Raw genomic sequence first — 144,179 nt, forward strand, 5'->3', positions numbered from 1 at the left:
TGGTTAAGACAGAGACTTGTTCAGGGAATTCGACTTTGTGTTTCTGTTAATGGTTTTGAGACAGGTGAGACTGCAAGGTTCTGGAAGAGTAAACCCACCTTGTTTCTGTCTGAACTAGTGAGTCATAATGAGACAGGTTGTGACCTTATTATGATCTAGTTAATGAGGACAGCTTCTTTCCATTGTTTTCTTTGGCAGACTAAGCAACTTGAAACTCTCAGGGCTTGAAAACCAGCTCTTGGAAAGGAGAAATGACTTGTCCAAGGCCATGTTGAACTCAGTTCAGCTTTAATGAGCATTTCTTATATGTTAGCATTGACTCGACTACCTTTTAGAATAGAGCCTTTATTTTCACACTTTTACATGAGGAAACCAATGTAAGGAGAAACCTATGGTTTGCCCAGTTCCACAAAGATCATGATCATCATGATGCTCTCTGAACTCTATCATAAGGATGCAAGAACATGCATCAGGAAATTGTCGCCACTCTAGTACTAAAGGTGCTAATACATAAATGTGAATACTAACTTATGCTCTTTCCCCCTCCTTCTGTACTTAGAGATAGTCATTCAATTTATGAACTCATTTGTTCAAACGTGCAGTGCTGCCTTCCCTGAGAGACTTTGGATAACTTCCCTGAGAGACTTGGGATAACTTTGAGGAACAGGCAGCTAGGCTTAGGTCACTGTAATTCTATTTTATTCACCTTTCAGAAACCACAGGGTTATTCTCACTCATGCACAGCACTTTGCCCAAGATCTTCTGTTTTTCTATCTGTCGGTCTGTCTATAATATAGATATAGATTCTATGTCTGTCTCTACATCCACCCACCTACCCTCACACACATTTTTATAGTGGTAGGCTGACTTCTATATGGCTTTTTGAAAAGTTTTTAAAGTTACTTATTTCTTCTCATGTTCCCTCCTTTGCTCTGCCCTCCCATTTCTCCACCCCAACATAACACTGGCTGTTCTGTTCCCCTTTAAGTTTGTATAGTACAGTTGTCTATCTCCCCTCCTTTGGCACCTTTCCCTACAATCCAATGGCCCCTACTAATTTTATGACCTTTATGGGTATTCCAAATGAAACACATATCTGAAGATTCAAAGCTAATAGTCACAAACAAGAGAAAACATACAGTGATTTGAATGATGTGTCATCCATAGTCTCAGGCATTTGTATACTTGGTCCCCAGGTAGTGGCACTGTTTGGAGAGGCTTAGGAGGTATGTTCTTGCTGAGGAAGTCTATGACTGAGGGTGAGATTTGAGAGTTTAAAGACTCATGCCGTTTCTAATTCACTCTCTGCTTTGTGCTTGAGGTTTAAGGTGTGAGTTCTCAGATTGTTGCTCTAGCCACTGTGTCTGATTCCTGCCACCCTTCCCCACTAGGATGGTGATGAGCTCTCATGTTTTTTGGAACGATAAGCCCAAATAAACTTTTCCCTTTATAAACTGCCTTGGTCATGGTGTTTTTTTTTTCAGATCAATAAAAACATAACTAATAACAACATGCAAACTTTCTCTTTCTGGGTGTGGGTTACCCCATTCTGAATAATTGTGAAATATCCTGTGAATTTCATAATTTTATTTTTTAATACAAGAAAATTATATAAATACACAAAAGTTCATTATCCATTTATTTGTTGATTGACATCTAAGCTGTTTTCATTTCCTGGTTATTGTGAACAGAGCAGCAATGAAGATGGATGAGCAGGTATCCCTAGAGTAGGATGTGGAGTCCTCTGGTTTTGTACCAAGAGTGGGATAGCTGGATCACATAATAGATCTACTTTGGCCTTTGGAGGAGCCTCCACAGTGATTTGCACAGTGACTGCACCCGTTTGCCCTCCCACCTGCTGTACATAAATGTTCTCCCTTCCCAAATCCATACCAGCATTTATTATCTTTAAAAAAAATCTTGGCCATTCTGACTGTAGTAAGATGAAATCACAAAGTAATTTTAATTTCCCTGATGGCAAAGGATGTTGAATATTAAAAATACATTTCTCAGAAATTTATGTCTCATCTTTTGAGAACTTCCTGTTTAGTATCAGGCTCCATATATTTAAACTGGCTATTTGTTTTCTTGAAAGGCCTATCTAAAGATTCTCCTAACTTTCTTGGTATGTTGTCAGTTTCATATTATAATGAAGTGTTTGAGGCAATTAAATTGTGAGTAGAAAAGATTTATTTTGGTTTAAAGTTTTAGAGGGTCTAATCCAGGGCAGGTGGATCAATTTCTCTGTGCCTCTGGCCAGTGTTGTACACCGCAGTGAAACATGTGGTGGAACACACTGTTCCCATGCAAAGCCAGGCAGTAAAACAGAAAGAGGGCTACAGAGATCAGGGTCCAAGAACTTCTTTTGGGGGTCCCGCACCAGTGACTGAGGACCTTCCACTAGGCTCCATTTTCTATCATCTCCCAGTAGTGCCGCACTGGGGACCAAGCCCTTAGCGATGAACCTTTTGGGGGACATTCATTTAAATTGCAGCAGCAGACCACACTGAAGACCACATTGACATTGGACATAGATGCTTAGAGACTTGTGACAAAGGGTTTCTGTCGTGTGACTCACTTGGAAAATATAGAGCAAACTTGTTTGTAATAGGCAGTGTCTGGAGCCAGGAAGGCTAGGAAGGGGGTATGAAGTCCTGTCCTCTGCCATCATAGTGAATAGAAGTTTCTGCAATCATGTTTCCTTAGGTATCAGTGGTGGTTGTGCAAAAACAAAACAAAACAAAACAAAAAAACAGAAAACATGGCATGCTATAGTATGTGTAATTCTAAGGCAAACAGGTCCTTTTAGAGCCCTTATTTGGCAATATTTTTTGTTGAGTTACTATGAAATAAAGTAATGAGCATGACCCTGGAATAATTTTTAATAGCTATATTGTGGGGCTGCTGTCCTACTGGAGCCATTTTTGGAAATCATGATGCAAATGGTTTAGCATGTAGGGTTGGGGTTAAACCTAGGCTCCCCTACTTGCTGGCTGTGTGATCTGGGGAAGGTTATCTGAAAGCTTATGCTCGACTATCTCATTTCCTACATTAACAAAATTAGTATAGTAATGATATAGATTTCCTAACACTTTGTGTGTGTGATATTGGATTGCTTTCTATACACACAATGGTTAAAACGTGATATGTTAGGTTCTGAGTGGTTGACTTAATTTCTTCATCTTCATATAACTTGATTGATTTTATTTATGTTGTCATCTATTGACCTAAGAAAGAAAAGTGAAATCTCTAAATAAAACAAACTGGACTTAGGTTGTTGGCTGTCAATTCTACCAGACTATCAGAGAAATCTGTTGATGAAGCACTGTTGTCCCTTAGAACACTGTCCAGTTTTGCTCAGAAATGAAAATGCTGGATTGGGAAAATAACCTATAGCATATTAGAGTTCAAAATGAGCAATTTTAGGGCAATTTTTTTCTGAGGGGGAAGTAGTGAACAGTAAGAAGAGAAAGGCATAGATCTTGAATTAAGTCTGGGTGAGACACTGTCAAGTGTTCATAGGTGAGCTGGTGGGCTTGAAATCTTAACTTTAAGGGAAGGATATTTCTAGATAAAGTAGCTGAGCTACTTTGTAGGGCACCTGCAGTATGTAGTACAGAGACAGAAAGAATATTAATAGTCCTGTGCACCACTATAATGCACTTAGGGACTTCTAAGATGTTTGTGGGACATTCAAGCAAACAGACCATCAGGCTGTGAAGAAACTGACGGTAGACATGGCTTCCTGAGAGGAACATATTCTGAAGCATACATTTACTTTCCCACTTTTACGTCTCTTCAGAAAATCCTAGAGCTGTTCAGTAACTACATCAATTTGTAGAGAACTTCAGGCTTTAGTTGCAGTGTTAAGGTGCTTATATAAAACATGTTTTCTGACCAAAGCAGAAACTCAATTGTCTTACAATGCTCCCCTGAGGGTGTCTTCCATTAAGCGTCCGCCAGACCCTAATATTTATGTTAGTCTTAGTGTATGTTAGAATGTTAGTGGAGTGGCTCCCTTCTAAGGCCAAGAAGAAAGGAGAAAATGAGCATTGCCCTTTTATTTCAATCTTATCATCTTTAGGACCTCTAGACCTAGGAAATTATACTGACCAACACCAAAGATGGAGGAAGACCAAAGTATGTAAATAATTGCTGGATTTTATTGGTGCTTTTAGAACTTAAACAATCTTCCTAAACTTGACAATGTCAGCCAGGCAAACAAAATCAAGGGTAGAGATTCTGTATTTGAAACAGGGAGAGAAAAGAAGTTGTTATTAGAAACATCTTCATCAAGGCCATTATCCCTAGACTTCAGACAACAGCTTTGCTCTCAGGACAATAAAATGTGTGAAGATATTGTGTTGTTACTGATGGGAAAATCCCAGAGTGTAGTCATCTCCTGAACAGAAGGAACTCTAGCATCTATCTGCCTATGTGCTGTAGTTATTCCCTGACAGGAAGCCATTGTCAACTTTTTAGAAGATATAGAAGAGAGAACAACCAAGAGGCAGAATGGCTTTGAGTCCTTTCTCTCCATTTTCCCACTATCCTAACTGTTTTAAAAAGATGGTTTAATTTATTGAGTATATTTAATTAGTATACTGAAATATATTTAATAACTGCTCTATGTAAGCACTTACATGTATGCAATACATAATATTTAGATGAATATATATTTCAGAGGTCTAGCAGGTCTAAGAAAAATGACATGGCAGAATGGTGAATACATACATAGGGAAGTATCATTTTAGATAATTTTATTTTAAATATTTACTTATTCTATTTTGTGTGTATGATTGTTTTGCCTGCATGCAAGTATGTATGTGCACCATGTGTATTCTTGATGCCCACAGAATAGTCCAGAAGAGGGTGTCAGAACCCCTGAAACTGGGGTTATGGATGGTTATAAACCTCCATATGGGTGCTGGGAATCAAACACATGTCCTCTGGATGAACAGCCAGTGGTTTTAAGCATTGAGTTGTCTCTCCAGATCAGGAAGTATCATTTTATTTAGAATAAATGAGAGCAAGGTGAGGTAGATAGGATCTCTAGCTCCAGCTACTTGGGAGACCTGAAGTAGGAGTATCACTTGGGCACTTGAATTACATTTTTATGTGGGAAACATAGTGAGACCCATATCAATAACAAACAAACAAATAAATAGCAGGAGGAGGCAATGTGACAATGTCCTATTTTGGGTGGAGAGTCAGACAAAAGGAGCAGCAAGCAATGGCCCTGAAGCCATCCTCAGTATTTTGTTTGCTTATTTTTGAGATTAAAATGTAATTATGTCATTTCTCTCTTCCCCTTCTTCTGTTCAAACTCTCCCAATTAATTTGCTCTCAAATTAACAATCCCATTTTCACTAATTGTTGTGGCAAGCACACACACACACACACACACACACACACACATATATATATGCATACATACAAGCACACATATACATATATGCATACATATATGTATATATATATAACCAGCTGACTTCAGGGCTGACCATGTGGTATTAGATAACCAACCTGTGTGTTCTTCCCTAGATGAGACCATTTCTCCTGCTTTCAGAATTCCTTAGTTGACTTTAATTCTTTGCATAGGGTTGAGGCCTCATGGGATTTCTCTATCTACTCTGGCTTGTCTATGGTTGTTGTCCGTGTTCATCTCTTGTTTATGCAGTCATGTTGGTGACTTCATGGGTATAGATCATACATTGCTAGAAGACATAGTCTCATGGGAAACTCCCTGGTCCTTTGGTTCTTAGAATCTTTCTGTCTCCTCTTCCTTAAGTGCAGGAGTGTTCTGTAGATGTACCCACTGGGACTGGGCTCCACTATTCTGCATTCTGGTTGATTGTGGTCTGCAATGGTCTCCACTGAAAAGAGAAATTCCCTTGCTGAGGAGTGAGGGCCACACTTACTTGTGGATATAAGGACACATATCCTTATATCCTTAGAATGTAGTTAGGGACTATGCTGTGTCCTCCCTGAGAGTTAGCTCCCATGGTACCAGAATGTGTCATGCAAGGTTCTAAAGGAGGGAAGGAGCCACCAGTCCTACCCAGCTATGATGCCTATGGACCACACAATAACCAGCAAGGGTTCTGGAGTGGCACAATACTTTGGTGGTAACCAGTGACTCTCTGGTTAGACTTCAGACCCACTGCACAAGAGGAAAATTGTGACTACTGCTGGAAAACCTAGCCAGGCACCCAGGGTTGGTGAAGAACCTACAAGAACCATCCTCTGTGTTTTACTAAATGGTAATGGAGAGGGATGAATTCTCATTTCCCCTTAAGTGGTAGATATCTTTGGGCTGTAGTGTAGGGACATGCAGGGACTGTTGTCCCTGGGGGAGTCAGGGAAGATTTAGGCATACATCTAGGTGAGATGAAAAGAAAAACAGAGGGAAAAATCGGAATTTACATAGTTCACTCACTGGAACATTTGAGAATATTTTGAACACTGTCACATTCGTGTCTTCTCATCTAATTGCAGAAGATCTTTATGGTGTACTCAATTTCGGACATTCAGGCTAAATCCTACTCCCCATGCCATTTAGTTAATAGAAACTTGGCACAAGGAATTTCTCTCTCTACATTAACACTGCCATGGGGACTCGATGACAGCAAAGGTCTTGGCACCAAAGCCATGAATTGGGAGGCAACAATGCTCCTCTCTGCCCCACTGCAAGGTTTACTAAAGACAGAGGGACAATAGTGCCTAGTGGAAATGAGTCTGCAAGGTCTGTGGTATTGAGAAAGGTTAAGCTAGAGCTTTCTAAAATTGGTTGAGTTGAAATGAGCTGGAAGCACCTTACTTATCTTGTGGCAGATTTACTAATTATTGTGCTGCAATCACTCTCCATCAATAGCATTTTAAATAAATTCCCTGAGGAAGTGGGTATGTTCAGGGGACACTTTGAAAATAATTTTTATTTTTTTAAGATTAAAAAAATGTGTGTGTGTGCATATGTGTTACATGCATGTGAATATTTGTGTCTATGAACATGTATATGGTGGGTTAGATGCCTTCCTCTATCATTTCCACCTCATTGATTTGAGATAGATTATTCTCACAAAATATGAAGCTTGCAATTTGGCTACACTGATCGGCCAGTGAGCGCTCAGGATCAGCCATGACAGCTGCATTTTGGGATTCAAAATTCAGATCTTCATGCTTGCTCAGCAAGTGTTTACCCACTGATCTATCTCTCCACCCACAAATTATGATTTATAATGCTGTGTTATTATCTTGATAATTCATTGTAGATAGACTCTCAATCATTTGCTGCCCAAGAAAGACTCTAAACCAACTCTTCCTCTTCCTTTCGCTCTCATCCTTGCCTCCCTCCCTTCTGTCCTTCCTTCCATTTCAGAGTTTAATGGGGTCCAAGAGAACTCTATTCTTATTTTTACATTCTGTAATATGAAGCCCAGAGAAACTATATAGGGATAGAAATCAGGTTTTCTGAATTTTCTCCCCTTACAGCATTCTGCCCTTTATGGTTTCCCCCTATTGCTCCCTATCTCCATGTTGTTTATGAAGCAACAGTGAGGTAAGTTTGTACCAGTAAACAAGAGCCTCTCTCTCTTGAGAGAACAGGTTTGCTACCACTAGACTTTTGAGTGAGAATTTAGGCCAAAGCTGAGTCTGGATGAGGGTGATGCTCGGTGTTTAAAACAAGTCATTGTTTTTGGTCAGGGAATACAGTGCTTTCTTTGAGACTGTATTCACTTTATAGTTTATGTTTTAACAGTGTAATTGATTAACAGCAGCTAGTTTAGATTAAGAAGACCCTTACTGGAGTTCTCCAACAGTAGTTCAGAGTCCAGTGACTCAAGAGGTGTTTTAACCATGACTTACCATGTTACTTTTGAACTATCTCAGCTAGAATTCATCCTCTTCACATTTGAATTGTGGTTATCAGATAACAAAGCTACTTTTCATGTGAGCAATTGGTTATCTGCAGAACAAAGGACACATCTTAGGTCAATAGAAACCTCTTTGCTCAAAAACAAAAGAAAAATAATTTGACTCATCAGTTTGAATGGAGTCTTGACTCATGAGAAGCAAATTTGTACTTCTGAACCAGTTTGAGAAATCCCCTAATTCTGAAGTAGGTCAGGGTCACTTACACATTTATAATGTTTATTCATTACATTGTATGAAAACTTCAGCAGATGGTTGCTGAAATATTCCTCTCCTTCTAAAAAGATATCTTTCAAAAGTAAAAGATATATTGATGCCTCAGACGGAAGTAAACCAACAGGAGGAAGTTGGACAGAGTGACTGCGGCTACTGAATGTGAAATGCTTTGGTCTCATCACACTTTATTTTACCACGTTAGTTTTTAGTGTAACTATCCACTTAGTGGCAATACAGTTATTGGTATGCATTGCTTTCAATAGAAAATAATGATATAAATCATAACGAGGGAGAATAAAAAAGCATCTCCATTAAACTCTGCCTCTGCATGATTTTCAGAGCTCTCATACAACAGTAATATTCTTCCCCTCACTTGCCATTTTGTGTTGATCTAGAACCATCCTGTATTTGAGCATGTGCATTTAAAAAAAATACTCCCCCCTCAGATTTTAACTCTCTTGATGAAAGACAAGTGGGAAAGTGGACAAAACAAACACCCTACTACATGTTTCACTGTTCTAGGTGCCAGAACATCAACTGTCTTCATTTAGAGTTTACATGAACAGGAAGAGTAGATGATAAGTCAGTGAACACAGTAGCCAGATGAGGTGGATCCTACATTTAGTCTTAGAACTGAGGAGGCTGAAGCAGGAGTATGATGAGTTTGAGACCATGTTGAACTACATAGAAAGTCTGAAGCAAGCTTGGGGTATATAGAGAAACCCTTTTTTAAATTAAATTTTAAAAAGACCTAAGACAGGAATTACTTTATAAAGGGGAGGGTTTACTTTGGTTGTGGTGATATTGAACTATGGCTTCCAGCTGTGTGTTATTCTAGAAACAGAGCACTCAGGTAGAGATAAAATCCAAAGAATGGAACAGAGATCGGGAAGTATATAGAAGCAGCAGGAACAGAAGCAGAGCCATCTGAGATGCAGAGGCCAGAGTCTGAGAAGTCGGAGGGTCTGTGACAAGGGAGGTGGTTTTGTTCTTTATTCTAAGGAAGGTGTTGGAGGTTTGTTAGCAAACCACTAATGTGATTTGAATTTTGTTTCTTTTTTAAAGATTATCCTGGTTGCCATACAGAATAGAAGCAAAGACATTATTAGGAGGTTGCTGTGGCAATCCAGGTAAGGAATGAGGCTCTTTGAACTTAGGCAGTGATATGGATGGAAGTTTCTGTTCCACCTGGTCCCATGGCTATTTAGTCCCAAATAAACTCACAGAGGTTTATATTAATTATAAACTGTTTGGCCAATGTCTCAGGCTTCTTAATAGCTAGTTCTCTCTTAGTTATTAACCAATTTCTATTAATCTATGTATCTCCATGTGGTCTTGGCTTACTGGAGACTGCCCAGACATCCTACCTTCTCAGTAGCTACATGCCATCTCCTCGACTCTGCCTACTACCTTTTTCTATCCCTGTTTGGATTTCCTACCTGGCTAAATACTGTCTGTCCATTGGCTAAAACAGCTTTATTCATAAACCAATAAGAGAAACATATATCCACAGCATACAGAAGAACATCCCCCATCACAGTGAAGATTCAGAAAAGTAGACAAGTGTGAAATGCATTTTGAATGGAGAAGTAAGAGGACTTGGCAGGTTAAACTGCATTGTGGCAGGGAAAGAAAAGAACTGGGCATGGGTTCTTGGCTTTTGACTGAGAAGACGACGGAAGTCTTGGGTGTGCGTACTTTGCAGAGGGAACATCAAGAGCTGTTGTTGAGTCTAATGATACTGTGATGATACTCTCCACTTATTTGTGTGACTGGTAAGTCAATTGCATGTGCAGAGAAGGAGACATAAGTGAATTGAGGAGGGGACACAGAAGCATGGCCAAAAGCATTCTGAGTTTTATGATTAATGTTGATTGTTGAACCAGCCTAGCTCTTACATATGTCCTGAGAAGTTCACTCCTTCTCTCATGTATTCTCTGGAAGATGTTTCTGAGGACTGAAATGACACACTTTCTAGGTGAAGGAAGACAGTGATTGGAAAGAGTAAGGCAAGCACTGACTTACTGTTTTGAATTCATCACTTGACTTAAAATTGTCATATTTGAATTATTTATTACCTTAACTGTCACCCTAAGTCTTCCTGGTTTGTGAACTTACACATTCTGTAAAATCTAGGAACTAAGAAAAGAAAATATTTCCTCTAATAACCCACTTCTTACTTTTTTAATGTTTATCTTTCAATAAATATAACTCAAAAGTTCATTTGAAGCAATGGTTCTCAACTTTCCTCATGCTGGGACCTTTTAGTATAGTTCTTCATGTTGCAGTGACCCCCAACCATAAAATTATTGTTTTTGCTACTTCATAACTACAATTTTGCAACTTTTATGAATTATAACATAAATATGCACAGGGGTCCCGACCCACAGATTGAGAATCTCTGATTTAAAAGCATAGTACTGCAGTCAGATCTTATCACTGATCCATTGTTTTCATATGCTCAGTCATCCCAGTTACTCCTTGCAGCATTTGCCAAGTGATTAAGCAAAACTTAGCAATGAATAGAGAATAACAACAAAGCTCTGCAAAATGCTAAGAATTCTAGTTTCATGTCAGTTCTTCGATGTACATGTGTCTTGATTTCTTTTCCTTTCAATAACTTATCAGTTCAACCTCTTGAGCAGAAGTTGCCCGATATTCTCAAGCTCAATATTCTTAAGTAGGGAATGTCCATCAAAGCAACCCCTGGGCAGCCAACTATCTTGCCTCCAAGACAACCCTTATGTTCTAAATCCTTCACCATTGTTCTGAGCAACACTTTACTCTAGCTTCAAGGCTGGCTACAACTGACTCTGTGACTTCTGTTTTAGAAGGCCTTGCTCCATTTATGTATTCTTCAGATAACATGGACCTGCCTTGGAAGACATCTCTCTTAGACAAGGTCACTACAGATGACCCTCCTCACTTTGCAGTTCTCACTTAGGTCAGAGTGGAACTGGAGATGGTAGGCTTCCCTCAGTGGCTCAACAGAAAACTTGTGCTTTATGCAATGTGAGGTGTGTAACCAGTCCTTATGCAAGACCTGGGGCTGATGGATTTGGAAACTGATGTGATTGGTACAAATTACAATACCACATTTGTATACCATACTCATGCCGTGTGCCTTTTCAGGCTAATAGTAATGTCAGCCTGGAGATGGCTGCATGTGCTGCTTCCCCTGGGTATTGTAACATTAGTTCCAATAAAAAAGTTCTGGGTGGTTTCCTCCTCTTGTCTGCTTGTGACATTTATCCCAGGGAGAATGGGAAGAACTGGTTAACTGGAAGAAGAGCCTCCAGCACTGGCAGTAGTAGCAGTAGTGGTAGCAGTAGTGACAGAAGCTAAAAAGGATGAGGAGGTGGCTGAAGAGTTCCAGACAATGACCAGAGGCAGACACGGTGAGAGTGAAGAGACACAAAGAAAATGGGAGATAGGGGAAGCATGCGCAAAGCAAAGGCCACGAAGAGCTGAAGATGAGGGACAGCACTAGATAGTTCTTTATCGGCTAAAGATGTTTGCACCAAAGGCCCACCACTAGCTGCCACAAGGAACATGAGGCCAGATACCCAAGGCGTGGGAAGTACGACACTAACTGTATGACTGTTGCTATTTTTAGTTAATGGTAAGGGATAAGGATTATGTTGTCTTCAGAGATGCAGGCTACTACCAATAAAATCCTAGAGCAATAAGATTTTAACCTGAGCACCTCCTTCATCTTTGCTGTCTTGAAACTGGAGTCAGGCACAAACCCAAGTAATTAAAGGCAGAACATCGTGACTCATGCTATAATACTGGCACAGATCTTGCTGACACTGTCTGTGGGAAACACTCATATGTCTGAATACAGACAACACAATCTACTTGATGGTAAGTAAATACAATTACAGGTTCACAGGAGGTTACGTGCAAAGATACCTCTGAGGTCATCTTGTTCAAATTCTTGTTTGAAGTGTTTCAAAATGGCTATCATGAGCATCTATGTTCCAGGCTCTCAACCAATATAACTTGCTTTTTTAAATTAACAGAATATATATCCATTCACAGTCTGCCTTTATTTCAAACTTCTTCTCAGTGGATAGGCCATATTTACATATTAAAATCTGAAGTGCTGTTACCTTGCAGCTCTCCCTATGCAATGCTTGGTGGTATGAAATCTGTGGCATTTAGTTATTCTATGGGAAGTCCATCCCTCAAGTGTTCTATGTACATTGGATACAGTAATACAAGACACCTGGGGGGGTGACTTAATTGAATAACCAACAAAAACTAAATGAAGTCATACAACTCTGCCCTCTGAAAAGTTGTACTGTGAACTGTCACAGTTTATTTTCACAATGATCAAGACTTGTGGTAGACTTCTTGATATAAAGAATGGGAGTCATTTAAGGGAATCTACTTTGGACCAAAATTTCACTGATGTGCTTTCAGAGAATCCCACTGTGATTCTCATTAACATTATTCTTCAGAAGAAAAAATTCATCATCAAAAAGGAAAATTTAACAGGCTTTTCTAATAATGCTTTGAGAATTCGAATGCTATTATAGTAATCTACTGTAGATAAAGATGTGTAAATGAAAGTCATTTGAAATCCCTGTACCACACTGCTCCTGCCACCAGCATTGTAATCTTGGTGAGTTTCTTTCTGCCCCTTATATTTGATGGAGGAGTTGGATTGTATCTGTTCTCCACAAACACACGATCTATGCTCCTCTTTAATATTAGTTATTTTGTATTATTCCTTAATATCCTAGAATGAAATACAGAAGCAATATAATCCGTGTGTATGTTTAATTAGTCAATATAATACTTTAACTGTTCTATAGGGAGTGTGCATACCATGTTTTGTGCAACTGCAAAGAGGAATAAACCAACTAAGTAGTTTACACCTTTTTTTCTTATGAACTTCAGTATAGATATACAGCAAATATAAAGAAACAGATAGATGCATTTAGCTGCTTGTAAAAACAGCTTAGCTTATGAGAAAGTAAGCATGTCCACTGCCACTTCACAGAAGTTCAAAATGACAGACATGAGGTCTGAGTGTGGATACTGCAAGTCAACAGCTGGGGTGAATAATAACAGGTCAGTCTGGTTTATGGATGACAAAGGAGGGAAGAAACACAACGAGGAAGTATGATATTTCTTTGACATCTTTATTTACTGTGTCTTTTTAAAATGTTTATCTTAGTCTTGATGGCTCTATGACTTCATCTGGGAAGAGCTATGGCAGAGTGAGCACAATGACATGCAGAGATATGAGGAACAGAGAGTATATGTGTGAGAGGGATCTTTTAAAAACAGTGTGGCCAGAGGACATCTCCTCCATCCACATCCAGGGAGCCACGGTGCACTGGAGCTTGGTGGAAAGTTTAATTCAAGAAAAGGGGCAAGGGAATGATTGAGTTGATAGTTCTTCGAGACCAAGCTAGGCTGGAGCAAAGTGAAGGCAGGAAGAAATAAATGAAAATGAAAAGATGAAGGAGAAGAGACTTGCAGGATATTTAGATCTCATCATGCAGAAAACTCAAGTGGAGTTTATGAAGATGAAGGCTTCATGCTAATGACAACTACCCAATCATCCAATAACTTTTCTTTCTACATTCTGGCTTCTTACTGTAACAGTCCCAGGGGATTATTTTATTCTCTTCCTTGTGGGTAGCTCAGGACTGCATGCAGTCATTTACTGTAAACGACTGCAGAAACTAATCCAGAAAAATTTCTTCTAATGTTTAAAATATTAGAAACTGTAAAATTGCCAGTTTCTGTGAACTTAGTTGCACTTTTGCATTCTGTCTGTTGTTTTGTCTTTTGGTTGATAGTTTTGCTTTCTCAGAATCCTAAGGTCAACTTTTTTGCTTTTGTTATTATATTTGCAAAAACATATGACAGACATGATTGTATAAGTTCTCAGGATCTTTGTTGCATATCAGATGAAGTGTGTATACAAAGTAGTTTAAGATTCTTGAAATTAAGTCTATAGTATTATTATAAAGTTGGAAATTTATGGCATTACTTTTCCTTCATCCAGCCTTCCTTTAAGACTTCTTTTTAATGTTTATTTATTTATTTTGTTTTTTTGAGACAGGGTTTCTCTGTAGCTTTGGAGGCTGTCCCTGACCCCTTGGCTCCTACAATCCCTCCTCCCTCTCCTCTACCTGAGCTCACCCTAATGTTTGGCCAAGGGTCTCTGGATATGCCTCCATCAGTCAATGGTTGAAGACTCTCTGATGACAACTGGGGTAGTCACCAATATGATCACAGGATATGGTTAATACAGATTATGCTTCTACTACTGTTCGCAATTTAATGAATTTGGCAGTGAAATGGTGGCAAACTTGGTGTTTTTTTTTCTTTAAACTCAATTGTCTCACCAGAAGTGGAAAAATTAAGTGGCTGAGTAGAGCACTTTACAAAAGTGTCTGAGATTTGGGTATAACACTCTATTATGTATGAAATTACTACTCATATTCATGCTGTAATTCTTTTTTTTTTTTCAAGACAGGGCTTCTCTGTGGCTTTGGAGGCTGTCCTGGAACTAGCTCTTGTAGACCAGGCTGGCCTCAATCTCACAGAGACCCACCTGCCTCTGCCTCCTGAGTTCTGGGATTAAAGGCATGTGCCACCAATGCCCAGTAACTTCTTTTTTATTTCATTTAAAATCTTTTCTAATTTATTTATTTATTTATTTACTTTTGTATACTTGTGTATGTGCACATATGCAGGCATTCCGGCACACATGTGGAGATCAGAGGACAACTTGCAGCAGCTGCCCTTTGTCTTCTACCATGTAGGCCCCAGGGGTCAAACTCAGGTCCTCAGTCTTGGCATTCAGCAGCATCTTTTCTGCTAGCCATTTACCAGCACTATTATTATTATTATTATTATTATTATTATTATTATTATTTTCAAATTAATTAATTCTGTTCAGGAAAGGGCAGGCCTCCCACAGATAGCAACAGAACATGACATATCAAGTTGCACTAAGACTAAGCACCTCCCCTTGTATAAAGGCTTCACTAAGTAACCCAGCATGAGGAGTAGGGTCCCAAACGACAGCAAAAGAGTCAGAGACAGTCCCTGCTCCTGTTGCGAGTTCCACAAGAAGACCACGCTACACAACTGTCACATATATGCAGAGGGCCTAAGTTAGTCTCATGTAGGCTCCCTGGTTGTCAGTTCAGTCTCTGTGAGCTCCTAGGGGTACTTGATTCTGTTTCCTTGTGGTGCCCTTGACACCACTGCCTTACCAAGACATGAAGAATGACAATGCCAACTGAAGTGGCAGTGTGGATGGGGAAACTCTCACAAGGGTCCATTCCTAGATAAAGAGCCATAAACAATCAATAATGACTGATGTGGGAGGGAGACTCAGTCTTCCACAAGGATGAGCTCTCCCTAATTGGTTATCCAATACCATCCAGTTAGCCTTGAAAACATATACATAGCAGCAAAACTAAATGGACTTAGTGAAGTATGCAATGATACAAATTAAAGAAAAAGAGGCCATGAATTTGAGAGTGAGGTGATGGACACAGAGGGGATGGAATGAGGGAGGAATGATGAAGGTATAGTAATAATTGAATTTTAAAAAAATCTCGGTTCTTGGCAGTCTTTAACAAAGCAAACCATCTGTATTTCTCTTTCAAACATATATTTTGACTAAAGGTCTCAATGTACCCTCTGGCCTTGTGCAGTTAATATGACTCTTGTGCTAAAATCCAGTGGTGGTGCACGCCTTTAATCCCAGCACTCGGGAGGCAGAGGCAGGTGGGTTTCTATGAGTTTGAGGCCAGCCTGGTCTACAGAACGAGTGCCAGGACAGCCTCCAAAGCTACAGAGAAACCCTGTCTCGAAAAACTACCAGATATTTAATTCTAAGGACTGAGGAAAGTTATGCAAAGAAAATATTTGGAGAATGTCCCTCTGATTTTTACATCACTAACATAGGTCCATTCTGTCCATTGATGAGAAGAGTTGCATGCTGGGAGCACAGAAAGTCCCACCCTTGAACATAGATCTCTGAACTTCATGAATGGGGTTGGCTTGAAAATTGTAGCTCCTGGGACCCTAAGAGAGACATACATGGTCCCCTGGAGAAGGGGAAAGGGTCAAGATCCCCTGAGCAAATTGAGAGCACGGAAGAGGGGGGAGGGAGCTATGAGAATGAGAAGGGAAGAAGAGGAAGGATGCAGAGGTCATGAGGGAGCAGAAAGGTTGAGTCAGGGGAAGAATAGAAGAAAGGATATGTGATAGGTAGGGTTTTAGTTGGGGGGTGGTGGTAGGGAAGGACGGGACGGGAGGGAGAAGGGAACTGGGATTGACATGTAAAACAATCTTGTTTCTAATTCAAATAAAAAAAATCTGAAAAAAAAAAGAAAATTGTAGCTCCTGGGTACAACTTTCCTCCATATGAAAGACAAACATCTTCCTAGAGTCCTGCCATTTCTCTGGAGATGTGACAAACGGGTTTAGGATCCCACTTCCTGAGTAAAGACAGACCTTTACAACTGTCCCAGTCTTGGATAGTTCATCTTCTTTCCCACCCTCAGATCTTTTTGACTTTAAGGACATGCTCTCTTTTCTTTCCCCTCCACTGTACAATTACTGTGACAATGTCCTCTTCAAGGACTTAAGGCCCTACAGAAATGAAAAGGAGAGATAAGAAAAAGAAAGAAAACACCAGTCCTTTGATACTTTCTGCCTTAGAACCAACAAATTAGGAGCTTTTCTGTGGGAAGCACCAGATATGAAATGCTGGTTTTATAAAACATTGACCCTTGACCTTGCCCTGACATTGGAAGGGCCATCACACGAGGACTTGAGCCTTTGCCCCTACTGTTCTGTGGTTCACTAGACCTGTCCTGAGGCAGATCAGAAAGTGCATGAATCCTGAGTTTCCCATGTTCAGCCCTTTAGGTTGTTCACCTCAGTGTGTAGTAACTCATCTAGGCAGAGCTTGACCACCCAAACTTGCTTTGACACTAGTCACAAGCAGCCACACTCATGTACCCTCATGCTTGCCCTTGGCAGAATGAAACCCTACAGACCTATTCTTGCAGGACTGCAGGCAGGTTGACCTACTTCCCCCATGCCCCACTGACCTAAAATCCCACAGGTACTGAGTGCTGTCATTTGATCACCTTAAAGAAAAGTCTTTCAGGAGGCAGATTAAGTTCCACAGCAGGAAAGCATTTCTGCTTCACTGAGCTGAGCCCTGATCTCAATGCAAAGGTACTTTCAGGACAAACAAAGGTAGTTCTGGGAAAGAAAAGCCTGCTAATCATAGCATCCTCTGGCCATAAGCCTTGAAACAGGAGCAAACATTCTCTATGACCTTGTAAATAACAGTGGTTAGCTGCTGGAGACCAAGTGTCAACCCTTTGTCTCTCTGCAGTCTTCCCACTAGAATCCAATTGTGGTCTTAATTTTTTTAAGTCTTCTTTCTTCTTTTTGAACTTCTTTCAGTTCAAAAGAACTTACTGATAATTAGGAAGAAATTTATGCGTATCATTTTTACTTGATAAATTTCTTTCTGCCGAGCCTACTCTTTTGACTGTTATTTGACATGATGGAGTCATATTAAATGATACAAGGACTGTCTTCAGGGCATAAGGCAGGGAAGAGGCCAAGGGTGGCCTCACCCTCCAAACAGCATACATAGACTAGGGATGTGGCAGCAGGTGGAGGCCATCCTTTACAAGTTCCCTAGTGAATTAAATCTAAATTGACCCTGTCATTTGGTCTTATTTGATGATTAAAGCCTTCCCATACAGTCATCCATCAAAAACTCATTCTGGGGCCACCACAGACCAGTAGCTACACATGCCCATTGTTGCGACAGCCTGGGTTTGAATTTCTTGTTGGCTAACATAAAAAATTTAAAAGCAAAACGAATCCAGTTGTGTTTATTTTAACAGAGGCAGACCTCAGTATTTCTGGATATATAGTATCTGGAAAGGGATCAAGCAATATTTTTAAAACTCTTAAAAACTTGTTTTTTGGACTTAGAGTAAAAAAAAGCGTTTTTTTTTTTTGGTATTCATTATACATATTTGTTATTATAGAAGATACTCACTCTAGAAAGTTGACTACATTGCTGTTGGTTACTCTTTTCTCTTGGAAGAAAACTACCCCAAAGGTTTGAGGCTGTGTTGTACAGTGTTGTGTTCATATATCCTTTCCTTCTCATCTTTATCCCCTCTCTCTCTCCCCTTTTATTTCTCATCTTTGTTTTCCTCTCCCTTTCCCCTTCCTTTCTACCAGGCCCTTCCTTCCCCTTCCTCTTCTTTTCTCTTCCTCTTTCTCCTCCCTTCCCTTCCTCTTCCTTTTCTTACCCCTCCTCTTCCTTTTTCTTCCTCCTTTCTCCTCCCTCCTTTCTTTCCTTTGTTCTCTTATCCCCCCTTCTTTTCTTTCTCCTTTTTCAGTTTATCCATTTCCTATATCCTACCAGAAAAACAGATTTCATATGAGGTAGAGATGGTGAGAACTAGAATTCTTTACTCAGAGAAGTATGCAGTCTTGAGCCACGGGTCTTAAATTAAGGAAATAATTTCTAGCTCTAATATTTTAAGCTGAATTTTCCAGCACTAGATTTAGTTATCAGTGAATGTTTTTGACTCTGCCTTCTAATAAGCCATCATGCAACTCAGATTCAGAATTTTGATACTTACTCTCCTGAATTCATATTGTATCCATAGGATGAAACCATGTGCTAGACATCTACCATGAGAATACAAAAGGGAGTACATGATCCTTAGTGGAGCAATTAATTTTTAGAATAGTAAATAAAATAGAAACATAGTAGGTACTTTTAAGTTGAACTCTGAAAAAAAAAGTAACACAGAAATTAAAGCATGTAGATAGTACATAGCTAGCTAAAGTTGGACTTGACACAGGATGTGAACATATAGTATATTATGAAGTTCTGTGGAATTATAGCGAAATAAGGCTAGTGAGAGTTCCTGAAGGCAATCAGTTTGATTTAGTTTTGAAGGATGCATGGTTGACAATGTATACCCAAGGTGAAGGGAGGTGAAGTCATTTCATATACAAGTGAGAGAATGAAAAAGTTTGAAGAACTTCAAAGACACTGCTGACAGTTAGTGTAGACATCTCCCTTTATCTCTCTTCCATTGGTTATCTATATGTAAGTTAATATAAATCCGTTTTAGTAAATAATTGACCCACAAAGTAGAATTTTTAAAAGAGATTAATAAAGGAATTCTGTACAAACAGTTAACACAACAAAGCTAGCATTGCATACAAGTAGAGAAAAGTGCTGGATCAATGATGTACAATTCATTGTATAGAAAAACAAATTAAAATGCACTAAAATTTGTGGTGGCTTGTCCAAGCTCCCATTCTGAACAGTAATAGTAATTCATCCTGGTGAAGCATTGATGTTGGCAGCTCACAGCTGAACCCTTCTTCAGGAATTGCCCTTGGCCTACAGAAGACGATTTGCTGAAGGCTACACCCTCTTCCTGAGAACAGTTTGTACCCATAAAATGGGTGATGTCAAAGTATAAGTTCCAGGAATTTCAGGCAACTTGGGATGGCCATTCCAGAGCCAGAGCTTCTCATGGCATAAGCTGTGGCTTCTCTCTATGTATTTCACCATTCTAGCTTTTCCTCTGTTCAACCCTGTTTGGCTCAATGCTTTTCAGGTGTTGTTCCATACTCATCATCCCATTAGCATCATGTAACAGATTGCAAGCCCAGAGATTGTTTCCCCAGGAGACCCACTTAAAGTTATCTTAACTCATACCATGACTGAAAATTACTTCCAGATAAAGAATACTAAAGCACAGAGAGATGGAGTAATTTGTATAAAGTCACACATCTGAATAAGGACAGAGCTAGGATTTAAGTCTAGGCAATCTAGCTTTACAGTGCCCACTCTTAGCCACTAATGGAAAAGAAAACAAATCAACTACAGTTTCATGAATGTTGCCGGTGAATCACACGGACATACTGCAGAGTGGACAAACCAAGGTGCAGCAATACAAACATTACCATTCCACTTATATGAAGCATCAAATCAGATGAAATGAGTTCTATTATTCGCAGGTACACACATAGAATGTAAAGATGTAAAGAACCACAGGCAATGATTACTAAAACTATGTCTACTGGATGAGAGGGATTGGAAAGAGTTCTAGTAACACTAGTAATATGTGGTGTTTGCATATCAGTTCATTTTTATAAACATGTTTTCACTTTTTATGTGAATAGAAGCTCACAATAGACCCACATTCCAAAATAAGTCCACTGCAGGAGAGCTTTAGGAGGATTCTACCAAGGTCAGGCCAACATTAGCCCTTATTTCTTTCCTCTGTAGTCATTATCAATGACATTATTTTTTTTGGTTCTTCCTATGTTGCCTGGATTTGACTAAGTGGCTTTGCTGTACCCATCTGGTAGGAGTTGACTCTGCTCTTTCTCACTGTGGTGATGTAGGCAGGGCTCTGAATTACCCCTCTTCAGAGAGGCTTCCTTCCTCATCTCAGATTGCCTGGGCAGCTTCCTTTCCTACCTATAGTTAGGCAGCTCATCATGAACATTCTGAACCAAAACTCATCAAATATCAACTTTCAAAGATCTTTCTTTTTCTTCTTAGTATTAACTTCATAAAACTTGAGGGGGGCATTGTGGGAAAGCAAGAATGATTTGACACAATAGTACTGCTAGTCTAGGTAGACAATCTGGTGTCATTGCAAGCAGCCAGTTCCCATCAGCTTGGCTCTCCTTTTCCTTTATGCACAAGTGATTTGGCCAGAGGAGAACTGATGATGAAGAGTAGGTAATTTATGTGCCCATAGAAATCAGGAAGAGCTATTTGTGGGAATGAAAGGGACCCAAAAGGTGGGAGAATGAGAGCAATATAGGGAACAGGTAAGAAAAAAAGTATAGATACTTATATGAAAATGTCATAGTGAAGCCCATGTCTTTGCATGGTAATTAAAATAAAATTAGAGATGGAGAAATTGTTACAAGCACATTCTGCAGAAGGCCCAACTTTGGTTCCCAGCACTCACTTCGGATGTCTGAGGGTCAGTTGGATCAGTTTCTTCTATTAGGGAGCTCACTGAATGGTGCAGAAGGCCACCATGAAATGGTAATAATATGGAAAGTGAGGCATGGCCAGGAAAAATGAACAATCATTATCATGTTTATCTTGGTTCTTTGATGCATAAAAAGCTTACTCATGAGGTAGAGTCATGGCCTAATGGTTCAGAAACCACTCTGGGTATTAAGACATTTCAGTTGGTTAGTTTTAGGAAATATTTTTTGCCTTACTAAAGAATAAACTTGTATTTCTTCACTGAAAAATTCCCAAGGTATTGGTATTTCAACAGCAGGAAATTCTTTTTTCAACTTGCACTTACCACGTAAGAGGCATCAAATTGCTCATGAATTAGTAGGCTAAGAGCTATTGTCACTTCCTGGTGGGCCACTTTCACAGAGCAAAGGAAGGCAGGGACTATTGTTCATTTTGTTTCTTGGGATTCAGTTCTGAAGGTCTGAACTATGCACTGAATCAATGGAGACCAATGTTGAGTCTAGTAGATAGTAAGCTGTTGTAGAACAAGGCTGTGGCCTCAAGTGGATGGTGGACGTGCAGAGTGCACCAGGCTGAACATAGCCTTAGCCACACTTCCCTCTCACATGCTCTGACTCAGGAAATGCTGCTTCATGGGTTGTAGCTACTTGTCAGGCTCGTGACTCAATAAACTGAAATGTTTGCCAAGTGAGTGTTGATTTCACAACTCAGACTACTCACTCATGGCACATACGATGCTGGACATAATCACCAGCAGGTCAACTCTGCTGTTGTTTGGCAGTGAAGAGGAGCAGAGATGGAGCAAGAGGAGAAACAGTCTGACCCTGGTGATAGAGGGCAACAGGATGCCAAAAGACACAGGTCATGCTGTTTTCCTTCTCTGGAAAGTCAGGTCCATGACCAGTTAATGCAAATGCAACATGGAAAATTATTCTTGAAGTCTACTTCTCAGTGCCAGGCATTTCCTGGTTTTTGTTGTGACAAACATATGGTGGTGTTAACTTGTTTTGTAGCCTAGCTCCTAAACTTCATGTAAACTTCATGTGCCAATAAGGATTCAATCCACGCAAAAGCTAGGGTCTGAGATGTGAGGCTGGAAGTGAGGCCCTAGGGCAGGATGAGAATACCAGACAGTGTCTATCACTGATGCTCTATTGTCTCTTGCATTCTCCATCTCCAGTGTTCAGCTTTCACTGAAGGATCATTTAATTCTAGGAACAAAGTGCCTGTTACTTGAGGGCTGGTGCTATTCTCTTTTCTTTAGTTAAACTCCCATTAGGAAAAAAAAATAACTTGCTTTTCAACCAATGAAAACACCGATTTCCTAAAGTGAGAAGGCACTGGCCATTAGTACTTCAGAATATCACTAAAACAAAACATCTAGAAAGAAGTATTTTTCAAGAGGACAAGTAGTGTCCTATGACCCTACAGGAGCCCTTAGCTGGCCAACAGATGTTTTATATCCTGTTGCTGTGCTGTATGGACACATGCTGCTCCCACTCTGTGCACTGTTCTTTGCTGGGCAGTCCCGTTTTCCCAGTTAGTGTTCAGCTGTACCATTGTTTTCTCCACCCAGGATATTTCTTGGCAGATAGTTATTGTCCAAAGATTGTTTTCACTGGACTTGTTGATGAAAGTAGTTCTTTTGATATAAGTCATGGTGTGAGAAATGCAGGCAAAAGATCTAGAATTTACTCCCTCATGAACTAGCCATTTCTTTCTGAATGACTGGGATGGGTGTAGCATTCACTATCCAAATGGAATTTTTCAGTGACTGGTGACTGCCTCCTGCTTTCACGGCATCCATCTCATTCTTATTGATTGCAGAGTCCTACTCCATGGCCAAAGTCTGCATGCTGTGACACACACACACACACACACACACACACACACACACACACACACAGAGAGAGAGAGACAGAGAGAGAGACAGAGAGAGAAAGAGAGAGAGAGAGAGAGAAACAGTTGTTTCCAAGCAGACAGCACATTCAACTCTCTCAATTTGCTAGTGAACAAATGGGAAACTTCAAGTTTATTCATTCATAATACATTGTTGGGGCTGGTTAAGGCCTCGATTTCCACTTTGGACCACTGTTAACTATTCCAGATTGTTATTTTTAGTATGTTAACGTTGTTAACATGTATTCAATTCTAAAAATAGTTACTGATTCTCCTGTATCTCACTAGATATGTTAGACACAAACCTAGGTACTTGGGGTCCCCACAAAACCCTTGCTCTCCTGGAAATCAGTCTTAGTTGCAGAATAGACTGCAAGAAAGGCATGGCCTGTAATATGAAGATGACTTTAAGTTTTCTCACGAAACAATGAGATAATTTTCACTTCGGATAACTTGCCACTTGCTGTTCAAATATGTGGTGAGCACAATTTTCTTTGTTATATGTGGCATTCCTAACTTAAAACCCTCAAACACAGTGTGCACTTGGCACCAGATACTCCATTTTGTTTTTTTCTGGTGTGGTCACAGCTATCTTGGCAGGTACTGGGCTGGGATGCATGTAAGACATAATACAAAAGCGATCACTGGAGAAATAGTACTATAAAACCAAAGTAGAACTTTACTTAAATTAGTTCCAAAAAGTTCAAAATTTTTTGCCTTATAATTTTCTTAAGAGTTGTATGAAATTAGAGTTTTATATAAAGATTTTTATAGAAATCATTTTATATAAAACAAAGAAGGAGTTGGGGAATCAGGAGAGATTCCAATGTTTCAGTTTCTTGAAGGTAATCTCTTTGTAGAGACCTCTCCCCACCTCTGATAAAACAGTCAGCAAACTCTTTACTTCGATTGCTTTTGTGCCCAGTCTTTTGGTTTAAGCCATCATTATGGTATCTAGATTTTAGGTAACCATTCTGGCAGTGTTTGGTGTTTTTAAAGGGGAAAATATGACTTATAACACCATGTGTACCAAGTGTAAATTCCTTTTGACATCAGTTTTTACCTCTGACAGTGACTTAATACTTAGAGAAAAATGACTTCTCAAAGAGAAGTTATTCAAATTTTCCATATATGCCATGGTAGATACTTTCCAGGACCTACCTCTGTAGGAGATAGTTTATAGTACACGTAAGAGCCAATAGGAGAGAGACAATGTAAGATCCACTATTATTAGCAATTTAGACCAAGAGACAGACCCTGGCTGTCTGGAATTTTTGTGATGTCATAGCCACTATCCTATTCATGTTAAATAGACTGTCTCCACTAAAACAGTCTCTTTTGAACACCTCTGATTTGACAGCTCTTCCTCTTAACCACTGGGTCTGACCTGCAAATAAAACACACAGCGCCCTGCCTTTAAAAACAAAAAGCTGCATTTTAACAGTGGCATGGGTAAGGGTTGACAGTTTTCAAAGGGTTCATCTCATGTGATACTTTACAGCACTCAAGACAAGCAAGGTGCCCACAGCAAAGGTCTTGCTGCCAGAGCTAGGAGGAGACTCATTCTAAAAACAGAGAGGACTATGGCAGGACAGCACAAGAGACTTTCTTCTGCAAATTAACCATTTAAACATTTCTCTTGAAATTTTCATTTCATTTTCTGTTTGATCATAAAAATTAAATTTAGAAAGCTGGTCCTAGATGGACTGTGTATAAAGCATGTTTGGTGCTTCATCTGGGGTTTTCCACTTGGGAATTTACAAGGGAATCAGCCAGGTTCATTGGTAGGATAAACACACTTCACTGTATGGTTTTTATCCAGTCCACTGGGTGATCATTCCTTTAAGGATATTCTCTTGTGTGTCTAGCTCCTATGGACTATCAGAGATTGTTTCACAGTGGGCTGCAGGTTTAGGAATACTCCATACATCCTTTCCATTTTTCAGCATTCAAAAACAATGATGCAAACCTCAAGTAGTTACTTTCGATTTCAGTAAAACTTCTCCAGGGAGTGGGTAAGATGATGCAAATGCATTAGACTGATTAAGTGTTAACAGATTTGCATGGCATTTTGATTGCTGAATTTTGAGATTACAGTACTGCATAGACTACAAAAGGGGGGAATATTCAAATATATATAGAAGATTTGCTTTGGGATAGACAACATGCTGTCTTTTTATGAATCTTTGTTTATGTAACTTTCACACCAATTTTGAAAGGAGAGATTCTTAGGCATGTTTTACAGAAGTAGGTGGGACTCCAGAGGTATTGCAGAGTGTCACAGACAACAACCAGAGGGACAGGGAATCCAGCTCAGAGCTTCTTGACTTGTTACTTGCTGTCTGTCAGCTGAACAAGGTGTCTGCCCTTACATCATAAGCTATCAGAGATTGGGCCACTGGGAGATATCTTAGAACTGCAAAAAATACACAGAAAATAAGTATCATATTTCTTCCTCCCTCCTCCTCTTGTAGAAAAGGGTTCTTTTGGTTTCTATCTTTTTGAAAATAGAAAACTAAAATGTACTTTCATTTGAGCAGTTCGAAAGAGAAAACTATAATAGGAAGCTATAGTGGAGACGTAGGAATTTGGTTTGAAACATTATATTTACTTAGACTACTGTTTAGCAAAAAAGTAGATTATTATTTACTTATTGATTAATTGGTTGTAATACTGGAGGTTGAACTCAGAACTTTCACACACTACCTCTGAGTTACCTTCCCAGTCCTGACCCAGCCTAATCTTGAATTTGGGGCAATCCTCCTGCTTCAGCCTCTTGAGTGTTGAGATTACAAGTGTGTGCTACCATGCCTAGCAGGACTGTTTATTCAAGGAGACTAACCTCTTCCACTCATAACGTTAACAACTGATATTAATATCGCTCTAGGGCTTTCCAATGATCTCAACCTCTCCAGCTCCTGGTTGAGTCTGGAGGGCTGTCAGTTCCCCATTTTGAGAAGAAGAAAAGGAAACTGAAAAGATTGCAGAGGTGGAGTTCCAGCCCTGGGAAGGATGACTCTGCAGCTTCATGGCCCTCTGGGATCTCTGCTACGAGTCCAGATAGTCACAGTGGCATGTGCTTACCAAATATCTGATGAAAACAGTAGAGAGATGAGGCAAGATTTCCTGGGACCAGGTCCTGTCATTAGATCTGACTCAGTTATTCCCACATCTGCATCTTCATGTTAGGTGAGTAGTTCTGACTCCAGGAGCAAAGGGGAGAACATCTTGTCCTCTTGCCAGAACATGGAATGGTATTGGCGTCACTATGAAAAGGGAAATGAGTTCTCTCACTAGGTTTGAGGAACAAGCCTGCCAGACTACCAAGAATTATTGAACTCTACTCATGATCAGTGTCCTGACTCACTGTTGTCATCCTGGCCAGGATGATGAAGCAGACTTCTACTGAGTGGTGTGGAATGTCTAAAGCCTTTGAAAACTTTGAATAGGATTTTCTTGTTTTGTTTTGATCTAAGGGTAGCATGTAAGGACAAACACACATACACACAGTTCCTACTCCCCCCACTCCCCTTACATCCACAAATACATACATACATACATACATACATACATACATACATACATACATACAGAGACCAGTGTGCAGATATCTGGGAGAAGACTGTCTATAGAGGTAGGAGCTCATCTAGTGAAAATAAGAACAAATGATCTATGTTCTGTCATTCTTTCTTTATCCAGAATCAAGGTCAGCAAAGACTATAAGATGTTGAAAATGCCAGATGGAGCTACTCTCATTTATTTATTTATTTATTTATTTATTTATTATATTTACTTACTTATTTTTGCATATGTGGGGTCATGCACGCCATGGTGTGCCTGTAGAGGTCAGAGGACAAAATGGGGAAATGATTTATCTCCTGGGGATTGTACTTAGGTCTTCAGGCTTGGAAGCAAGAGCCCTTACTTTCTTAATAATCTCATCAGCCCTAACATCTCAGTTTAAATGGATGGGAAAAACAGAAGCTGTTTTTATTCTGAGTAACTTTAATCTGGGACTAATGGAAGATAACAGTCATGCAAAATAATGGGTACGAGCCTGCTTCCAATAGACACATGTCACTCATACCCCTATCCACTGTCTTTCTCCTGTATCATCTATCAAAGGGACCCTTGGTCATGATTTTCCACCCATTTCATCATGTCTGGGCAACAGAATTGCTCGACTCTTTAAAGGAATTGCTCCTTATGATTGATACTGAGCATCTCCTTCTGACGTTTCTTCTGTTCCCTCTTCATTCTTTACTATTCCTAGTCAGGAAGTTCATGTAACTGAGAGTGGATTGGTTCCAATATGAAAATGCCTGTGTTCCTGGCCACATAAGAGACAAAAAACATTGTTAAAGAATGAAGGAAGAAAGGAACAAAGGAAAGGGGGAAAGATCCAAGATGTTACAGGTTATTGCAAACCTGTGATGTTAAATCTGAAATGGCAAAAGAAAGTAGAATTATTGTTTATACTAACATTGTGATGCAGTATGCTGGCCACAGATCAGGTGATGACTGACAATGTCATTTCAACAGCAGCTATTGGATATGGGACCTATAAGGACAGACCCATTTAGTATTAGATGTTCCTTGGTAGTACCCTAAACCTGACCATGCCAAGAAAGGCAATCTATTAAGTTGGACTTAGGTTTGGAGTGAAAATTTAAGACAAAGAGAAATCAATGTGCATACAATTGTAGAGTACATGGGCAGATGGCTTATGGGTGTGTTTCCCCATTTCCAGAAAATGGATAATGGAACATCAGCTGATATTACAAAGGGATGATGAAGGGAACTACTCATTTTACAGTGACTTATGTACAAAATAAAGCCATTCTTGTAATGTACAAGATGGATACATCTAAATGCACAGTTACCCCTCTAGAATCCTTTGTGAAGCCTGTGGTGTGGGAGAGTGCTAGTCCAGGAATCAGGATGTTTAATTCAATATCTGGATTCTTCCTTAACTACATATGTATTATGAAATGACTTGAATTTTCTAACTTTGTTTGTTCTGCAAAATGGGGCTTGAGGAGACCTTAACAGTACCCACTCCCAGTCCATTCCAAAGCTTGTCCAACAGCTGTTAAAATCGCTGGCAAATGGCTCAAGTTGCCTTTTTCCAGGAAGAAAAGCCTTTGGGTGGCTTCACATCCTCCCCATTTCCTTCATAGTTCAAAACTAATGAGTAGCTGACAAGAATAAAAGGGAGTAATGATGCTTATCATACAGAGTTTTGGGGAGGGGTAAAGTAAAATAAGATACATGGGGCTAATGAAAACCTTGAAATTAAAAAACAAAGCAGAAACCTGGAGCTGTAGCTCTGTTAGCAGCATGCTTGACAAAAGTGCACAAAAATCTGGGTTTGAAAAACCTGGCTTTGTTCTTCAATCTTTACATCTGCATTAAAAACAAACCAATAAATGAACAAACAAATGTAAAAAAATCCAGGAATGATGGTGTAGTAACCAGCCTTAGGAATTCAAGTTTAGCCTGGGATACATAGAGTTTGTCTTAATTCCAGCTTTTAAAAAATATAATACCCTTCCAAACAATAACAAAGCACACACACAAACTTGAGAAAGGGAGGGACTTTTAAAAAAGGAACTAAACATTCTAGGCACTTGTGAACCTTTACGGTTATAGGCATGATGTCAAAAGGAGAAGTCATTACTTTTTGCACTTTCTAGCAGAATCCTGGCAGGATGGTTGACACATAGCATTCAAAATGCTCATGGCTTCATAAGCAGAACAAATTTCTAAATCATCGCAAGGAATGCTGACTCATGATGGTGCCCATAGCGTGTGAGAGGAGAGGATGGTGTTCTCCATGCCTGGCTGTCCTCTGCAGCAACTTCCTGGAGAATTACCAATATTCATACTTCTACAACTAACTAAAATGAGTGACAGGGTCATTGAAACTCTGAACCTATTCAAAGCTGACTTAAGAGTAACTCTCTAAAGAAATGATACAGGCAATAATTAAAACTTGTTGGATGTCAACTGTATACTGCTAACACCACACATGCTTATTGTATCTGTTCATCCCTCACCATCACATATTTCCACATAAGACCAGAGGCTCTATAATTAAAAAAAATTCTAGAAGTCGCTCTGCTGATGAGTTGTTACACTGTGTCTGATCATCCACTGTGTACTATTGTCACAAAACTTGCTGAGCTGCACAAGGACAGGCAAAAAGACAGCTGTGCCTACAATTTTATCTGCAAGTGTGTGTAATTTTTCCCACATACAACCCTTTTTTTTTCAAATTTTAGAAGCACTCTTATTTATATATCAGTACCACCATTCCCTTGCCCTCCCATCCTCCCATGCTCCCCACCAACATCCTAATCCACCCCCACCCACTCCCCAGAGATAGTGAGGCCAGCCATGGGGGTGCCGTCCAAGTCCATCACATCATTTGGGGAGGACCCAGGCCCTCCTTCCCATATCTGGCCTACAATAGTACCTCTCCATAGGGAATGGGCTCCCAAAGTCCATTTGTGCTCTAGGGATAAACACTGACTCCACTGTTAGAGGTCACATAGACTGCCCTGAACTCCTAACTGGCACCCACATTCCAAGGGCTTGGTTCAGTCCAATGCTGGTTCCCCAGCTTTACCACTGGAGTCTCAGACTAGGTCAGGTCAACTGTTTCTGTGGGTTTCTCCAGCACAGTCTTGGCTCCTTTGCTCATTCCTCCTCCCTTTCCACAACTGGATTCCAGGAGTATGGCTCAGTGTTTAGCTGTGGGTGCCTTTGTTTGCTTCCATCAGCTACTGGATGAAGCCTCTAGGAATGGCAACCAAGGTAGTCATCAATCTCACACATACAACTTCTTGTGCTTTTCTTTCTCCCTTCTTCCTCTTCAAGTATGTTTTCCCTCTCTTTTGTTTGAATGCAGAATGAGGTTGCCAATACTCACAAAACAGACATTGAAGGGCAGGTCTTTAGGCTGTGTGAAGACTTTCCATATATGAACTTTGATAGTGAGTGGCATGTTACTGTAGGGAACTCAGATGTTTCTGACTCTGTTTATTATACCTATCACTATGGTAGGTGGTTTATTGGTTTTATGCTTATTTTTTACTGATATTTTCACATTCAGTGTTCACCACAGCCCTGTGAAGTGGTAATTAATTGCCTCACTATGTATATGAGAATCTTTGGGGGAAGACAGATTAAGACATTTGGTCAATGTCTTATAGGATGGCAGGTCCAGGGGTTTTATTTTTAATGTATTCAACTGTAAAGCCTATGCTACTTTTACTATATATTATTGTACATTGCCTATTATCTGAATTGAGTTCTGCTTTTCCTTTCAGTGCATGAGACAATTTCTTACCGTGTTTGGTTCAGGCTCTCCTCCTGGCTCAAATGATCCTCTCTGGTAGCTGGATACCAGAAGAACTCCTGGTATCCAGATCTATTGTTATCTCTCAGGGATCCTCATTTCCATGACAACATATTGTTACGGTCTAGAGGTATCAAAAAGAGGAAGGAAAACTATGCCTCAGAAGATGCTATGATGAAATGTCAAAGTAGGAGACTGTGTAGGTGTGCTTGCTTGTGTTCTAAAGAGAAAGGTTGATGCTTCAGTGTCATAATTCAAATGTTGAGAAAAAACATTTACAAAAAGTGTGTAAAGACAGATTTGGAAAATCTAGTGTCTGTCAAACACAAGGAATCAGCATTAGAACCAGGTCAATGTTAGAACCAGAATTTGGAAAGCTAAAGGTAGGTGTTGTTAATAAGTTTTTATGATATGCTCCTGGCATAGTTTCTCTTTCCAATGAATGCTTCCCCAGTTTGGTTGTTATCCAAGGAACGTTGGTGTTTTTCTCCCTCAGCCACACAGTGTCTGCTGATATGAATTTTCTCTGAAAACACAGTTCAGAAACACCAATGGATGACTCACTAATGTTCTCCCTGGAATCACATTTACTTGTATTTTTAAGACCTTCTCAAAATTGAAGGCACTGACAATGGCCATTTTTTTTTTTTTGCACATGGTGTGATCTCTCCCTGCCCTTGAAAATCTTTTAAATTTATTCATCTGTTTTAGGACTGGTAAAATTATTTGGGGGCTAAGAAACAAAATGTGAGACTAACATGGGAGCAGATAGATGCCCAGTGTTGAGGTAACAAGCAAATCCACATTGTAGACAGTTAGAGATCAATGCAGCCCTTACTGGGGACGCGCCACTCTCCTCAAGAACAGTGTGTTCAGCTTAGCCTTGTAACATATCACCAAATGATGTGATTTTGAAGCAACATACCCCTAAAGTTTGACTGTAAGTTCTAAAATATAAAATGTAACTTCTTTTCTGGATAAGGGAAGACATAAAGCAAGGAAGTCACGGCTAACACTGAGAACCCTCGACTTTCCAAATAGGATTAGACTGAGGAGCTTTAGGAAGACATCATTGGCTTAGACTGTTTCTCGGAATGAGACTAACAGTTTTGAGATTCCTCGTGTAGTCCATCCCTGTAAGAAGCAGTAGAGAATGCCTACCTTAGTAGATGAGGATTGGGTGGCTTTCTCAAAGTCTCAGACCAGCTGAGCAAGCCCTTAGAACACAATACTCTGGTCTCGCTAATTTAGAATACAAGAAAACACATTAAGGGAGAGAAGTTGAATGAAACATTTAAATTTATTTCATCATCAACCTTTGCTACTGAATAGACTTCTCGAGACTTATCGGGTCTGCTGGTCATGCACAAGATATTTTAATAGTTAAGAAGTTTATCAATGCCTCATTGTGAAAAAAAGACCTAAACCCCTAAGTCAAAGAGAAATGTGTCTGATTATGAATTTAAAGTTCATAGATGAGATGCTGAATCCATAACAGGTTATAGGTTAACAATTCCTACAGATGTCCTGACATACAGGCATAATTTTGAGCACAGTGAAAGTATGTTGCTAAACATATTTTGTTATAATTGTTTGAGATTTTCATTTAATAGCCTAGAAAAGTTAAACCTCTCAGGATTCAGTAAGTTTTTTTAAATAGTCTGAAGAACAGAACTTTCTTTGCTATGGATTTAAAACCATGTAATAAATGTCAATGAGTTACTCAGTGTGTGTAATATTGTCTGATACTGACAGTTTTATATTAACTTTGGAAAGAACATCATTTTTTCATAAAAATGTGATTTCAGTCTGACTTATGACCTAGGATCATTTTAGGGCTAGTTTTAGAAGTTAGATGCATATATAATGTCTTTGTGGTATGCCTTTGGGGGAACTTGGAATGCCCCATGACTAAAACAGTCTCCACCCTCAGAAATGATGTCTGCAATTCTTATTCCCTGTTGAAACACACATTTTTTTGTATTAGAGAGAAAAGTTCTATTTTTAAATTAAATTTTATTTTTTAACCATTTAAAAGCTATGTATATTATAAAAGACACCATGGAGAATAGAAATTGTGGGTCTTAGGCAGGTGCTAGAGGAAGAGCATGGGACCACAGTGTGCAGGAATCCACTTTAGACCTTCCCACCAATGCTCTACTTGAACAGTCCCCAAGTAACATTTGTGATGGAATATAGGAGTCTCAACTCTTTTTGAAGTGTACCCAACCACACACTGGAGTCAATGAAAGAAACAGGATGCTTAAATAACAGAGATCTGTCTTCACAGAGAGACAGAAAATTAACATGTAACTGAAACAAATCATCCTGAGAGTATGCAACCTTACACATATAACTGTTCCCGTTTGATGTCTTTATTCACCGCTGTCATTGCTATATCCATCAAAGCCTATGATTCATGGTCAGGTAGGAAGCAGGGGTGGTTTATGCATCCTCCTTCGTATACTAATTACAGCCTGTTCACAGCTAATACCACTGCGATCAATAGCTGAGAGAAAAAGGAATGAGTTTGGGAAAGATGAAGTCCAAGTAGGAGCTCCATGGTGACCAAAACCTTAGAGGGGACACAGCTATTTCACAGGTACTGGACGGGCCTGTCTTCCAGATTCAAGACTCAATATTTATGTTTGTTTTTCTGATATTTGCAACATAAACATAAATACTGAACATTTTTTCAATCACTCTGAGATTGGTAAACTGGTAAGCTGAGGCAAGCATGTCTTCTCCCTCTGCATTCTTCCCTCAGGCTTTTAGAGTTTTGTATCACAATGATATTATGACTATTTTTGCTTTTGCCACAAGGAAAGCATAATTTTCATGAGTTTCAGGGTAAACTAATATTTATACACTAGGAATACAAACTTTGTTTAAAGTAATAGTGATATCCACATTAATGGATATTTAACAAATATTAACTCAGTGGATTACTGAAAAATGCCAGGTAATGATAGGATGTCCTCTAAGAACATGAAGAACAAAACCATGTTATTATTATATTCTAGGAAAATATATGTCTTTCTTTTATGCCTTTGTATTTTGGGAAACTAATATTGTGTGATTAAATCACCAAAACTTCAAAGATACAGTTTTGTCACTTTCCATACATGATTCCTTTTTGATATTATATAATTTTGGTCAACTGACAATATAAAATGTTTGCGCATCTATATATAGCTTTTTAGGTCTCTAGGATCCAACCAGGATGGAATAGTACCAGTGCTAATGAGGGTGGTTTTTGGTTGATACCCAGGATAGTCCACTCTCTGCCACAGAGACCAGCTACTGCTCCTGACATGTGTTTTGTTGTTGTACAAGATCTCCATATGTTTAGTAAAAGGCTAGAATTCAAAACAGAGCCACAAGAGGCATTTTAGGTAAATCATCTTCTGCTATCTAATCTGGGAAAGGAAAATGTTACCATTTTATCTCTGTTCTTAGTGTGGTTTATAGATAAAACTAAGTTTAAGTGTGTCTGTGGTCTTGGCTGTGCTTGTCTTTTGTTGCATAAGTACCTATAAGTCATCTTTGAGTTGCTAGTCATTTGAGAGTCAAGTCCCACTCAGCATCACATTAGAGTTCAACCTCTGAAGTTATCTTCAAGTTTTAACTCATTTGTGCTTTGGTGATTATAGTGTTAGTCAAGGAAGAAAACAATTACAATTGGGTAGTTGCACTAAGGGTAGGTAATACTCATTAAAAGTTATGGGTCAGTGTGTACTGTGGTAGCTGGATGGTTCTTTTAAAAAAACTGGTAAGAAAATTTAACTCCTAAGGTTATCTGGTCCAACGTCACCTAAGTCAACAGAAATTTCTTTTATAGATATTTTCAAAATCATGAGGTCAGCATGAATTTTTTAATTCATAATGAATATATAATTAATATATTAATATAATTTATATATTATATATTTATATATTAATTATATATTAATAAAATATATAATTAATATATATATATATATATTCTTTGGAAATTTCACATCATGCTCCCCAATCCTGCTCATTTCCCAGTCCTTCCACATCTACCCTTCACCTTGTAGCCTCCTCCCAAAGAAGAGAAAAGACCCAACTTTACTCCTCTATCTTGCCTGCTTCTCTATCACATATTCATTTGTCAGTAGCCTTGGGAGCTACAGTGTGTCACACAGTATACCCTTTTGCTCAAACAGCTTTACTGCAAATGTTCATTGCAATGAGTTGTTGGTATGGTTCCAATGAGTTGGTGGTCTGGTTCTAGGCCTCTGATTTCTGCTACACCATCAATACTGGGTCCTCATCTGGACTCCTCTCAGGCATCCTGCTGTTGCTCAGAGTCATGGAGGTCCTGTGGCTAGGATTCCACAGGACCAGTCTGCTTACTCACTCCAGAAGCTCACAGATGGGGGTGATATTGGGGTGGGCCAACTCTAAAGTCTGGATGTGGGCCTGGGTGGTAGCTGAGTTGGTCAGCCCAGGCCTCCTTTGGGAACTCCACCTCAGGTGAGGGGTAGAGCCAGCTCTTTTGGGCCTATGCTTTGGGGTGAGCTCTTCAGCTCCTAGGCTACCAGGCCAGAGAGGGACAGGACCAGCTCTTCCAAGGCCAGCAAGGGGTAGGCCCATCTCAGCATGGCCCTCAGTTGGACTTCAACATGGCTTTAGGTGGCAATCCATACCACTGGCATCCAAAAGGCCTTTGGTGGTGACAAGGGCCAGGGACATCAACAAAGACCCTGACTGTGGTAGAGCCAGTGACCAAGAAATGGCCCCCAGCTGCAGCTCAGGCCTGAACATCACCATGGTCTCAGGTGGCAGCTCAGACCACACATCTCTCCATGGACTTTAGTGGTAACATGGGCCACAGACATCAATACAGACCCTGGCTGCAGTAGGTCCACAGACCCAGATATGGCCCTCAGCGGCAGCATAGGCTCGGACATCACCTGGCCTCAGGTGGCAGTGCAGGCTACTCACATCAGCTTGTTCCTTGTTGCTGTCACATCCCAGCAACAAGGAACCTCTCTCCATAGCTCATGAATGGCTCTGCTTCTCTTTCCCATTTCCCCATATCTGCTCATCGTAGTGACTCCCAGATGAAACCAGCATGGATTCTTTTATTTGTGAATACTGTAAAAATTACTAACACTCATTACTAAAACCACTAATACATAGTTTAAAAAGATTTATTTTATTTTTAATTATGAGTATGTGTGTGTCTGGTTGCATATACTTGTTAGTACAGTACCCAGGGCGATAGATCTCTTGGAGCTAGAGGGTCAGGTGCTTGTGACTTACCTGACATAGGTGCTGGGAACTGACCTTGAGACCTCTGAATCAGCAGTGCATGTGCTTAACCATGGACCTGGCGGTGTCCAAGCTGCAATATACAAATTACTAACACATTTACAAGTCTGTCTTAATACCTGTTAGCTCAACATGTAAAGCTGAAATCAGAATACTTTAAGGATAAAGGACTTTTGTTTTTGGCTTTGTGCTTAAGCTGAACGAACAGCTGTTCTTCTAAATTTGGTAGTTTAGAGTAGAATAGGATAGACTAGACTTTTTCCCATAAGAAGCTTCTATTAGATCAATTCAAAGGGGCTTTACTGTCTAAGGCATTGTACTTTATTTTCAACATTCTATTCTGCCTTTCTTGTGTCCTAAAACCCTACACAAACAACTTTTGTTGAAAGATATTTTACCAAAATGTTAAGATAAAGCTCAAAGGACTGTCTCCTTTCTTCTCTCTTCTTCCCCACTCTTGGTGGCTTCTTGTAGCTAAGGAGAAACCTGTAGAGTGTTGGCAATTACCTTCCAGCAAACAAGGCCTTATTATTGCTCTCCTTGAGATATATGCAGGGAAAACTCATTGAAGAAAGGGGGCTTAAAGGGAGATTTCTCAAATCCTTGGGAAATTCCACTTGTGGTCAAGGAGTTCATCCCCGTGACTCCTGGGGTATGACAGCAAATGATATTTCACACGAGTTAGAACTGATTCATTCCTTAGGAATCTGCAACTGGAGTGGAGCCTTTGGAAGAAAGCTAACCATCAATGGGTCCTGGGCTAGAGAACTCAGGAGGGAACTTTTTTCTTCCGGATATTTAAGTTTATTATTTATTTAGTTATTGCAGCACTAGGCATAGAACCTAAGGCCTCAGATGTGCTATGCAAGTACTCTCTGGCTAAACTAAACCCCCTGCTCTTGGAAGATACTTTTATGCACTTGTGTGAGACCCTTGGGAATGAACTCAGACACTGTTACACAGAAGCTGCTGTCCAGAAGGCAGGAAGAGACATTGGAAATCACTTATGAAATAGCACATTGGGTTGGAGCAGAGGCTCTTAAATTCTGTCTCAGGACATTGAGCATGGGTGTCTGTTAAAGTCTTTCTAGAAGGGTTGATTCTAGAAGGCCTTTGACCAGTAACAGATTGGAGGAGCCGAATCCAGTGACAGATCTGTGTCTCATGAACCTGTTAGTTGCTTCTGACTGACTCCGTAGCCAGAGTTGTTCCAGGTTTGAAGGATGGTTTGTAGACCTTACCCTACATGAGCCAGATGGAGAGCAGTGCTGAGAAGAGCATGTGTCCTAGACACATTTAAAGAATCAGTCATTGAGAGAGAGATGGGAAGGGGTGGCCTCAGGAAGAGTGCCAATTTTCTTTCAAAATTGCTGTGTAGATTTGCATTCTCTCCAGTTCCTGGTACTAAGTGCTCTCCTTAGCAGATGGCAAGTCTAGTGTGCCTGACACATTGAAAGGGTGCAACAAGGAAGGCAGGGCAAAGGAGGACTCTGCAGTGGTCACAAAAGGCTATATGGAGAAGGAAGTCTGACCGGACAAAGAACACAAACTGTTCTAAAGACCATGGCAATAATTAGACTAAAGGCTGAAACTGGGAGAAGACAAATTGGGTCTGAAGTTCAGGAAGAGTGGTAGATAGGAGGGTGGCTGAAGATGGAGTCTGGATCAGTTAGTCTTGAGAATGCAGGGAAACAATAGCATGGTGAGGCTATGAAAATGAAGACCCCACAAATACGAAGACATTAAGAAAAATGACTGATAATCACAGAAATTGAAAAATTATAAGGTAGAAATATTGAAGAATAGCAAATACTGGTGAGAGTAGGAATAGAATAAGTCAAAGACCAAAGTAAACAATGCTATTCCAGTATTGCATTATGTGAAATAAATATACAGTTCTGGAAAGAATAAATCAGAATATTTCTCTGGGTGGTGAAGCTTGCATTTTTTGTTATTTCCTTGATGTCTTATACTGGAAATGCTTCATGTTTTAATTAGAAATTCAAGGTTAGGCAGGCAAAGGGCAAGAAAGAAAAGGAAAAAGGAGGGGGGAGTGGAGGGGTCATAGATGATAGCATTGGGATAATGACAGAAAATCAGGCAGTTCTAGGGGCTGGAGCTAGGGAGGAGGTCAGCTGCACTCCCCCTGCCTGACCACTGGTTTGGCCACTACATTGACAAGAACAAGATGTGTGGGGTTCGAGAGATGGCTCAACAATTAAGAGCTCATACTGTTTTTGCAGAGGGCCTGAGTTCAGATCCCAGAGCCCATGTTGGACAGCTTACAATTGCCTATAACTAGCTCCAGAGGGTTGGATGTCCTCTTCTGCTCTCCATAGGTATCCTTATACACATAGATGGACTTTCTTCTGTCAAAACCATGCTCATGGTGTCTGACTCCCAGGCTCTATCACATGTGAGGCTCTTCTGCCCTAACTCAGATTTTGATATGGTTATAAAGATGAGTCATCAATTTGAATGTATTGGATTGTAGTGGTGATAAATTCCATTTCCTTATTGCTTCAGCAACTCTCTCTCTCTCTCTCTCTCTCTCTCTCTCTCTCTCTCTCTCTCTCTCTCACACACACACACACACACACACACACACACACACACACACACACACACACACACATCCCAAACCTTTCTCTGCCATGGAATTCAGTACATGCTTTCTAGGTCTAATGAACAACAATGCTGTGAGAGAGTGGTGGGGTAGAAAGGCACACTGGCCAGGCATCTAAGAGTGAGTGAGTAGGCTCTGTATTGTGGGGAGAGTAATGATGGAGGATCCTGGTGTTCACGGGAGGGAACGGTGGCCAGAATTCTGGGAAATTATAATGATAACAATAATGACTACTGGGGTTTGTCACTGTGCTAAGCATTTTGCAAGTATTATGTAGTCCTTGTGGCAATCATATCCAATTGTTAAATGTCTGAACTTTAAAATTGGAGAAACAGAGGCTCCAGACATTGAGATAGTCTCCTGTGTCAGAGGAGAAAATTAGTTTTTATCCTAAAGCTGATATTAAGAGTTCTGGAAATATAGTGGTGGTTGGTGGTTGCACAGAAACAATGCCAGTATACTTACTGAGGTACATATTTTAAAATGGTGAATATGAGAGATATATGTGGATTATCTTGTATGTGTATATGTGTGTGTGAGGGGGCAAGTATATTTGTGTGTGTTTGTGTGTGCATGCACATACATGTGAGTACATGCAGAGGCGAGTGGTCAACTTTAGACATCATTCCTCATGAGGCAACCTTCTTATTTTTTGATGCAGAATTTCTCTTTTCCTCATCAGTTAGGCTAGGTTGGCTCACAGCCCACCTTGCGTGGCACAGGGGGAGTGTCTGAAGGTCAGTCTCAGCATCCTGCAACTTCTCATTCTAGCCTTCCATGTTCTTAAGCCTGCACTCTTCTCTCAGCATCCAGAACTTTCTCAATGACATTCAAGGATAAGTACAAAATCTCTGACGGCTTCGGTATATCTGAGTGTTGGGGAAAATCCTTCTCCCGGCTCACAGGCATATATGAAGTTTCCTGTACACTGAGCTTCACAGAAAAACAGAACACTAAAGAAGGGGGAGAGAAATGCCTTTACAGAATGTGTGAAAAGCCTGAGACCTCACTGTGAGGTGGGGTTGGTCCTGCTGATATGCAATGCCCCGTCCCTACACTGCACACAGCCCCTGCTCCGCTTTCTAAATCTTCATGGGCAGGTTGGTGGAGGCAAGAGACCCATGCTTGAGATAGAAGAGAGAAACTTTCTGATGCTTAGCTCTTCTTCATGTTTGGTAAATAAACTTCTTTCTTCAAGTTTTTTTTTAAATTTATTTATTAGTTCTAGTTAGGGAACAAGCTTGTTTCACATGTAAGTCCCTTCTTCCTCTCCCTCCCCTCACTCCCATCCCTCCTCCCTCACCTCCAGCCTACCCCCACTCCATCCATCCACCACTCCCCAGGCAGGGTAGGGCCCTCAACGGGGGCTCTGCAAAGTCCACCAAATCTTCCTGTGCTGGTCCTGGGCCCTTCCCCATGTGTCCAGGGCCAGAGTGTAACCCTTCACGTGGGATGGGCTCTCAAAGTCCCTTCTTGCACCAGGGAAAAATACTAATCCACTACCAGAGGCTCCCTGGAGTGCAGAGGCCTCCTTATTGACATCCATGTTCAGGGGTCTGGATCAGTCTTGTACTGGCCTCCCTGACAGCATCTGGGGTCGATGTGCTCTCCCTTGTTCAGGCCAACTGTTTCTGTGGGTTTCTCCAACCTGGTACAGACCCCTTCGCTCTTCATTCCTCCCTCTCTTCAACTAAATTCCCGATTTCAGCTCAGTGTATATCTGTGGATGTCTGTCTCTGCTTCCATCAGCCACTGGGTGAGGGCTCTAGGATGGCATAAAGAGAAGTCATCAATCTCATTTTAGGGGAAGGGCTTTTAGGTTATTCTCTCCACCATTGCCTAGATTGTCAGATAGTGTCATCCCTGTAGGTCTCTGGAGATCTCCCTGTTCCAGATCTCTTCTTGGACCTATAGTGGGCTCCCTCTGATATGGTATCTCTCATCCTGCTCTCTCTCCTCTATTCTTCCCCCAACTCAATATTTCTGCCCCTCCATTTCCTCTCCTCTACTCCTCTTCTCTTGCTCTTATTGTAGCAGCTCCTTCCCCCCTACCCTCATGCTCCCAATTAGTTCAGGAGTTCATGCCACTTCCATTCCTGGGGACCATTTATCCCTGAGAGTCCTTCATGTCTTCTAGTTTCTTTGGTGAAGAGGATTATAGGCTGGTAATCCTTTGTTCTATGTCTAAAATTCATATATGAGTGAGTACATACCATGTTTGTCTTTTTGTGACTGGGTTACCTCACTCAGGATGGTTTCTTCTAGTTCCATCCATTTGCCTGTGAATTTCAAGATTCCATTGCTTTTTTCTGCTGAGTAGTACTCCATTGTATAAATGTACCACATTTTCTCAATCCATTCTTCAGTTGAGGGGCATCGAGGTTGCTTCCAGGTTCTGGCTATTACAAACAATGCTGCTATGAACATGGTTGAACATATGTCCTTGTTGAATGAATATGCACTATTTGGGTATATACCCAAGAGAGGAATGGCTGGATCTTGAGGTAGACTGATTCCCATTTTTCTGAGCAACCACCATACTGATTTCCAGAGTGGTCTTACAAGTTCACACTCCCACCAGCAATGGAGGAGTGTTCCTTTTTCTCCACATCCTCTCCAGCATATATTGTCATTGGTCTTTTTGATTTTAGCCATTCTGACAGGTGTGAGGTGGTATCTCAGAGTTGTTTTGAGTTGCATTTCTCTGATGACCAAGGATTTTGAGCACTTTCTTAAGTGTCGTTCAGATTCCTCTGTTGAGAATTCTCTATTTAGTTCTGCACCCCACTTTTTAATTTCATTGTTTGGTGTTTTGGTGACTAGCTTCTTGAGCTCCTTATATATTTTGGAAATCAGTCCTCTGTCAGATGTGGGATTGGTGAAGATCTTTTCCCATTCTGTGGGTGGTCATTTTGTCCTACTAACTGTTTCCTTTGCCTTGCAGAAGCTTCTCTTTCTTCAAGTTTTTTTTTAATGCCTCTGAGTTTGTCTTCTCATTTGGAAAAAATAGAATAATGAACATGAAAGTGTAGGGCTGTTTTGTGTAGTACCAGAAATAAAATATCATGCTTAGTAACAAGATCCTGTCTGCTCAATTACTTTCAACTCTATACCTATTGCTAAAGTCTAAATGGGTCAACCCCAGCAAAGAAATGTGACATTTCAATTCATTTCTGACTCTAACACCTGCTTCATTTCTCTTTGAGTTCTTGGACAGTGTTTCCTTTCTCTTGTTTTCCTGGGTGATTGTATATTACTTCTTGTCTATTCTCTCTGTCTCCACCCATTTCTATTTTGCTGTTATCTCCAACTTTGCAGGGGATGGTGTCATTATTTTCCAAACCCTCTCCTCACCCTCAGGGAAAGGAAGTGCATGGAAAGTTCATCTATCAGCCTTGGACCAAACAGCTCTTTCTCTTTTTAAAACTTCACTAGAGCTTGTGGGCAGTGGCTTCCTCCTTCCTGGTTTAGGAACCACAAAGAAGGATTTAATTTAGTAAGTATTGTGGGAGAGTCGAGAAGGATATATTGTAGATGATTGTCGTGACAAATAACAAATCATCCCAGATGGGAGAAGCAAGCCCGTAAACAGCAAAGGTATTCAACCTGGAAATCGGATTTGGGGCCACATGGTAGGGGAGAAAGGTTAAGAAGTTTTTCATCATTATCTTTGCCATGAATTTGGGGTAACAACTGACACTTGTGCCTAAAGCTGTGCACAGTGTGTGTCGTTTTCCAGTTTTGTTTCCCCTTGCTGTGAAATGATGGTGTAGGTTTTCCTGGAATCATGTGTCTGTTGAAGACTGGAGCAATTAATTATGAAGGATAAAGAGCAACCCTCTCCCCTGCCAGTGTTTCCCATTGCTCTGGTTTTTAGCAAAATCACCATTAGTTGGCAGTGTAACTCACTTTTAATCTTTAAAAACTAGATTTCAGTGAACTAGATACTGTGAACAAGGAGAAAGAAAACATTATTGATTTTATGTAATATGCATATTCTCTTACTTTCATATTCACTTCTATTTCATTTCTTGAGATCTTTAGAAAATGTTTTTTTTTTCCTGGAGTTTACACCCACAACATAGACAGAGAAAGGAAGATCCAGGCATGGATTTCCTTCATCTCTCAGTTAAGCTCAAGGGAAAACCCTGCTACTTTATTCAGCTAAATTGACTCAGTCTGTCTGTCTGTCTGTCTGTCTGTCTGTCTGTCTGTCTGTCTGTCTGTCTGCCTGCCTGCCTGCCTGCCTGCCTGCCTGCCTGTCTGTCTGTCTATAACCTGGTTAGAACTCACAGAGATGCACCTGCCTCTGCCTCTCATATGCTGGAATTAAAGGTGTGTGCCACAACATCCAGCTTAAAGTGACACATATTGAACCAATTCCCAATGACTTACTGTGATACACATAGATCAGTGTATCTCTGAACCCTCATCTGACAAAGCACTATTTACCATAGATGGTGATTGACACAGGGACCTGGTCAGGTGCAGAGGATAAGGGACTGCAAGAATGTTCAACTCTGATGGAACATATGCACTGCATACTCTCCTCCCAAGGCTAAGAGTCACTGTGGAAGGGGGTCAGGAAAACATTTAAGAGCCAGAGGTGTTCGGAACCTGGCCTAAATAGACAATTCTCAATAGAGGAATCTAAAATGGCTGAAAGACACGTAAGAAAGTGTTCAACATCCTTAGCCATCAGGGAAATGCAAATCAAAAACAACTCTGAGATACCATCTTACTCCTGTCAGAATGGCTAAAATCAAAAATACCAATGACAGTTTATGCTGGAGAGGATGTGGAGAAAGAGGAACACTCCTCCACTGCTGGTGGGAGTGCCAATTCGTACAGCCACTTTGGAAATCAGTATGGTGACTCCTCAAGAAAATGGGAATGAGTCTACCACAAGATGCAGCAATTCCACTCCTAGGCATATACCCAAAAGAAGCACATTCATATTACAAGGACGTTTTTTCAACGATGTTCATAGCAGCATTATTTGTAATAGCTAGAAACTGGAAGCAGCCTAGATGCCCCTCAACTGAAGAATGGATACAGAATATGTGGTACATTTACACAATGGAGTACTACTCAGCAGAAAAAAAACAATGGAATCTTGAAATTTGCAGGAAAATGGATGGAACTCGAAGAAACCATTCTGAGCGAGGTAACCCAATCACAAAAAGGCAAACATGATATGTACTCACTCATATGTGGACCTGCTTTATGATACATAGTAGTGACTGCTTTATCAGAGCTCTTTTTAATGATGTTGCTCAGAATGGTTTCCTTCCAGGTGATAATTGAGAAGCTAATTAAAAAAAAATGGTGCCAGGTACCACAAGAGTAACAGAACTGTGCTGTTTTTCTGGGATTTTGTTTTTTACTTTTTTCTTTTTTTTTAAAATGGAGTGTGCTGGATGACTCTACAATTTTGTTCAAATGACTGCAGACCTGGAAAAGCTGTTGCTGCTATTGATGCATAACATACTGCCATTATTGATATATATATATATATATATATATATATATATATATATATATATATAATTTGAATTTTTGGAAACTTTAGCTGTGCTGTCAAATTTGGAAAAAAGTATCCTAGTTTACCATGTTAAGTTGGCATTGTACAAAAATTAAGAGCAATTAACAGCCATATTGGTCTAGAAATGTTGAACTTAATTTTTTTCCATTTGTACAGAGGTAATGCACTGTATTAAATATGTAAGGTCTTAAAAAATAAAAGAAGGGATTTTGAGAGTCCATCCCTTGTGAAGGGATGCTCTCTTGACCTGGATACATGGGGTAGGGCCTAGGCCTGGCCCAGCATGATGTGGTAGACTTTGGGGGAGCCCCTTTTGAGGGCCTTACCCTGCCTGGGGAGTGAAGGGGGGATGGCTAGGGGCAGGTGGGATGTTGGGTGGGGGAGGGGGAGAAGGGATTGACATCTGAAGCAAGCTTGTTCCTAATTTGAACTAATAAAATAAAATTAAAAAAAAAGACCCAGAGGTGGTGGATGATGGCAAGCAAATATTGTCTTCTGGACACAGCAGGACGGGTGCACATATGAACCCATAGCTGTTACAACAGCTGTCATAACAGGACCTCTGCAAGCCCAAACCAGACTAAACCCCAGTGTAAAGAGGAGGGCTACTCACAGTGAGGTCTCTAGCTGTGGACTATTGGTAATTGATAGCTGCTAGGAGAGGGGCAGTCCATTTCTGAGATTTTTAATTTTTCCTTTTTTCCTCTTAAATTTTGTTTTACCCCGGGGTGTGTGTGTGCAGGGGCAGGGGGTAAATGTGAAGGCATGGGGAAATGAACAGGATCAAGATACATGCTGTAAAAGACTCACAGAATAAATAAAAAGCAAGTTAGAAAAGTAGAATGTAATCCTTGGTAGGTTGATCACATTCCAGTGTAAGACCTCCAATAGTTGGGTAGCATAAATTGATCTTGACTCTTTTTTTTTTTTTTATGATACAAGGCTGGGTTTGAAGGGTAGGAGGAGTAGATAATGGGAGAGTTGGGGAAAGGGCAGTCACTATGATCAAGATGCCTATGTTATTCCCAAAAACAAATCAGCAAAAATTTGAAAAATGGCAAACTCATGATTATTTTATGTTACACCTCCAATTTACTCTTAAGTGATTTCAGCCTTTAAAGGTTTATAATTAAATCTGGGAAAGTCCCTGAAATTCATGTCTAAATTTTTATCTTTGGGCTTACATAGATTTGGGTGGTAAGTTGAGGATATATAGTTTTTGTTATATTTTATAAGAATTAAATTTTTTGTTTAAATTGAGAACAGTATTCCGTAGTGTATATGTACCACATTTTCATTATCCGTTCATTAGCTGAAGGACATTCACGTTGTTTCCATTTCCTGTTATTGTGAATAGAGCATCAGTAAACACGGCTAAGTTAGTATGTGTGGAGTAGGCACACTTATGTATTTAGGAATATACATATATGTATATGCATACAACAATGATTAATGAAAAAGAGTCCATGAATTAAAAAAAAGAGAGAAAAGAGGAGGATATATGGGATGGTTTGGAGGGAAGAGATGAAAGGAAGAGAGAAATGACATAATTATAAACTCAAAGAAAATCAAAGAAGTAATTTAAAAAAAACTTAAGAACTACCGAGAACATACCAAACAAAAGGGAAGCTAATATGATTGATTTAGGCAGAGTCAAGATCTTTTTGATTGGCTATAGGACAACCATTCACGTTCACTCAGTGGACTCTATGATCTGTGAAATGCAAGTTTGTGGAAGGTAATCACAACAGAACATACTATTTTTTTTCTTGGAAAATTAATACAGTATTAAGCTTCCAAGTGTTAGAAAGAAGTCTCCTGAACTTTCAACTATAAGTAGGGTAATGAGATCGGTTATTACTCCCAACAGGACTTTTCTGAGGATAAAGGGAGCTTTACTAATGACACAGGACACAGACAAAACCCAGACATCCCTGAGCAAACTAAAATGCATAGTCTTCCAAGACATGAGTGCACCAAAGCCTATGGCATTGTTCTGTTATGATTTTCATGAACAGAAGGATGTTATAGGCTACTTATAATCAAGACTTATTTACTTATTTACAGAATAAAAAGTTTAAAAGCCCAACTTACCTCTTTACAAATAAGTGTACAATACTCTGCATCCACTTCTCCTTCTGGAGATAGATTTACCAGTCTCAAGCTTTGCACTGGAATGGCAGAAATCATTAAAACCAGTATTTAACTGTCCAGTTTTAATTAGGAATTTTTAAGTATAGTCATCAAATTGAAGTAAAAAATAATCTTCACCTCTGGGTATGGAAAATACCATGTTTATGTGATTTGACTAAAAGCCCACTCTACAACACAGTACTCATATCCAACACTGCTTTTGTGACCAGGAACCAGAGACTAGATAGTCAAGAGAACTAGAGTAAACTCAAATACTACCACTCTTTAAAAAAGTAGTGATAAATGACTCATATAATATTCTGCTTTACTTATAGATTAGTGTCTTGCTCAGCCATCACCAGAGAGGCTTCCTCCTGCAGCAGATGGGAACAATTGCGGAGACCCACAGCCAGAAACTCTGGAGAGAGAGAGAGAGAGAGAGAGAGAGAGAGAGAGAGAGAGAGAGAGAGAGAGAGAGATCTTGGAATACACAGCTCTAAGAGGGAGTTATCTATTAAATCCTTCCCCTCCAAACTCAGGGAACCACTACGGAAGAGAAGGTGGAAAGAGTTTAACAACAGAAAGGATAGAGGCCACCAAGAGAACAAGGCTGCCTAAATTAACTGAACGAATGTCATAGAGACTGAAGCAGCAAGCCTAGGGCTTCATGAGTCAGTATCAGATCCTCTTAACATATGTTATAGCTTTTAGTTTAGTATTTCCATGGGACTCCCAAATGTGTGAATGAGTGGGTCTCTGATTCTTTTGTTTACTGTTGGGCTATTTTCCTCCTGTTGGGTTGCCTTGTCCAAATTTGATGTGACGGTTTTTGTTTTATCTCATCATATCTATTTTGTTGCTACCTCTTAGAAGACTTTCCTTTTCTAATAAGAGACAGAAAGTGGATCTGGATGGGAAGGCAGGTGGGACAGAACTGTGAAGAGTAGAGGGAGGGAAACTATAATCAGGATATATTGTATGAGCCGGGCAGTGGTGGTGCACACTTTAATCCCAGCACTCGGGAGGCAGAGGCAGGTGGATCTCTGTGAGTTCGAGACCAACCTGGTCTACAAGAGCTAGTTCCAGGATAGCCTCCAAAGCCACAGAGAAACCCTGTCTCAAAAAACCAAAAAATCCAAAAAAAAAAGAAAAGAAAATAATCTATTTTCAGTGGTGGGGGAAAGAAAAGTGATAAAGAAGTGGACACAATAAATCAATAGATTTTACAGGTGATTTTTAAATTTTAATTAAACTGATTGGGTAGAGAAACTAATTGAAAGAATTTCTCATTAATTTCATGCTATTAAAGTGTAAAACTTAATGTACTTGAAAAAAACTATAATGCTATTTATAACTCTACAATGCTATTTATGATCCTAATTATTACAATTCTAGCTCAGGATATTAAAAATTCTACACAGTTCTGCAAAGACATATTAAAGACATAAAGACATATTAATGAGTGTTTTTAAAATATTCTAAGTAAAATCTACAATGTTAAAGACATTAATGAGTGTTTTAAAATATTCTAAATAAAAACAAAACAGCATGGCAATTTTGGCATTAATTCACAATAACACATCTAAAATAATTTTAAAAATGTGTTATTGTCAAAATGCAGACAACATTAAAAGATATAATATAGCATGTTTGAGAACTGAAAAACCATTTGAATAGCTGGAAATGAATTGCTGTAATAAGAGTGATGAGGCAAGAAGTTAATGGTCAGCTCAGATTCATAAACAACTGAGACATGACCTAATATATAACCATGTCAAAAAGAGAGGAAAAAAGGGAAAAGGAAAGAAAAGCCAGGTTCAGGCTGAAGACTCAGCTTTGAGGTGGAGTGCTCACCTGCTTACCTTCAACATTGGAGGCCCTGGGCTCAACTTTTAGACCTGAAATTGTTTATTTCAGAAATGAGAAGGAAGTATTTTAAAAGTATAAATGTTATTGATAAAAATACAACATCACTTGTAAATTAATAATTAAAGATAAAAGTCTTTAAACCTCAAGGTTTTAAATTGGAACAAAACAAGGAATCTGTTACTACGGTTTCTCTTTTTTTTTGCTGGAATACCTTGGGCAGGAAATGAGACAGGAACAAAGATAATTTTAATTTTTCTTGTGTTTACTTATTTGGACACACACACACACACACACACACACACACACACACACACAGAGAGAGAGAGAGAGAGAGAGAGAGAGAGAGAGAGAGAGAGAGATTTCTCTCCTTCCATCATGTGAGTTCTGGGAATTGAACTCAGGTCATCAGCTTGGCAGTAAACTTCCTTACTCACTGAGCCGTGGCCTGAAGAACAAAGATATTGCAAAAAATAATAATGAATGGGAAGAAACAAAGATCCTTCATAGATCATTGGTTTTCAAGGTAGAACTCAACAGAGGATAAAGATTTTAGATGAGCATGAAAACAATTTATGAAGTTGCTTCCTTAAATGCTAGGAGCAAGCACTTGGAAAAGGCAATCTAAAGCAAGTATGTAATTAGCACTAATGTTTAAAGCTACGGAGATGAAGTCTAACAAAGCCATATAAGAATTCTACGATGGCAGATGGATTATTGTACTGATTAGAATCCAATCTACATAAACAATTCTGTGGTTAATAAGGCTTTTCAAGATCATAAGGAATAGGCTTAAGTATGTTAATTAATCTGCTTTAAGCAACACAGATGATCCAAAGTCCCCTGAAGTCACTTGCTCCCTTCGTATTTAGAGAGCATGCTTAGGGACATCTAAAGTGAGGAAGAGAGCATCCTCTAGAAGTTCAGAGCTGGTATTCATTGTTGAAAAACACCTGAATTATTTCCCTCCAGAGATTTCTCCCCATCTATATTTCTTCTCAGGGCATGCAGAACATTTCTTAATTATACTCTGAACTATGCCTAAAATTCTTTTCCATTCTTTCTCTCTCCCCTCTCTTATTTTTGAGGCAAAGTCTTATTTAGCCTAGGCTGTTCTTGAACTTGCTATGTAGATAAGGATGACATTGTACTCCTGATCTTTCTGCCTTCATGCCCCAACCCCATTCTTGGAATTGCAGGCATGGTGCTCCATGCTCAGTTTTACAAGATGTTGGGGATTGAATCCAGAGCTTGGTGCATGCTAGGCAAGCACTCTAGCAATTTATAGACACCTCCAGCCCCTCATCTTCTGTTTCAGTTGAAGGTCCTTGCACCCTTTGCAGTATTTCGTCCTGTACCTTTCACAGACAAGTGAATACAGGGAATATACAGGGAAAGGAATGAGCAGTCCTATTAAGAGAGGAGTAGAGTTCATTGAAAGCAGTAGGCATTATCTAATGTGACTAACTTGGAAGTCCACAAGAAAACTTAACTTGATTTTAAAATAAGAGTGGGATTTAGTCACATTAAGGGATGAAGGACGCGGCTTCCACCCTTGACCAGCAAGAAAGATGCCACACCGAGGAATCTTCTTCAAACACAGTTTAATCGGGAACCTCTTTGCTTTGTACAATGTATAATGGCGGCGGCGGCCCCGGGCCGAGGGAGACGGGGCCTGATATAGTCTACATCTACCAATCACCTAACCCTACGTGGTGCGCCAGGATAGGTTGTCTCCAAGCAGAATTAAGAGGATACATGACCTTTGCCTAATTTGGAGTTGTTTACCACAGAGAGCGCTCGCCGTCGGGCTGGCGGAGGGCGGAAACCGGCGCCATCTTTTGGGTGTGGTTTTCTGCAGCTCCCTACAGAAGGAGGTGTAGGAATGGGAGATCTAGACATCAGAGGAAGTGATCTGCAGGCAAGACCCAGACATGATTTGAGAAGTCTGTGTGACTAGAGTTTGGTTTCAAACCAAACAGGCACATGTACTTGTTAGTGTGTTCATAGAGTGGAACCCACATTTCTTGAATTAGATTAGAGTTATAACTGAAACTTTTAAATGCATTTTGATTTGGCTACTTTTAAATTGTGAAATTTTATGCTATTTTCGAAGTGGGGAGCCATGAAGCAACTCAAAATATCTAATATTAGGACCTTTTCAGAGTCCTCTGGGGGAACTAACAAAGGACTTACCTGTCTACCTCAGAAAATCCTCTCTAACATGGAGAGTACATACATGTGGTCTGATCAGAGATCAACACCAAATGCAAAGTGAAAACAAGTACAGACCTGGGGACTCTTCACAATGAAGACACCTCAGCATCATCTTTATCATCTTTAAAATGATCTAAGTGAGAGCTTTACCTTCCCATCTATATTGCAACTAACTATAAGACAGCAAAAATATTTTATTGAAATGAAATCACACAGACCAAGTTTGAATTTCAGAATCATGTAATCATGTACACACACACACCACATGGACACACATGCAGACACACATACTCGTAAACACACACACACACACACACACACACACACACACACACACACACACACCATACACAGTGAACAGAGAAGAAAGAGTCAATGTATGTAAGACTAAGGATGAAAGAAGAGGGAAAGTTGAGGAACTTGATAAATTAAATCAATGCTGTATTTTGCATTAATGAAATTAGCAAAATTAGATATAAACATGGATTTTTTTTTACAGAAAAATACTTTTCATTGATACTAAGTTGATATATAGACAGAGCTCTTTATTGGCACACATGATTAGACAAAATGTTGACTATTTGTGTGATCTTTAAATTACAAATTTAGCTTTACAAATAGAAGCAAAATTAAAAGGCATGAAGAGATAATAAACAAGTGTTTCTTTTAAATTTTTAATGACTGTAAAACACCACAATACATGCATTGAATACACCATGCAAAGAATCGATTAATTTTCACCACTGGTACTTTTGACAGGAAAGCTATTATTCATCATCATCTTTATTTGCTATTTTAACATTTAGGCTAATTTTAATCAAAATAAAAAAATCATGAAAATAGTTCAGGGTGACTAAAGACTTTGGCTTCAATTGCAGATTGATAATCCAGTAATCCAAAGGAAAAGTAACAGAGTGAATCCAAAAAATATATAAGTAGTAAGAAAACAATGTAACAATAGTTATCTGAGTGAAAACCTATTCTTGTCATTGAAACAAAGTGTCTGATCAAGTACTAATGCTACAACTGATAATATGACATAAATGTTAACATTTTCTACCAAATGCATATGAACAGAGAAATTAGACATGAGAAACTGTCAAACACTTTTCCATTTATTCTTCTCTGTTTTGAGTCTGACATGTTCACAGTTTCATGTTTAGTCTTCAGGTGGTGGCACCATTTGGGAGATTATGGAAACTTGGGGAAGAGACTTGGCTGGAGGAAGTAGGTTACTGGGGGAGGGGTGTGGCTCCTTAATGATGTATTCTTACCAGATCCTTTCTTCCTCATTCTTCCTGCTTCCTGGTATGATTTATGGGAACAATGTGTATTGGATGCTCCTGCTGCTATGGCCTGAAACTGTGAGCTAAAAGAAATCTCCCTTCCTTGAATTGCTTCCTTCAGGTATTTTGGTCACAGTGACACAAAGGTAACGAGTACCTATTCCAGTTGGAAGAGTAACTCTTTGAAATGACACAACCATTAGCTAACGTGGTTGAGTCCATGTGAACAAGTGAGGCCATTGCCATTAACTTGTGATGATAGGCAAGAATAGGTATAGATTCTGACTGATGATAGTGACTGAAATAGCATGCTAGACGACGTAAGGATTCTTTTGTGATTGGAGAGGGCTGATGCAAAGAATGTTACTAAAGAAGCAATGCCTTGATGTCTTCTGTCATTGGCATGATAAATGAACTGAATGTGTTACAAAATGAACTTTGGTAAAGATGTCCTACTGAGGGCATGGGAACAAAACAACACTCTAGCACTTAAAGCCTGCCTAATCCCAACATGGTTACTTGGAGTTGCCGTCGATCTCTGGCAACTGGACAGTAAAGAAGTTTCTGCAGTGAAAAGTGCTATGTAAGATTGTGCCACTTGGGGTAAATGTGCTCCCCCCAATTTCAATATATTAATATTTAACTATTGCTATGTGTAATAGTCTCCAGTTTAGCTAATCTACTCATCATAAAAGAGTCAAATGATGTCATTATCTTAGGAAAGGGAAAATAAATATAATCAAGTAATTACATTAGAATGATCTAAAGCATAAATATAAAACATATGTGATTTAGTAAAGTTCAAATAACTAAATGACATTAAATAAATTTAAATATCCTTTTATTTTCATCTCATGGTTTTAATCATTTGCCAAATATTATCACATTGTATTAGTGGACTTAGCTATGTATTCCAGTCTGTGAATTAGTTATCTATTTTGAGTGTATCTGGCCAATATTACATTAACACCTGTACTGTTCAGAATATTTACAGAGTAAATCTTTAGTTTCTTTGGCACTAAAAAACAACTGGCAACTTTTTAGCTATAAATTCACTCTGAAACATAGTTAGCAGTTAAGTTTTTCCAAACAAAAATATTTTATTCTCAAGATTTTGGTTAATAAGACTTTTACATCAAAATACATGTTTTCTATCTGGGACATTTTGGGGAATTTTGAAAGAAACGATGGAAAGCCAGTTTACTTATGGTAGGAATATGGTAACTGAAATTTCTTAAGATGTATCAACTCTACAACAAGGACCAGAAAGCTTCCTAAGGCAGAAATTTCTCCACTTGCTGCTTATAAAGGAAACCTGATAGTGAGTCAAGGATGGAGGCTCAGTTCGTCATTGTAACATCTCTATACAACAATTAGGGACTTTTCAAAGTCTCAGCATAGGTACTGGGTCAACTCCATCCTTCAAGAAGCAGCAATCAAGGGTTCTCCAACTCACGAATAAAGAAACACTGGCTTCTGTGTTTTCAAACAATCAGCTTGAATAATTATCTTTAATAGCAAATAAAGATGGTAAAACAAACATAAAAGTTTCCACTTTAAGGATCATATCTAGTGGTGTACTTAACAATGTCCTTAATTAACTCATAATACCAAACAAATAAAGCCCCACCTCTGATGTACAAAGAAGAGAAGACAATGACAGATGTTTACACCCAAAGTTCAGCCATGTCTAGAGGAATGTTCAAGTAGCTTTTAAAAAAATATCAGTGTGAGGTGGTTTGAAAGGATCCAAAAGATTGTTTCGTGTATTTAGCTTTTTTTTCTTGTGTTGTGTGATTTGACTTCATTAAGCAAGGAGTTTCTGCTGCTTAGGCATTCGAAGATTTATGGCAACCTCATTCTGGTGGATGCCATCTTCCTCACCACCCTCCACACTGGAGAAGTTCTTTATAGCTGCCACTCAAGTTTTGTGACTAGGTCATTTCTAAGCCTTCTCAAGCACAGGAAGATTTTCCTTGGATTAAACTGACAGGTATACTCCTGTTGAGAAAATTCAGATCCTAAGGTCCTCTTGGGATTTTTGAACCTTCTAGTTAAAAAGGACATTTGTGAAGCATAGACACATGAATTTATTTGCTTACTCTTCAGATGGGCTGGTTCTTTGATTTGGTATTTTTGGAGGATTGCAGATCAGCCCTTCTGTAAATTTTGTGTGTTAGAATTGAGTGAGCATCTGAATAAAGAAGAAAACCTTCATGCTTTCTGCTTTTCTCTGTTTGAATTTATGTCATATTCCTTTTACACTGTGAGTGATTTTCATAGGCCTCTGCAGACAGTACCAAGGCTCTTTTTCTACTTGTTTTTCTTCTAATAACAATTTGTTTCTGAAATAATATTTTTGATCTGCAGGTGTAGAAAAGCAAAGCAAAAAGACAGGGTTGTGGTACATGTGAAGACAGAAAAAGATAGATTGGATACACAGAGAATAAAATGACAAACCTAAATCTACTTAGTGGAACTTTATGAGTACTGTCTTACAACTCCATAACACCTGTCTGAGATTCAGCCAAAGCAAAGACCCACTTTAACTTGGCTAGTAACTGTCTTCTAGAATCATAATTTTCTGGATTGTGTTCTGTTTTCAACCCTGGCTTTGGATCATTTCCTTTTCCCTTTAAGCATGCCCTTCCCTAATTCTTTAGAGGTAATAGTGGGGATGGAGTTTCCAGTTCTGACACATCACTTCCCTCTTGACTGCTGCCTGCCCTTGCCCTTTGCATTCTGTCTGCTTCTGCTTGGTTAGCATGGCCTCCAGTCTGATCCTAACACAAGGCTGAGATCTTTCCTTGAGCCCCCAAATCAAGGACTTGGCAGTCAGAAACATATTCTAGAAGGGTGGTATTTTGAGAAGATGTAGGTGAGGAATATTTATGTATTTTTTTATTTCCAACTAATTGTGTTGAATTCCTGGTTCAAGCATAGGCTGGCCCTGCTTATGTTTTCCTTCTCTTTTTTATTTAGGTAAATGTTTAAGGCGTTATAAACCCCCTTTCTATCTTCCTTTCCACCCAACCTCCCTCTCCAATTGCTCCCACTTCACCACCTGCCACCCTAATGTCACAAGTCATCATAAGATTGTTACATTTTTACTGGGTTCAAAAAATGTTCAAGCCATCAAGGAAATGCAAATTCACACTGCTTTGAGATTCTATTTCACCCCTGTCAGAATGACTATGATAAAGGAGAAAAACGATGATAAATGTTGGCAAGAGTGTGACAAAAGGGGAATCCTTGTATACTGTTGGTGAGGTCACTGTGGGAACAAAAAATGTAAAAATAGAATAATCATAGGACCCAGCTAGACCACTCCTGGACATATACCCAACTAAGCCAGTCCTACAACACAGACACTTTCATAGCCTCATTCACTGCTGTTCTAGTCATAATAGCTAGGGAACAGAATGAGCCTAGACGTTCATCAAATCATGAATGGATAATGAAAATGTGGTGCTTGTCACAATGGAATTGTGTTTCTGTGTAAAGAAAAGTGAAAACTTCAGGAAAAATTGATGGAACTGGAAATACTTTAAGGAGTGACCTAAGCCAGGCTCAGCAAGACAAATACCACACATTTTCTCTCATCCACCTTTAAATTTTAGACTTATATGTTTAATTCAGAATGTCAGCAGAGTCCAGAAGACTAGAAAAGGGCCACTGAGGTGGCGGGGAGGAGAGGTCTTAAGGAAGGAATAACAGTAGACTACCTGTGACGTGAAAGTACCAGGGGAGTGGAAGGTTTAAGAGGGGATGGTAGCAGGGCCTAGAAGATGAACAGGCAGAGTTAGCTGACACCTAGGATGTATGAAAATTCTTAATGTGCTATTTTGTAAGCTAATTAAAAAACAATTAAAAACTTATGGGATTCCCGAGTGTGTGAACAAGTGGGTCTCTGATTCTTATGCCTTCTCTTGGGTTCTTTTTCTTGTGTTGGTTTCTTTTGTCCAACTTCTGTGTGATAGCTCTAGTTTTATCTTATTGTATTTTACCTTGTTATATTTTAAAATAAAAGGAAGAAAAGATGAAAGAAACAAAGGAAGGAAGGAAAGAAGGAAGAAAACCTAGCTACTAAGGTTAATAATGGAATTGTCACACCTGCTGGGAGAGGAAAAGTCAGTTTTCTCCGAATGGAGTGACACAGGGTACATCAATCACCCAAGATCAGGCGTCATGTTCAGGAGTACTTGACCAACATATATGCTACAGGTTTTTTTTTTGTTTTTTGTTTTTGTTTTTGTTTTTTTTTTGTGTGTGTGTACTGTTACTTGGTTACACTTTGAACATTTTTTTTTCTTTTCATTTTAGGTGTGGTTTTATTTTGTTTTCTTGGTTTTGTTGTTGTATTCGGTATAGTGGGAAATTACCAATACGGAGTCAGGTAGAAATATAAGGGTATTTAATAGGGAAAAGCCTTACTTACAGAGCGACCTAGCCAGCCAGCGTGGCAGCAGTCTGTACAGCAAGTACCAAGGTGAAACCGAAAGCGCAAACGCAGTCACACTTCGTCACTCTGACCACGCCCTCACAAATGTGGTCAGGCACACCTATAGCCAGCCCCTAAGTAGGCGTGGCTACAGCTTCCCCTGCAATTTGGTTTTAGTTTTATTTTGGTAGAAAGAACTTAAAGTTGGCTGGGTAGGGAGGGGAAGAAGATCTGGAAGAACTTGGGGGAGGGGAAGAATATAATAAACATATATTTAAATTTAAAATCCTTTTAAATAATAAAATATAATTAACATACTTATAAAATTTAAAATTTGAGACAGACAGACAGATAGAGAAGGTTCCCAGGAGTCTATTGTGCTGACCAGTCTCCATCCTTGCTGTATCTCTCTGTGTCTAAGGATCCACTGAGAGAGTCCCTGCTGGATATAATCACAAATTAATTGTGAATTTCTATAACAATGGTGAGCAAATAGTGCATATTTTATCCAACACTACACTGCTGCAAAGACCAGGAATAAAAACCGTTTCTATGCAAAATTTCCTTCCCTGAAGCATAAATATCTCTGAATATATTAATATCCGTGTGCTTCTTTACAGAGAATAGGAACTGTATGCATGCATTGATAAGTATTTTACAGTCTGACAGAACTTGATACACACAAAGGTTATTTATAGTTGTGCTTCAAACAATAAAAACTCCTCATAAAGGCTTCAAGAAAAATCTTTTATAGGGGAAATCAGATAGGAAGCTTAAGCAAAACATCATTCTAAGTACCAAAACAAAACAAGCAACTAGTTCCTTCTTAGTGAATTTTAATGTTAATGACTCACAAGAACAAAATGTATGTTAAACACACATTCCATTCCTGTACTTGCTTTTAACTGATATTTATAAATGTTATTTTAGTACAACACATTGAGTGTATATTCATAGGTATACATGTTTGTGTAGTGTGGGTGCACATGTATGTTGCCTGTGTAAGCATGTGAAAGCCAGAGGACAACTCAGGCATCATTCTTCAGATACTACCTGATTTTCTTTGGAGCCGGGTCTGTTTCTGACCTGGAACTCATTAAGTGTAGTAACTGTCTGGTCCCAAGGGCCCGCCTAATTCTGTCTCCCTGGGGCTGAGATAACAAGTATGCCTGTGCTACAATGTCTTTTTTCAAAAATTTTTTAAAATTAGTTCAAGTTAGGGAACAAGCTTGTTTCACATGTAAACCTAATCTTCCTGTGCTGGTCCTGGGCCCTTCCCCATGCGTCCAGGGCCAGAGTGTATCCCTTCACGTGGGATGGGCTCTCAAAGTCCCTTCTTACACCAGGGAAAAATACTATTCCACCACCAGAGGCTCCCCGGAGTGCAGAGGCCTTCTTATTGACATTCATGTTCAGGAGTCTGGATCAGTCTTGTACTGGCCTCCCTGACAGCATCTGGGGTCGATGTGCTCTCCCTTGTTCAGGCCAACTGTTTCTGTGGGTTTCTCCAACCTGGTACAGACCCCTTCGCTCTTCATTCCTCCCTCTCTTCAACTAAATTCCCGATTTCAGCTCAGTGTATATCTGTGGATGTCTGTCTCTGCTTCCATCAGCCACTGGATGAGGGCTCTAGGGTGTCATAAAAAGTAGGCATCAATCTCATTTTAGGGGAAGGGCTTTTAGGTTATTCTCTCCACCATTACCTGGATAGTCAGATCGTGTCATCCTTGTAGGTCTCTGGAGATCTCCCTAGTTCCAGATCTCTTCTCGGACCTATAGTGGTTCCCTCTGATATGGTACTCTCATCATGCTCTCTCTCCTCTATTCTTCCTCCAACTCAATATTTCTGATCCTCCATTTCCTCTCCTCTACTCCTCTTCTCCTGCTCTTATCACATGTAAGTCACTTTTCCCTCTCCCTCCCCTCACCCCATCTCTCTCTCCTACCCTCATGCTCCCAATTAGCTCAGGAGTTCATGCTACTTCCCATTCCTGGGGACCATTTATCCCTAATACTCCTTCATGTTTCCTAGTTTCTTTGGTGAAGAGGATTATAGGCTGGTAATCCTTTGCTCGACGTCTAAAATTCATATATGAGTGAGTACATACCATGTTTGTCTTTTTGTGACTGGGTTACCTCACTCAGGATGGTTTCTTCCAGTTCCATCCATTTGCCTGTGAATTTCAAGATTCCATTGTTTTTTTCTGCTGAGGAGTACTCCATTGTATAAATGTACCACATTTTCTCAATCCATTCTTCAGTTGAGGGGCATCGAGGTTGCTTCCAGGTTCTGGCTATTACAAACAATGCTGCTATGAACATGGTTGAACATATGTCCTTGTTGAATGAATATGCACTATTTGGTATATACCCAAGAGAGGAATGGCTGGATCTTGAGATACACTGATTCCTATTTTTCTGATCAATCACCATACTGATTTCCAGAGTGGTCTTAACAAGTTTGCACTCCCACCAGCAATGGAGGAGTGTTCCTTTTTCTCCACATCCTCTCCAACATAGATTGTCATTGGTGTTTTTGATTTTAGCCATTCTGACAGGTGTGAGGTGGTATCTCAGAGTTGTTTTGAGTTGCATTTCTCTGATGGCCAAGGATTTTGAGCACTTTCTTAAGTGTCTTTCAGCCATTTCAGATTCCTCTGTTGAGAATTCTCTATTTAGTTCTGCACCCCACTTTTTAATTTCATTGTTTGGTGTTTTGGTGGCTAGCTTCTTGAGCTCCTTATATATTTTGGAAATCAGTCCTCTGTCAGATGTGGGATCGGTGAAGATCTTTTCCCATTCTGTGGGTGGTCGTTTTTTCTTACTGACTATGTCCTTTGCCTTGCAGAAGCTTCAGTTTCAGGAGGTCCCATTTATTAATTGAAGACCTCAATGTCTGTGTTACTGGTGTAATGTTCAGGAAGCGGTCTCATGTGCCAATTTGTTCAAGGGTTCCACTTTCTCTTCTAGAAGATTCAGTGTGGCTGGATTTATGCTGAGATCTTTGATCCACTTGAACTTAAGTTTTGTGCATGGTGACAGATATGGGTCTATCTGCAATCTTGTGCATGTCCGAATTCTCTTGTTCCAGCACCATTTGTTGATGATGGTATCTTTTTCCATTGTATAGATTTAGCACCTTTGTCAAAAATAAGGTGTTCATAGGTGCATGGGTTAATATCAGGATGTTCAATTCGATTCCATTGGTCTATCTGTCTATTTTTGTCCCAATACCAAGCTGTTTTCAGAACTATGGCTCTATAGTAGAGCTTGAAGTCAGGGATGGTGATGCCTCCAGAAGATCCTTTATTGTAAAGAGTTGTTTTGGATATCCTGGGTTTTTTATTTTTCCATATAAAGTTGAGTATTTTTCTTTCAATGTCCGTGAAAAACTGTGTTGGGATTTTGGTGGGGATTGCGTTGAATCTGTAGATTGCTTTTGGCAGGATTGCCATTTTTACTATGTTAATTCTACCTATTCAAGAGCATGGGAGATCTTTCCATTTTCTGGTATCTTCTTTAATTTCATTTTTTAAAGTCTCAAAGTTCTTATTGTACAGGTCTTTCACTTTTTTGGTTAGTGTTACCCCAAGATATTTTATGTTGCTTGTGGATATTGTGAAAGGTGATGTTTCCCTGATTTGTTTCTCATCGGATTTATCATCTGTATATAGCAGTGCTACTGATTTTTTTGAGTTAATTTTGTATCCTGCTACCTTGCTGAAGGTGTTTATCAGCCGTAGGAGTTCCCTGGTAGAGTTTTTCAGGTCACTAATGTAGACTATCATGTCATCTGCAAATAGTGAAAGTTTGACTTCTTCCTTTCCAATTTGTATCCCTTTGATCCCCTTTTCTTGTTTTATTGCTCTAGCTAGAACTTCAAATACAATATTGAAGAGATATGGAGAGAGTGGACAGCCTTGTTTTGTTCCTGATTTTAGAGGAAACACTTTGAGTTTCTCTCCATTTAATTTGATGTTGGCTATTGGTTTGGTTTATATTGTGTTTATCATGTTTAGATATGTTTCTGTTATTCCTGTTCTCTCCAAGATCTTTATCATGAAGGATTTTGTCAAAGGCTTTTTCAGCGTCTAGTGAGATGATCATGTGGTTTTTCTTTTTCAGTTTGTTTATATGGTGGATTACATTGATGGATTTTCTTATGTTGAAGCATCCTTGCTTCCCTGGGATGAAGCCCATTACTAAAGCTCAAACCACACATAAAACCACACACACTTACAGTTGGAGACTTCAACACCCCCCTTACACCAGTAGACAGGACCGCCAGACAGAAACTTAAAAAAGAAACAAAGGATCTGACAGAAGTTATGACCCAACTGGGTTTAACAGATATCTATAGAACATTCCATCCAAGCACAAAAGAACATACTTTCTTCTCAGCACCACATGGAACCTTCTCTAAAATTGACTACATAGTTGGCAGCAAAAAAACCTCCACAGTTACAAAAGAATTGAAATAACCCCTGTATCTTATCAGATCACCACGCATTAAAGCTAGAATTCAACAGCAATACAAATTGCAGGAAACCTACATACTCTAGGAAAATGACTAACACCCAATTGCACCATTCCTGGGTTGAGGAAGAAATAGAAAAGAAATTAAAGACTTCCTAGAATTTAATGAGAATGTAGGCACAACATACCCAAACTTATGGGACACTCTGAAAGCAGTGCTAAGAGGAAAGTTCATAGCACTAAGTGCCCACATGAAGAAACTGGAGAAAAGTCACATTAGAGAATTGACAGAACAACTGAAAGCTTTAGAGCAAAAAGAAGCAAACACACGAAGGAGGAGTAGACGCCAGGAAATAATCAACCTGAGGGCCGAAATCAATAAAGTAGAAACTAGAAAAACAGTACAAAGAATCAATGAAACAAAGAGTTGGTTGTTTGAGAAGATCAACAAGATAGACAAACCTCTAGCCAAACTAACCAAAAGGCAGAGAGAGAGCATCGTAATTAACAAAATCAGAAACGAAAAGGGGGATATAACAACGGACACCGAGGAAATCCAGAGCATCTTCAGATCATACTTTGAAAACCTGTACTCCACAAAATTCAAAAATCTAAAGGAAATGGACAATTTTCTGGATAGATATCACTTACCAAAATTAAACCAAGTTCAGATAAGCAGTGTAAATCAACCTATAACCACCAATGAAATAGAAGCAGTCATCCAAAGCCTCCCAACCAAAAATAGCCCAGGGCCAGATGGCTTCACTGCAGAATTCTACCAGAAATTCAAACAAGAGCTAATTTCAGTACTCCTCAAACTTTTCCCCTCAATAGAAGCAGATGGGATATTGCCAAAGTCTTTCTATGGGCTACAATCACTTTGATACCCAAGCTACACAAAGATATGACTAAGAAAGAGAACTACAGACCGATATCCCCCATGAACATCGGTGCTAAAATACTCAATAAAATATTGGCGAATCGAATCCAAGAACATATCAGAAAAATCAACTACAATATCTTTTAAATATGGGTTCTGGGGAATCAAACTTAGGCCACAAGGCTTGCAAGGCAAGCATGTTATTAACTGAGCTGTCTCTCCAGCTCATAGTACAACACTTGAGAAAGGAATTTTATCCTGTCTAATATTTGGAATTAAACTTCATATAATTTATTGCAGTTGTTCTAGAGTACCTCAAGCCACAACTTGACATTAGTTCCTCTGGTTCAAGTCTTTCTTCATTATTACATCATAGGATTCTGTGGGTTCATTCAAACCCGCTTCATGAGAATTAATTATCAATTATCTTTGTCTTTGTGCCGGAAATTTAGGCCATATATGTAAGTCACAGCTATTGTCCTTAAGTACAGAGTAAGAAGTAGTCATTAATATTAATGTTGGCTGTACTTGCAATGGAATAGTCTATATCCCACAGGCATTGACGAATGCTGTGTAAGTCTCAGTTTTCATAAAGGCATCGCAGTTCTAAGAAATGTGGGGAGTAACTACGTCTAACACACTGTGTCAAACATGGCTAGATGCCAGCTATAGTCTTCCTACCCTTGGGACTCTGATGAAGCTGTACCTAAGCACCATGTTCAAGGACTTGCCAGAGTCTAACATCTGGCCCCCAGATCCTTTCATTACCCATAGCTTACTCATCATGTGACATCATGGTAAAAGTCCCATCTCTATTAGATTACATCTGTCAAAAGTCTCCTAACTGTAAATGGATAGTCTGTGCATTTATAAATGGTTTTGTAACACTGTTTGGTTGGCAGGCTGGTGCAAAGCTAAGGGTCCACTGCATACAGTTTGTCTATATTTCCCACAGATTCATATTTTATACTTTCCTTTGATCTCTCAAGTTTGTCTTTTATTCCTTAAAGTGTAATAATTCTACTTATATTGTGTATATTTAGAAAAGTCATTTTGTGCTGGTGAGAGGGTTCAACAGGTACAAATGCTTGGCTTGCTATGTAGGCCTTACTACTCAGTTTGATCCCTGGAATCCATGCTTGAAGCAGAGAAATAACTTCCAAAAGTTGTCCTCTTACATACCTATGATTGCCGTGTCATTCCTACTCACAATCACATACATATTCTCTCTCTCACACACAATAAATAAATACAATTCATTAAAATCTATAAAATATGCAAATCACATTTCTATCTTTTTAGGATTTTTTAGAGTACTAAATTATGAAAATAAGGATTTAAAAAACAACTAATAATCATGTAGTCTCTTCTTGGAAAAGCAATCTGAAGAAATGAAACTCCCAAAGTTTTACCTCATTTGCATGTCTTTTAGAAAAAGTGATGTGTGTTAGTCTGCTAGCATATTTTCCTAGGTGGTTACACAATTATTTTTCAAGCATGTAACCTGGATTTACTCCAGTGATGATTATGGGTAACAAGCAGCCCACTGAGATCTGGATAGAGCTTTGTCCACAATGTTTTCAATTTTAGTATATATTGTCTCTATGGGTCTTAAAACAACATTGTGGTTTTACGAGGAACAGTTATATACCCTTAAATTTAGTTTTTGTTCATTTTTGCTAGCTCATGCCTAAATGCAGAATTTGCATTTGTCCCTCTGAAGCCAAGACACACAGAATTAGAGATCAGTTGGGTGCTAAAAGAAAGAAAAAGCCCACACCAAATACTATCAATAAACCAGAATTAGCAGAAGTAGGTCACTTACAACATTTCAAAAGCCCATGTTTGACTTTTCAGTCCTGAAGACTATTTTCCAATCCAGAGCATAATGATATCCATGCTACCAAGTCCTTTTGCTTTCTGAATGAGAAAATTTTAAATCAAGTTGGCTTCTGTTTTATAATGCCCATGAGTAATTTTGATGTTCTGTAATGTGAAATAATGAAATGTATGGACCCTGAACAAAATGAAAGAGAAACCAGTTATCTTTACGAAACTAGCAGAACTGGGAATCACCTGAACCAAGCTCTTATCTCATATGACCCAGGGCCAAAAGAGTAGGCACATTGTCACTTTCTGGCACTCTTTGCTTGGTTGCTATAGGAGCAAAAACAGACCTTGTCACAGCTCTTCTAAAGCACACATTTAAAAGTCTGGGGAGATGTCTCAGTGGCTACATGGCTTGCTCTGCATTGAAGCTCCAGCACCCAGAAAAAATCTGGGCATGTATGAGTATGTCTGTAACTCCAAAATTGGGGAATGGCAGCAGAAAGATCCCAGGAACTTGCTGGTCAGCTAGCCTAGCCAAAATGAAGGTTTTGGTTAGGTGAGAGAACTTTCAACTTTGTGGTTTAGTTAAACAAATCAGGGAATGATAGGGAAAGACAGCACATGTCCCCCTCTGCACCTCTGGCCTCTGCATGCATGGACATGGACATGTGCACACAAGCGCGCGCGCACACACACACGCACGCACGCACGCACGCACGCACGCACGCACGCACGCACGCACACATGAACACACACACACACACAGAGACAGAAGAGAGAGACAGAGAGAGAGACAGAGAGAGAGAGAGAGAGACAGACAGACAGACAGACAGACAGACAGACAGACAGACAGAGAATGAGGGCATTTAAGTCACTATACTTCTAAAATTTGCATCCTTGGTCTAGAAATAGGGTGATGCTTAGATAAGTGGTCAGGTTATTCAATGTGCACAACAGAATGGAAAATGGATAGAAGACAGCTATTATTTTATGCATTCAAGGAGGATGAGAAAGTAGCAACACCCTGACTCAATGGTAGAGTTAAACTGAGTAAAAACAGCTAAGTTAAAAACTGCTGACAATACGGGTAGTGAGATGGCTCAACATATAAAGGTACTTGAAGTGCAGGTCTAAAGCTTGGGTTCAGTGTCCGGAGCCCACTGTGGAAGGAAAGCATTGATGTCTGAAAGTCGTCCTCTTACCTCCATATTTGCATGGTGGTGTGTGGTTACCCCCCACATACACAATAAATAATTTTTTAAAAGAATGGTAATTATTCTTTATGGTATGAAATTCAGAGACAAAACAATTATATGTCCTAAGTATAAATGCTGTATGGTTGAAAAAACAACCACACTCATCAAAACAGTCAAATTAAATGACAATTTCAATGTTTGGTGTGAATCTTGAGCAACTGGAACTGTTAAATCCTGCTGGTGAGCACACAAATGATGAAGCTGAGAGAACTGGCCCTATATACTAAAGGAGAGCCAGACATTATTCATGACCTAGTCTGTGTCTTGAATGTGTCCTCTAAGGGCCAGTGTGCTAAAGCTTAATTGAGGGGTTTAATGGGAGAAAATCAGGTAACTGGGAGATGACTTGAAAGGGGCATTTATGTTTCATCCTTTCCTTCCTTTTTCTCCTCCTGGCCACCATGAGGTGGGTACCCCTCTCCACATTTCTCTTCAGCCATGACACATTGCCTTCCCACAGGTCCCCTAACAACACAGCAAACCTTTATACTAACTGTATTAAAAGAAAACAAACTTGCAGAAAGTAGCATATGATTTTAGAAGTCAGAAACTTGGTAAGCCCTGGGGCACAGGGCATGATCAGAAGAAAATATGACGATACTCTGACCTACCAGAAACGCTCTGTATCTTGAACTAGAAGATTCTTGAGTTTGAAATTTGTTCACTTTTCAGTGCCGATTTCACATGTAATTAGAGACATTTAATAGTGAGTAATCACGGTCTGAAGAGGACAGAACATGGAGAGTAGAGAAGGGAGTCCATGGAGGAAAAGGGAGCTAGGAGTATGAATGAGGATGAATGTGTCTGTGTCTGGAAGAATAGATTAGAGTAATGAAACACAGGGTAGTTATAATCCTGAGATACTGATCTAGGTTCAGTTGAAGTACTTGGATGCATATGCTAGTTAGCTTGAATTCTTCAAGAAGGAGATGTCAACAGAAGGTTAGATTTGCATGGCAGGGTGGGGGGTTTACAAAGGAAAATGTGTGTGGGAGATGGGGAGGGACCCGGGAAAAGCTGGGTGAGCTGTCAGATGATGATCCAGATGAAGGAGATTAAGTTGCATGAAGACATCTTGTGTTTCAGTGTAGTTCAAAGGAAAGCTTAGCTACATCATTGGGGAAGTTAGAGGCAGTTACCAGTCACAGAAAACTCATGTGTTCTAGGAAGGGTCTGCATTGATTTTCCTGCTTGGCTTCCTTATTAGTTAAGAGCCAAGGTCAGGAAAAGTAGGCGTGATGGATTTCAGAGGCTGATATGTGTAGCTGTTGGTTTCCCATCAGCTACAGAGTTGCTCTCATTGGTGTTTCAAAAAAGCTCTCCAGAAGAAAAATCCAGATTTTTTTTTTTTGGTACTGGTTAAGTTTTTATTCAGCAGAGGTGTAACAACACAAATTCTAATTGGTATTAATAATAAAAGCCCAGAGACAGATATTGGGGTTAAAGCTGAAGATCAGAGAAGCAAAGCAGCCATCCACTAGAGAGCTCTCACCTCTGGCAATGCTCAGACGGAAAGGGCAATCCTGTCCTCAGACTGCATCTGTCTCCACCGATGTACTCAGCTCCTGTCTCCTCCTGCCTTATATTCCTCTCTAGTGCTGGGATCAAAGGTGAAGTGCACCATGACCATGAAAACTCTTTTTTTATTATATATTTAAAATCCAGATTTTAATATTTACCAATTTCTAAGATATAAATGCTTGAAACATGTTCCCTCTTGATGTTTCCATGGTTTCCAACTGGTTCCTAAGGTTTCTGAATGACTGTGAATCTGCCCCCCTGAGCCAGCATTAATGTAGTGAAGGTGAACTACATAAAGGCAAAGCCATAGTTTATAAGAGCAAAAACCTTATACAGCTTTCCAAACAGAAAATTTATACTTTTTCCTTTTGTTCCCTCATAAGTCAGATGCTAGCCTGAGGTGACAGAAGGACTACTATGTTGGTTAAGCCAAGATGAGGTAGCAATTCTAAACACATATGCACCAGATTTCATAAAATGAGCAGCACTGTAGCTACAGGCACAAGGTGACTTCAGCATCATCACAATAATAATAATAATAATAATAATAATAATAATAATAATAATAATGATGATGATGATGATGATGATGATAGTGGATAACTGTATTATCCTATTCTCAACTTTAACAAGGTCATCCAAAGAGTTGTCAAAGAAATATCAAAGTTAATGACACCTTAGATTGAATGCACATAATAGACATTCATTTTTGTTGTTGTTGTTTGTTTTTTTGAGACTAAGTTTCTCTGTATTGCTTTGGAGCCTGTCCTGAAACTTGCTTTGTAGATCAGGCTGACCTCGAACTTACAGAGATCCGCCTACCTCTGCTCCCAAGTGCTGGGATTAAAGGTGTGCACAACCACCGCCCAGCATAATGACATTCTTTAACTATTCTATCCAATAGCATGAAATGCACCTTATTCTCAGCAATCCAGAGAACTTTCTCCAAAATCAACATATTTAGGATAGAGAACAAGTCAATAAACTTTTAAAAGTGTATGCAGCCTCTTATATTTTATTGAAGCATACTGGGCTAAAACTAGAAATGAGCATCTAGAGAAACTACAGAAAATATACACTATTGAATTATTAATGGACACTAAATTAATCTGGAGAGAAATAAACATAATTCTGGAGCCAAATGAAAATGAAAACACAGCATACCAGAATCTGTGGGACACAATGATATTGCTTTTGGAAAGAAAAAAATAGTAAAAAATGTGCTTGTTAAAATCATACACAGTTCAAGTTAATAGCTCAACAGTTTATCTCAATGCCTTATGAAGCAAGAACAAAAGAAACCAAAATTAGTAAATGGAAGGAAATAATAATCATCAGGGCATTGGTTAATGAAATAGAAATGAAAAAAATCAACAAAACAAAAGTTAGTTTAGGGGAAAAGATATTGATTGGCAAACCATTAGCCATACTAAGCAAAAGATAGTGAAGAAGACCCAACTTAATAAAATTAGAAATTAAAAGGAAGACATTATAACAGATAGCAATGAAATTATTATTAAGTTGCACTTTAAAAAAACACTCTGTATTTCTGGGACCATTGGGGAGAGAGGGTAGAAAGACTGTAAGAGACAGACATCAGGGAGGAAAACACAGGGAAAATACTGTATGTCAAAAAAGCAACGGCATTCTGAAAAGGACTCTATAGCTCAGAAAATAATTCTAAGATTTGACAATTAAATCACATTAAATTAAAAAGCTTCTGCATGGCAAAAGAAACAACAGGGAAGAGACATCCCACCGAGTGGAAGAAGTTTTTAATAGCTAAGCATCTGAGAGAGAACTGATACCTAGAATATATAAAGAATTGAAAAATTAAACACCCCAAATAATACAATAAGTAAGTGAGAAAATAAAAGAGATTTTTTAAATAAACTTTATTTACATTAGAAACAATCTTATTTTACATATCAATCCCAGTTCTCTCCCATCCTTCCATATCCCCCACAGACTCCCTCATCCCATCCCCCATCCACTCCCCATGAAAGGTGAGGCATTCCATGAAGGATCATTAAAAAATCTGTCAAGTCCCCCACCCCACCCCCGTGTATCTAGGCTAAGAGAGTAACACATCCATGGGGAATGGGCTCCTGAAGTCCTTTAGTGCACTAGGGATACATCCTGATTCCACTGCCAGAGGCCCCATAGACTGCCCAGTCCTCCTAGCTGACGCCCACATTCAGGAAACCTGGTTTGGTCCTATGTTGGTTCTCCAGCTATCAAACTGGAGTCCATGAGTTCCCACTTGCTCAGGTCAGCTGTTTCTGTGGGTTTTCCCAGCATAGTCTTGACCCCTTTATTTGTCACTCCTCCCTCTCTGGGTTTCAGGAGTTTGGCTCAGTGCTTAGCTGTGGATCTCTGCTTCTGCTTCCATCAGCTACTGGATGAAGGCTCTAGGAAGGCATTTAAGGACATCATCATTCTCATTATAGGGGAAGGGCATTTAAGGTAGTCTCACCATTATTGCTTAGAATCCTTGTGGATCGAAGAGATGGTTTTCAATAAATGAAATACAAAACTTCCTGATTCCCAATCTCACCCTTCAGGATGTCAGTCACGAGGAAAACAACAGAAGTTGGTGATGTTAAGGGTAAAAGGAAACTCTCACACACTATGGTAGGAGTGTAAATATTCTGCCTCTATGGAAATCAGTGTGGAGATTTCTCAAAGATTAAAACAAAACAACCATGCGTGCTATACAACTCTGGAACTACCTTTTAAAGAGTCCAAGTCAGAGCTGCCAGACTCCATGTTTATTGTGGCAATATTCACAATGGCTAGGTTATGAAATCGTCCTAGGTGTCCAATAACAGATAGTTTATGCATACAATGGAGTTTCAGTCAGCCATACAGAAGAATAAAGTCATACAATTTTTACAAAACGTTAAAACTAGAAGTCATCATATTAAATGAAATAAGCCAGAATCAGATAGACAAACATCACATTTTCCCTTTATATATGGATCCTAGATTGTACAGGTATACACACACATTAACATGTATAGCATTAAACAATAAGGGTGATTATTTGGGAAATATAAGGGAACTAGTGGGGCCAGTGGGGAGGGGAGGAGAAAGGAGGATGCACAGGTGTCAATTTGAAGGACATAATGTGTATAAAAATGTCCCATAGATTTCCGAGGTCTCCTCACTGACACCCATATTCAGGGGGTCTGGGTCAGTCCCATGCTGGTTTCTCAGCTATTAGTCTGGGGATCAGGAGCTCTCCCTTATTTAGGTCAGCTGTTTCTGTGGGTTTCAACAGCCTGGTGTGGACCCCTTTACTCATCAGTCCTCCTCTGCAACTGGATTTCAGTTCAGTTCAAGGTTTAGCTCTGTGTGTCTGCTTCTACTTCCACCAGCTGCTGGATGAGGGCTATACGATGGCATATGAATTAGTCATCAATCTCATTATCAGGAGAGGGCATTTAAGGTAGCCTCCCTTTGTTGCTTAGATTGTTAGTTGGTGTCATCTTTGTAGCTCTCCAGACATTTCCCTAGTGCTTGATTTCTCTTTAAACCTATAATGTCTCCCTCTATTATATTATCTCTTATCTTCCTCTCTTCTGTTCTTCCCCTAACTCAACCTCCCTGCCCCATCATGTCTTCCTCACACCCCTCTTCTCCCCTTCTCATTCTCCTAGTTCCCTCTCCCCTTCCCACATGCTCCCAATTTGCTCAGGAGATCTTTCTTGTCCCTTTCCCCTTCTCCAGGAGACCATGTATGTCTCTTTTAGGGTCCTCCTTGTTTACTAGCTTCTCTGGCAGTGTGGATTCTAGGCTGGTAATCCTTTACTCTATGTGTAAAATCCATATATGAGTGAGTACATACCATGTTTGTCTTTTTGTGACTGGGCTACACATTTTAGTTTTGTGAGTCTCACATTTTAGTTCAAGCTGACCTTGAACTCATGACCATCTTGTCTCAGTCTCTGAGCACTGAAATTACAGTTGTGAGATGCCATGCTCAACTGAAATCACAGTTATTTGTATGAAGATTTCCTGAGAAATTCAATGTTTCAGGATCCAAACCACCAAAAATAATGTCTAATGAAATATCACTTCAATTTTAACTTCACAGGTGAGTATTTGTTATATATATATATATATATATATAATATATATATATATATATTATATATATACCTTTTGTTACAAAGTTTTTATAAGTATTGTCAAAAGGGTTTAGTCTGTAGGGTGTTTTTTCCTCATAAAGGGGAAAATAAGGGAATTTTATAATTTCTCCATCAAAATTCCTTTGAACTTCTTTTATTTTATTTGTTGCCAAGCTTCCTTCTTCCTTATTATGGGTATTAGTAACTACAAACCATATTTACTTTTGTGGTTTTGTTCTGGAAAAGAAAATTTGGCTTATTTACATAAAACACAATATTAACCTAGATTCTGTGCTGGATGGTCTAAGAGGAAGTTACTGTTTGTTTTGGCGCAGCTGAAGCAAGAAGGCACGCACTCAGTGTTGACACCACTTCTGGTAAAATGCCATGCAGGTCACTGGACCAAGTGCTCCTTTGTGATGCCTGCACTGTGGGTCCTGTAGCAGAGCCCTAGCCCACAGGTTTCAGTACAGAGCTCTGCAGGGCATGGGAAGGAACATTTTGAGATGATGCTTGCTGTGAGCCCTGGATCATATAAATCTGTAGTACTTAATATACCATGTTTATTTGTTTTCAAATTTGCTCCCAAATATTGACTTTAAATAGCCACCTTAATATTAATGCACTAAGGAAGGTCAGCTTTGGTTGCTACTGGTGGGTTGCCTGTATGTTAATATTAATTTTTAACTTATGTTTTATATTTTTTTCTATGGGGTAAAATTGTCAATACATACTATGGGTAGAAGGTAAGGCTTTACCGTGAGTAGATGGTAAGGTCTTTCCTCTATACATAGATGGAATGATTTCTATGTTCTGCAAGTGTCTCATTATTATGAAAGCTTATCAGCATTTAAAATGACAATTGTATGAAAATATGATTTTTCAAGTGAAAATGACATCCAGCTTAAATTACTTAAAAGTATTTGTAAACCAAAGAAATGCTTTCTAAAATTATTATGCAACATGAAATATGATATTTGATAGGGATTTTTGATGTAGGACATATGTTTTGACTATGGTTCCCTAAAATTGATGGGCATTGGTGGTGCATATCTTTAATTCCAGCACTTGGGAAGCAGAGGCAGGTAGATCTACAAAGTGAGTTCCTGGATAGTCAGAACTACAAAGAGAAACCCTCTCTGAAAAAAAAAAGACCATAATTTAACTAACTGCATGTTAAGTCCAAACAAACAACTCTTTGCCTTTGAAGAATATTTTCAGATTAAGTGAAAAAATCATAAATGACTAATTTGTTTATCCTATGTTTTCCCTTATTAACCATTCCCTACATTTTAAATTTATGAATATTTTCCTATAATGTGTACAACAATGAGCATTTTAGAAATCTTCATTTTTTTCCTACTTAATGCTTATAAACTTTGTCATTTATCTTCAAATCAGGACAGGATCACAATGCTTTAAATTATTTCACCTTTCCCTCTTAGAGTCCCCTGACCTGTGGCCACAAGACACTTCCTGTCACCGAATCCACCAGAGGGACCTGGAGGCAGAACAAAGCATCCACCATCCTGTCTTTCCCCTGCACCCTCTGGGAGAGAGGGGAGGAAAGAGTCTTGAACCCATACCCACCAGGAGAGGGAGAGACCCCACCTGTACCCAATGGAAGAAGGGATAGGAAGATGACAGTATAAGAACACATTCAACAACAGAAAGACTTATATGACACCACCAGAGTCAAGGGGTTCTACACCAGCAAGACCTGAGCATCCCAACACAGATGAAGGAGAAGAGAATGACCTTAACAACAACTTTATGAAAATGATAGAGACCATCAAAGAGGAAATGAGAAAATCCCTTAAAGAAATGGGAAAAAAACCAAACAAAACAATGGAAGAAATACAGGAAAAGACAAACCAAAAAATGCAAGAAATCAACAAATATCTTAAATAAATCAAGGAAAGCCAAGAAAAAAACAATCAAACAGGTGAAGGAAACAATTCAAGCAGTTCAAGACCTGGAAAGTAAAATAGAGACAATACAGAAAACACAATCTGAGGGTATGCTGGAAATAAAAAAGCTGGGTAAAGGATCGGCAACTACAGATGCAAGCATAACCAACAGAATACAAGAGATGGAAGAGATAATCTCAGGTGCTGAAGATAAACTAGAAGAAATAGACTCATTGACCAAAGAAAATCTTAAGTTCAAAAATTCCTAACACAAAATTTTCAGGAAATGGGACACGGTGAAAAGAGCAAACCTAAGAATAATAGGTATAGAAGAAGGTGAAGAAATCCACCTAAAGGTGCAGAAAACATATTCAACATCATAGAAGAAACTTTCCTAACCTGAAGAAGGACATGCCTATGAAAATACAAGAAGCTTACCAAACACCAAATAGACTGGACCAAAAATAAGTCCCTTTGCCACATAATAATTAAAACACCAAACATACAGATTAAAGGAAGAATATTAAGAGCAGCGAAAGAAAAAGGCCAATTAACATATAAAGGCAGACCTATAAGAATTACACCTGACTTCTCTATGGAAACTCTGAAAGCCAGAAAGTCCTGGATAGATGTTGTATAAACATTAAGAGACCACAGATACCAGTCCAGACTATACCCAGCAAAACTCTCAATCACTATAGATGGAGAAAACAAAATATTCCATGACAAAACCAGATTTACACAATACATATCCACAAATCCAGGCCTACAGAAAGTACTGGAAGGAAAACTGCAACCCAAGGAAGTTAACTACACTCACAAAAACATTGGCAATAGATAATCCCACTTTACCAAAAGCCAGAAATAGGGAAAAAATTCACACACAATACCACTACCAAAAACAAATCCAAAACAAAGAAGAATCAACAATCAGTGGTCATTAATATCCCTCAATATCAATGGTCTTAACTCATCTCTAAAAAAGACACAGACTAACAGAATGGATACGAAGACAGAATCCATCCTTCTGCTGCAGACAAGAAACACACTTCAACTTTGAAAAAAAAAAAAAAAAAACGATGTTACCTCAGATTAAAGGGTTTGGAAAAGATTTTCCAATCAAATGGCCCTAAGAAGCAAGCTGGTGTAGCTATCCTAATATCTAACAAATTAGACATCAAACTAAAATCAATCAAAAGAGATGAAGAAGGTCATTTCGCATTCATCACAGGAAAAATCCATCAAGATGAAGTCTCCATTCTGAACACCTATGCCCTAAACACAAAGGTACCAACATTCTTGAAAGCAACGTTACTAAAACTGGAATCACACATTAAACCCCAAACATTTATAGTGGGAGACGTCAACACCCCACTCTCACCACAGGACAGGACCACCAGACAGAAACTTAACAAAGAAACAAAGGAACTTGCAGAAGTTATGACCCAATTGGGTTTAACAGACATCTATAGAACATTCCATCCAAACACAAATGAATATACCTTCTTCTCAGTGCCACATTGTGGTCTAAAATTGACCACATAATCGGCAATAAAACAAACTTCAACAGATACACAAAAATTGGAATAATGCCCTCTATCTTATCAGACCACCATGGCTTTAAATTAGAATTCAGCAACAATACAAATTGCAGATACCCTACAAACTCATGGGTACTGAACAATGCTCAACTGCATCACTGGGTAAAGGAAGAAATAAAGAAATCAAAGACTTCCTAGAATTTAATGAAAATAAAGGCACAACATACCCAAAGCTATGGGACACTCTGAAAGCAGTGCTAAGAGGAAAGTTCATAGCACTAAGTGCCTACATGAAGAAACTGGAGAATAGCCACACAAGAGAACACAGAACACCTGAAAGCTCTAGAAGAAAAAGAAGCAAACTCACCCAGGAAGAGTAGATACCAGGAAATGATCAAATTGAGAGCTTAAATCAATAAAGTAGAAAAAAGAAAACAATACAAAGAATCAATGAAACAAAGAGTTGGTTCTTTGAGAAAACCAACAAGATAGATAAATCTTTACCCAACCTAACCAAAAAGCAGAGAGAGAACATGTAAATTAACAAAATCAGAAATGAAAAGGGGGACATAACAACAAACACTAAGGAAATCCAGAGAATCACCAGGTCATAGTTTGAAAACCTGTACTCCACAAAATTGGAAAATTTAAAGGAAATGGACAATTTTCTGGGTTGATATCATTTACCAAAATTAAATCAAGAACAGATAAGCAATATAGATCCTTTTAACCACTAACAAAAGAGAAGCAGTCATCAAAAGTCTCCCAACCAAAACAAGCCCAGAGCCAGATGATTTTAGTGCAGAAAGACATGGTGCTACAGAAGGAATCTTCTGCCTCTGTTAGCAGAAAAAAGCATGCAATTTGTTCAGTGCAGACAAATATGTTTCTGACTAGATTCCATGAGTTTTCCTTTGCCGGCCTCTCTCTGTGACTGTCTGCTGATACTGTCAAACTGGCTCATCAGCACTTGCTGTTCCCTGTTACATCGTCTCCATTCATGTACAAACTGCCTGCACAGTTTCTCTTAATGTATTTGAAGCATATTGAGAGAGCTTTTAAAACTACCAAATCAAAAGAAGACAAATACACCCAGGAAATAGTGTTGAAGACACAGTTGAGGTTGTAATGTCTCATATTACTCTCCAGACACACTGGGGGGAGACTCTTACTTCCTCAAGGAAAGACTTTTAAAGAAAATTGTCCACGGTGACTTGACATCTAGGTGCTTCCAAGGCATTTTAAGTTTTGAGTAAAACAGCCCCACTGGAAGTCCACAATATTAGCTCCCACTTAGCTTAAGAAATAACTGAGACACCTGGACACTGCCAATGCCCCAGTGGCAGTTCCACTTCCACCCACCAGCCCGGGTGGGCCAGGAGCTGTTTCCGGTTCCAGTTCAGTGACCCTGCTCAGAGGCAACAGATGCCAGGGATCTGTTCACCAGATAGATCCAAACTCGGTGGCGGGATCCAACACACTCAGACACTGCCAAGGTCCTGGTAACAGAGCCACTTCCATCCATGACTAGAGGACAGACATCAGAGTATTGGAACTGTTTGCATCTACCATAAGGGAACCATGCTCCTACCCACAAGGAGAGGAAGAGACTCCTGCTACCCACCAGAAGAAAGGATGAGAAGAGGTCAGTGTAAAAGCACATTCAACAACAGAAAACCCAATATGACACCACTGGAGACTAGGAACCATACACCAGCAAGACCTGAACATCACAATGCAGATGAAGCAGAAGAGAATGACCTTAAAAACATCTTCATGAAAATGACAGAGGACCTCAAATAGGACATGAGAAAATCCTTTAAAGAAATGGAAGAAAAACCAAGCCAAAAAATAAAAGATATCAACAAATCTCTCAAGGAAACAGTTCAAGACCTAAAAGCTAATACAGACAATAAAGAAAGCATAATCTGAGGGAATGCTGGAAATAGAAAAGCTGGGTAAATGATCAGGAACTACAGAAGCAAGCATAACCAACAGAATACAAGAGATGGAAAAGAGAATATCAGGAGTTGAAGACACACTAGAGGAAATAGACTCATCAACCAAAGAAAAAAGTCCAACAAATCCCTAACACAAAATATCCAGGAAATATGGGATACCATGAAAAGACCAAACCTAAGAATAATAGGTATAGAAGAAGGTGAAGAAATCCAACTCAAAGGCACAGTAAACATATTCAACAAAATCATATAAGAAAACTTTCCCAACCTAAAGAAAGACATGCCAATGAAAATACAAGAAGCCTACAGAACACCAAATAGACTGAACCAAAAAAAGGTCTCCTTGCCACAAGATAATCAAAACACCAAACATACACAACAAAGAGAAAATATTAAGAGCAGCAAAGGAAAAAGGTCAAGTAACCTATAAAGGCAAACTTATCAGAATTACACCTGACTTTTCCATGGAAACTCTGAAAGCCAGAAGGTCCTGGATAGATATTCTACCTACACTAAGAGACCATGGATGCCAGCCCAGACTACTATACCCAGGAAAGCTTTCAATCAATATAGATGGAGAAAACAAGAATTTCCATGACAAAACCAGATTCAAACAATACATATCCACCAATCCAGCCCTACAGAAAGTTCTGGAAGGAAAACTCCAAGGAAGTTAACTACAAACAGAAAAATATAGGCAATAGATAATCCCACTTTACCAACAGCCAAAAGGAAAATGGGATAGAAATCATCACACAATTTCGCTGTCATCACCAAATCAAAAACAAACAAGAATGAACAATCAATGGTCATTAATATCCCACAATATTAATGGTCTTAACTCACCTATAAAAAGACACAGATTAACATAATGGATAAGAAGACAGAATCCATCCTTCTGCTGCATACAAGAAACACACCTCAACTTCAAAGACAGATGGTACCTAAGAATTAAAGGTTGGGGAAAGATTTTCCAATCAAATGGACCCAAGAAACAAGCAGGGGTAGCAATCCTAATATCCAACAAATTGGACTTTAAACTAAAATCAATCAAAAGAAATAAAGGAGGTTACTTCCTACTCATCACAGAAGAAATCCATCAGGATGAAGTCTCAATTCTGAACATTTATGCCCCAAATACAAAGACATCCACATTTGTAAAAGAAACATTACTAAAACACAAATCACACATAAAACCACTCACACTTATAGTGGGAGACCTCAACACCCCACTCTCACCCTGGACAGGAACACCAGACAAAAACTTAACAAAGAAACAAAGGAACTAATAGAAGTTATGGCACAATTGGACTTAACAGATATCTATAGAATATTCCATCCAAATACAAAACAATTTACCTTCTTCTCAGTGACACATGGAACCTTCTCTAAAATCGACCACATACTTGGCAACATAGCAAACCTCAATGGGTACAAAAAATTGGAATAACCCCCTGTATCTTATCAGATCACCATGCTTTAAAGTTGGAATTCAACAACAACCTGAATTACAGAAAACCTACAAACTCATGGAAATTAAATAACACCCAATTGCACAATTCCTGGGTCGAGGAAGAAATAGAAAAGAAATAGAAAAGAAATTAAAGATTTCCTAGAGAATGCAGACAAAACAATACCCAAACCTATGGGATACTTTGAAAGCAGTGCTAACAGGAAAGTTCATAGCGCTAAGTGCCCACATGAAGAAACAGGAGAATAATCACACTAGAGAATTAACAGCACAACTGAAAGCTTTAGAACACAAAGAAGCCAATATGCCCCGAAGGAGCAGACACCAGGAAATAATCAAATTGAGGGCTGAAATCAATAAAAATGGAAACTAGGAGAACAATACATAGAATCAATATAACGAAGAGTTGGTTCTTTGAGAAAATCAACAAGATAGACAAACCTTTATCCAAACTTACCAAACAGCAGAGAGTGAACATGCAAATTAATAAAATCAGGAATGAAAAGGGGGACATAACAACAGACAAAGAGGAAATCCAGAGAATCATCAGGTCATACTTCGAAAACCTGCATTCTTCAAAATTCGAAAATCTAAAGCATATGGACAATTTTCTGGACAGATTTCCCTTACCAAAATTAAATCAAGAACAGATAAGCAACTTAAATAGACCTATAACCTCTAAAGAAATAGAAGCAGTCATCAGAAGTCTCCCAACCAAAAAAGCCCAGGGCCAGGTGGCTTCAGTGCAGAATTCTACCAGAAATTCAAGGAACAGCTAATACTAATTCTCCTCAAAGTATTCCACACAATAGAAGCAGAAGTATCATTACCAAACTCTTTTTATGAGGCTTCAATAACCTTGATTACCCAAGCCACACAAAGACACAACTAAAAGAGAACTACACACCAATATCCCTCATGAACATTGATGCAAAAATTCTCAATAAATTACTGGCAAATCGAATACAAGAACACATCAGAGAAATCATCCACCACAATCAAGTAGGCTTCATCCCAGGGATGCAAAGATGGTTCATAATACAAAAATTCATCAATGTAATCCACCATAAAAACAAACTGAGGAAAAAAAAACACATGATCATCTTACTAGATGCTGAAAAAGCCTTTGACAAAATCCAACACCACTTCATGATAAAGGTCTTGGAGAAATCAAGGATAACAGGACCCTACCTCAACATAATAAAACCACTATATAGCAAGCCAACAGCCAACATCAAATTAAATGGAGAGAAACTCAATGAGATTCCTCTAAAATCGGGGACAAGACAAGGCTGCCCACTCTCTCCATACCTCTTCAATATTGTCCTTGAAGTTCTAGCTAGAGCAATAAGACAACAAAAGGAGATCAAGGGAATACAAATCGGAAAGGAAGAAGTCTCACTATTTGCAGATGATATGATAGTCTACATAAGTGACCTGAAAAACTCAACCAGGGAACTCCTACAGCTGATAAACATCTTCAGCAAAGTGGCGGGATACAAGATTAACTCAAAAAAATCTGTAGCCCTACTATATACCTCCTATGACACACTGGTGGAGAAAGAAATCAGAGAAACATCACCCTTTATAATTACCACAAACAACATAAAATATCTTGGGGTAACACTAACCAAAAAAGTGAAAGAAAGACCTGTACCATACGAATTTTGAGTTTCTAAAGAAAGAAATTAAAAAGATACCAGAAAATGGAAAGATCTCCCATGCTCTTGGATAGGTAGGATCCACATAGTAAAAATGGCAATCTTACCAAAAGCAATCTACTGATTCAATGAAATCCCCATCAAAATCCCAACACAATTCTTCACAGACCTTGAAAGAACAATTCTCAACTTAATATGGAGGAACAAAAGACCCAGGTTAGCTAAAAACAACCCTGTAAAATAAAGGAACTTCTGGAAGCATCACCGTCCCTTATTTCAAGCTCTATTACATAACTATAGTCCTGAAAACAGCTTGGTATTGGCACATAAATAGACAGGTAGACCAATGGAATAGAGTTGAAAACCCTGATATTAACCCATACACCTATGAACACCTGATTTTTTACAAACAATCCAAATTTATACACTGGAACAAAGAGAACATCTTCAACAAATGGTGCTGGCATAACTGGATGCATACATGTAGAAGACTGCAGATAGACCCAAGCCTATCGCCATGCACAAAACTTAAGTCAAAATTGATCTAAGACCTCAACATAAACCCAGCCACACTGAACCTATTAGAAGACAAAGTGGGAAATACCCTTAAATTAGTTGGTACAGGAGACCGATTCCTGAACATTACACCAGTAGCACAGACACTGAGATCAACAATTGATAAATGGGAACTCGTGAAACTGAAAAGCTTCTGTAAGGCAAAGGACAGTCAGCAAGACAAAACGTCAGCCCATAGCCTGGCAAAAGATATTCACCAACCCCACATCTGACAGAGGGCTGATCTCCAAAATATACAAAGAACTCAAGAATCCTGGCTCCAAAACACCAAACAATCCAATTAAAAAATGGGGTACAGAACTAGACAATTCTCAGTAGAGGAATCTAAAATCGCTGAAAGACACATAAGAAAGTGTTCAACATCCTTAGCCATCAGGGAAATACAAATTAAAACAACTCTGAGATAACATCTTACTCCTGTCAGAATGGCCAAATTCAAAAAAGCCAATGGCAGTTTATGCTGGAGAGGATGTGGAGAAAGGGGAACAATTCTCCACTGCTGGTGGGAGTGCCAACTTGTACAGCCACTTTGGAAATCAGTATTGTGACTTCTCAAGAAAATGGGAATCAGTCTACCACACGATCCAGCAATTCCACTCCTAGGCATATACATAAAAGAAGCACATTCATACAACAAGGACATCTGTTCAATGATGTTCATAGCAGCACTATTTTTAATAGCCAGAAACTGGAAGCAGCCTAGATGCCCCTCAACTGAAATGGATAAAGAAAATGTGGTACATTTACACAATGGAGTACTACTCAGCAGGAAATAAAAAACAATGGAATCTTGAAATTTGCGGGAAAATGGATGGAACTAGAAGAAACCATTCTGAGCGAGGTAACCCAGTCACAAAAAGACAAACACGGTATGTACTCACTCATATGTGGATTTTACACATAGAGTAAAGGATTACCAGCCTACAATCCACACTGCCAGAGAAGCTGGTAAACAAGGAGGACTCTAAGAGAGACATACATGGTTCCCTGGAGAAGGGGAAAGGGTCAACATCGCCTGAGAAAATTGGGAGTATGGGAAGAGGGTGGAGGGAGCTATGAGAATGAGAAGGGGAGAAGAGGAGGGATGCAGAGGACATGAGGGAGCAGAAATGTTGAGTCAGGCGAAGAATAGAAGATAACAAGAATGGAGATACCATAATAGAGGGAAACATTTTAGGTTTACAGAGAAATCAGACACTACGGAAATATCTGGAGATCTACAAAGATGACACCAGTTAACAATCTAAGCAACAGAGGAGAGGCTACCTTAAATGCCCTCTCCTGATAATGAGATTGATGACTGACTTATATGCTACCCCATAGCCCTCATCCAGCAGCTGGTGGAAGAAAAGCAGACACCGACAACTAATCACTGAACTGAAATGGAATCCAGATGCAGAGAAGGATGAGTGAAGAGCAAAGGGCTCCAGATCAGTCTGGCGAAACCCGCAGAAACAGCTGATCTGAACATCGTGGAACTCTTGCTTCCCAGACTGATAGATGGGATACCAACATGGGACTGAACCAGACCCCAGGAACATGGGTTTCATTGAGGAAACCTCGTACATCTACGGGACCTGCAGTAGTAGTTCAGTACTTATCCCTAACATAGGGGTGGACTTTGGAAGCCCATTCCACATAGAGAAATAGTACCTGAGCCAAGACACACGGGGGGTGGGCCTAGGCCCTATCCCAAAGGATATGATAGACTGTGATGACACCCTATGGAAGGCCTCACCATCCAGGGGGAGCAGAAAGAACATGTGATAGGTAGGGTTTTAGTTGTGGGGTGTGGTAGGGGAGGACGGAAGGGAGAAAGGAACTGGGATTGTCAGGTAAAACAATATTGTTTCTAATTCAACTAAAAAATAGGTATCAGAGAAAAATAAAACTTATCTTAGAAAACTTGAAAAAAAAAAGAAATAACTGAATGCCATGGGCAGCATCAGAGTCTTTAGCTGTGTACAGGCCCAGCACCCCCTGCTATTAACTAATCTCTATTTGTTGCCACATAACAACTACATAATCACAGTGCCCAAAGTACTTGCTATAGATAGACCCAACCATGCACCTCTCTGTCATTAAGCTCTGCTAGACCAAACAGTATGCAGATGCATCAGAAGTGAGCCCGAAAATGCACAGTAAATTGGTTTTTCATAAGATGACCAAGGATACAGCATGAGGAAATTAAAGTGTTGTTCAGTAAATGGTACAGGAAAAATTATACCCATGGGGAAAAGAATGAAATTGGTACTTTATCTTAAACCATACAAAAAGAATCAACTCAAAATTGATTAAATATTTAAGGGGAAGACTGGTAATAAATTCCTTGACAGTTGACTTCTCAACATTTGTGGGGATGGGGTATGGAACACTAAAAGCACTTTCAACAAAAGTGAAAATAGTCATGTTACTTCCAAGTAAAATCTCTTTGTGCCACAGAGAAAATAGTTTACAAAATGCAAAGGTAGAGTTGGGAAAAAGGAGTGGAGGAGGAACCTTAAGACTCTTCATTGCCTTACCCCCAAATGAATGATTTAGCCCACATAATAGTGGTATATTTGAGAATAGGACTGGAAAATGCTTACAATACAAGGCAGTATAAACAGCTTTTAAAATACTCTGCTGGTTGAAGCAGGGGCCTTTTCAATATAGGTGTCATAAGTTTTCCACTAGTAGGATTGTCATAGTCTCTGGCTACCCTCCCTCAAACTCCCTACTTATATTTTGATATATGAAACTCTTTTGTAGGGAGAACTGCTCTTCATTTCTCATTAGACACCTGGAGTAAAATGTCCAAAACAGTGGCTTTATTACCCAGCCCAAATACAGAATTGCAGTAGGATATGCACAGCTGATCATCGTCCCAAAGAAAAACATTCCAGTAATGGGGAAGTGTTAAAGGGACCTGGACTGATTTGTTGTAGAGGAAGATGAAATCCCTTATCTCACAATTAAATCTTGTCCCAGATGTGTGCATTAGCCTCCAGATCTACTGCTCCTTGTTTTTGCTAAAAACGCTAGAATTTTGCTTCTAACACAAGAATAGGTATCCAACAGCCCATATTGTATCATGATAAAATATTATATACATTTCAAAAGACAGACTAACTTCACACATCCAAAGTCCTGGGTGGGGTAAGGCAATGAGCAAACTGAATAAATAGGCGTGGCTTTGAGTTCTGAGTTTACAGGAAAATGTGTCCCCCAAGTAACAAATGCCTTCCCTTATGGTAATTCCCAGAATAGAGTTCTGGAAAATATTTCTTGGAGAAGTCCTTTCATTTTCTGTCTGACTACTCAGGACATTCAGCTGTCATTTCTGAGGGTTCATTGCTGAAACCTCTGGCACTGCCACCACTGATTGTACTTCACTGCCAGTAAGATAGGCAATCTCATTATTGAAAGAACAGAGACGGAAGAGGAAACATTTTGTGGAAATCCCTAGAATGTCTACACACTCATCATTCATTTGTGTTCTTACAGGTGAGACCAAAGAGTAGGTTTCCTCAAAATCAAGCCTTACCCTTTCCTGGGAGTGGATGCTGGGTGTGGTGGGGGGAAGGTGGGGAGAGCAGGAGGAGGGGAGGAAGTGGGAACTGGGATTGGTAAAATGAGAAAAGACTGTTTTAAAACTTAAAAAAAGATAAATTGTAAGTAAACTATAAGAAGCCAAAGATAATCATGAGTGAGGCGGAACTTGCTGTAGAAATGCCTGCACTTGTCTGTCCCTTAATGAAATGAAGTAATCGAAACTGAGAAGACAAACACCATATGGCTTCATGGATATGTGGAATCAAATACAGCCAAGAACATTTGTTTTCACTTTATACTCTTCTGTTGCTGTAAAACACAGGAGTTTTGAAAACAAAATTAACCAAAGAGTTTGTTTTCATAATCTCAGATCCAGTTTGATGCCTATGTGATCCAGGAAAATCAGCTATGCAGTTCCTTTATCCCCCCAAAGGCACTGAGACCTTTACACGAATTCCCCAGCCCCAGATACATTTAAGGAAACATGAGGATCTCACTGTGTCTCTGCTTTGCCTTCTTCCTTTTGGAGAATGAGTTGTGGGAACACAGGTGGGTGGAAGGGGGTGGTTTTGGCAAAAAAAAGTGTGATGATGGTTACATTAGCTGCCAACAATAACACCCTGGGTCATGCCTCTGCTGCTATAAAAGTCCCTGAGGAGATTACCAACTTTCCTTTTCAGAAAGTCCAGCAAAGGTCTTTGCCAATATTGAGAAGCAAGATATGGAGGCCCTAGTCCACAGCATTTCCACGAGTGAGAGCATAATCAGTTTTCAACTAGAAAGAAACAGGTACCCCAGCTCCAAAGCTTCTGGACCATGGACAGACTAAGTTTAGTTACAGGTACAACCGACAGGTGTCCTGGTTATGGAATGAATGGGAGCTTCCACAACCTTGAATACTGTTTCTAATTCAACTGTTTTGGAAAAAAAACCCAATAGAATAGAAAAGACTAGAAGTAATAATTTTAAGAGCAAACCAAAACAAAGCTTTAAGGGGTAAGGAAGAAGTAAAGGAAGTACCACATATGGAGATAAGAGGTCAATATGTTCATTTTGATGCCATTTAAATTTTCAGAGGATAAAAAGAAATAATGGTTGTTATATTATAGCTATCAGAGAAGTTTTGGATTCTAAAGTTCTTCTCCAGAAATAATTGGTCTCAGAGTAATATTTTCTTTGCTGAGCTTAATTATTCATTTAGCACTTACAAATGAAGACATCACATTATCTACTTAAATATGATAAACATTCATAAAAGTTATGTAAAACCTTGTTTTTCAATCTGAACTTGAAAGCTCATAAAAGTATGCAGTATAAAATATGATGATGCAGGCTCTCCTTACCCCAGATATTGGTTTCTACACCTGCCGTCTTTACCTCCTCCTGCCAAAGCCTGCAGGACTTTGGGCTTGTCCTGACTGGGGTGATTCGGTTGAAGGAATGGCAGACATGACACGTGTACAGAAAAGCCAGGGTCCAGTGGACTGTCTGCTCTGATGGAGGTGGACCAGCAGCCTGGAAACAGCATTTCTTCTTTTATTTTTTTAAGATTGCAATATAATTGCATTGTTTCCTTTTTCTCTTTTCTTTTCTCCTTCTAAACACCCCTCCTTGCTCCTAGCTCTCTTTCAAATTTGTGGCCTCCTTTTACATTAATTGTTGTCACACAGACACACACACACACACACACACACACACACACACACACACACACACACACACACACACTTCTAAATATAGAAATACTCCAGTTCAGTCTGTATACTTGTATATATGTTTTCAGGGCTGACTGTGTGGTACTGGATAACCAGTTGGTGTGTTCTTCCCTGGGAAAGACTATTTCTCTCATTCTCAGCAGTCCTTGGGAGCCTGTAGATCTTTATGTGGGGCTGAGGTCTCATGGTCTTTCCTCCAGCCATTTTGGCATGCCAATTGTTGTCCTTGTTCAGCCCAAGTTCAGACAGTATTATTGGTGAGCCTTCATGGATATGGTGGTTATCTGAGCTTCAGAGGGGGCTTTATGGAAGGGGCAGTCTCATGCTTCAGTCATCTGGGAGGAGGAAGCTGTGATTAATCATTTCTGCACACACTATCAGCATCTGTGTTCACACCAGGGAAAGCCTTGTCGTACCCCTGAGCTGACCCAGTGATCTGGGGAAGGCCTTGCTACTCCTCTGAGCTGACCTGGGGAAAGCCCTGCCATTCCTGAAAGTCTGAGGCATTGGTGTTCTGGCATGTCTATGCTCATGATAACAATATACATCCATCCAGAACTTCATCCACCCCCGCATACCCTCTTCTTCACAAGACACTATTTTAGTGCTGATATGAAGTGCAGACAGTTGACAAAGACCCCAGGGATAAAATGGATAACAAGTACCTTTTTGCTCTTGAAGAGCCTATAGTCTAATGAGACAATTAATAGCTGACACATGTCCCCCAGTTCTCCCCTTCACTCCCTCTCCCCCCATCACCTCTCATTTACACATATACATACAGAGAGGTGGAGAAAAAGAGAAAATACAAGGTAAATATGTTGTCTCTTCAGTAATACAGAAACTAGAGGTTTTTTAGATATTTAATACATATGTAGTCCATTCTGATGTTTTTCTCTAGATGGAGGTTTCCATACACTTTTATATTATTTCCTTTATAAACTTTCTGTTGCTAACTTTCTACGTGTATTTCAAAATTCATTACCTTCAGGATAACTGGCTTACTCAGATATCTGAGAAGTCTCCTTTAAGGAAGTGGCAATAGAGTTGAGGTTGACGATGAGTAAGAGATAACTAGGTAAAAGGTCACAGAAAACATTTCCTATCAGATGCATGACAAAGGAGAATCCTGAATACAGGTATAAGTTAGTCTTACCTAAGATGGTTTATGTGAGATGAGGCTGGATAAGGATGCCACCAATCAATACTCTAACATGAGAGGACATCTCATGGGGCCTTGATCCTAGACAAAGAACTATAGGCAACTAAGGAATGCTGAGAGCATGAGAAACAATCATCTCTAGGGAAGAATCCTCAAATGATTATCCAATACCAAGTGGTCAGCCCTAAACACAAATATAAATAATGTGATACAGACTGAACAGGTTGTATTTATATCATAGGAATACACACACACACACACACACACACACACACACACACACACACACACACACACACACCCCAACAAAGAAATAGAGGCTATATGCTTGAGAGAAACCAAGTAGGAAACATGGGAAAGGTTGGAGGAAGAAAAGGAAAGGAGAAAAATTATGTAATTATATTTTAATTTTATAAAGAGTATGTAACCTAATGGATTAAAACTTGCAGGTAAGAATGGAAGAAATCAAAACCCATAGGAAGCTGATGAATTAATCCTGGAAAGGGAAATGGTATTTTGGGTTTGTTTATATGTCAGTGGACATGGGCAAGTATTTTCTTGACTTTAAAACAACTTCCTATTACAAAGACCGATTTGAACATATTTCAGTTTCTAAATAGTCAGTTACCTAGGGAAGTCAATTACATTGATTCCTGAGTACTTTTCTCAAAAAAAATTAGCTGATAAGTTTGTGGTGTGTGCACACACTTTAAAGCTCCATGGGGTTTCTGATGTTCAGCTAGACTAGCAGAATGGTAAAATACTATGTTCTTTTTTCTTCTCTACTCACTCCCTTAAGTGACCCACTTCAGTTCTTAGACTATAAAACTGCCCATATAAAAATGACTCCCCAGAATTCTTTGCTGAATCACACAGTCCTGTATCAAAATACTTGCTTAATGGGCATTCCAATATAGAATCCTATCATTGGTAGGATCAAAACCCCTGACGTTTCCCATCCATTGCCTTCTTGGGTTTCCTTGTCTCAGTGATGGCAACCTCATGCTTGTGCTTATCCTGGCTAATCTCAGACTCACCCAAACTGCATCATGTATGCTATGCTTCACACTGAACTCATCAGGAAGTCCTGTCAGCTATTTCTTCTTAAGACATTCTAGGGCCAGGCGTTGGTGGCACACCCCTTTATCCCAGCACTCGGGAGGCAGAGGCAGGTGGATCTCTGTGACTTCGAGGCCAGCTTGGTCTCCAGAGTGAGTGCCAGTATAGGCTCCAAAGATACACAGAGAAACCCTGTCTCAGAAAACCAAAAAAAAAAAAAAAGACATTCTATGTTCCCATAACTTCTCACTTTCTCCACAGATAATGGAGACCAAGGAAAGATCATCTTGGACTTTAATGATTATAACAGACTTCACCTAGATCTTTATCTTCTTTTATTGCATTTCTCATACAGCACGTGAAAACTTTTTTAAAAAAGACTATCTTACTCTCCATTCAAAGATCCTACATACTGGAAAATCCCCCTCTCTTTGTATGAAGGAAAGCTGCACATAGATGAATTGGGTCTTAAGAGACGCAAGCCATGGTTACCTGTATGGATCTGGTTTGGCTTTGAATTCCAAGTCCACCACCTGTTATAGCCAACCAATGTGTCTAAATCCTAAACACTCATGCAAACATGGAATGAAATGAATTTGGGGAGAATTAAATGAGGATAATTCATAAGATGCATTTGACACAAAGCCCTTGTCATTGGCTATTAGCAATTCTTACCTGATAGGCTAGGATTGACTAGTGATGAGATAAAGAAAGACATACAAAGAGGATTAGTAGAGTCAAGACATTGGGATTACTCTGCCTTTTCACCTGTTAAAATGTAGAAAAGTAAAATGTAGAGTAAAATGTTAAGAGAACAGTAACAAGCAATGTCTTCTAGTATTGACATAGTTGCCCTTTTTTTTTCATGAATGGAGGTAAGGCACCACCAGATAATGTGCCAGATGAAAAGAGGAAGACAGCTGAGAAAAGCTAGAGGCCTGATTCAGCAGGGAATTTAGTGCGTCATGTTATACCACATCCTGTTTTCCTTTTAGGCCATTGCCTAGCATCCTCTGTTCCAGAAACATGGGGTCATTAAAATCAACTTTACTTGATATCAGCAATGGCTGTCAGAGGCAATCAACTCCTGATTTATACAATATGGTCATCAATTGATGAAGGAAACATAACAATCCCAGCTGTGCAGACATAATAAATGAATTATAGCAAGCCATGGATTTGCACACTCACATACTGCTGAAGGGACTTTTTATTTCTACTATCTTTGTACAATGAGGAATTCTCAAGACACTATATACAGGTAGGAGGTTAGTAAACCTAAATCTAGGCTTGCATGCCATACACCACTGAAGACTTTGAGGTCTCCATAAAAGTCTTTGAATGGAGAAAAAGGGAATCCAAAAATTCTCAGTGACTACTATGTTGAGATTGAATTGATGGGGCGTCCTTCCCAGGGCTGCCAAACAGTGAACCTAGCAGTTCTAAGAAGACTCAGGTCTATACTGACTCCCCTTCTGCCAGCTAACATTGATAGTACCACCCAGAAATGATGCATGAGCTGCAAAGCCACCTTTCTTCCTACTTGAAGCATTCCAATGAATGGCTAATAGTAGCAAGATTCAAAATGTTCGTGAGAGTTCTCCAAGGTGGCTGGGTTGGCAGATACTTGGGAACTCATCTACAAACTAGTGTCAATGACCTCTAGTTTTAAAAAGTAATGTGAAGTAGGAAATTTCTTCTAGCTTAGACCCTCCAGTGTTCTCTTAGTTCCCCAGGTTGACTGTTTTTAAAGGTTGTGCTGCAGCTGAAAGAGCTGTAATTGTGGAGGTCTCAATGACTACAAAAGTGCCCCTGACCTATCAAAAGTATGATTCCAGGACTACACTCCCCTGAGGAGAGGCTACACAATTCCAGGGAAATGGAGTTGAAACAATCATTTGAAAGAAGGGAAGTGATAAAATTTTGTGGACAAGATTTGGCTTAGGAGTTTGTTCAATGTTCCTTAGTATCTCCAAGATTTACTCCCAGTGCCTTACTACTACAGGCTGGTGCGGTATATTTAAAACATGGAAAGGAGGAAGAGAACAAAATCCCTAAATATTCATCAAAAGGCTAGTACAACTGAAAGCACTGCTGTAGTGGTGCTGAGAAAGTATTTTCTGATGATAGCAGAGAGCGAGAGAGAGGCAATGGCAGATTCTCCATGTTAGGTTCCCTTAGAAAACATGAGAGCTTTGTGAAGGACTGAGTAATGCCAAGTGACCATATCACTCTCATCATTTTTTGTAATAATTGGAACTCAGCAGTATTTAGAGAGGACAGTGATACCATGGACTTAAGCTGTGGGGAAATGAAAGAAACATCACATTAGCCCTGGAGCTTCAGTTCACAACTTAGTTATAGAAACTGATGTGGTCACGACAGCACATCGAGATCATGACCTCATATTAAAAGTTTTGGGGGTTGTGGGAAGCCAGAGTTCCTAAATAAAGTTCACATAACCTCAACTCATGTAAAGTCAAGATGAAGTGCCTTAGTTAGGTTTCTGCTACCACCATGAGGCAACTAGTTACCCACCAGAGAAACTACTGTTTGAAATCAAGAAAATTACCACAAAAAATTAATCAGAGAGTGTTCATAGAGAAATAAATGAACCTATATTCAAGCTCTTAATCACAAGCTAGGCTGAGAATTTACTAAAAATCATTTTTCAGTGACATGCCTTTGTTAGCGAACAAAAGTAGGACAGCTTTAAAGCCTTTTTTCCCCTGGTTCTTGACTGTGTCTATTACAGCTTAACATTGTATGAGAACAGTCTAGCTACTCATGCAATTGATGACCAATGATGTCTGCATAACAAACACAAGAATGTATTACTGATCAGAAGCAGCCTTGGAAGATCAGTGCCAGTAACCAGGGTGAGATTCCTTGAAGAAACTATAAAACTGTGGTGTTAAAGAACAGATAGACATGGAGGGTGCTCTAAGATTCAGCTTAGACTATAGTGACAATAGTGTCCATAGAATGATTACTGTCCCCTATAAAATTCTGGTGCATTATTTTAAGAGTATCCTAGTCAAAGCCAGTCTCCTTCCCAGAAACTAAAGGTGGGAAAAAATTAAAATAGTCACTAAACATTTTGCCCTGAGAAATTTTAGAATGCTACATGTTTCAAATACTAATAATTTTTAATTGAGGAAAATATCATTTCAATTTTCTTCTCTTTTCTCATTTAAAATTTATTAATAGAATATATGGGCTGGGGTTACTGTAATTCTTATGTTCAACAAGAGTTGGTTATTTAAAAGGCAATCTATGAAGATGTTAAACGACTTGTGGAAGTGTTACCATGAGCCTACACTATTAGAGACTGCTGACACAAACACATCAGTTACACAACTATGAGCTAACACTGGCTAGAGTTATTAGTGTGTCTTGCTACAAAGCTATTGTTTCATAATTAAGACCTTAGCAAGTACCAACAGATAATGAAAAATAGGCAAAAGACATATTTGTTTTTCTTCCACTCATAAATAAGCACCACTAGAGACTTATCATTGGTCCCATGTTGTTCCACCTCTTAGTGAAGAAGGTAGTGTGTGGGATGATCCATCAGGAGGGATAGAGTCACTTGAGCAATGGCTAATTGTAATGATGGCAGCTCTTTTAGCAGCAGCTATAGAGTTTCTAGCAAAAGAACCCAGCACAGACCACACTGATATGACTATGAAGAAACATGTTGCTTTCTCTAGCCTGTGTGGGTTTGGACAGTGTTACTTAAGTATATCTTTTGAGAGTGACTTGGATTCTCCCCTGAAATTCCATGAGTCATCCAACATCTTTTAAATTCACTTTTGTTCTGCTTAAAATATACTGCTCTTTGTCACCCAAACATCATTGTCCTGAACAAAATATTAGGGTCACACAGAGTCTATAAGGCATTTCTTAGGCCGGAGAGGCCTAGTTTTGTGGCTTTTGTACATGGTGTGGGTTCCACCCCATAGACAGTGGACAGTAGAGTAATCAATCAGAAACAATCCCTGGTGTCCCATCAGTAACTAGTCTGAAGATACTTTGGGGAGAAGAAAATTGGCAGAATGAAAAAACAAAAATACAGGGTTTAGATTTGAAAGCCTTCCTTGGAAGATCTGTAGCCAACCAGGTAACCTCCCTGGAACACTTGTTCTCTTGCGTGTGTTCAACCAACTGGGCCCTTATTTTGTAGGGATCTCATGAGATTTATAAAAAATGATTGTTAAATACCAAAGCAGATCCTGGAGAAGATGAAAAACGCTGAGTAATCCAATAAAGAGGAAGTATATCAGCCTCTGTTGGAATCCTCAGTCTCTGTCCAACTGTGGTCTTTTTTTCTATCTGTTTCAAGATGAGGAGTCTATACAGTATTCCTCACATATATACCTACAGACAGTATCTTTCCTGAATTCAGGATCTTAGAAATAACCTCTTCTGTGACATCACAACACTTGTCTATTTCATAGACATTTCAAACCTCTGTATCTAGTAATTCTTAACTCCACTAAATGTAGGCACATCTCTCCTCAGTCTTCCACATTTTAATGGCTGCCATTAATATACATTCAATTATGTTCATCAAGCCAATAGGAGTGGTTTTTAATATTTCTGTCTGTATCCAACCTATCATGATGTCCTAAAGGTTAAATCTACAAAACATAATCTTCTAACATCTCTAAATATGTATCCATATCAGCGGTTTCCAACATGTGGGTTGCAAACCCTTTGAGTTTGCATATTAGATATCATGCAAATCAAATATTTACATTACAATTCACAACAGTGGCAAAATTACAGTTATGAAGAAGCAACAAAATAATTGTATAGTTGGGGTCACCACAACTTGAGGAACTGTATTAAAGGGTTGCAGCATTAGGAAGGCTGAGAACCACTGATCTATGTGATCCTAGTTCAATCCATCTTAATTTCTTTCTCAGCCTGATTAGCAGTTAATGGATTTTTTAATGTAGAATGATTTTGCTTTGTAAGTTACACAGTATCTGTTAAAACCATTACAGAAGAATTTGAAGACAGGGAGAATAAATTAAGATTTCTGGGGGTGGGGAGCAAGAGAGAGAGAGAGAGATTTACTTTAAGAAAAGTTAAATTTTTGCTGAAGGGAACAAAAGGAAGAACTGTGCAAGTAGAAATAAGAACTTCATATGACATTTAGTCAGAAAAAGAAACCGAGAAACACCAAGTGCTGTGATCTAAGTGGTCAAATTATTTTAAAGTTTGTTTGACATATGTGGTGACCATTACTATCACTATTAGAGATTCATGAGAAAGATCATTATTATGAAAGTTTGTGTTCCTCATTCTGAAGACTGTGTGAGGAGATAGTACTCTAAGTCACAAGACAATCCCTGTCTTATTCTTAATGTTTGAAAGCACTGCTTCTGAAACATGAACTCTTGGAAGGCTTTCTGTTGCAAGTAAAATAAGAAGTGAACTCTGTACCAGGTGGTTATATCTGTTAAATATGTGCCCTCTCACTGAGTTGTACCCTTAACTACCCAATATTCTTTTAGGAACATATGTTCTATGCTTTTCTTGTTTTGGATAAGATGCCTCTGTTGTTGCATTGTAAGAGTTTTTTATTTCTATATTCAGGATACTAGATCATTTTAATATATAAGATTTGCAAACATTTTCTCGTCTCTCTCTCTCTCTTTGTATGGTCATCCTTTTTATCTTTATTTTTTATTTTTTTAATTACTCATATTTACATTTCCATACCTCCCATTCTCTCACCCTCCCATCCTCCCATGTTCGCCACCCAACCCACCCAACCCACCCCCCACTCCTTCCCAGGGATAGTGAGGCCCTCCACCGAGGACCTTCAAAGTTTGTTTGGGGCAGGGCCTAGTCCCTCCTTGCTGTATCTGGGCTGCAATAGTATTTCTCCATAGGGAATGGGTTCCCGAAGTCCACTTGTGCTCTAGGGATAAAGACTGTTAGAGGACCCACAGACTGTCTTGGACTCCTAGCTGGTACCCACATTCAGAGGGCTTGGTTTGGTCCAATGCTCTTTCCCCAGCTTTATGACTAGGGTCTCCATTCTATCAGTAGATCAGATCCACTGTTTCTGCAGGTCTCTCCATCCCCATCTTGGCTCCTTTGCTCAACCCTCACAACTCATGGAAATTAAATAATGCGCAATTGAACCATTTCTGGGTCAAAGAAGAAATAAAAAAGGAAATTAAAGACTTCCTAGAATTTAATGAGAATGAAGACACAACATATCCAAACCTATGGGACTCTTTGAAAGCAGTGCTAAGAGGAAAGTTCATAGCACTAAATGCACACATGAAGAAACTGGAGAAGAGTCACACTAGAGAATTAACAGTGCAGCTGAAAGCTCTAGAACAAAAGGAAGCAAACTCTCCCCGGAGGATTAGATGCCAGGAAATAATCAAACTGAGGTCTGAAATCAATAAAGTAGAAACTAGGAAAACACTACAAAGTCTCCCATCTCTTATGCTGTTTTATTCTTTTAAAGTTTTAAATTATTGTTATCTTTATGTGTATGGGTATTTATCTTGTGTGTAAATCCACTCACCATGTGCATGCAGTGCCCTTTGACCTGCAAGGATCAATGTCAAAGGCTGGCCTGTGAAGTCTGGGCTTTATGTTTGGACTATGAAGGTTTGCAGAGATGGGTGCTGTGTGACTTTAAGCAAGATGGTAAGGCCCAAATTCATGCAGCACTGGGAATGCTAGAGTTAGCCTCAAACTCAAGTCCACACATTTAATAAAAACAAGTAACTTTACTTTGACTCTTGACAAAGTTCAGTATGTAATATTTTTTATATAAGCAAATGGTGCTAGGTATATGTGATCATGACCCAAATTCAAGAGAGCAAGGTCCTTAAAATTGGATTCACATTAAATGAAATGTTAGGATTGACAGATAATGATTTTAAAATAGCACCTATAGATATGTTCAAAGACTTGAATGCAACTAAAATCACAACAAGTGAATGTATGGAACATATCATTAAAATGATAGAAAATGAAAATTCTTGAGTGGAGAAGTATGTTAGAAATGATGAATTCACTGAATAAGCATAAGAAGTTGATTACATATGTGAAAAGCAGAAGATACAATTAGAACAAGAAAGGAATGTGAAAAGTGCAGGGCCGAGGGTCCTGATGGTGAGCCACAGTTGGCAATGACATTGGGTTGCTATCAAATGATGTTGTTTGACAAAATTTCTGGGTAGTCATGAAGCTTAATGAAATTCCCATAATTTCCATGTAACTCCAGATACTTCTTGGAATGGTTGAATACATTGTTTAATAATCTAGTTATGAATGAATCAAAAATGTTGGCCCTGATTGGACAGCATCTGAGTGGCTACTTCAGTGTGGGGCCAAAGTACACTCTCATGACCAAAAGAAGCAGTTGAAGGACTGTAACAACCTTCCAGTAGGCCCTCTGTACAGACACAAGATTCTGTCACTTAATGTTGCCCACTCTTATAGACATTGGATTGGGTTACATCCAGGGATAGACAATGTCAAGAAAAATAAAACTGTGCAGCTGCCATTACATTGAAGGTGACTGTTTGCAGAGACTTAGTCAACTTGGAAAGTTTCAGAAGTATCTTAGAAATGAAGATAATTGTCTGTGGAGATGTCACAGACAACAGCCTCATGGCTTTGTGACATTTTAGAAAGTGCTGATATTTGCTCTTAAGTGAGCTTCCTGGAGTAAAGGATAAAGAAATTTTTGTCTTTTTTTTTTTTTTTTTTTTTTTTTTTTTAGCATCATTGGCTTCTTACTAGCCCTGATTGTCCTGGAGCTAGCTCTGTAGACCTGGCTTCAAACAGAATAAGTAAGTGATAATTTGGAACTAATTTTGCCATGTCCTATGAACTCAAGGGACATCAAATATAAACACAAATTAATTTATATATAGAATACATTAATAAAGAATACCATAAATGGAAAAAGTAACGTGGTCAACATAAAATCAACATTTATATTATGTATACCTCATATAAAACTACAACAAAAAGGTAGAGATTATCACAGCAGATGAACAAGACATAATTACATTGAATATTAAAGGTACTTTAAATACAAAGTACACCTGTGAATTGACAGTTAAATGATGGGGAAAATTACATTGTATCATGTAAGTTTGTGAAGCCTCCTACACATTATAAGCATTAGAAGAAACAGACTTCAAGGAATGGAGTGTTTTCAGAGGTAGTGAAGGATGCTTCATAGTTATAAGGGATCAATTCGTGAGAAAAGTAACAGTCATATATATGCCTATTAATTGCCTAACGTCCTTAAAACCTGGAAAATCTGACTGCAGGCATAATTTCAATCACAGTCAGAAGTTTTTATCTCCTTTATCTCTAATTAATACTGGACAAAGCTGTTAATACATAGCTGACCTCAACAGAATTATCACATAATGTTACTACAAGGAGAACATGACAGTTACTTCCACTTCACTATTTAAATCCCATATTATGCTCTAGACTACTGTCAGTATAGTAAGGCTAAAATAAATACCAGGAAGGAAGATGTATAAATATCTTTATTTGAATAGAAAACAATCCTTTATGCAGAAAAGAACTCAATGTACAAAACTAACTAAACTGTAGGATGGATTTAGAAAAATTCCAAGATATAAAGTTGATATATTAGAATCTATTTTAGGTGTATAATAATGGCAAGTAATTGGAAATGAAAACTTAAAAATTTGGCGTTTATCATAGCATCAAAATCATGATATAGTTAACGGTTTTTCCAAAATATGAAATCAGAGCGGCCTGGTTCTTTCCTGTGTGGGCTCTGTGCATAATTTGAACCTCTCATAGAACAGGAGGTGGATTCCAAAATGAAATTTTCTAAAACACAGAGATGTGAATTGCAGATCCTCTCCCAGATTATACAGTAACAATACTGTGAAATTATATTGATCCACAGAGATTATTCAAACTAAAACAAATATAAAAATTAGATGGTACGTCTCACAACAAGGAGTGGTGATAACTTTATGCTGATATTTTCTCTACCGTACACCAAAGAAATTATATGATCATGACACAGGGCATGCACCAGGGCAAGTCTGAGAACAACATGATGACTCAGGTCTCCCTTTCTACACATGGATCCTGGGGCTTGAATTCAAGTTGTCAGTCTTTGCCACAGGCACCTCTACCCACTGAGCCATCTTAGTGGCTCAATAACAGCCAACTTCTTAACTCTAAAGGGAAAGTTACTGAAATCTATGTGCATAGATAGGTAAATAAATAAAAAGTAGTGCCACATCTGTATAATTGAATGCTTCATTGAATCATTCAACAGGAAAAAGAGATACACTATCAGTATTCATGATGACATGAGTGCATCTCAAGGACTTTAAGCTGAACAAAAGGAACTCTGCACAAAAGACTACACGAAAGTTAGGAATGGGCAAAACTAAACTAAAAATAGTGTTTTTTTCTTCAGAAGAGTTTTCGTGGAAATAACATGTATTTTACTACAGAATGAAAATGTTCTGTCTTGAGTAATTACTGATAAATTTAAAAAACTGGGGGGTAAGGGTGGGGGAGGGGAGAGGGAACTAGGAGAATGAGAAGGGGAGAAGAAGAGGGGTGAGGAGGACACGATGGGGCAGGGAGGTTGAGTTGAGGGAAGAACAGAATAGAGCAAGATAACAGATAATATAATAGAGGGAGACATTATAGGTTTAAAGAGAAATCAGACACTAGGGAAATGTCTGGAGAGCTACAAAGATGACACCAACTAACAATCTAAGCAACAGAGAAGAGGCTACCTTACATGCCCTCTCCTGATAATGAGATTGATGACTAATTCATGTGACATCATATGGCTTTCATCCAACAGCTGCTGGAAGTAGGAGCAGACACCCACAGCTAAACCTTGAACTGAACTGAAATCCAGTTGCAGAGAAGGAGGACTGATGAGCATAGGGATCCATACCAAGCTGGTGAAACCCACAGAAATAGCTGACCTAAATAAGGGAGAGCTCTTGGTCTCTAGACTGATACCCAGGAAACCAGCATGGGACTGATCCAGACCCCCCTGAATGTAGGTGTTAGTGAGGACACCTTGGAAATCTATGGGACCTTTTGTAGTGGATCAATACTTATCCCTAGCATAGGAATGGACTTTGGGAGCCCATCCCACATGGAGGGATACTCCCTGAGCCTAGACACAAGGGGGTGGCCTAGACCCTATCCCAAAGAATAAGACAGACTTTAAAGACCCCCTATGGAAGGCCTCACTCTCCCTGGTGAGCAGAAAGGGTATGGGATAGGTAGGGTGTTAGTTGGGGGGGGCGCAGAGAAGGAGGAGAGGGAAAGGGACCTGGGATTGACATGTAAAATAACTTTCTTTCTAATTAAAATAAAATAAAATAAAAAATAAAAAGACAAAAAACTCACCACACTGTACCCCAAAGATGTGTGTATTTCATTATGTAAATTTTACCTCAATTTAAATGTACCATGCAATTATTTTTAAAGTATTCATAGCTGTCCTGTCTGTTCCTCTCAATAGTTTTATAGGGACCAGTTACTAGTATTAGTATTTTCACTTATTAAGGTAAAATTGCTCAAGATTATACTGAAATTTATATTAATGGCTAGAATTTGGCAAGGCAAGTAATTATTCATGGCTGAAGAGGATTTATTTTATATAGAACCTCAATTTGAGTAATTATTTTTATTTTTAAATCATCACAGAAAGCTGACTATAAACTTTGGTGTAAAATTTTCTTTTACCTATCTATTTATATATCATTACTAAGAACTATCTTGTATAGCCACACTGTGACAGATGCCAGTCCTTTTGTTTCATTTTAATACATTAACCACTATTACATTTCTCTTTTCTGTGATAGAATACCATGTCATACCATTTATTGGTCTACTCTCAATTTTTAATTAGGCAACAAATAAACTTTCCCCAAAGTGCACTCTGTTTCAAAGCAAATGACTTAAGTCTGTTTTACTAACAGTGAGTGAACTTTTTGAAAGCCAAATGACTCAAAGTCGAACACTGAAGCAAGTTGGTCAATATATTCCTTAGAGAGAACCATTCTCTAAAATTCCAGTGGCTAACAAGGTACTCATAATTTGACATTAGCCAGAATTTCTAGGATTTTGTGACTTTGGGCTTGGCATTGCAACACATTTTATACCAGTGAGACCAATTTCCTAATTTCAGGTTCTTGTTTAATAATATTGGAATGTGCATGAAAGTAGGAATTTATAACCAGATTAACAAAAAGTTAGTGGTTCTGACTTGTCCATAAAACACTATCTTGGATGCTTGTGAAGTACAAAGTCTTTGGTTTTTTTTTCAGTAATAAGGAAAACAGACTTTTGGTTGTATAGGAAATACATAAATCATGCATAAATACATACCTGAATAAATATACATAACATGCATAATATAATAAATACATTGCTACACCTCAATCCATTCTGTTAGAGAAGTAAGGAAGTTTTACTATCCGTTAAGTGTGAGGCATATGTTGATTTACACTGTAAGGCTCTGCAGAGGTCAATGTCTTTCCAAAAGGAAAAAAAAAAAAAAAAAAAACAGAAACAAAAACATGGGCGTGTAGGTAGTGGCTGTCAGATACTGCACTTGACTTAGCCCAAGAGCTGAGAAGTCTTGGTATTGGTGGTAGGAAATCACCCACTCAATGGCCATTATTGAGCACAGTGTCTAACTTCCTTATAAAGGACTTGCACTGCCTTACAAAGTTCTTTCTCAAAACCAGTTAAGATTTTTGTTTCATTTTAAAAATTATTTTCTGTGTATGTATGTGAACGCAGGGGACACAAGTGCCCTCGGAGGCCAGGAGGCTGCATTGGATTTCCTGGAAGTGGAGTCATAGGAAGTTGTGAGAAGCCTGACATGGGTTCTGGGAATTGAACTTGGGTCCTCTGCAATGGCAGCAAGTGTTCTTTGCCCCAGAGCCATCTTATCAGCCCTGAAAATTAGTTAGATCAGCTCCCACTACAAATTTTTCTATTATTTATATATTTACTTTTTGCTTGGAACAGACAAAATTTCTGAAGAAAGCTATAAATTCTTCCTCTTCTGAGAAGCCCAAGTCTTTCAGAAATATTTAAAAGTTTAATTATCATCTTCCCCCCATATGCATTGCTTATTATTGTTCACCAAAAGCATTTAGGCTTGGACAGCTCCACAAAAGAGGCAGCATGTTAGAGACTCCATTTTTTCAAAAATTGGCAAGGTTACTGCAAACCTCATTCATAATGGATTCAGTCTCGGTTCATTTGATTTCCTCCTTCCTCAAGTAGAGTTAATCAGAAATGGACAGCCAGAAAATAATGGATAATGGACAAAAGAAAGAAAGGAAGAAAGGGAAAAGAAAATATTCTTGACATGTACCTTAATGTCGAAGAAATTTTGAGACAAATTTATTCTCTGAATGAGACTGCCTCTTCACTGGGTTGTCAAATCCAATATGGAGGGAGGAAGACAGATTTACTGACATTGCAAAGTTAACCCAGGAGTCACTGGCTTTTCCCTTTTGCATATGAGGAAGTGACCCTTCTATAGCCGCTTACTTTCTTCTTATATTGATATATCAACATACTTAATTACTACACTAACATAGTGTTTCTTAAACACCATATTAAGGCTGGCAGATAGAAAATAAAATTTAATAAAGTACTTAAAAGGGCTGATACCATATCTTCAGTCACATAATTTAAGGCCCATACTGCTTGGAAAGCATGTTTTAGAGTAATCCTGTCACACTGTTGACAGTCAGCACAGTGTAACTTAATTAGATTTTCATCTTTGTTGATTTTCTCCAGCAATGTTAAGGCCACATAAAATAGGTAACATGGACAATATTTTAGTTGTATAATTTTCCTTTCTTTAATATCAAGATTTTTTCTGGGTTCTCAGTAGTCTGGGTGGAATAGTGCAGAATCTAAAGAATGAAATTTATCATTTGAGTTTTCTTTAGGAATAAGCAAGAAATAATTTCTAATGTGAGAAAAAAAGTGGTAGAGTTCTAAAAGTAGAGGGGTTACAAACATGTGACCATCCCATGCTTTTCTCTGTAGTTTTAGGATCAACTGTAAGCGTGTGGAACACTAAAAAGTATAAAGTGACCTTCATTCCATACCATGAGATTCTCATAGGCCATTTAGTAGTGAAGTTGAAACTTATGACAGGTTATATAGAGGAATTTAAAGCGTCGACCTTGACTGTAGACTATGCAGTGGACTTAGGAAAGGCAAAAGCAGCATGAATGAAGGATTATAAACTCCATTTTATATAGCAGTTGTGGTTAAAATATTAGATGGTCGAAGACCAAAGATGAAAGGGAGATATTCAAATGACTTTGTCAGATGAGCCTTTTTATAGCACATAGCACTTTGGATTGGCCTTAAATGGGGAAATATTTCAGGTTACTTGGAAGTCTTTGGGATTTTTGATATTATTGAGGTCTTCCAAGAAAAGCATAGGTAGGCTGAGGTATTCAATAGTTTTAAAGATACCCTTGGGCAACACAGTAAAGTAGTTAGCCAGATTGTGAAGAGTCCCTGGGGAATGTGTGCTAACAACTATGAAAAAGTAGCTTGGAGTCTGGGAACCATTAAAACATTCTGGTAACGGATTTGCTAAGTGGTGCAGCTTCCAATTCTTTATTTCATTCTTTATGGCCTTGGTGTCTGTGACTAATTAAGAGTGAAGAAAGTTTCTCTCAGTTGTCTCAACAAATCAGTCCGAGGCTCAGGAAATAATGAACATGAAAGTGGTCTGATTGCCACAGGACATTCCAAATGTCTTCATTCCCATTAAATAACTGTGCCATCATAACTAAAATTAGATTATAACAGAAAACATTTGTGGCTCTAAGGGTGACTGTAGATTTATTGATTGTTTTATTACTGTTGTGAAAAACTAACATAGCATTCTTCTACTCCTTGGACTCAGTGCACTTAAGACAATTGGCTTCACTTTAAATTGACAGCATAAAAGTAATTATTTTCAAGTGTCTTGTACCCGCTGAGTGTAAATGCTGTCATTCTCAAACTCAGAGTCTTGGCACATTCTTACTGGTCTTGGCATAAGCCAGTGTCAGAGATGGCTCCCCGGGAGCCAGGCATGGCAGTGGGCCAGACTAATTTCAACGCAAGGCCAGGTCAGGTTACATACTGTTTCCTGATTAGGTTGGGCAACACAACAGTCTACTTATAGAGTGGACTTTCTATTATCCGAGTGCCAGATATGGATATCTTTTTTCTTCCCTCTCTCTGTTCTGTAAGTAATTATGACAAATGGATTCAGAGTGCAAACCAGGTGGGGAAAGCACATCTATAATAATGCTAAGGGGACTTGACACTCTCAGTTTTGGGCCTTTCACACAATCTGATCCATTTGTGCCCAAACTAATCTGTATGCTCATTTATATTTAAAATAGCTTATTTGAACTAACCTGGGTATACACACTAACATGTATATACACACATATTCATTAGCTAGTGTTATTAAAGTACTTTTTTCATTAAGCCTTAATAGAATGTGGTTTATTTTCTGTGGTTAAGTTTTACTGCTCAATGTCTTTATAGTCAGTTTTTTAAAAACAGGTTTGAAATGAAGTTTATCTTTTGTCTGTAGATATATTCTAATCTCCAAATGGCCAATTTAATAAATCTACAGGCTGCTTGCTACAGATTGCCATCCTCAGAAGGATGAAGGATTACTTTCGTTGAGTCAGGCATGATGCTGATGGTATCAGGAAGCTGCTGGTCTCAGGATTTCCCACTAGCTTCTCATAATGCCATCGCCAAACCTCCCAACTTCCTTCAACCAAACCAAGTTTCCTCCCAGAACGTAAGTTCAAAAGTCTAAGACACCTTCCTGCCCAGCAATGGAGATATTACTCCACAAAAAGATGAGTGGAGGAGTTGATGGAGGTTCACATAGTTGCAGGGGACAAATAAAATAATTCCCTTCCAAGACTATATTCTTATAGCTATCATGTGTACAGACTTCCTCTGCAAGCCTATAATGAGGCCAAAGGTTCTGAGAACTATCCAGAGGAGATCTGGTTAAACCTCTACAACAGAAAGCTTTCGGACAACCTAGTGTTATAGCTATGCCTGCTATAGTTTGATACCTTTAGTTACCAGAAGTCATCTCATCCTTCATCTTCAGGAGGCCTCTCCAGGCTCGAGAGCATCCTTAATTTCCACCGATCAGTGGAAAATTCTCAGATGCCTCTAGGAAGTCCTTTGTTGGAGGGAGTTGGAGTGGATGCTATCTTCCTGGCAAACTGATTCAAACCCATGCACCAAACTCACAGATAGGTCTCTCAATTGCATCAGCTTCCTTTAGCTTCTAAGAACTGTGTCAAATCCCCACCTGGCAGATCAGCCACAGCAGAAGGCACAATAAGGAATCTCTGGTATTGCTTCAGGCTACAATCACCTTACTCATTCGAAGAACAAAACCTCTCCTAATTGAATAGCAAAGGGAACTGCCAGGCACAAAGTGTCATCCTTCCAAAGCAATTTCCTGGGTGATTTTTGAGCACCTTGTTTATTAAGCCAACTAGAAACACTCACACTTGCTAAATTACAAGCATAGGGCTTTCAGTAAGCAACTTTCATTTTGAAAGCCATTCCTACCACTGGTTTCAAATGGAAATAAAGACACTATCATCATATTTCCTTGGCTTTGAAATCTGGCAGAATCCCAAAGAATCATTAAGTAACTGGAGGGACCTTACAATGAGCCGTGTACAAGGAGAGGGAAAAGTTTTTGACTTTTCTTTTTAGTTCAGTTCTAGTCTTCATTTTTTAACATACAGTTTAAATTTATTTTTATTTATGAGTATGTGTGTATGTCTGCTTGTCTGTATGTGCACCAAATGTGTGCAGGCACCCCAGAGAGGCCAGAAGAGGATATGGTATCCCCCGGAACTGGAGCTAGAGGCGCTTGGGAGCCACCATGTGGTCTGGGTCCTCTGCAAGTGCAGCCAGTGTTATTAACTGCTGGCTCACCTCCCCAGACCCAACAGTAGTGTCCCTAGTAATAAAGGTTAAAGACCTACAGAGGGTTTTTCTAAAGCCAAACCTCATTCCTTCGGCTCCAGTCTTCCCACATGGAAAGGAAGGGCATCCGTAGGAGTGTGCAATCCCTGTGCAACCTGGCCTTAGCTAGTCCTGACACAGGAGGAGGAGAGGTCCCCAAAGGGTGTCTGGCAAGAGCAGTAGCCTTCTACTGGGGCGGGACTACAACAGTCTCCTCAGATTTGGCAAGGCGCCACTCCTCTAGCCATCCTCCTCCCTAAGCCCTTGCTCAGCCCCTCTGCACCTCCCCTCCCCCAACTCCTAAGTCCAGGGAATTTCCGCAGCATCTCCTGCCTTCAGGAAGAGACAAGCGCAGATAAAAAGGGGGTACAGCTGGTTTGAGAACAACACAGTGCTCTAGAGCCACCTCCAGCACCTCTCGAATCAGTGCTCCCTGGTCCAGGATCTTGTCCACAATGAGCCTCGTGCCCTGCCGCTCAGCCCGCATCCTTGGCGGTTCCCGCTCGCTGTTCGCGCGGCTGGCGTTTCTGTTGCTGCTCACACTGCCGCAGCATCTAGCTGAAGGTGAGAGCGCAGTACGTGCAGAGCACACTGTGCCTGACACACCCCAGCCGGCCACCGCAGTCACCAGATCCCAGGGGCTGGGAGAGAGCTCTGCCAGCACGCTCGTTTAACCATGTCTCTTTCGCAGGGGGTCCTGCCGCAGCAGCAGCGGCAACAGAGCTGCGTTGCGTTTGCTTAAGCGTAACTCCGAGAATTAATCCCAAAATGATCGCTAATTTGGAGGTGATCACTGCAGGTCCACAGTGCCCCAGGGTGGAAGTCATGTGAGTTCTGACTGATATTGCTCTGGCGGGTGCAGGTGACCTCGGGAGAGGGAAGTCCTAGATCCCTTGGTCTTCAGTCACTGTGGCTTACCTGTGCATTTCTCTCTCTCTCTCTCTCTCTCTCTCTCTCTCTCTCTCTCTCTCTCTCTCTCTCTCTCTCTCTCTCCTCTCACCTCTCTCCTCTCACCTCTCTCCTCTACAGAGCTAAGCTGAAGAATCAGAAGGAGGTTTGTCTGGACCCAGAAGCTCCTGTGATGAAGAAAGTCATTCAGAAAATACTGGACAGGTACTTGATACCTTGCTCTCTGGGGTTCTTAGTCTCTGCGGACTGACAAGGTCTTCTTGGTTCTCCCAGTAAGATTTGAGATTCCAGTATCACGTTCTAAACTGGGCTTAGAATAAAGGATTCAGAAGGGAAAGTTGTTCTGGGGTGTTCTTGGGAAATCTTTATTACAAATTCCACATATTTGAGCAATAACCCAGAACTCATTACCGGTGTCTGTGGGAGGGCCGGGGGTGTGAGGTGTTAGGCTAGAGCGAGGCATTTTAGTTACTGATATAATTCTTTTCTTAACAGTGCAAATAAGAAAACTAAGAGGAATGCACTTGCTCTGGAAAAATCGCCCAGTGATCAATAGAAAAATTTCCAAGGACTCTGGCCCCAATGAAGACAAGAAGGAAGAGCTAATTCCACCCCCGCCCCCGCCCCAGTAATTTTCTTTGTGAACTCCCTGCTTTGAAGGGCAAAGGGAAACCGCTGTCCCTGGAGCTTTCCCCTCAGTTTATGCGTGTACTTAGCAAAGCATATCAGATTTTTTTTTTCTACCATCTGTTACACTATTGCAAATGGTGGCATTTTAGGGTGTAAGTCAAGAATCTTTGGTTGTTAACCTTTCAGAATGTCTTGAAGTGAAGGTGACTGTTGCATTTTGTCTCAGAAAATGTATGTATGTATGTGTGTGTATATACATGTGTATACCTTGTAGTGTTCTTGGGAAGGCTATGGAATTAACAGGTTACTGAAGTTCTGTTAGAAGCTGTTGATGGGGACACCCTCATTCTCTCTCTCATGAAATGGGAGCTATTTTATTGTTTCAACTGGGTGTGTTGAGTTTTTCTTAAAAGTGGTATATAACTTTTATGGTGTTAGCAAGCTTGTATGTCATGCAGAAACCTGTATAGAATACATTTCCATTTTAGAATTTCTAAATGTGTAAGTTCTAGAAGGATTAATGTATTCTCATCTTACAATTTTAGACATTTGATGTCTTCTTAGTATGGCATAATGTCATGACTTATTGTCAAACTGATTGTGTGCTATTTATTAACTAGTTTATTAGTATTATTATTTGGGTCACAAAATCCATGTTCTAGGTAGATGAAGAAGATAAGAATCAGGTAAATTTCTTGCCTGGTTTTCATAAAAATTCATTTAAGAGATTTCTAGTAAGAGAAACTTTAGCAAATATCTATATTCTTAGAGTTTTGAAAGCATACTAAACATGCTTGAGTGTGAATACATCACTTTGCCTCCTCCAAACACACAGTGCAGTGCTTTGGTATTTAGATGTCTGTAGTGGGTCTTTTTGAGAATTTAACTGCTTCATTATGAGGAAATTAATGTATGCCTCATATACATTATTTTAAGATTATACTTTTTAAAGTGTCTCATTTGTTTATATTACCTTTTTGAAGAAAAAATAAAATATGTATGATTTTCACTCAGGTTGTTTCTGATTTCTTGTGATGGTGACTCTCATTATCCTGAATCTACATTATCCACACAGCTAACTCCCAGCTCCCTGGCCTGCACAAAGACCCCATTTCCCCAATTCCTTGCACTATTTCAACCCTTCTCTAAGCTTATGCCCCTTTTGGCTATTTCTTCAGGACATCAGTAGCTTCTGGGGATCTTAGAAATCACAAATATGATAAGACTTCTCCATCTCTGCTCTAGTTCAGCTCTCAAGTGGGTTCCAGAGGCCCATGCATTAAAGGCTGAGTCCCTGAGTTTTCCATGTTGGGAGGCAGTGGAACCTCTAGGAAGTGGGACCCAGAAGGGGGCATTTACATCATAATGCACATGCCTTTCAAGGGGATGTGAGGACCCCAACCCTCATCACCTTCCTCTTCTCCCCCCACCCCCATGGGTGAAAGGTCTGTCTCCTCCACCATGCTCTCCTGCCAGATATAGAGTACTGCCAGAGACAAAGCACCAAAACCAATTAGTCACAAACCAAAACCTCAAACCTCCAAAACTAAGCCAAAACAGATTTCCCCCCTTTTACCCTTTTAAAATTCACTGTAGATGCCCGTTCCAGTGACACAGAGATAATCAGCGCACTCCTTATTTCCTAGACGTAGAATAAAAGGTGCTAAAGCCCAGCAAGTAACGTGGCAATGCATCTCCTGTCATGCTATTTTCTTCTCAAGTTCTGCATCTCCCTCACACTCTGCAAGTTGGGAGTTTGGTTCTCTAGTCAGGCTTATTCTGTTTCATTTGCTAGGGCTCTTCCTGCAATAGCTTTACACCTTGTTTTTTCCCTCACTAGAGCAGGCTTACTCATCCTTCATAATTTGGGTCCAGCAATACCCCTTCATGACACTTTTCCTTGTCATTCTCAGCTCAGCATCTTTTAGATACTAGATGACTGAGTTACAACAAATGTTGCTTTGTTATTGTTTGTTTGTGGGTTTCTCCATCCTAATCTACAAACAACTCTCCTAAGGTAGCCACCATATTCTCTGTATCCCAAATGTGTGATACAGACTGACTAACTGAGCCAACACCCTCCTAGCCCAAGTTAGGACAGTTGAATACTGTCCTAAAGTCCACAACCTAGTTCATGGTAGGCGTTGACTAACCTGTCTCTTTTCTCCTTGTCTACAGGAAAGTTCCCAGTCCATAACATCTCCCTCAGAATTCACCAGACAGACCTCCATATTTTCTCTCACTTCCTCAAAACAACCTCTCACCCATCTCCCTAACAGATTATGGATCCTTTTTATTTTCTCATAGAATTTTCCATTTTTCCTTTGCAACATTTTGTATGTGAAAGTGTTTGGTGTCTGTCTATTCCACTATCACTGTAGTCTTCATGAGGGTAAGGACAGTATCTATCATTTCATCATAGTTCCTAAGACAGAGTTTAAGGCATAGTAAATATATATATATATATATATATATATATATATATTTAAATAGAGGCATGATCTAGACCAAAGAAGCCTCATTCTCTCTCTAGTAATAAGATGGAAATTTGTATAAATAGACCATTTGTTTAGGAACAGCCAAAAGGATGCCAATCTAACTCATACACAAATACATATCTGCTACAATTAAACTATTATATTGGTATGCACTTTCATATACAAATGTGAACTAATATATTATTAGTTATATAAAAGCTTTGGTTTTTCTTTATCACTTAACCTCTCTCATTATATATAAAATATCAACTGATACATTTTCTATTGTCATGTCCGGATGTGCCTGGGTAAAAGTTAGAGAGGAAGAGGCTCAAAGATGTGAGACAGCCCGGAGTAGTTTAAAAAGTATGGTTTGTTGACAAGATTTTTAATAGTATAGAAAATTAGGAAGTACCTCTAAGTTGAAGAAGTTATTAAACACACACAGTAGCTTCTTTAATCTCTCAAACAATACATTTTATTAACTCATGAATTACAGGAAATGTGAAGAAACAAACCAGACTGCCATGAACTCTAAATTCCAGTGTATTTTGAACAGTCTTTCATTAGAATGATTTCTGACAGATGAAGTGCCTTGGAGTAATAAATGAAAACACAGAAAACACCCTTGGTTGATGAAATATGTTTTGTGAACAAATGAATATTCCATATGTTCATTTGTCCACAAAAGTATACAGTGGTGTCTTTAGAAGCGCATGCACAAGTGAGTAAAACATTGCACAGAGGCCTATTTGTGAAAAGAAAAGTACTCCCAGGGCAGTGAAAACCATGTCCCATTTACAACAAAGTAGATAGTTTGATTCATATGTGCCGTAGTAGCTTGAATGAGGTAAAGAAGCTGTTTTTTTTTTTTTTTTTTTTTTTTTTTTTTTTTTTTATTTGTCATCTTCATGGTCTTGTTGTGGCTTTATCCAGATGTGAAATTTGTAAGTTTACTTTGCTTCTAGACCCCTGACTCACTGAGCCTCAGTGGCAGAGGAAGGGACTCTGGCCAGTTTGAGTGTGGCAAGCAGGCCTTGTCATTCTCCCCATTCCCTTTGCCTTGCTAAAACCATTAGATTACAATCCTAAAGCAAGTCCCCAAGGTCTATTCCCTTTTTTGGCCACTTCCTCCTCCTGAGACTGACCACCTAGGTCCAGCTACCAAATTATTGAGGCCCAGCCATCAGAAGCCTCTTTTGGCTCACCTAATTAACATGACCATCCTAACACAGGGTTCCAATGTTACCTGTATAATACCTGTATAATACACCATTTTCCTATGTGCCTTGTCTGTCTCTATAGAGAGGCAGTCCTTTGTCCTCTGGAACAAATACCCCTTAACCCTCTCCCTTCCTTGTTTCCCCTTCTCCCTCTCCCTCTATCTCCTACCTTTGACCCTTATCCCTGCCCCTCTATCCCTCTGTCCCTCTGGGGTAAATAAATCTCCTTTGTGCTGAGAACTTGGTCTTGGGGCCTGAGCCTATACCTTTTCTTTCAACAGTTCCTTCCACAGTACCTGCCATTACCAGTTGATCCTTCTATTAACACATTCAAGGCTGAAAGCACCTGGGAGAAATTCATCTAACATTTATCTTCTAAGGATACGCCTTCTCGGTTCCTCACACTAACCTCTAACTACTGTTTCACTCTCTTATTTACCTGAAACTCTCCCACACACTAGGAATTAAATGTGTGGCTGGTTAAAAGTAAGTCTGTGTGTCTGCCTTGGCTCAGGCAGGGTTTTTTTTTTTTTTTTTTTTTTTTTTTTTTTTTTTTTAGTTTGTAGCATCCTTTGTTGATTCTACCAGACTTGCCTCTGAGTGTGACACAATTAATTCCTAAAGTATGACAGATTTATGGTAAAATATGACTAGTAGTTTTGTATATCTACCATGGCTTTTAATGCTTGCATGAGGAAAAGAATTTTTGTGAGTAAACTCTCACACACTTAATTTGAAAATCCTTCCTGGATGTCACAGGATGAGGAATTTACCACACAGAGGAGCACCTGGGGAATTCTAGTTACCTTTGTGACTAAAGCAAGGAAGAGGAGCAGAATGTGTACTGATTTGGGCTGAAACTTGGTTCATTCTTAGTAGAATTAATTCCAGTGTCCTGAGAGGGGCCGTTTATAGTTTATATCTCAAATATGAAGAGAGAAATAGTGACACGGGGAGACCTACAGTTTAAGTCTAAGATTTTGTTTCAATCAATATTAGGATCCTGTTTTACAAATTTAGAGAGTCTGCCAAGACATCCCATCCCCATGCCCACTGTGGAAAACATCTTAATGGATGTGTTTCTCTTTCTTTTGGGGGCGGGGTTTTGAGACAGGGTTTCTCTGTGGCTTTGGAGGCTGTCCTGGAACTAGCTATTGTAGACCAGGCTAGTCTTGAACTCACAGAGATCTGCCTGCCTTTGCCTTCTAAGTGCTAGGATTAAAGGAACATGCCACCACCACCCGGCTTGTGTTTCTCAATTGCTCTGCTCTACTTCTCAGCTGGGTGAAAAGGAATCCTTGATTTACTCCTCTAAAGGGCCTGGCTATCCCCCTTTGCAGCTTTCACACAGTACCCAACCAGAGCTGCTGCCTTTCAAATCTAGTTCTGAATATTTCTAGGCATGCAGCCTTGACAAGTTACATATCATCCCATTTCTCAGGTCCCTCACGCACACATGCTATGACACCTACCTCACAAGCTTTGAGGGTTGTCTTGGAAGCAGGGCTCTTGTCCTCAGTTTCCTAACTCAAACTGCTATTCACAGTGATAAAATTGAGATATGGACATTAAAATCCATATATAGTTTTAAAATTTATGTTGCTACATTTGAATGATTTTAGTACTCTAAGAATTTATTTCTAAATCTATGTTAAAAGACATGAGAAGGGCTGGAGAGATGGCTCAGCAGTTAAGAGCACTGCCTGCTCTTCCAAAGGTCTTGAGTTCAATTCCCAGCAACCACATGGTGGCTCACAACCATCTGTAATGAGATTTGGTGCCGAACACTGTACACATAATAAATAAATAAATCTTTTCAAAAAAGACATGAGAAAAGCCTATACTCTATATAATGTTTTCTGTCGGTTATGTTGCAGCATTATCAAATGTATGACCCAATCACCATTTGTAAATCAAATGTCATTGCTTAGCAGACCAGACATTGTGCAGGTTCCTTGTGGCTTGAGGATGATTATGATATTTTTCATGGAAAATACAGAATTTCCCCATGAAACAATGGCTTCTCTTTTTTAAACCAATATTGCATCTATTCATTCTGTGGATGTCTGTGGAGGCCAGAGGACAGCGTGGGAGAGTTGGTGTCTCCCATCACTCAGGTTCTAGGGATTAAATTTGGGTCATCAGACTTTGGGATGAGTGCTTTGATCCACAAAACAATCTCCCCAGCACAAGACAATGGTTTTCTTGAGGGGAGAGACCTACAGTAGAGAGAGAGGAGAAGGGTAGAGAGAGGATCACGGTAGGGAGAAGTCACAGCAGCCAGAACCATCCAGTTCCCAAGCAGAGGCAGCATTTTGAGTTTTCAGTGCTGTGAGTGGCTGGTTAACCCCCTGTCTCTCTAAAGGAAGCCTGGGGAGAGGACAACAGCCAAAGCTCAAGTTCAATAATAGCAGAACCTTCAAAAGAAGAAGAATTATTTCAAGCCACTAAAAAATAAGAGTGGATTTGACATGTAGCAAAAAAAAAAAATAGTGATACTGAGTAATAATGGGTTCTCAGGTTCTGAAGCAATCTTAGGTTACAATGTCCTCAAACAATGACTGCAGTGGAAGTGAGTCACGGCCATGCATTTGGTGTTCCGCAAATGCAGTTATTAAAAATATATTTTCTCAGGCCTAGAAAGTGTAGCAAGGCTCCAGAGGAGCAGTATCTGGAAAGGCCCTTCATCCTGCACTGCCCACCCCCTCATCAGCATCTCCCTAGCCCCTCCTCATCTGCACCTCCCTAGCCCCTCCTCATCCTCACCTCCCTCCAGGGGCAGAAAGGAGAGCCCTTAGCTAACATGAGTGTCATGAGTTTTTGACATTTGCACAGTTTCTGTCAACTTGACACCAAGCAGAAAACATTTGCTTCCAGCTCTCACAGAAAATATTTTGCCCGCCTACCATCTCAACTTTAACAAATGGAAATTTTTACTGACCTTGGAATCTTCTACACCGAATGCTTTTACACGTGATTTTCGGGTGATCACTCATTTCTGTACTGCTTAGAAGAGCTATCTGAGAGAGGGGGGGATAGGGAGGGAAAGGGAGGGAAGGAAGGAGGGAGGGAGAGAGAGAGAGAGAGAGAGAGAGAGAGAGAGAGAGAGAGAGAGAGGAGAGGGGGGAGAGAGAGAGATTCAAAATGCTTCATGTCGAGCAGAGCTACTGTGTCCTAATTTTAAGGAATAAATGACCTTCTAGTATCCATAAAAAAGTAGCTAGCAGATAAGTTTTATTTTGGGTCATAGAAACTTGCTTGTTTCCTGAATGATTGCTATTTATAAGGTGGCTTAATGGGAAAATAGATAAAATAACTTACTGCACATTGTAGAAAATGGAAGTGACAGTGAAAGATTAATGAAAAAGGCTATTAAGTTATTTTAAATCTAGGAGCCTCCAACATCTATTCATTTTCTAGTAGTTATAAAATTATAATTCTATATAATCTAGCTGCTTCTAATTGAATGGCTGTTACAAAATATTCTTTGCACATTTCCACAACAAATCACCATTGTTTTCCCTATTTTATTTTTTACCATTGAAACAGAAAGGGTTTATATAAATCATAGGCATAGAAACTAACAGTAATAATCCTAGTAATGAATATAGAGTATTATTTGAAGTCCCAATTCTTTGGGAAGATATTTTAGGTCTTTCTGGAGATAGAAAAAGTTAAATGAATAAGTCACACAAGAAGTTCATAATGTTATGCACATAATAGGTGTTTAGTTTTTCTTGAACAAATAGAAGCTACCAGATAGATGTTTTATCTTGACTGACTAATAAGGCTTGTAAAACTTACAGGACAATTGATTTGTTGGTACTTTCTCCTGAACCTTACTGACAAGATACATTTATTGATTGTCTTAAAACAGGTCATCATGGTGTATGCCTGTAATCTTAGCACTTGGGAGGCTGAAGAAGGACCATGAGTTCAAGGCTACCCTAGGCTCTATAGCAGTACTCTCAATGCTTCCTAATGCTGAGACCTTTTAATGCAGTTCCTCAAGATATGGTAACCCCCAACCATAAAATTATTTCATTGCTACTTCATAACTGTAATTTTGCTGCTGTCATGAATCACAATTTAAATATCTGATATGTGACCCATGTGAAAGGGCCATTTGCCAACTCCCCCAAAAGCCAAGACCCACAGTTTGAGAAGACTCACTATTGCTACATAGTGAGTTTGAGGTCAGCTTGGTCTACATGGAGTAACTGTTCCTTGCACCTAAGAAAAAAGAATTATAGAAATCTCACCAATTGAACATGGAAAGAAGTTTGAATAGTGTTAAGTATGGATTAAAAAGTGTACAGTGAAGTCAATAAATATTGTCAGCCATACATGGGGTTGTTTGTGGTGGCTAGAAATGAAGATCATGGGCCGGGCGTTGGTGGCGCACGCCGTTAAACACTCGGGAGGCAGAGGCAGGTGGATCTCTGTGAGTTCCAGGCCAGCCTGGTCTCCAGAGCAAGTGCCAGGATAGGTTCCAAAGCTACACAGAGAAACCCTGTCTCAAAAAACCAAAAAAAAATGAAGATAATGAAACATTTTAAATCCTTTATATTTCACTCAGAGTGTTGACCCTTATAGAAACATTCATTCCCTGTGCAGAAAGATCTTTTTGTGCACATGTATTAAATGTGAGTCTCCATAAATTTATACATACATACATATAAATGCAGATAGAATATAAATGCCAAATTTCTATTCGGCAATGATAACTACTGATGGCTACCATTGAAAAGCAGTAGTATGGAGTAACTATGAAGAGGAAATAACATATTTAACTCATATACTATGTATCTACAGTTTATGACTATTTCTTTAAAAATAAAAGGGACAACAGATATGTTTATCTTCATGTTCACACATACTCATACAGTAGAAACAAGTAGTTTACAACTTAAAGGAGAATGTTTTCATTTATATAAATTTGGATGAAATTGCAAAAGAAAATTTACTTAGAAGACAGAAAGAAGCCCATAAGTGCATATCTATAGGAACCCTTTATAGTAAGTGACTCATATTTCTACCCCACATGCCAAACAAATTCTGACACCTATCAAGAACCAGCACAGGAACTTTCTTTGTCATTTGGTAGGGAAGGGCAGCTCCTTCTCAAGGAGCTGTGTGAATGGTGTCTATTAAGCCCCCACACTGCATTGTAGGAAGGGTGTGGCTCATGACTCCCTCCTCACAAAGCGAAAATACTTACAGTATTTTGGCCTAGGTCTTACCTCTAAGTCGGGTGCTTATTCATCTGTAAGAGTCAGATGTTGAGAGTGACAGCAGGAATGTGTTTGAAATGATGCACAGCTTGTAGCTAATTCTGCAGGATTTTTAACCTGTCTGGTCAATGTGGGTTGGGCAGGACTTGACCACCCTTTTATGGTCACATCCCACATACACTCACTTCCCCTTCTCCACCTCTTCAGCAGTATAAAAAGAGGCATGGAGGCATAGAAAGCCAAGTAGCAGTAGTGTTCAAGGCAGCGGCTCATCCTCACCTTGAGTCTCCTGGCTCTGGGAACAGTTCTAGCTCAGTCTTCTCCACCATGGGCTTCAGACACAGACCTACATCCTTCTGTACCAGGGCCAGACCACTCCATAACCTACAGCTGTGGCCACTGCTGGTCCTATTCCTCACTGTGCTGGTTCCCACTACAGTTGGAAAATGTAAGAGAAGTTTTGGGAAATATGAAAGTGGAGGGCTGCTTCCCTTCAGCTTGTGTCTAGGCAGCTTGTGGTGTGTATGTGGGAGACGGCGGGTGTGTACAAAGTGACTGTACTGGGGCTACTGGCTTTGGAGGGTGTAATGACTAAGAAATCTAAAATATACTTGGGCATTTCATGTGTGTAGACAGTCTACAAGCTTTGTTATTAAAAGTTTATAGGAAAAATGTACAATGTCTGTGTGAAAGAAGGACAAATACCTTCAATTTCCAAGTAAGGAAAGAAGAAAAAATATTTATAATCACTAATGAATTCTTGTGTTCCAATGAAGCTAATGATGTGGACCCATATCTTGAATTGCGCTGTAGATGTCCGAATATAGTCACTGGAATCCCACTCAGTAGAATTTCCTTTGTGAATGTGTTCAGGCCAGGAGTCCACTGTGCCAACGTGGAAGTGATGTAAGTTCCCTAGTTCTTTGTTCTTTTTGTCATTAGGGAACTTTTCACCTTGACCTGTACTCTCTTCTCCACCCTCATGGACCTGTTCTCCTTTGCAGAGCCACACTGAAAGGTGGGGAGAAAACCTGCCTGGACCCAAATGCCCCTGCCATCAAGAAAATAGTCATGAAGATATTGGAAGGTTATTGACCAACTATCTGTTGACTTACTGTGCAAGAAGGGTGGGGTTTTGATATCTGGATGTTCTGGAATCATTTTCCACTTTAAGATGGGGATACATTTTCATTCTGTCTCAGAAATTACATTGTGTTCTGAGAAGGTGTGTTAAAGGATGGTGTAAAGAGGATGAAAATGAGCTAACTGAGTTGTAACATGCAATTTATGGTTTATTTCTTGGCTAAACATAGTGCTGTACTTTTCATTTCTTTAGTTGAAATTTTCTTTATGAATGCATTAAGTCAAGTTGTATATCTGTATTTTTTGAATTATTTCTTTTAGTTTTGAGTATATAGTTATATCACTTCTCCCCTCCCCTTCCTCCCTCCAAACCTTTCCACAGCCCCTTCCTTGTTCTTATTCATATCCTTGATCTCTTTTTTCATTACTGTTGTTATATACATATATGCGTATACATATATCTTGACAAATTTCACAGTGGTCAGTGATAATAGGAACTGTCTGGAGCCAAGAAGATTATACTTGCTCAGTAGATACTTGTTCATAAGAGTTTTTCCAGTGTCTTAGACCTAGAATGCCTTGTTTCCAAGCAACCTCTGCAATGTTTTCTAATGTTTGTTTTAACCTTCAAATTGAACATAATAAAGTCATAGAATATAACTTTTGTAAGCAGAAGTCATTTACTTTATAACGAATATGTTTGACACCAGTAGCACCAAAAGCATGCAATGAAAAGGGGAATAACAATCTGTGTTTTTAAAAACGTCTCTATTGTCTGAAACATGGAAAGTTGTTAGATGGGTCTTATCTGCATCTCTCTCCCTCTCTCTTTATTACAATGAAATTGTAACATCATGTATGGTAGGCAAGTGTTGTGCCACTGGGCAACATTCCAAGCCTCTATTTAAAAAAATTGTTCAGTATTTCACAATATTGTCAGGTAAAGTCACTAATTTGATACCTGTGCCATTTTCTTCATCTCTAAAATGGGAATGATCTCTTGCCTGTCTAATAGAGCTGATGTGAGAATGAAAAGAATTGAACTCAAATACTTTAAATACTGTAGTCACATAATAGCCCATGCATAAATGTTAGGAATTGGTTGTTGGAGGAAGCACTAATGCTCCCCATGTCACAGGGAGGGAGGGAACCTGAAGTTTAAGAAATCATGAGACTTGCCTTCGGTTGGAAATGTAGCTCAGTGGCTTTCCCAGGATATGAGAGAGGCTCTGGGATCAGTTCCCACCAGGATCAAAAGAAACCTGCTGCAGAACATAAAATGATCAGAGTGCATATTTGAATCCTGGTCTTTAACCACAGGAGCATGATACTTCCATGGATTTGTCCTTCCCTAAGGAGACTCCACTACATATCACATGTTATTGGCACACAAGATACTACTTGATATGGAACTCTCGTGGTGTATACTGCTCATGGAGAAAGAGAATTTTACCTACTCCAAACTGTGCATGGACTTTGGGGAACACCTATATGCTAAGAGTGTCATTCACATATTGGAGAACTCCCTTTTCTGCCTCTTCACCAGCAGAGGCTCATCGCTTGAGGATATTTTGCCTGTAAAACAAACACTTATTCAGTAATAATTACACAAGTGTCCATAAACTCATGATGAAGCAGTAAATGGAGACAACTTTCATCTGCTTTGTTCCAATAATTAAAAACAGCTGTGGCATCTTGTGCCTGCCCTAGGCAGTCTTCCTCCCACTGGGAGTTGGCAAGACTGGGTCTTAGCATGGCAGTGTTTATACCATGTTTATTCTTCTTGAGGTGAAGAAGGTATCTCTTGCTGCTGTGTACTTATACTGGATTGTTTTCTTTAAATGTAGAGAAAGGTTGCCTTGACTGACATTTATTGCCTGAATTCCTTTACTCTGCAAATGCTGAAATCTGGGGCTAAGCTGCTCAAACTATTTCCTTGATGTCCATATACAAACTCTCTTATCCATTCCTTTTGTTGCTGACCTAGCAGAGGTCTTGAGTTTCAGTTCCTTAAACACATAGAGATTATGACATGCTTGGCAGTAGCCATTGTGGTCAATGCTGAGTGTTCAGAAACATATATTTCAGGGAATTATGCTTGACAATATCACTATCCAGGAGAGGCAGATAAATGGCCACATAATTATGACCGTATGTGGCATACGGTAATACAGAGATCTCCAACTGTCCTAACACACACTCTCTTTTTTTGCTTCTTTTTAAAATTTTTTTATATATTTGAATTACAAACAAGATTGAATTACATGATGATCCCAGTTTCCTTCTCCCTCCCTTCCTCCTCTACCACCCCCCAAGTAAAATCCTACCTATTATATGTCCTTTCTTCTAATCTACACCTGACTCAAAATTTCTGCTTCCTTGTGACCTCTGCATCTTTCCTTTTCTTCACTTCTCACTTAGATTTGAGCTGACAAGAGAAATATTTAGGCTCAAAGATGTTATTAAAGCAACATATTCAAATATAACTGGTGATTTTTCTAAAAGGAGCAATGAGGACAACAGATCTTGCTTCCGGCAGTAGATTGGACAGTAGTTAGAAGACTAGGGAATGCTTCCATATAAGGATGAAGTTCAGAAGTCATTGTCCAGGCACTAACTTTAACCTTTCTAGTGGTAGAAAATAAATTTCAAACCACACATCTCTAACCACACAACAGTCAAACTCACTGTCATCGACAGGAAGAGTGATAGGCAAGAAAGGCAGGAGACAGTTTGGAGTAATGCAACTGGAAGTTGGGAAGGCGACACATTGGTCCACTGTACAGTGACAGCAGAAAACTCTGTCACATATGACATACCTTTTGCTAAATTGAAGTTCTACTCTTTCTAATTCTGTCATTATTCATATAAATTCACATTGGAAATGTGGCTCCAGTCACTAGTTAAGATAGCTTACCTCAGCTTTTCTTTTTGCTCTGTTTTGTTTTAATCTTGGCTGGCCAGAGCTTGGTTACTGTTCCCCAAGTGTCATTGCTTCCGCAGGGCAGTTCCTCATCCTGTATCCCAGGTTTCCGGGCTGGGCTGGCAGTGGTGATAAAAAGTGCTGGGAAGTCTCCGGAACCACTGGTCTGCACTTAGAGCCTCAGGCCCCAGTGGCCCTGTTCTAGTCCTTGGATCTAGTGCCACCTTCTTAATATGAGCGCCGCTGCAGTGTGTCGAGGCTCCTGGCCCAGCCTTGGGCTGCTGCTTCTGGGCCTGTTGTTTCTTCCAGCCGTGATTGCCTTCACCAGTGGTGAGAGCGGGTGAAGGGATCCTAGAGACCTGGAGATGGTTCAGGAGCCTCAGGGGTGGGGAAGTGAGCTCTTAGACACCGGCCATTCTGAATTGGCTTGCCAACTGCACTTCACCGCCCACCTGCCTTCCGAGGGAGAGGTGGTGCTATAGCCAAGGGTGAGGAAGAGGTCTAGAGGTACCACGAGCTGATGATGTGGTCACCCCCATCACCTCCTTTACTCCCCTCCCCCTCCTCCCCCTTTGTCCTCAGCTAGCCCTGAAGAAGGCGATGCGGATGCAGATCTTCACTGTGTGTGTGTGAAGACCATCTCCTCTGGGATTCATCCTAAGCATATCACCACATTGGAAGTGATCAAGGCAGGACGCCATTGTGCGGTTCCCCAGCTCATGTGAGTCCTGCCCATCCTTCAGGCCCACCCTCTCCTCTCTGCTCATTCCTCTCTTTCTATTCCCTTCTTCCAACCAAGGCCCCGAAGAGTGAGTGCATTCCTTCCCTTTCCCCTGACAGAGCCACTCTGAAGAATGGGAGGAAAATTTGCCTGGACCGGCAAGCACCCTTATATAAGAAAGTGATCAAGAAACTCTTGCAGAGCTAGTTACTAGGTACCTAAATCTGCAATGTGTTATGTGGGATACTGGAGTTTTGTCTACTTTCAACCTAACTGTAGTCTTCTGATGTTTATATTATCATCTGAGACTTAAATAAATGCATTGAACCAAGATGTCATAAAGTCAAACCATTCTTTGTAATGGAGCCAAAAATAGTGTTGACACATCATGTCAGAAAACTTCTCCAGAGCTTTAAACAAAATATTTTGAAGGAAGGTTTGGTCTAAGAACTGCATTTTCTTGGCATTATGGGTTGCATGACAACTGATGAATATTTTTATATTTACTTAATTATATTGCTTCATATCACATTTTAGTTTTGTGTTGTAATCAGATTTGTCAATAAATAATTAGTGGGACTAAGTTGCCTTTAAAAATAAATACCTAAATCAAGCTTTGATTCTGTTTCCTTAAGATTTATACTCCATTTTGTCATAAGAATAAGAAAACTAAAATGAATACATAATGCTAATATATTAATACTTCCAAGACATTATATGAAACTACATTTCCATTTATTGGTTCTTGAAAAATGTTTGTATTTCTAAAAATGAAACATTAAAAACAGCTCCTATTCTCACATTATTGCTTGTAAGGGTTTTTCACCTGGTAAACTTACAGTTCTACTGTGACTTACTGTTAACATGCCATCGCTGTTGATGCCCTGTGACATGGAGATCCTGCAGGTTTAAGTCTGCAGTACTGGTTCCCTCACGTGCTCCAGCGGATCGCAGATGGAGTGGGAAGTTGGGGTGGGACAACTCAAAATCCTGGTTCTGGGCCTGGGTAGTTGAAAGGTTGGTCCTCTTGCCAGCTCTACTTTGTCCTCACCATCAGGGTGAGCTCTCCTGCATTCCCTGGGCTAGGTCACCTCTTGCAAGGGGTGAGGTCAGTCCTGCCACTTTCACATCCTCAGGAGCAATTCTCCTATACCTACATTTTCAGGGCCACCTCTACTGTGTTGCTCAGGCATGGTATGTAGGGGCTTCTCTCCCAAGTGCTGCAGCCGATGAGGGGCAGGGACAGCTATCCTACTCTTATGGTCTCAGGGCCAACTCTCCCACCAGTCTCAGGCGTTGAGGGGGGCATCTCTTCCCCATCATGGTGCCACATGACAAATAAGTATTGGGGACAACTCTCCCATGCTCACAACTTCTGACTGGTTCACCCACACCTCCACCAGCGGTGTTGGCTCTATTGTGCTGCCCAGGCAAGGTGCAGGGCCTGCTCTCCTGAATGTACAGTTGGTGGGGGACAAGGGCAGCTTTCCTGCTCATATGACCTGTACCAGGTGGTTTTATACTCATACTTTAGACTCTGTACTACCACACACTGGAGTACAGGAGATGCTGTGATATTTGTGCATTGGTTAGGCACTGTGTATTCCCTCTCACTTTTGGTCTCTTATAAAGACCTTTGTACATTCTTAGAATCCTGTTGGTTAAACTAGAATATACATTTTAGCTCAACAGCCATCATACTGTCTGAAGCCTTAGTGTCTTGTGAGAGCGTTGTTCAACTTAGTGTAATGGGCAGGAAGGCACAATCTAATTGACCCAAGAAGAAGCTGTAGATACTTGCTCATGAGTGAATGCAACTTCAACCTTAAATGATAGTATATAGTGGTAGGCCCAAACTCCTAAGAGAAAATACAGTATGAACAATTGAATCTTTTAAAGGAGATGATAACTTTAGAATGCTGAATAAATGGATGTAGTCCTAGTTTGTATATGCTTCTAAGGTGCTCAAGAATCCCAGGGGCAAACTTGGGAACAGTGACCATAGGATTAGTTCTCAATGATTTTCACCTTCAATGTCATATTAAGCACTGTTACCCACTTTATCTTTCCCAAACACAAATACAAGCATGGCATTTACCTTCACAAAATGTTAAGAAATCAAAGTCTTTAGCATGGCACCTAAGGTTTTGCCACAGTGAATTTTCCCTTGTGCTTTAATGTCCCCATCTAAGAAATGGGTTCTTGGGTGGTATATGCAAAACACTTGCTGTGGTTCTTTACATGTAGTCTGTGCCTGAAAATGAGTGAGTCCTAGTTCTATTGCTGTCAGTATTCTAAGCCCCATTCCAGCTAGTTTACAGTGGTAAGCACTTGCTAGGACAGCTATGAATTGGGGACAAAAGAAAGGATGCAGTCACACTAAGAGCCCTCTGAGGCAAGTGAACTTTAAGAGAGAAATCACTGGAAATGAGACAAGGGTCAAATGTCTGCTTTTGTTCATTTTCCCTTTTGCTCTGGCCTCTTACACCCTCAATAGACAGGACTCAATTGTGTCAAAGGGCCCAAACCAGTTTTACAGAGTCAACTAGAGCTGGGTGATGGGGCCTCATAAATCATCACTTCAGAATCATCCTGGCCTAAGGACCCTGAGAGCACTTTCAAGCAGCCGCCTTTACCAGCAAGGGCATTGGGAGAGGACTTTGTTGCCTGGAAAATCCCAAGATATGCAGCACAGCTTCTTGAACATTTACGGAGCAATAGAGTTAGATTGCCCCTGAACTCTCTTGTCTCAATCTTTGCAACCTAGATGGCAGTTGGAGTCCATCAGCCAAAAATGCCCACAAACTCAGCCTTCACTGCACAGTCATGGCCCCTATCGGCAAAGCAAAACCACACAAGTGTATGTTGGTCTCCGCAGATCTTTACTTTTCTTCCTCCCTTTTAAGGCTTCTGTGGTTAAAGAAACAACTTCCTTTGTGACAAATGATGCATTAGGGGTTAGTTGGTCTTAAAGACAGGCATCTGTAGTATTCCCAAGTCCATTATAGATAGTAGGGAACAGTTTACAATTTAAATTTCAACATAAAGCCTCATGCAGATAATTCCCTGGCCTGGGGAAGGGGGCAGTGTCTAACAGGACAGACACTGGTGGTATTTTTCACTCTTGGTAACAACTGAAACACTCAAGTAACACACAAAACTACAATGTTTTTCTACCATTTTATAAATGACACATGATTCTTAGTGATTGTGAGGTTAAACTGTCTTTCTAGCAAAAAAATAGAAAAAAAAGACAAACTTTTAATGTAGTAAGTATAGGTCATCTTATGCTTCTGTAACAGAATACCACAGAACCATAATTTATAATAACTGGCTCTCAAAGTTTTGAGATCCAAGACTGAGGGGTTGCATCTGTTGAGGGTCTTCTTGCTGCTTCATAGCATCCTAGAAGGAAAAAGGAGGAGGAGAAGTTGGAAAGGGAGAGGGGAAGGGGGAAGGGCAGGGGAGAGGGAAAAGGAAGGGTGGGGAGGGAAAGGGAAATACTCTGACCTATCCTTCTCAAGGAATGTCCCCCACTACAAAGACCCTTTTATGATGACAGCATTGATCCTCTTGGGAGGCTCAAGCTCCACAGGATAATCAGCTCTTAAAGCCCTGGCCTCTCAGCACTGTTGCACTGTGGATTAAGTTTTCAGCCTGTGAACCAGGGTGGGGAGACAAGTTCAGACAACACTAAAATAATCTTCCTCTCTGAGGCAATATGACATAAGGACTATTCTATCGATATACAAGTCGTTATCTAGTGTTTGTAGGAAAAGGAATACAATCCGAAGGCAGTACAGTCATCAGGCAGGGTTAGCACAATCAGCTCCTAGCAGCCCTGTTGGAGAATCAGCATTCTTACCAGGGAATTCTGGAGAAACCTAGGGGCTGTTAGGAAATGAGAAATGAGGCTGTGCATGTTTTCCTGTACTCTCAGAGTAGCTATTAACCTGCATTGTAGTCCATTTCCACTTTAAATCAGCCCATGGGCATCTGGTCTCTTCCTTCTTATTTTTGATACAGACGAATACCCAACAGAGTATCAGTAAGTAAATATTCACCAAATAATAGCTACCGAGAGAGGAACACTAATGACATGACTCAGTAACACAGCTGAGGGTCGAAGACAAAGCACTTAGCACACAGAAAGTCAACTAAACATAATGACACTGTTGTTTTCAACTGCTGACCTCAGTATGTTCAGAGAGTGGACCAAGTTACTCATGACATTGACCGCACCCTTCCCTCTGGCACCACCGGCAGATTGTTTTGTGCTTCAGTTCATGTCACACTTGTTTTCTAAGGCATCTGTTTGCCGAGCATTCCCCCATTTGCCCCTTTCCATCCTCCAATCACGTGCTAGTACTATAACTTGAACTCAGCAAAGGTTCTTTGAAGGCAGATATTTCTAACACATCTGCAGAAAACATAGCCAAGCCATTGTTTCTCGGCTTCCAGAGTAGTTTCTACCACATGTAACTGTACCTTTAACTTCTTAAATGTCCTTAACTATTCAGAAATATCTATCCAAGAACTAATTCAGCTGCAAATCAGCATTGCTCCAGTACTTTCAAATCAGTATCAGTTATAGCTCCAGGATATGCCTCCCTTGGTGTCCCTCCCACTGTTCCTCCTTTTATTTTCTTTTTGAAATTAAATTAGAAACAAGCTTGTTTTACATGTCAATCCCAGTTCCCTCTCTCCCCTTCTCCCCTTCTCCCCTCCCCCCACCCCCACCAGTCCCCTATCCCATCCCCTTTCTGCTCTCCAGGGAAGGTGAGGCCTTCTACGGAGGATCTTCAAAGTCTGTCCTATCATTTGGAGCAGGCCCTAGACCCTCCCTCCAGAGTGTGTCTAGGCTGAGAGAGTATCCCTTTGTGTGGAGTAGGCTCCTAAAGTCCATTAGTTTACTAGGGATAAATACTGATCCACTACCAGAGGTCCCATAGATTAACCAGACCTCTAAACTGACATCCTGGTTCAGGGTGTCTGGAACAGTCCTATGCTGGTTTCCCAGCTATCAGTCTGCCTCCCTTTCTTTTTCACTTCATCTTATTAAAATATATTTATTAAAAACCTGCCTGTGTCTCACACTCCCTGCCTAATGCCTAGAAGCAAGTAACAACAAAGGTATTTCTGATCAGAAGTTGAATGATAAGGAACCTCCAAAATACTGTAAAATTACACTTAAAAGTAAAGTTTTGTGTGTGTGTGTGTGTGTGTGTGTGTGTGTGTGTGTGTGTGTATGTGTAAGTGTGGTGATCCATACTTTTTCTAGTTGGAAGTTAGACATTCATGCTATGTATGCAATTTTCATCTGAGGTTTGTGTAATTCAACTTTCAAGTTCCTAAATTTTATTTATGTAACATCACAGTCACAATAGTGTTGTTTTCATTTCTAAGAGAAGTCTCTTATGTAATATTTTTCCAAGAGAAATGTTCCCACTTCTTTTCTGTTGTAACTTTGGCAACCCTCTGTTTCTTCTTTTTCTACTATAGGATCACCACCTCATCTATGCAGTGATCCCCAGTTCCAGGGTAGGATTTTTTGCTTATACGGCGGGTTTAGAGGCTGCACAACAGTCTAGCTAGCATTTAATTCTTGCAAAGCACATGCCTTAAGAAACACATGTTTAAACAAGAGGGTGAATTTGTTTGTTGAATCAGGCTGCAGCATTCCTGTGTTTAAAATGTTTTGATTTTGATTTATGGGGATTTCATTGATTCAATGTTAACGACAACATAGTGATGACGTTAACACTACTTCTTTTTCGGTTTACCTCATTTACAAAAACAAGTGATTTAGATTAAGTCAAGTCCTGTTTAATCCACAAGTGTTGGCCAGTTCACTACATGCTTCATTCTTCTGGCAGCCCCAGTGGATGAACCAGACTCTGACTATCCACTGAGAACTCACTTACGTCAGTGTTGAGTTGGATTTGAAGTCCATTACAGCAAATAATTTTTTTGTTTCCCTTCAGTTACAAGAAATACATGAAAAATTCAAATAGCATGATTAATGCCAAAAGCAAACTGTTTAATCCTATGAAACACGATGAAGTGTCCCAGCTAAAGCAGAAGGTATTTTGGATGTTCATATTTGAGTAACTATGTACTGGGTGAAAAATCCAATTTCCTTTCTCGAAGCTAGCTAGTAGGGAGGGCATGCATGTTTCTTAGTGTCATTTGGGTGATGCTCTAGGTTGATTTAGGAGCTTACAACTCTAAATTTATAAAAGTTGCAAAACAGAACAGTGTCTGTAAACCCTTCACTAAGTTCTCCCACTGTGCACATTATGCATTAATAGGGGGCTACTGGTCAAATTTAAGAAATTTACATGGACACACAATTTTTTAATGAACTCTAGACTTTATTTGGACATCTTCAGTTATATGCTTAGTATCTTCTTTCTATATCAGAAGCCGATCCAAGGTATCACACTGCAGTTATTCATTACATCTCCAGAGTTTCTCTGTTTTCCCTCACTTTCCATGATTCTGATGGTTTTGAAGAACATTACTCAGGTTTTTAAATATTATTGTGATTGCATCTGAAGAGAGAAAGAGAGGGGTATTAGGTTTGGCTGTGAGCTTTTAGAATACCAATGCTTGCTCTTCTCAGCGACTCATACCAGTGAGCACAGGGCACTTTGCTGATGGTGGAAACTCCTCTAGCTGGTGCGGTTGTATATTTCCAAGCTTCTCTATGGGAAAGTTGCTACTCTTCCAGACTTGGGCAACTTGAGAAAATATAACAAATGGCATCATTGCTGTAGGAGAAGAGTTATGCTGTTACCAAAACTCAACTATGAATTCTACAACCATTTGCTGTGTCCTTTTAGAGTCAGTAACTTTGTACCACTCGACAGAGTTTTTAAATCACTATTCTACTGAAATTACTAATTATATACAACAGAAATTTTTATCTTTGTCTTTGATTTCCATGCTCAATGACACATGTTAGGGAAGAAGCTTCACCTTATGGCTTTAGTTTCTTATTCAAAATTCCATAAAGATAACAATAATATTTGCTTTAGGAGTGTTATTTTAAAGACTGACTATGCCAATATTTGTTAAGTGCTTAGAAAAGCATAAAACAAATCCTGTGTGCCTTGGGGTGGGTATGAGGCTTTACTAACATGCCCTCTTGTGTGTGTGTGTGTGTGTGTGTGTGTGTGTGTGTGTGTGTGTGTGTGTGTGTGTGTATGAACTCAATAAGAGAGATAGAATGTTTCATGTTTACCCAGAATCCTGTTGTTGTTATAAGCGTCATGTTTATCAAAAGGTGGAAAAATTCTTGACCTATTCATGATTATTCCATATACAAAAGTTAAGAGATCACACTCATAACTTGGCAATTGCCCTCTTGCAAGATATGCTAGTGCAATGGTGGCAAAAAAAAAAAAAAACTTGTGGGAGTAACCAACCAATATCTGATTTGACTTGAGGCCTATTCCAGGGGATGGAATTCCCATACCCAACACTGCTCAGATAACCAAGAAACTAAGACTAGACAGCTCAGGGATGTGGGGAAAAACCAATTACTTCTTTCTACAAAGTAAAAGTAGCAATAAACTGTCTCTTAAGGACATTTTGCTATACTCATAGATTAGTGCCTTGCGCAGTCAACATCAGAGAAATGTCCTCCCTCCTGCAGCAGATGGGAACAAATACAGAGACCCACGCCAGACATTTATGCAGAGAACAAGAGACCTTGAAGCACTCAATCCTAACAGGCTCTCTTCAACAAATACCTAACCTTAGGGCTCAGAGAACCATAAAGAAGAGGAGGCAGAAAGAGTGGAAGAGCCAGAGGGGATGGAAGACACTAATAAAACAAGGCCCTTTAAACCAACATGAGCAAAGCTCGTATGAACTCACAGAGACTGAGGCAGCATGCACAGGGTCTGCATAGGTTTGCAGCAGGTCATTTGGGTAAATATTATGTCTTCGAGTTTAGAGTTTTTATGGGATTCCTGAGTGTGTGAATGAGTGGGTCTCTGTTTCCTGTGTCTTCTTTGGGGCTCTTTTTCTTCTGTTTATGTTTTTTCTCCAATTCCAATATGTTAGTTTTTTGACTTACCTATATTATATTATATTGTATCATATTATATTATTATCCCTTAGAAGCCTGTTTGTTTTCTAGTGAGATGTAGCAAGAGAGTAGATCCTGATGGAAGGAGAAGAGGGGAGGAATAGACAAAGGGGAAACTATAACCAGGATATATTCTGTGAGAGAAAAAAATCTATTTTTAATAATAGGAAATAATTATAAATTAAATCAGATACAAAGAAAAAGATAAGATCCTTCTCTCATTTAATGTGGTTATATTTAAACTTAATGGTTGACACTACTAGTTTATATTTAAACTGCCACCCAGCCTATGGCGTCAATGACTTTCTGGGTAGTGGAACTGAAAGACAAAAGGACCAGTTGTTCATCATTGAACAACAACTCCTATTCCTGTGGACTTCTGTTTTGAGACAACAAAAGTGCTATTGTTTTAGCTGTTATCCTTGTTATTTGAGACGTCATTTCACTGTGTATCCTAGGCTAGCCTAGAACCCATGTTGCAGCTTAGGATGGCCCTTAACCATGAGTTCCACTGCAGCTTCCAGAGTGCTGGGATTACAGGCACTACCACACTATTAGATGTGATATATTAAAAGGAGATAATGATTAGATATAGATTTGGAAAAGAGAGATGGATAGGATAATAGAAAACCTAAAAAGAAACAATTTAAAAACTCAAAATGAAAAAAGAGTCTAAAGAACTTGAATCAAGCATGATATTAGGTACATAATCTTGAACCCTTAAGGTACTTGACTTCCTTAAGTCTTAATTTTATTATCTAAAGATGGAATGGAATGATGCCAGAATTTTCCAAGGTCTAAACATAACAAAAAAGCATTAAATAAGTTAAATAATAAAATAATAACCTAAATTATAATAAGTGTATTAAATCTAAATGATAATTTAAATTAGAAAGAAATATGAGGAGAAAACATTAAAAGAAGTTAGGAAAAATATCCTGCCTTTCTGACTTTATAAGCTTCATAAAGATAAACACATATTTTGACTACAATTAGAAAATAATGTGCCATAACTTCCAAATTTCAAAGAAATATTTTCATATTTTTTGATAAATTTCCCATTAAGCTTAAAAAAAAGTAGTGGTGGTTGGAAGAGGAACCACAGTCAAATGTGTGTTATTATTCACCAGCTAGTCATAGATATTACAGCTTTCAAATTTTTTTCTCATTTCCCTTTCCCTGATACAAATTTTAATCCTCCTTCATTCTTTCTAGTTATTCATGATCTTATTGGAAGACATCTAGAGTAAGGATTGACTAGGGAGGATGGAATGTTATGGGAGAGGTGAGAGGGCTTGTAGAGACAGTAATCAGAATGTGTTTATACACAGATTTTATCACTAATGAACCGATTTTTATCACTTTTATTACTACAAAGATTAATAACTTTGTACATCCTTCCTAATAAATAAAATAATTATTTTTTCAAACTTTCTTTTTATAGACAAAATGAAAGTGGGATGACAAAAATAATGTAATGATTTATCCCTCTCATCACACACACTCACATATGCATATATACACACAAACATACACATACACACACAAACACACACATAGAAACATACACACATGTGCTACACACACACACACACACACACACACACACACACACACACATGCATGCAAGCACACAAAGAATCCATCTAAGTACACTTCCCAGTAGATTATACATGTTCATTTCTTTCAGAAATCCCTAAACACAATTTATTTTACTTTTTAGTAAACCTTAGATTGATTATTGTTAGGTGTGGTGGTGCATGCCTAAAATACCAGCACTTGAAAGGGTGATTCAGGAAATCTACTGCAAGTTCAAGGTCATCCTAGATTGCATCAATCAATCAATCAACCAATCAATTACTATTTTTAAAAATTTTTCCACACTTATCATAAGTGTGAGAACCTTCATGTTTCCACCTCCTTTAGTACATGGTGCTAGTTTGGTATCCTTTCTGTGAAGAACTGGAGTGACAGGGGAGTGTATGAAAGGAAAATTGTGAACACTACTGGAGTACACACACACTCTCCTCAGTCTGTTGCACAACAACCACTCTCCAGCACACCTTCCTACTCTTGACCAAGGTTTCTGTCTGGTGGTTTTTTCACTCTGATCACCTGTTACAATGAGGAAATTTGGATACTGATATTGTGGTCTTGATATGGACATTCTGCATTAGGGTTTGCTTCAGCATTCAAAAGTCTCAATGCTGTTCTATCCATAGGATGCTCTGTGCAGTTACTGAGAGTTAGGGGCAATGAATAATAGAAAACAAAACTGTGAAAGAAAACTTGGATAATGCACCTTTCTGTTAGACTTTATTTTTCTTTCATGGAAGGAACTAAACATGTTCAGTCTGTGTTTAGACAACATTGGACAACCTAGTGTCCATTTTGTTTATTTGACAAACATCTGTAAGTCACCTTGCAGTCTTTTACTGACTTTTTTTTTTTCTTTACAAATGGAGACTCACATCTCAGTCTCACATCCATGCTGGGGTAGGCATGGAGAGGCTTAACAAGTTGCAAATGATATGAGGCAGCCAAGTCCAGGCAGATTTCTGTGCCCTGTGGTTGATGAGGGTTGGCTTGTCCTGGTTGTGCTGGGCTGTGTGGAACACTCTAAAACAGGGAATTCATTTTGGCTTTAAAACAGGGAATTCATTTTGCCTTTTCCCACTCCTATTATATCTCTGTAAGACAGGTTTAAACCAAAATTACTCTTAAAACTTCTGTACCCTGATGCTGAATCCAAGTTTTCTAAAACCCATGGCCAAAAATGAATTGGACATTAAGTAAAAAGGTCATGAAATTCTCCATCATAAAATAGACATGTCAGTACTTACAGAGAAAGTGAGGCCAACACCCAAGGCTTGATGAGGCTTGGAATGAGACTTTAGGTGTGATTTGTTTTCTATGTCACCTGCATCAGGTTTTTCTACTCCAAGGACAAAGGGGTTGCATGCTGAGTACCCACTCCCTAGTGTTCTTGGGTTCTGTTTTCCAAGGGACAGAGGAGGTAAGTGCCCTAGCTCAGCCTGCCCCACCTGCCCCTCTAAAACCTGAGCTCTGGAAGTGGTTCTGAACACTTCAAAGATTAAGGCTGAAGCCCTTGTATCAGGAAAGTTTCAATTTCAGAAGTTCTAACACCTCGGAGGGAAGGAGGAAGTTATACCGAATCCACACAGAAGATGTCATGTTCCAGGCTCCCTGCCCCAGAAATAAACATAGTTCAACTGTGGATGATGATGTCTGTTTCCATCAAGTTGAAAGGATACTTGGAATGTATTTGAGAAGTTGAAACAGTGGAACTAGTGTCCTCTGAAGTTTGCAGTGCTGGCTGAGATTTTTATAGACCTTATTTCAGATATATATGAAGTATGCAGAACTAAAAACTATGGAAAGGCAATATGCCACAGGGTCTTGTGTCTCCGTGCAAGTTGCAGTTTAATTCACAATAGGAAAGATATGGAAACACCTAGGTACCTATCAGCACATGAGTAGATAAGGAAAATGTGGCATGTGCACATAGTGGGGTTTTATTCTGACCTAAAGAATGAACTTACTTACCAGAATATGGATGAAACTGGAGAACACTCCAAGGAAAGACAGTCAGTTTCAGAAAGACAACACGTTTTCTCCCACATGGGGAATTTAGATTTCTGTATGTGTGCATAAGACATAAAGAGGGGAAATAAGGGGCCAACTTGGAGCCGGGGTGGGGGCAGCAATGGAGGAAAGAGTGAGGGTGGTGAATATGAGGGAAAACGGTGGTGTGTTTGTATGTGTGTGAAATGTCAAAATAAAGCAAATCATTGGGTGTCCAACTAAGATTTTGGCTTTGGGACCTCGCCTTAAAAACAATTAAGGACAGAGACAGAAAGGATGTATACACAAGACAAGTTGGTGAAAAGGTTGGCTCTCTCTGCTTTTCCTGAACAGCAAATTCTTCAGCCCCAAACTGTCACATAATTGCTTTTCTCTGTTGGCCTCTCGCCACCCAGTGGCGGATTTATTTCTACCTTCAACTTTAGCTCTCCAACCTCTTCCTTGCGCCAATGATTTGGAGTCCCTGAACCAAAACTCATATCACAGGGGGTCACTCCAGGGCCGGCAACACTCACTGTCCTTTGTGGGGAGTAGGGAGGGCTTGAGACAGGACTCGAACATCCCATTGTCCCCAGTGGGCAAGCAAGACCGGGAGGAGCTACTAGTAGCACGCCAGTGTCCTCAACACACTCATCCCATGAGCCCAGGGGTGTGGCTCTGTCTTTTTTTTCTGACACAGGGACCTGAAGCCCCAGGAATTTCCCCAGACCGGTGCTGGGGCTTTTCCAACCACCATGCATAAAAGGGGCTCCCAGAGCCCTGGAGCCCCAGACAGTGCAACAGAGCCTCCAGCCAGCTCCTGTGCTCCAGACTTCAGCTACACTTCTGATCAACGCCATGGCCCCAGTCACCAGGCCACTCCTCCGTGCAGCGCTGCTTTTGCTGCTGCTGTTGCTGGCCACCAGCCACCAGGCTACAGGTGAGACCCGGGGCTGCTGTCGCTGGAGGAGCCTCAGCTGGGAGCAGCAGCCCTCAGCCCGGCTGACCCAGTGTCTTTTCTCACAGGGTCAATTGTGGCCACTGAGCTGCGCTGTCAGTGCCTGAAGACCCTACCAAGGATTGATTTTGAGGACATCCAGAGCTTGAAGGTGACGCCTCCAGGACCCCACTGCACCCAGACGGAAGTCATGTGAGTGTCTTCCCGGGGATGCCTCTGTCATTGCCAGTCTCCCAGACCCTCTTGCTGCTCCATGCTCACCCCAGTGGGACCTCGTACCTTTCTCTCTGCAGTGCCACTCTCAAGGATGGTCAAGAAGTTTGTCTCGACCCTGAAGGCCCTAGGCTTCAGAAGATTATCCAAAAGATACTGAAGAAGTGAGTGATGTTTTGTTTGCACTTTGTGAGCCTCATCTGAGTCCTGCCATCTGACTCCTAAAAATTAACTTACACCAGGGAATGTCACAGAACTATAGTCCTGATTATTATTTTTACAATTGTTATAATCTGTCTGATAATTAGTCTATTACGGTGCCGGCAGGATTTTCCCAGGATCCTTTATCCCCACTTGGAGCTTACCTCCATTGTATAAGAGTAGGTAACACTGCTTTTTTTTTTTTAATTATCTGTCTTGACCTCCCAACATGTGTGTGTGTATGTATGCATGTATGTATACACACACACACACACACACACACACACACACACACGTTGTGCCCATTATCCATCTAGCTCAGGAAAATTTAGCTTGAAACTTAATAAAAATGAAAAATAATAGTACTTCATGAGCTGAGACCTGCTGTGACAGACAAACTGCAACAGCTCTAGCCTTTTGAGAACCTGGATCCCCACTCCACCTCCTCCCTGAAGGAGCACATCTACTATGGCTGAAGTTTCTGCACTATGGCCAGTGGGGCCAAGTTGTACTCACAAAACCTAGGAGAAAGAAGAATGCTGTGCACCTAATAAAGGTATCTGTTTTCTCATGACAGGGCCAAGTCCAGCTGAGGCAGGAAAGGAGGAAGCCCTGGTCCTGATGGAGGACCTGTCTTCTAAAGCAGAGGAAAAAAGTGATCCTGCCTAAGGCCATCGAGATGAGCCTCTCCTGTTTGCTTTGAACAACTCTCGAGAGTCCATATTTATTTATTTTCCCCAAATTCTATGTTAATATTTTATATGTAAAATAACTAAGGGTATAGTTGAAACTGCTTGCAAGATGCCATTGAATTTACTGTTTATTTAATATAAAATCTGAGATGAATAAATCCTCATTCTTAATTGGAAGGTTAAAGGTTTCCCTCTTCTCGCAGGGAATTATATTAATATTTCTGAGGCAGCCATTCCATGCTGACCATGGTGTTGGTAGCTGGGGTAGTGAATGGGCAAAGGAGGTCATTTTAATGTAGGGCGAATATATGTGCACATCTACTTTGTACCGGTGAAAGACTATCAGTTGTTATTTATTGAAGTGTTTTACAGCATTAGAGTGAGTGATCAATTTGTGTTGAAGCTTTGAGAACTGTAATTTCTGTATATGCCTTAGACATTTTAAGTGATTTCTGTAAGACACAATGCCTTTTTAATGCATCTATGTCTTAGAACTGAGAAGTTTAAATATTTATTGGTATTTTTTTCTTTTTTTGTTTTTTTGAGACAGAGTTTCTCTGTGTAGCTTTGGAGCCTATCCTGGCACTCCCTCTGGAGACCAGGCTGGCCTCAAACTCACAGAGATCAGCCTGCCTCTGCCTCCTGAGTGCTGGGATTAAAGGTGTGCACCACCAACGCCGGTATTTATTGGTATTTTTACAAAAAATTTGGAAATAAAATATTTAAAAGTAATGTTTGTTTTATTTCCTTGGAAGACTCTTGATAAAGGTTGACCCTATGATCTACATCAGTGTTTCTCAAGTTTTCTTCCTGCTTCTCAGGCATTCAGTTGGTTACAAAAATAAATCATACTGTAAGTCATGGCTCTGTTCACTTGCTGGTGGCTCTTATTCCCCACCCAAGAATATACTTTTCCCAGTACTGACTCCTAGGAGATTCCTCATCTCCCCAATTCTAGTTCCAGGGCATCTGATGCCCTCTTCTGGCCACCTATGGCCCCAGGCACTCACATGGTACACAGATATATATGCAGGTTAAACATCCATGCAAACAAAATACATTTTCTTTAAAAAAAAAGAGAAAGAAGTTCCTTACGACCTTGCCACCCTAGTTTGTCTCTTAAAATATGTACATTCTTGTAGCCAACTAAAGGACCTTATTCCATTGTTTTTTCTAAGTAATTTTCCTTTCTTTTCTAACTTTATACTTTTTAATTTTATTTATTTTACAGCCCGCCTGTAGCCTCCACTCCCTCCTTTCCTTCCACTCTCCCTCACTCCTCTCCACCCCCCCTATCAATCCATGCCTCCTCTTTATCTGCTCAGAAAGGGCCAGGCCTCCCATGGACTTCAGCAAAGCATGGTATATCAAGCTGCCATGAGACCAAGCACCTCCCCCTGTATTCAGACTAGACAAGGCAATCCAGCATGAGGAATAGGTTCCCAAGAGACAGTCAAAGCACCAGGGGTGGCCATGTTCCCTATTGCTGTGAATACCACATATAGGCCAAGCTACACAATTGTCTCATATAGGTTAGGTTGGTCCCCTCAAAGTTCCCTGGTTGTTGGTTCAGATTCTGTGAGTTCCCATGAGCCAGACTAACCATTTCTGTGGGTTTTTCCATGATGTCCCTAACCCTTTGGCTCCTACAATCCCTCCTCCCTCTCCTCTGTCTGAGCTCACCCTAATGTTTGGCCAAGGGTCTCTGGATATGCCTCTATCAGTCAATGGTTGAAGATTCTCTGATGACAACTGGGGTAGTCACCAATATGATCACAGGGTATGGCCAATGCAGATTATGCTTCTACTACTGTTGGCAATTTAATAAATTTGGCAGTGAAATGGTGGCAAACTTGGTGTTTTTTTCTTTAAACTCAATTGTCTCACCAGACGTGGAAAAAGTAAGTGGCTGAGTAGAGCACTTTACAAAAGGGTCTGAGATTTGGGTATAACACTCTACTTTATTATGTATGCAATTACTACTCATATTCATGCTCTAATTCTTTTTTTTTGTTTTTCAAGACTGGGTTTCTCTGAGGCTTTGGAGGCTGTCCTGGAACTAGCTCTTGTAGACCAGGCTGGCCTCGAACTCACAGAGATCCATCTGCCTTTGCCTCCTGAGTGCTGGGATTAAAGGCGTGCGCCCCCACCGCCCGGCCCTAATTCTTTATATCAATATGCAAAATACTGATATATATGTGTGTGTGTGTGTGTGTGTGTGTGTGTGTGTGTGTGTGTGTCTATGTTTTGGATTTGATTTCATTAGTTCTCACCCCTCTTAGTGACATTTTTATAGACCTTGAAAGAAAGCCTTTCAATGGCTTGTGTACAATGCTGCTCAGGATGGGAACTGCACTCCAGTTTTTAAGGACAAAATTTTGTGAAGAAGAAAACATCTCAGTAATCTGAAGTTAAACCCCAAATCCGGAAATGAGTCTTTTGTGTGTGCACCTGTGAAGTAAGTGCTTGTTGCCTGTTTAGGAATTTATGACTCATTAGGAAATCCTGAGTTTTGGTAGATGTCTATCACAGAGGCAAGAAGATAGCCCTGGCAGCCTGAGTGTTGCAGATCTTTCAACTTGTTCCAAACTGAATAAATAAGTCCATGAGCAGCAAGAAACAAGCTCTGTGGCCTCCCTCACCCCACACATCTAAGGTTGAACGTTTAATAATTTTTTTAGCTCCTAGGTTATTGGTTACAAATGATTCAGGAAAGAAGAAAGTTTGCAAACAACACAAAAATAAATTCACTGAAACCTGTCTAAAAGCTCTGCAATGCTAGCATTTCCTCCCTAACTCCAAGTGACTGGGCACAGGAAAATGTTTAGAAGAGACAACCCAGGGGTTGAGTAAAGCCATAATTCATACTTAAGACCCTCTAACATTGGACTTTGCTCTTTAGGCTTCAATGTCCTTGTCAGTAGTAAACACAAGAAGGACAGAGAACATCCTTATGGTAGTTAAAAATCAGATTTCAAAGTATCAGATTGTCATTGGGGTTAATTGCAATTCTATCATAATCTTGGGGCAACTTTCTTGACTTCAATCAGCTTAATTTCCCTTCCTAAATAGAATTCAGAAAGAACAAGAATGTGTCTTTTGAAATAAGGAAGAGATTAAATACTAATGGCTCAAAAACTATGATTATTTGCTATTGTTCCTAAGCCCAATTCCAAGGATATATCTTAGTTTCATATCAATGAAACGGATATGAAAAATGTAGTTTTCCTCATCCAATTCTACTGAGACTTATAAGCTGCCATCTCTCTCTTCCAGAATGTTATGATGATAAAGAAGTAGGACATAGGACATGTGAGGTGGTAGTCACTGGATGAAGGTAACAAGAAATAAAAATGATATAACAGCACAATTTCATGAGACCGGCTACTGGAAACACCAGTGGTGACATCATTGGGACTCCCAAGGAAGGCCTCCACTCTCCTGACCTCAGGAGCTATGTGGCTGCTTCAGCGGCATCTTCCTGGGACTCCCAGAAGTAACCAAAGAACAGCAGGGATGTTAGAGGTGGAAGATCACAACAGTACAGTGTGGCAATCTGGGAAAAGAAGTGATGCCATTTCTCTACCCATGCAAAGCCCAAGACAAAGAGCCTGTCTGTGTGCATCATCAGTGTCCCCTCACTCACCAACTTTTCAACTTAGTGTTTCTGTCTTCCTGCCTGAGGCTTCCTCATCTGAAGGAAAAGCAGACATGGCAGATGGTTTGCTGAACTTACAGACTGAAAAAATCTGGGATACAAGGCCCTCAAGAGCATCCTTCAACCCCCAGGGGCAGGTGGTGGGAGGCATTTAAATGAAGACAACATTATTTCTAGCCTTATGTTGTGCATAATTGGCTGTTTGCCTTTACTCCTAAATGACTTAAAGAGAGGGACAATTGTAAGAAAAATTTTACAAGTTTACCTAGTATAAAAACAAGAGGCTTAGTTGTCCACTATGATACCTCATCTTTGTGCTGTTTGCTGCCTTTCTCTCTTCTCTCCCGGCAGTTCTGTTTGCTCTCACTGGTTCTTTTTGTGATATAAATCTTTGTATCAGATTCTACTTTCAAAGGAAACCAAATTTGGATACTTGGGGCTTCCCAGAAACTAGACTTCAAGGTATTGCTATTTTATTAATGAGTAGACTCCTTGAGAATTAGGGGTTTGAGTGGGGGAGAGAACATGAAGTGAGCCAGGGAATCTATGATATCTGACTGTAGATACACATTGTAGCATGGCCAACATCATCAGGTGGAATAGCACTCCATGGACACTCTCAGCTGAGCCATAGGTCTCTTGGGAAGCTATTTGGGGTGTTGGATTATTATTCTGCAGAAACTATGAAACCAATTTAAAATAAGAAATCAAAGTTGCTGTCATTTACATTAAGCTTATAAGTTGCCTAAGGAGCCAGATGTTCATCTTTAGCTTCCTCCCTCCCTCCCTCTCTCCCTTCATCTTTGGCTTTATTTAAATCTGAAACATGGACCAGAATACTTAGTCCCTAAAATAGAAGAAAGCAGGTTTACCAGTCCATAGCTAGCTCAGTTTCTCTAATCTGTTTACTGACACTTATCTTCCACTTTGAAACTATTCAACATTCGCCTTTGAAAGTGAGACAGTTAAAATCATGCCCATTGTCTTTAGTCATCATTAGAAGAAGAAATCACACATCTCAGAGAAGAGAAATAAATCAAATAAAAACCCAATATTTTTTGGCAATCAGGTAGGAATTTGGATTTAATAATATAAAAGAGACTATATAGATCATGAGCCTAGGAGAAAACCTACTACTACTATTATTCTGGTAAAGGAGCATAGCAATAAAACAATTCCTAATGACATATTGCTATAGTTGTACAGTGCCTTGCTTAATGCTCACCAGAGAAGCTTCTTCTTGTAGTAGACCAGAATCAACATAGAGACCTACAACTGGACAATGGGCAGAGAGTGAGAAACTTCAAAAACTCCATCCTAAATAAGACATTTTCAAGAAAGCCCTCCCCTCAAGGCTCAGGGATCTACATGGAAGAGGAGGCATAAGATTGTAGCCAGAGGTGATGAATGACTCCAAGGAAACTGTCTTCCAAACACAATAGGACTGATGTACATACCCACAGAGAGTGTAGCAGCACATGGAGGGCCTTCAGAGGTTCAAGCCAGATGGGGATCCCAGCACTGAGAGTAATGGGGATCCAACCCCTAACTAAGAAGTTATCTATAGTTGACACACACAGGCAACAGAAAACTCAGTTTTCTCTAACTTAGTGGGCACATTAACCATACTTTAGCATAGGTGCCATGTTGACTAACACAAAAAAAACCCAATGATATTTTTGTAGACTTTTTGTCTCAGTTTTCTTTGTTTGTGCTTTTTTTTGTCTTATTAGTCTCCTTGTTTATTTTGATTTCTGTTTGTATGGTGAATCTCTCTATCTGACTCTGTCTCTGTCTGTCTCTCTCTCTCTGTCTCTCTCTGTGTCTTTCTCTCTGTCTTTCCCTCTGTACACACACACACACACACACACACACACACACACACACACACAATCATGCACAGGCACATGTATTGTTTCTTGGTTTTGCCTGTTTATTTTAAAGGGAAAAATAAAAATAGAATATAAGGTTGGTTTGGTAGGGAGGTGGGAAGCATCTATGAAGAACTGGTGGCAGAGAAACATGATCAAAAATATTGTATGAAAGTGTTTTTCATTAAAAAACAAGCAATTGAGTTAAAGTTAGTTAATAGAATGAGTCCTGACCCAATATATTAGTGCCCTTTAACAGAGGAGAATTTGGAGATAGACATTCATTCAGAGAAAGCACTCTTGTAAACAGGATGGCAACAACCAACACACCAAGTAAAGATGCCTGGACCATTTCCTTCCTTTGTAGTGCCGAAAATAGACCAACCCTGTCCACACCTTGAGCTTGAACTTGCAGTCTCCAGGACCATAAAGCAAAACATTGGTGCCCTTTAGGCTACCTAGTGATGGGGAATGTACTGTGTATGTTTATCTTATTGATTGTTGAATAAAATACTGTTTGGCCAATGAGACAGCAAGTTAGACGGGACTGGAAGTCAGGGAGGATTCTGGGAAATGTAGCAGAGAAGTGATGATCTAGGCAGGAAGTGACATAGCAAGGAGACTCATATTTAAGTGAAGGAGAAACAGGAAGGGCCCTCTTTCCCGTTTGCCTCCTCCAGCGGAACAATGTGATCTCCCGACAAGGAGGGACGCCAATAAGGCGTCCGATAAGATAAGTCTTATAAAATATATAGATTTATGATAGTTAAGACTGAGCTAACATATGAGAAGTCCTAGTCATTGGCCAAGCAGCATTGAACCTAATACAAGCTTCTGTGTATTCATTTGGGCCTAACTCGGGCAGGCAGCTGGCATAAAGCACACACGTGGCAGTGGGACTCAGGCAGCTTTGGCGGAAAGATTTATCATAACAGAATGGTGTCAGAAGTGGGATAACCCCATGCCCCAAGGTTTCCAGAGAAAGAGGGAAACCTACCGCCTACCACAGCCTGCCCTGTCTGGCCCCTAAGCGACATGGGAGCAGCTTCCATATGCTCGTGCCGTCCCGGCGCTTCTGGGGTTTAGACTTGGCACTCCCAAGATGAAAAAGACAGATCCAGATGAAAAAAAAAAAAAACCTCTAGAGGTTTACACTACATTTAAAAATATATGTAGGCATGTGAGAGAAAAAGTAACAGGAGAAAATAGAGTAGCCGGTTGTGGTGGCCAACTCGGGTAGGATTTGCTAAAGGAAGCAGAGGCAGGTGGATTTCCACAGAGAAACCCTGTCTCGGGGGAAAAAAGATACAGAAGGAAGAAACTGTAAAATAGTAAAAAAGCCACATAAAGATGGAAAATACACAGAGAATCTGGATACTATATGCCATATTGTTGTCTTTAAATTGTTTGATTGCCGAGGAAAGAATTACTGCTGCTAAAATACATTTGATTATAAATGCTGCTAAATTAATCCAACTTATACATTTTAAAAATGCTCTCACTTCAAAATTTAAGTTTAAGGACAGGCTACTTAGAAATAAAGGTTTTGCTTGTATTTCCACAGAAAATGAAAAGCTGTTGATTTCTTCCAGACTAATATGGTTAGATCAAGCAAGACCCCCTGAAGCTGAGACGACACAGCCTTACAGACTACAAAAAATAGGACTTGGTCAGGTTTTTATTTTTTATCATGATCCCTATGGTATATGAACATCGTCCCCAATCAGCAGGAAGAAATTTAGAAAGAACGATGCCCATATTCCCAAATATTGTTCATAAATGTTTATTTTCATTTAAATGCGGTTAGTTATAAATGATAATGAACACAGTCAATCTCTTCTTAAAGAAAGAAAAGGGGAATAGGATATAGGAATGAATACTTTAAATTGGTGAAGATCTTCATTTATTGATACAACTTTAAGGTCAATTTTGTGATATGTATATGTCTCCTCTTGTGTAGGTATTGTGTTTATACAGATCTTTACCTATAATAGTCAGAACTTATAATTAGGTTAGTTAGGTTTTCTAGATTTACAGAGATGTATTTGAGATGGTTAGGTATTCTTCAAGCCTTTCAAAGACCTACAGAAATATGGCATTTAAATGGCTTAGGGCTTTTCTTGGCAGTAAGACACAACTGCTCCTGGTATACCAATTATGTCAGAAAGGAAGATGGGCATCGAAGAAACTCATTATGGAGTTTGCTTTCAACATGACAAGATTAGCCATTTGGGTAAGAAACTGCTCTTGCCTGGACTGTTTGTTACAGTATAAACTGGACATACAGGACCCACAAGAAAGTGACTGCTGAACTTACAAAACAAGACAGTACTGAAGGGTTCCTGTTAAAATGAAGAAGTGTGCTAGACACACTGTGGCCTATAGGCTTAAGATGGATGCCCCAACGTTACAGAGGAACTTTGGGTGACTGTCCAGGTAGTGGACGCCTCTGTCAATTCTAGAATTTATATATTATCCTTCTGTTGTCTTTGATAGAGTTGAAGACAGACAGTTATGGTTATAGTTTTCTTCAGTTATTATAAAAGATAAGTTATCCTTCTTTTATTTAGACAGAAAAGAGGAGATGATGGGGAATGTACTGTGTATGTTTATCTTATTGATTGTTGAATAAAATACTGTTTGGCCAATGAGACAGCAAGTTAGACGGGACTGGAAGTCAGGGAGGATTCTGGGAAATGTAGCAGAGAAGTGATGATCTAGGCAGGAAGTGACATAGCAAGGAGACTCATATTTAAGTGAAGGAGAAACAGGAAGGGCCCTCTTTCCCGTTTGCCTCCTCCAGCGGAACAATGTGATCTCCCGACAAGGAGGGACGCCAATAAGGCGTCCGATAAGATAAGTCTTATAAAATATATAGATTTATGATAGTTAAGACTGAGCTAACATATGAGAAGTCCTAGTCATTGGCCAAGCAGCATTGAACCTAATACAAGTTTCTGTGTATTCATTTGGGCCTAACTCGGGCAGGCAGCTGGCATAAAGCACACACGTGGCAGTGGGACTCAGGCAGCTTTGGCGGAAAGATTTATCATAACAACCTAGTCTCTAGCTGTGGAGACTCATGTTATTAGGATAGTAGTGCAGATACATTACTGTTTGATTTATATATGCCAAAAGAAGAAACAGTCCATTTTAGATAACTAAGATAAATCTTAAAATTGCTTAAGGGGAGAGGAGTAAAACTCATAGTCCTTGGCAACTTAATTTTCAAGCCAAAGTAAACTTATGTGTCCTAAGCCTCAAATAACCGTAGTTTGCTGTTCTTGATCTACTAGGTTATTGTAGTCTGTATAAATATGTATTGTATAAATACATTGTATTGTATAAATATGATTTCACCATGGTAAATTCTATTAAAACCTTAGATAGAACCATGCAAATATGTACAAGAGCCAAAGGCAAATATTTGCTGTGGGCAAGTATCTTAGTTCTCTTCTTTTTCACAAAAGTAGGTTTTGTAAAAAAATAAAAAAAATTACATTCTCATAGTCTTATAGCTCCATTGACTATAATGGCATCCATTTCCCTTACATTTACACACTTTGAGCTCCAAGAAATGAGAGATTTGTATTTGTTTGTGTCAAGTTAGTCCCATTCTGCTCCCAACCTCTCAAGTAAATGAAGCTTGAAAACTAAGCCCACCTTCCATAAGCAGGCTTGTGAAATGTCGAGTGTGCCACTTCTCATTCTTCAGTGGGGAGAGCAGAAGAGGAGAGAAAACTCCCAGGGCTGCAGGGAGGTATAAAAGGCACAGTAGCAGTGCCAATTTTACCATTCAGACCAGAGTAAAGCTACAGACAGACATGGCTGCTGTGGGCTGGCTGGCATTTCTGCTGGTTGTCCTCAGCCTAGGCATCTTTGGTAAGCAAGCAAGACATTTTTCTTTTCCATCTATGTAATAGGGGAAAATTTGAAGACATGCCAAATAAAATGAGGTAGTTTTGGCCATTGTAGAAGTGGTTAAATTAAACTCTAGCAGGTATGCATTTAAATGGTGAAGATTACACAACTTCATATTGAGTTAAGTGAAAGCATACATTTGACTTGCTAGGATAAGCTGGCTACAAGAACAGATGCTTTTCTTTTCAGACTTGATCATAGAGGAATTACCACAAATAGATTTAGGATATTTACTCCTTTAAACTATGCTGATAAGAGTTGTCACTTTGTCACTTTTCAATTGATAAAATTCATACACATACACACACACACACACTTACACACACACATACACACTTACACACACACACATACATACATACACACACACACACACACACACACACAACACACACACACACACACATATATATATATATATATATATATATATATATATATATAATCATTAAGGCCTGAGTTGTTTCACCATGGTTATGACTGTATCCACCATTAAGCAATCTACTAGTCACCTAGTCACCTACTTGCAGCTTTTACAAACATAGTAGGTATTAAGCAAGATTTCTTTGCCATAATAAGATCACTGCTCAGCCTTGTATGTTTGCTTTGTGTGCCCCACTGCCTTGGCTCCTAAGTCAAAGGAAAAGCTTGAGCACTACAGATGTTTTTTGCTCTTGCTGAGTTTCTACTCTTGTCCCCACAGCTCATCCCTGTGACACTCAGGAGTTACGATGTCAGTGTATTCAGATATATTCTGACTTCCTTCCTCTTCTGTTCATTAGAAGTGTCTGGTTGATTCCTGAGGATATCTATTGCAGCAGGGAAGAAGTCATGTGAGTAGTGAAAATGAGAAGGAGGGTGGAAGCTCCTCCATGGATGTTTTTCTAGCTGCTGTCTCCTTACAGATTGTGCTTCTGTGGTTCTCAAGCAATGAGTCATGACCCTTGCGGGGAGGGGGCAGGCAAATGTCCCCTTCACAGGGGTCATCGAAGACCATTGGAAAATACAGACATTTACATTACAATTCATGTCAATAACAAAAGTACAGCTATAAAGTAGCAACAAAAATAAATTTATTGTTGGGGGTCACCACAACATGAGGAGCTGTACTGAAGGGCTACAACATCAGGAAGATTAAGAACCACTGTACTAGATAAAGAGACTGATGATTACGGCTCTGGACAATATTATTCCCACACAGAATGGGAAAACTATTACCCAATATTTGTGCTCTTGTTTCTAAAAATGACACGCATTCTTTCCAGAAAAAACTAAACCAAACCAAACACAAAACCATAAGGCAGCTCTTAAATGGAGAAGATCATTGATTTCATAAACTCTGCTGAGTGGAATTAACTTTGAAGTCAATGAATACTCAAAAAGCAAAGATGCACAGCCATGGGTAAGGATGTAAGAATAAGGGACCATTGGGAAATCTTTGCATTAAAGACTTGGATGTACCAGTACATACAATATAGCATAATAACTCTGGTGATAACTATGCTGGGGCATCAACCTTCCAGATTGTAGGAAATTCCTTAACTCTAGTTATAACTTTTGATCTATCTATCTATCTATCTATCTATCTATCTATCTATCTATCTATCTATCTATCTCTATCCACTGCTAGGTAATATTACCATAATAGAGTATAAAATATATGTGGCTATTACTCCACATTCTGTAGTTCAGCATGCTAGGTGGCTATGGTGGCTTCTCTCCTTGTTGAGAAGAGTAAGTGGAAGAAGAGGAGAGAAAAAATCACAGGGCTGCAGGGAGCCCATAAAAAGGTACTGTACCATACTGATTTTACCATCCAGACCAGAGTCAAGCCACAGACAGACATGGTTGCTTGCTGTTTTAGGAAGGATGGCTGTTAAACTGAAGGCTCACCTGGAGATTCTCAGAAGGGCTCTGCTTTCAACTCAGGCTGCTGGGAGAGTTCAGCTCTTTGCTGATGTCCCCACATCTTTCTAGGCTGGTGGTTCTCAACCTTCCTAATACTGTGATCTTTTAACACAATTCTTCGTGCTGTGGTGACCCCCAACCCTAAAATTATTTTGTTGCTACTTAATCACTGTAATTTTGCTACTGTTGTGAATCATAATGTAAATATCTTACATGCTGGATATCTGATATGCAACCCCTGTGAAAGAGTCATTCGACCCTCAGGTTGAGAACCACTGTTCTCGACTTTTGGTCCATGGTGATTTTTAATTCCCATTAGCTATTTCTAGGTTCTTCCATTTGGCTCTTTGGAACTAAGCAATGAAAAAGTCAGTTCACACTGCATTGATCTCCCCTCTCAGTCAGACTTTCTCTTTGGCTATCAGCCAGAGAATACTGGCCACTACATGAGACTCATTTGAAAATCTACTTTTAAAAATTACTTCATTTATCTGTTCAGTAATGCCAATTGTATCCGCAAAATCCCTTTTGTCACTTAACATAACATTACATAAGAGGTGTAATGCCTCTTCACAGAACGTTGAGCTTCATAGAACGTGGGTGGGCTTCTGCCTGCCACAAATATAAGCATATGTCAGTGCATCATGAGTGCAGCTAAGTATTGTTAAGTGCCCACATGTTGGTTACCCAGGGCAAAATTTAATTTAGAAAGAAACTAGAGCAGGAGCCTCCAGATATGACTTGTTTTTACTGGCTGAACTGTATCCTGTACCCATACCTCCATCACCATCTACCCTGTCATTCACTTACTGAAGCTGGACCCTCCAGCCCTACAGAATGTGACTTTGTTTGCAGGTAAAGTATTTACAAAAGCAAGTTGAGAGCAGGTGAGAGCAAATCCAGTATGGCTGGTGTATTAGTATTTTGTCTGCATGGATGTCTGTGTGCCACATGTAGTCAGTGCTTGTAGAGGCTAGATGAGGGTACTGGATACCTTGGAATTGAAGTTACAGACAATTGTGAGATGTCATGTGGATTCAAGGAATCAAACCCTGGTCCACTGGAAGAACAGCCAGTGTTCTTAGCCACTGAACCATGTCTCTAGCCCCTAGTATAAGACAGTTAATATTTGGACCATGGTGAAAGTGTGAAGAAGGCAGTCATCTGTAAGCCAAGTACAGAGACATGAGGAAAAATAAGGTTGCCAATACCTTGGTCTTCAG

General features: G+C 39.6%; 4 protein-coding genes and 2 long non-coding RNA genes across 7 annotated transcripts; 5 read left to right on the plus strand and 1 right to left on the minus strand.

Annotated features, from left to right (window-relative positions):
• Positions 1 to 5,534: 5,534 nt before the first annotated feature.
• LOC103162380 lies at positions 5,535 to 26,380 on the minus strand. The gene is made up of 3 exons (XR_004772503.1): positions 26,195 to 26,380; positions 7,867 to 7,966; positions 5,535 to 5,876 (listed from the first exon to the last, which is right to left on the minus strand). It is a non-coding gene; the product is annotated as an uncharacterized LOC103162380 (long non-coding RNA).
• Positions 26,381 to 29,874: 3,494 nt separating this feature from the next.
• Positions 29,875 to 71,656, plus strand: LOC107979337. The gene is made up of 3 exons (XR_003479729.2): positions 29,875 to 29,929; positions 32,961 to 33,075; positions 71,430 to 71,656. It is a non-coding gene; the product is annotated as an uncharacterized LOC107979337 (long non-coding RNA).
• A 31,139-nt stretch (positions 71,657 to 102,795) lies between these two features.
• Positions 102,796 to 105,085, plus strand: LOC100759933 (C-X-C motif chemokine 5). Its single transcript, XM_027388377.2, has 4 exons — positions 102,796 to 103,215; positions 103,343 to 103,478; positions 103,681 to 103,764; positions 104,056 to 105,085. Exons 1-4 carry the CDS (start codon positions 103,107 to 103,109, stop codon positions 104,114 to 104,116), a joined length of 390 nt encoding a protein of 129 aa, XP_027244178.1. The 5' UTR covers positions 102,796 to 103,106; the 3' UTR covers positions 104,117 to 105,085.
• An 8,237-nt stretch (positions 105,086 to 113,322) lies between these two features.
• On the plus strand, positions 113,323 to 114,867 carry LOC100757920 (permeability factor 2). Its single transcript, XM_027388378.2, has 3 exons — positions 113,323 to 113,572; positions 113,901 to 114,030; positions 114,129 to 114,867. Exons 1-3 carry the CDS (start codon positions 113,452 to 113,454, stop codon positions 114,217 to 114,219), a joined length of 342 nt encoding a protein of 113 aa, XP_027244179.1. The 5' UTR covers positions 113,323 to 113,451; the 3' UTR covers positions 114,220 to 114,867.
• Positions 114,868 to 117,363: 2,496 nt separating this feature from the next.
• Positions 117,364 to 118,058, plus strand: LOC100758214 (platelet factor 4-like). Of its 2 annotated transcripts, none has more exons than XM_035453195.1 (3): positions 117,364 to 117,466; positions 117,728 to 117,851; positions 117,971 to 118,058. In XM_035453195.1, exons 1-3 carry the CDS (start codon positions 117,364 to 117,366, stop codon positions 118,056 to 118,058), a joined length of 315 nt encoding a protein of 104 aa, XP_035309086.1. The 2 variants fall into 2 exon arrangements, with proteins under 2 accessions (XP_035309086.1, XP_027244180.1); XM_027388379.2 differs by having other exon boundaries at positions 117,364 to 117,460; positions 117,713 to 117,851.
• Positions 118,059 to 130,325: 12,267 nt separating this feature from the next.
• Cxcl3 (chemokine (C-X-C motif) ligand 3) lies at positions 130,326 to 132,325 on the plus strand. The gene is given in 4 exon segments (NM_001244139.1): positions 130,326 to 130,474; positions 130,561 to 130,684; positions 130,786 to 130,869; positions 131,484 to 132,325. Coding segments are annotated over 4 exon segments (306 nt in total). The 5' UTR covers positions 130,326 to 130,392; the 3' UTR covers positions 131,500 to 132,325.
• The last annotated feature ends 11,854 nt before the right edge of the window (positions 132,326 to 144,179 follow it).

Source organism: Cricetulus griseus (genome assembly GCF_003668045.3).
Source record: "Cricetulus griseus strain 17A/GY chromosome 1 unlocalized genomic scaffold, alternate assembly CriGri-PICRH-1.0 chr1_1, whole genome shotgun sequence".
NCBI classification, from domain to species: Eukaryota; Metazoa; Chordata; class Mammalia; order Rodentia; family Cricetidae; genus Cricetulus; species Cricetulus griseus.

Excerpts from the sequence above, each read along its gene's own strand:
- LOC100758214 (XM_027388379.2), top strand. The coding sequence starts at position 117,364 with ATGAGCGCCGCTGCAGTGTGTCGAGGCTCCTGGCCCAGCCTTGGGCTG. Across the intron at positions 117,461-117,712 it reads CGTGATTGCCTTCACCAGTG|CTAGCCCTGAAGAAGGCGAT; the intron begins GTGAGAGCGGGT and ends CTTTGTCCTCAG. Across the intron at positions 117,852-117,970 it reads TGTGCGGTTCCCCAGCTCAT|AGCCACTCTGAAGAATGGGA; the intron begins GTGAGTCCTGCC and ends TTCCCCTGACAG.
- LOC100759933 (XM_027388377.2), top strand. The coding sequence starts at position 103,107 with ATGAGCCTCGTGCCCTGCCGCTCAGCCCGCATCCTTGGCGGTTCCCGC. Across the intron at positions 103,216-103,342 it reads GCCGCAGCATCTAGCTGAAG|GGGGTCCTGCCGCAGCAGCA; the intron begins GTGAGAGCGCAG and ends TCTCTTTCGCAG. Across the intron at positions 103,479-103,680 it reads TGCCCCAGGGTGGAAGTCAT|AGCTAAGCTGAAGAATCAGA; the intron begins GTGAGTTCTGAC and ends TCTCCTCTACAG.
- LOC100757920 (XM_027388378.2), top strand. The coding sequence starts at position 113,452 with ATGGGCTTCAGACACAGACCTACATCCTTCTGTACCAGGGCCAGACCA. Across the intron at positions 113,573-113,900 it reads TCCCACTACAGTTGGAAAAT|CTAATGATGTGGACCCATAT; the intron begins GTAAGAGAAGTT and ends GTTCCAATGAAG. Across the intron at positions 114,031-114,128 it reads TGTGCCAACGTGGAAGTGAT|AGCCACACTGAAAGGTGGGG; the intron begins GTAAGTTCCCTA and ends TCTCCTTTGCAG.